Source organism: Scatophagus argus, chromosome 21, assembly GCF_020382885.2.
Source record: "Scatophagus argus isolate fScaArg1 chromosome 21, fScaArg1.pri, whole genome shotgun sequence".
NCBI classification, from domain to species: domain Eukaryota; kingdom Metazoa; phylum Chordata; class Actinopteri; family Scatophagidae; genus Scatophagus; species Scatophagus argus.
Window position 1 is genome coordinate 13,404,084 of NC_058513.1, and position 121,896 is coordinate 13,525,979.

The 121,896-nt window shown below is 40.1% G+C and overlaps 8 protein-coding genes and 2 long non-coding RNA genes across 11 annotated transcripts; 5 read left to right on the top strand and 5 right to left on the bottom strand.

The window, feature by feature from the left end:
• Nucleotides 1-39,727: 39,727 nt before the first annotated feature.
• Nucleotides 39,728-43,270, bottom strand: LOC124053128 (carbohydrate sulfotransferase 3-like). Its single transcript, XM_046378093.1, has 2 exons — nt 43,138-43,270; nt 39,728-42,929 (listed from the first exon to the last, which is right to left on the bottom strand). The coding sequence occupies exons 1-2, from the start codon at nt 43,215-43,217 to the stop codon at nt 41,699-41,701; spliced, it is 1,311 nt and encodes a 436-aa protein (XP_046234049.1). The 5' UTR covers nt 43,218-43,270; the 3' UTR covers nt 39,728-41,698.
• Nucleotides 43,271-48,014: 4,744 nt separating this feature from the next.
• Nucleotides 48,015-52,211, top strand: ghitm (growth hormone inducible transmembrane protein). Its single transcript, XM_046377922.1, has 9 exons — nt 48,015-48,139; nt 48,526-48,674; nt 48,999-49,101; nt 49,270-49,381; nt 49,510-49,651; nt 49,804-49,912; nt 50,349-50,537; nt 51,330-51,501; nt 51,609-52,211. The coding sequence occupies exons 2-9, from the start codon at nt 48,543-48,545 to the stop codon at nt 51,694-51,696; spliced, it is 1,047 nt and encodes a 348-aa protein (XP_046233878.1). The 5' UTR covers nt 48,015-48,139; nt 48,526-48,542; the 3' UTR covers nt 51,697-52,211.
• Nucleotides 52,212-55,800: 3,589 nt separating this feature from the next.
• Nucleotides 55,801-69,124, top strand: LOC124053249 (cadherin-related family member 1). 2 transcript variants are annotated; one of them, XM_046378294.1, is made up of 18 exons: nt 55,801-56,231; nt 56,494-56,496; nt 56,694-56,789; nt 57,124-57,269; nt 57,362-57,412; nt 57,587-57,676; nt 57,844-57,930; nt 58,919-59,035; nt 60,233-60,376; nt 60,479-60,557; nt 60,655-60,755; nt 60,848-61,051; nt 61,585-61,737; nt 62,175-62,339; nt 62,940-63,007; nt 64,163-64,391; nt 64,922-65,176; nt 67,357-69,124. In XM_046378294.1, the coding sequence occupies exons 1-18, from the start codon at nt 56,171-56,173 to the stop codon at nt 67,897-67,899; spliced, it is 2,592 nt and encodes an 863-aa protein (XP_046234250.1). In that variant the 5' UTR covers nt 55,801-56,170; the 3' UTR covers nt 67,900-69,124. The 2 variants fall into 2 exon arrangements, with proteins under 2 accessions (XP_046234250.1, XP_046234251.1); XM_046378295.1 differs by lacking the exon at nt 56,494-56,496.
• A 1,364-nt stretch (nt 69,125-70,488) lies between these two features.
• LOC124052822 (leucine-rich repeat, immunoglobulin-like domain and transmembrane domain-containing protein 2) lies at nt 70,489-72,451 on the bottom strand. The gene is made up of 2 exons (XM_046377511.1): nt 71,633-72,451; nt 70,489-71,420 (listed from the first exon to the last, which is right to left on the bottom strand). Exons 1-2 carry the CDS (start codon nt 72,399-72,401, stop codon nt 70,633-70,635), a joined length of 1,557 nt encoding a protein of 518 aa, XP_046233467.1. The 5' UTR covers nt 72,402-72,451; the 3' UTR covers nt 70,489-70,632.
• A 2,706-nt stretch (nt 72,452-75,157) lies between these two features.
• Nucleotides 75,158-78,683, bottom strand: lrit1b (leucine-rich repeat, immunoglobulin-like and transmembrane domains 1b). The gene is made up of 4 exons (XM_046378203.1): nt 78,380-78,683; nt 77,577-78,037; nt 76,964-77,269; nt 75,158-76,830 (listed from the first exon to the last, which is right to left on the bottom strand). Exons 1-4 carry the CDS (start codon nt 78,499-78,501, stop codon nt 75,761-75,763), a joined length of 1,959 nt encoding a protein of 652 aa, XP_046234159.1. The 5' UTR covers nt 78,502-78,683; the 3' UTR covers nt 75,158-75,760.
• Nucleotides 78,684-82,088: 3,405 nt separating this feature from the next.
• On the top strand, nt 82,089-88,167 carry rgrb (retinal G protein coupled receptor b). Its single transcript, XM_046377918.1, has 7 exons — nt 82,089-82,506; nt 83,492-83,648; nt 85,066-85,187; nt 85,670-85,823; nt 85,910-86,027; nt 87,395-87,508; nt 87,686-88,167. Exons 1-7 carry the CDS (start codon nt 82,431-82,433, stop codon nt 87,824-87,826), a joined length of 882 nt encoding a protein of 293 aa, XP_046233874.1. The 5' UTR covers nt 82,089-82,430; the 3' UTR covers nt 87,827-88,167.
• A 6,401-nt stretch (nt 88,168-94,568) lies between these two features.
• slc18a3b (solute carrier family 18 member 3b) lies at nt 94,569-97,641 on the top strand. Its single transcript, XM_046378343.1, has one exon. It carries the CDS (start codon nt 95,356-95,358, stop codon nt 96,922-96,924), a length of 1,569 nt encoding a protein of 522 aa, XP_046234299.1. The 5' UTR covers nt 94,569-95,355; the 3' UTR covers nt 96,925-97,641.
• Nucleotides 97,642-99,077: 1,436 nt separating this feature from the next.
• On the bottom strand, nt 99,078-109,143 carry LOC124052907. The gene is made up of 5 exons (XR_006842074.1): nt 108,677-109,143; nt 107,403-108,187; nt 106,717-106,919; nt 100,850-100,901; nt 99,078-100,574 (listed from the first exon to the last, which is right to left on the bottom strand). It is a non-coding gene; the product is annotated as an uncharacterized LOC124052907 (long non-coding RNA).
• On the top strand, nt 105,982-115,547 carry LOC124052906 (choline O-acetyltransferase-like). Its single transcript, XM_046377691.1, has 14 exons — nt 105,982-106,272; nt 108,000-108,191; nt 108,982-109,100; nt 109,989-110,042; nt 110,180-110,360; nt 111,486-111,663; nt 111,769-111,938; nt 112,011-112,111; nt 112,194-112,322; nt 112,414-112,536; nt 112,642-112,783; nt 113,020-113,082; nt 113,550-113,687; nt 115,111-115,547. The coding sequence occupies exons 1-14, from the start codon at nt 106,228-106,230 to the stop codon at nt 115,375-115,377; spliced, it is 1,902 nt and encodes a 633-aa protein (XP_046233647.1). The 5' UTR covers nt 105,982-106,227; the 3' UTR covers nt 115,378-115,547.
• Nucleotides 109,150-111,881, bottom strand: LOC124052908. The gene is made up of 3 exons (XR_006842075.1): nt 111,748-111,881; nt 110,510-110,604; nt 109,150-110,411 (listed from the first exon to the last, which is right to left on the bottom strand). It is a non-coding gene; the product is annotated as an uncharacterized LOC124052908 (long non-coding RNA).
• Nucleotides 115,548-121,896: the final 6,349 nt, after the last annotated feature.

Consider the following 121,896-nt stretch of genomic DNA (forward strand, 5'->3'; position numbering starts at 1 on the left):
TCAATTTATTATACAAACAGTAATGTTGCTCTAGATTTGCAAGGATCAATGAATTTGACAAAAGGGATTCATTTCAGGAAATAAACCTTTGAAATTAGCCAGGGAATGAAGTAAATATTTAAAATGATACACGTTTAGCACAGGACAGTTTAAATTACATGAAGGTGCAAGCAGAACAAAGGGAGGCAGAGACAGAGCAACAAAGACAGCAGAGAAAATTCAGCCATTCCTCAACCAGGCCATTTAGCACACATTAGACTGCAGTCCTCTTCTTCTCCTCAAAGAGTACCACATAATCTTATGTCATACTGTAGGAAGGGTTCATACACAGTACAAGGAAACATTTTTGCATATGCTGATCTGCTGATTGTGCAAAACACGAAATCTGTGTTTAATCTTTCGCTAGAACTTTCCTAACTTTTTAGCATCAGTAATTCATCATACAGAAGACTGTAGCTGGATAACACGATGGAGGAGTGAAACGTGGAATCAGTGGTGCCCTCAGGCTGAAGAGGAAGTGGCCTAGAGGGAGAAGTTGTTTTCTAATAACAAGAGCTTCTGGTCCCCCGAGGGACAATTACAACGTTAGCTCCCTTGTCAGAGTAAAAGCCGCTTTCAAGCTGCTCCTTTCATAATGCTATCATGTTTGCCCCTGAGATATGCCCATGGTCTTCATGTCTTTCTCTTTATTTCTCTCTATCACTATTGATTGAGGGGCCATTTATATTCGCAGTAGGGGGTCTTAATTATGAGTGTGAGTGAGGCCAGCCAAATAGGGCTAAGTGGTAACAGGGGGCCAATGCCTCTGCCACAGGGCTCTTTACCTATTTAACATTCAGCGCCTCTCTCCATGATCATTGGCAATACACTTATAAAATCAACGTTGCTCAGTGGAATAATAACAGTTTGTGAAGTGGCTTCAGTGAAGCTTACAGACACAACAGAAATCAGGATTTTCTTTGGTACAGCTGGAAAAAATGTACGTTATGCTACATGGCAGTTGTTTTTTAAAATTCTGCTTTTGTCTGGTTGGTTGTTTTCCAATATTTTCTGCATGAAAAATACTTTTCCCATTCAGGCAAAAATACTTCTATGTTTCTCAAGTGTGATCTTCATTATGTGCCTGCACTGGATTATCTACTGCTAAGTGAAAATATGACAACATTCACATCCATTTGTTTTTTTTCTTTTTTTCCACATATGTCAGTCTTCACCAGAATTGCAATGTTGAGACTTTGCCTCCTCTTTAATTTTAAATCCCTTTATGCAGTTTGGCAAACTGAGACCATTCAGCCAATAAATGTGCTGGGTGAGTGTTAAGTCTCTACATCTCAGTCAGTTGTAGAAATGAGCTCAAGCAGAGTTCTTCATGGTAGCTTCAATCTGCCAATGACATATATAAAAAAAGCCCGGTGTGGAAGTTATTAGCCTTATTCAGTTTGACTCTTAAATGTGGTAAAAGCTTTGATTAAGAAACATCTTTCACTTGTGGCTGCAGTTTGAAATAACCAGTCTCCTTCTTTTTGACATCTGACCTTACTGAAAACTCAGAGCGTTTAGGTTCAAGGCCTCTCTCTGTGTGGCAGCGCTCAGTGGTGTGGCCACCGGCCACCATGGTTGAGGCGGTGGTCGAAGGGTCACGTGGTGCCTGGCTCATAGGCCTCTGTATCTGCAGCCGCTGACAGGAGGACATTGTGTTCCTCTTTTTTTTTTTTTTTTTTTTTTTTTTTTAGCTTTAACCAGTCATCCATGGCTTACATGGTTTGTTGTGGCCCCAAGATCAGAAGGAGGAAGCTGAATAATGTCTTCCTATTCTTTAAGGGGAGGGCCACGGTTGGTTGATTATAGAATAGCTTTGACAGACCAGAGGGAACTATGGCTTTTGTCCAATTCCCCACACAAAGAAAGGTAAGTTGAGAAAGAGCTTGGGTTGGCTTTTTTAAGCAAATGCTGGCTGGCCTTCTCCTCATCATGCCTTCATAAACTTATAATGCCTTCAGGGACTCCCAACTATGCAGGCTGTCAAAGGATGAGCAGCACCACTCACAGTTTTAAAATAAGGCATGAGTAATTTTAATCCAAGGCCAGCAAGATGTGAGCTAATGAATTTAGAGTTCAGACAAAGAAATCTTAATTATTTATCGCATTAAATGTCGCTAGAGATTAAACATGTATGCATTTTTTTAATTGTAACTGCATTTAAATTTTTTATCATTTCTGTTCTTTAATCTTTGGCTGTGATTGGGAGTAAATTCTATTCCTATGCACATGTCCAATGTGTGTGACCACACACGGGCACACAAAGAGCCACAATCCAGACAGTCTGTGAGAATTAGCATTTCATTCAATGTAACAAGGCCCAATATGTTTCCAGAAGTGCTGCCATACTGAAACAAGCCCTTTCACAAAACAGAGCTCCAGGGTACAGGGCTGACTCCTGGGACCCCCGGCAGCCTCCACGGCCTATTTGTTCAGCAGAATCTGTTATTCTGTCACAGCAGGCCTGTCACAAGTGAAATCATTTAAATGTCCAATCCTGTATTTAAGCAGACTGTCTCACCACGAGCAGATGAGCGGCACTCAGAATTTATAGCCAGACATATCAAAGGGTGAGCAGAGCAGTGTGCAACCTGGTGAAGCAGTCGTCCTGTGGGAGCTGATTTAGTGGCTCTTTCGCTTATGCAACAATAACAAACAGTCTCTCATAATGAATGCCCTGGGTATTCCTCATTGTAAATTCAAATTCAGCACTTTTGCAGTATACTGTATGTAATGAAGGCTCCTCAATACCACTCATCATTACTGACTGAATACGTAATTTTAAAAACTTTCAATCCATCGCAGTCACTATTATTTCTCCTTTCCACTGATAATTTAAGGCTCAAACAAGTCTGAGATCAGAAATTCACAACTGCTCTGTTTGGCACTCACAAATTGTTCTCTGTAATATTTCAAGTTCCTTGTAATACCTCAAGTGGGACATAGTGGACGAAAGGGTTCAGACCACCAAAAGCAGTTTCATGTTGGTGTGTAATGGACCTGTCAACCCTGATGGATTTTCAACTCTGCCGTATTGTTTGTCTCAGTACAGACAATAGAAAGCTAAGGAGACAGCCATGCTGGGTCTGTCTGTGTGGGCAGCACACATTCTTGATCAATAGTAAATTTTTCTCTGCAATCAGACCAAAATATGTAATTGCATGAAGCAGATAGGGGAAATACGATGCAGACCGCTCTTAGGGTGATTTCTCATAAACATAAAAGCTGTTTGGAGGATTATAATCAATGGTGCAACACGACCCACCACGTTGATGATAGACTATCATTACAGATTGTTCTCTGTGAGTAATGGGACTGAGGCAAAAACAGATAATGTGATTCAATAATATATTTACTGAATTTGTGGGGAGAAAGAAATGGGAAAATCTCAGAGGAACCCACAGGCTAAGGCCTTAATTAGGACTTGCCAGAACAGAAAGCCACGAGATCACTACAGAAACTCCAGTAAGTCAGAGCTGGCTGGTGTTTATCTACTGTGTGTGTAGTTGTGTCATATTCAACAGAAGGTAGCTCTCAGCTGCCTAATTTCTGGCGTTGACTCATGTTAAGATCAATGATTTGTTTATTAGATTTCCATTCAGAACATGATGGCCTTGCTGTAGGGTAGATGTGACTGACTGTGTCTGCTGGAGAGCTCCCACCCCCTCCCTCTTGATTCTGTTGCTCTTCCTCTGAGTGTAAACAGACCCGAAAGAGAATTAAAAGAGATTTTATCGCTGCTTGCCATGCCACTGTGCAATTCCCGAGAGATAAACATTAAGCAAAAGGCAGAATGGCTGTGTTTTTTTTTCCAGCAGTCATAAAAGACCCCACCCTCTGAGATTGTTATTAGCCAGGATCCCAGGGAATGTCATATTAACAATGAATGTCTAGTAGTGAGGGAGATTGTCCTAAGTATGAGCCTGGCAGGGAGCTCTCTTTAACTCTAATTCACATCGGAATCAGATCGCCCTGCTAAGATCTCATCAGCGTTATTACCCCTGTGCCCAGCCACTTCCTCCTCCACTGTCCATGTGTGTCCTACTGAGCAAGGCAGGCCTCTGCCATCACACCCGTCATTACGCGTCACCCTTTCATTTTATATGACCTAAACTATAGTTGATCAGTTTGAAGAATCCTTTTTTATTTGTCATTCTTTTGCAGTCAGATAAAAACTAAAGGTATTGCCCTCCTCTTGTTGTAATTTTCCACAGCTTGTGTGCAGGTCTACAACAGGAAGTGATATGATTCCAGTAGTTTGTTGGGAAAAATACCCACCATGACTGGCAAATGAAAGAGTGCCACTTATAGAGAATTAACCCATAAAAGACTAATTATAAAGACTAAATTAGTGAGCACTGAAAATTAATAAAACATAAACATTGCCTGAATTGAGGATGCACCTTTGTCTTTATTGGTCATTTAAATGAGGGTGGATATACACCGCTTTGCCTGCTTATTAGGCACAGTTTAAAATAAGATAAGTCTGGTACGTTTCTCTGTATAAGACAGGACATCTCAGACAGACAACAGATGAATAATCATGCTGACAGACTGAAGATATCCATTACTTAAATCCTTACACACAACACAAGGCGCATTGCACAATAAAAGAATTTGTAAAATCTCAGGAGAGACATGTTGCTGTAGTGCCACCTATAGACACAGTGCAATCAAGTTTGACACAGTTCTGACTCAGAAATGGAAGTTAACTTTTCAAGCCACAAAATCCAAACAGTTGTTGGTCCCACCTTCTCAAATGTGAGTATTTTCTGCTTTTCTCAGTTTTTATATCATAATAAATTGAATTTTGGACAAGAGGTCTTGGTAAATATATATTTTTGGCTCTATTCTGACTTTTTAGAGACAAAGGGATTAATCCATTAGTGAGAAAACAGCCATTAGTTGCAGCCCATTTGCTAATAAAATGTAATAAAAGCGAAAACAGAATTTCACATCTCCCTTTAATACAGTATGAACTTACAGGGTTGCATTTAACTTAACGGTGGAAATCTTATGTGTGCAAACTAGAACTTAACACTGAAATAAGTTGTTATACACATGTTAAATGTGCATGCCAAGTACAAGCAAAATCTTACCGACACATACATTTTTTTCATCAGTTTGTAGTTAACAGCAATGTAATGCAAAGGAGCTGCATTTTACGCAGGAGACCTCATGTGGAGACTTTACTGCAGAAACCAAGAGGACTCTGGTTGGGTGTAATGTGTTTGGTATTGGCTGAGAGACTGAGGGGGTCGAAGACTTCACTTGTTTTACTCAGATGAATTGGACAGGCTGCTAGATGCGCAGAGGCTTCAGCATCTTGATAGCAAACTTGATAGAGCAATGGGCCGTGGTGGCACTGAACATAGGCTTACATCGATAAAATGCAGCGTACTGTGTATACAGTATATATCCAACAAGATGTGTATTCAGTTGAAACCATTAAAATGCTGAGAGAACCCTATAGCATAAATGAAATTGTTGTACATACTCACTGGGCCCTGACCGACAAAATGGAGTGCAAATGTTAAGTACTGCGAGATGTAAAGTACAAACACATTATGGGCAGGTATTAGCTTATAAAACACTGCAAAGCAGAGAATAACCTGGTAAGTTCTTGCACCCCACTTTAAATGAAATCACAGTTTATTATTGTTTTTCTGAAAAAAAGTGGAAAAATTAGATGCCATGTCATGACATTTAAGAATAAGCAGAGGGTTGTGCTTTGTATGTTGTAAAAGAGTAAAAGTGGTTTCTTTTTTTTAATTCATACATCTCAAAATATTCTGTCCTAAGGACATAGTTTGTTAGGAACACACAGAAACAAAATCAGGTGGCTAATATTTTAGAGGCTCTACAAACAAAACTCAGTGAGGAACAGCTTATAATTGTACATATTAACCAGTAAAAATGCAACAGTGATATATGTAGGCAGACCTTTATTTTCACTTCTTTCAACAAATGTGGTCTTATTTTACCTCCTTATTTTACCACATCTGTGCTCTCACTTAAAAACCTTTGCCAGCAACATCTTGTTGTGCTATAAAATATGACAGTCAGGCACATATGTTCACTGCGAGTAACATGTGTGTTAAGTTTCTTACTTTAACAAGTGGAATTACGAACCGTTTGACAACTTTGTTTGACAACCTTGGTGGCACTAAAACTGAGCCACGTGATGTCATTTAAAAATACTCTTCCAACTTTGCCACACTCTTTAGTCTTTAGTCTTGAAGGGGGAATGCTCACTGATTTGTTACCACTCAGCAGTACTTTTCTTCTTAATGAATTTTTAATATCCTTAATGACAGCAGAAGAATGATGTCATTAGGAGTGGATGTTTGGAAAACGCTGACTTGAACTCTTTTGGACGACCATTTTTATAATGATTTAATATAGATTAAGGCCCCTCAGTAATGAGCATTTTGGCTGTTTGGGGGGGGGGGGCTGTGCGGTCGTTTAAAGTAAGACCCCACCATTCATTTGGCGGTACTCTTCAAGTTGTTATGATCTATCACTCATTCACTTAAGTTTTTTTTGTTGAGTGAAATGTCATGTTGGTTGGATATCAGTCTCATCTGAGTATAAACATTATAACAGGTTATGATGTAAAACCCATCTCAGCTATGGAGTTGAACACGTTTTCAGAATATCCGTGGCAAGTATCTTCCTACAACTATCTACATCCACTAATGTCGTGATCATCTCTGGACAGAGCAGTAATGCCATGAGGGCAGAGAATTAAGATTGTGTCCTCCTGGTAATTTACCTACTGGACCTTGTGCGCTGGTGAAGTGTGAATCAATTTGTAAAGGATAGTTAAATTTCTATAACAACCTCCCCCTTCTTCACACTTGACTATCCCACATCAGCTATTAAAAATGAAAAGGAAAAAAAAATCATGTGGCGTCTTATGAAGATGATCAAGGGGAAGGCCACTCGCTGGGAATTATAAAACGACTGGCTGCACTTTCACCCCTTCTTTTTTTTTTTTTTTTGCTGAATGGACCGACCTCTCGCTCTGTGTACTGTATCTGTGTATGACAAGCACATGCATTAGGTCGAGAGAGATAAATAAACAAGCCCAGAATATAAAATGAATAAAACAAGAAGGAGGAAGCAGGCTGGCTAGGACACTGATATCCCTTGGCAAAATGTTTTATCATATTCAGCAAAGGAAGAGCCTTTATTTTATTGATTTAAAAAAAAAAAAAAATCCCAGAGGCACTAAAAGGAACAGGCAGTGATTAATGTCCCTCTCAGAAAAAGAAATTATATGGAATAAATTAAACTACTGCGGCAGCAAATTGAAAAATAAGGATGTAAATGAGGTTTGAATACTTAATATCTTATAAAGAAAAATAGTCAATGAGGCCCAAAAATGATGAGGGATTGCCAAAGAAACATAATATTAACTCTAATGACTGAGGCTAGATTTTCTGAACTGTCAGAATTTACCTGTCACAACTGATTTTCTGGCACAGACATGAAAAATGAGGGACAGAGTTTGAAGCAATTGAAGGAACTCACCCTGTTTGCAGCAGAAGAAATAAGAACAGAAGCAGATGAAAGTGTAATTAAAGCTGTAATAAGTCCCATGTTTTATCTTAATACCTATTGTAAATACATCCATGTAAAAGCTCAAAATCCCTTGAACAAAGCCTGAATGCTACATCTGTTGTATTGCCAGCGAATGGCTCATTGTAATCACACATCAGCCCATTACCATAGCACGCAGGTTAGTGTGTGCATCATTGGAGTGCATTATGTTCATATAAGGAGCTCATGTTTATCACAGGCTTCATCTCCAGGCTCCATCAAACCTAAGAGCACGTCTTTATGTTAACGCAAATGATCTGCGCTTGATTTATCCAGCATTATGACGTTTATTTTTCTTTCCCTATCATTGGAAAAGGTCAAGCTGCTGAAAGACAGCTCCTGCGGTATTTGTTACTTGGTACTCTTTTAGACCATCCTCCTTCGCATTCACATGCTCTCAATTAAGTCGCAGCACAATCTGGAATCAGTCATTCCTCCAGCTATCGTTCACATCGCGGCCCATGCTGCACAATGCCAGCTAAATGAGAAGAAAGCCAAAAGCAAGAGAGAGACAGAGAGATCTGTGGCATGCTATCAGTCGAAGTCGTTGTAGAGTTGGCCCCCGGTCCTCCCCATCCATCAGAGGTGGGGTAAAGATGAGAGAGTGAGACGGGGCCTGGGGAGTGGCAGTCGGGTGCTTGCATTGCACCCCATTACTTCAGATGGATAGCAGAGGGGTGCTCCACATTAAACACTGTTCCCTCAGTCGGAACCTTTAATTATAACTCCTCAGTATCACTTACAGCAGCCCAGCACAGATGTTAAAAACCTTTCGCGGCTTGGTTACCCCACCTTACTTAATCTCAAGAAGGGGTGAAGATACAGATGGCGTATCAAGAGTCTGAGGATATGCTTGATCTCTGACAACAGAAGTGGTTTTTCCTTTCGGGGAGGGTGGAGGTTGTGTTTGCACGTATGTGTGTGGCAAAAAAAAAAAAAAAAAAAATTTGGCAATTTTTGCAGGGAGTCAGAAGTTGTGAAGTTGCCATAAAAACTGGTGAGGGATAAAATGCATCTGAGCTCATACTGTCACTAAAGCGGTGCAACCAATTCAGCAGGGAGCACAACTTGTGCTCTTAGTTGCGAAGGTGCACTGTAAATCAGTGTGCCTATGAGCAGCTTTGTTTACATATTACACTCTTTACTCTAGTCTGAAGGGTTCAGCAGCCCTTATATCACCCTGCCTCTGTGTGTGTATGCCTCATAAAACTAAAGAAGGAATATAACGCTGGTGTGGTTTAGCTGCTTCACCAGTGTGTGGTGGCATCCCTGTCAGAGTCAGTGCGGTACATGTAGAAACATTAGAGAATATGCTGAATTACATCCCCAATCCATCCCCCATTTTTTAATAGATTGAGGAGTTTGTGCAGCCACAGACTCAAAAGTGATGTTAAGTGTTCAACAGAGAGTTGTTGGTCCTCTTTAAGAACACTTGCACATTTTATTTAGAGAGGTTAATATACAGGATTCCTTTTTATTGAACTTTGTTGTGTGCTGCTGAACACAGTCACACTCATTAAAAAAATAATCTACAAGAATTGCTTCTCACAGTCACCTGCATTAAACCAGGCAGGTGAACTCGTGGACAGAGAGCAGCAGTACATCCTCCCTTTGCACTCAGATCACTGTCTTTGAATGGCAGTGCACCACAGAGCACCACTGTATCTCATTGGGTAACCATTTAAAGGCTTTTACCGGGGTGCAATTTAAAGCAGTGCCTTGGCAGATTACCACTGTGATAAGATACTGCAGAAAAATACAAATCAGTCTTTGTTTGTTGCCATCGCGGTTCCATCCGCTCATCAAGACCCCACAGCACATCTGCCTTTTGCCTTTACGATAGCCTGCTCATTTCAAAATGCAATAAATTACATCTGTGTAATCTTGTAAAACATGACTCATTGCTGTCACCTTCAAGTTACCGCACACAAAAACTTTGCAATGCATTCACAACACCCAAATCAAAACACTTTTAAAGGTTTTGCTTAATTGCACATCCATACTTAATTGTATTTACACTACCAATGCGGAGTTATATTGGATCAGTATCAAGGTCATAAAATTTGGTTGTTAATTTAGACTTCCAGACGTGTTGCTCACAAGTCTCTCATCCAGCTGATTTTATTATGCAGGATCTAATTAATTGACCTCTCTTATGCATTTTTGTTGTCATGGGTCGTCTGTAAAACGCTGTCTTTGGAGGTGATTTTATATGGGCCAGAGAGTATTTGTGTCAACGTCAAGTCAGGCCTGGATACAAGGTGCCACACTCTAAAGGTTTGGTAACTGTGATATCCTGACATGGAATCCATTTCCCAGGATCTATAAGCCTTGCCTGAGTGACTATGTATTGTGTGAACAGATAAGTCCTCTCTCTCTCTCTCTCTCTCTCTCTCTCTCTCTCTCCCCCCTATACAAACATTCATTGCTGATGGTGCTTGCATGGTACCTGAGCAAACACACCAACAATGTGTTGCGACAACTGGGCTACATTTCACTTTTGCCATGTTGCTGCTGTGATGCAGATGAACTGTCAAAATGTTTCACAATTTGTTTTTTTTACATTAAAGAATTGCGTTATCACTCATGTAAACGCTGGGGACCTTTTGTGTTAAACTGCCAACGATTTCTGTCATGAAGAAATACTGCACGTGTGGTACATACAGTGAAAGTAAGGATTTTCTGTGGCTCCAGTTAACAAACATGGCTGGTGAGGAGGGGTCACATTATGTTTTCTTTTTAGTCTTTTTGCCCAGTCTGCCAAACCATAACTATGCCTTTATATCTTAAAAAACAATTAAAAGTAGTTTTCAAAAGATTATTGGTGCAAAATAATGTCCTCAAACTTAGGTTTTATTAGTCAATATCTTGAGCTGTAATGACCTTTTACTCGAGTAAATGAAGCAATACTACAGTGTAAAATGACTTCAGTGAAAGTAAAAAATGTGATCAGCACAATCTACCCAAAATATCAAAAGTAGAGTCAATCATGCATAAAAGCACCATTGATGTTGTCATATTCAGCATAAGTGATTGGACTATTATATTGTATTATTGAACATTTTGATGATCTCAAGATGGAAATGATTTTTGCAAATTTGTATACAGTTGGCTAGTTACTCTATAGTACATCAATGCATAATATTTAATAAACTCATCTTTGTTTTAGATGTAAAGCATCATTTTATATGCAAAGTAACAGGAGACTAGCAGTCCAGAACCTGAAGATGTTTGGTTTATCATGATATTAAATAAAAAAGAAATGGCACAGAAATCACAATCAATTAGTTATATAATAAATATATTATACATATTTTGTATTTGTTTATTTTCTGATGATGGACTAATCAAATGACTGATATTGCAGCTTTAGTATAAAACTGTTGTCTGAAGTTCAGGTCATAACTAACAGTAGAGTAATGCGTGAGTTCTGAACAATGCTGTTAGCAAAATATCTTTTAGGAGGGAATACATTGTAATCCTAGATATCATAACAACTGCATCACAATTATTCTCATAGTTCAAATTTATCTTGTGAATTTTTCAATCAGCTCAGTAATCTCTGTCGTTTGGTGGATATTTCAAGCATAAAAAATATGTAATCTACAAGATGAAAACACCCGTGAAGATATTGACTGATGTATTCTTGTTGTGGCACTGGTAATATTGTTCACTATAGAGGTGACTCTGCTGCACAGCAGTGGAATAGAAAACTTAACTTAACAGACCTATGCATTAAACATATTGTAGAATACAGTGTAACATTCATCACTGTCAAGGACAGAGTTTGTATAAATTTAAATGCACTGAAGCGTTCAGAGCGTTTTTGTTTTTTTTTTTCTCTGCTTTGTCTATGGGTGGGAGAATACGTGTATCACTATATATATATATATATATATATATTTGGAACACTGCAAAATTAAATGTGAAGTCTTCAACAGCATTAAGTTCTTGGTGTATTTAGCATGTATCATATTTAAATTATTTAAAATTAGCTTGACTATCAGGGCTGGAATACTTTGTCTCAGTGTGTGACGGGAAGTCAATTCAATAAAAACCCAAGAAAAAAAAAAAAGAATTGCACTGAGATTTGTGGGAATAGCTTGTTCAAAGATGTAGCCTAGTTTAAAACCAATCATGGCCCCAAGTGCCGAATGTATTGGGAACCAAGACATGGCTGTGTAAGTGCCTGACAGTTTTAACATTAAAATAAATTGCCTAACCTTTCCAACATCCAGTGACAAAAACAGGAAAAATGAAAGATAATGGGTTATTATTCACTGAGGGATCCTATACATAATAATGATATCATCAATAATGGTACATTGGGGCTCACATAAGGCTCCTGTGGCTTAAAAAAAAAAAATAATGGAATTACTTATTTTGAATCATCAGTCCTAGTCCAGTCTTTAGCTGCTTGAACAAAAAGGAAAGAAAGTGGGGTATGAATGGAGAGAGGGAAAACATTTGTTGGGATGAAAGAAAGAAAAAGACTGAAACAGAAACAGAGGGGGACAAAGAGCAGGACAATGTAACGCGTTATAATTCTTTGAGGGCTGTTTCCAACCTTCAGCCATGAGTCAATTTGCCAAATAACACAAGCAGAACCACACAAAGGAGGCACATCAGTACCGGCTTAAAGTACATGGCAGTAAGTGGGCAATAGACTTACAAAGTATTGCACTGCTCGCCTGACAAATGCAATAAACAGCATTATCCTTCAGAGGCGATGCTGGTAGTGGTGGCGGCTGTGCTCCACAGCTCTGTGCCCACCTCCTCCTCACTGTGGAGGCCAGGGACAACACACAACACTTGGGAGAATAAGGGAGCAGTGCGGGTAGTGGTGCGTGGGGTGGAAGCAAAGGGGGGTACTTATGAGTGGGGGGAGAAATAGTAGTTGCTGGTAGACCGAGACTGGCACCGACATGTGGGGAGGTGTGTGTGAAGCAATCTACAGAACAAATGAGGGCACTATCGCCTGTCATATTTCACATTTTCTCTGTTCTAAATAAGACAAAGACCATGTGAGCAGAAAGCTCTTAGGAGGCATAAACAGCTGGAGAATGCTGCACCTCCACTGCACTGTGACCCACGCTGCAATAAATCTGTATAAAAGTGATTATGATGAGGCAAAGTGATCAAGCAAATGAAATATCTGGGCTTTAGCATATAACTCAGTGAGGTGAGGTGAGCTTTATAGCCCTTGCTCTAAGGGAGCCATACCTTGCATGTCCTGGGCAATTTGCTTCTCTTATTGCATGTTCTGTCTTTGCTCTGAGAGGGTTTGGTAACGTGAGCGCTGCATGTTTGAGAGCTTGCTGATGCTGTCATTTGAATACTTGAACACAACAGAAATAAAGATTGAGTTCATTTGTTTATAGGTTTATGGAGCTGGATGTATTCCCACCCCCATAGCATAAACATCATGTATATTTCAAAATAATATTTCATTTCACCCAAGTGGCGAGTATGTCGACCAGTCAGTTTGAATACAAAGTTTCTTTTCCCACGTCTGAGCGAGCTGAGCCATAAGTTAACTGTTTAGCAAATGAAAATCGGAGTACTGGCTTTCTTTGTGTATTTTTTTAAATTGTAAGTTAACTATTTATACATTACCTGAGTTTGTAGTGCAGTATTATTTTGGGTTTCTATAACACATTTTTGAAATTATATAGCATTTTCTTTTTTTTCTTTTTTTTTCTTTTTTTTTTGCAATGCTACCACACCTGGAAACATTCTAACAAATTTGTGGATTACAATAAAAGTTTCCCATGTGCTATTCAAAATTTGCAGGATGCTAAAACATGTTAGCAAAAATTCTGACGACAAATTTAGGAAAGGTTATACATCATTTTTAATTTTGTTATAACAACAAACATATTTTGCAGGTACCTTAATAAATTTATGTGGATATGTGGGGTGTTGTTTAAGTCTTTTGCAGGGATTTTGTAAGAATGTTAGAATTATAAATAGTGCTATATCAAACTTTGGAATTATAACAACTAACATAACTTGTAGATGCTGCATCAACTTAATTGTTTTTGGAAATCTATAACAAAAATCAAGGAGGGTAATAAATTATTTCTTGCTGTGTACATTTGCACATTTGAGGATAGAGGTGGTGGTGATGGATCCTGTTTAGAGCCCCTAAAAAACCTGGGACCGGCCCTGGCCTGGCCTGGATGCCGTCAGCTCAGCCTGTCGGTGTCCCAGATCTCTGTGCTGCTGAGTCTATACAGTGATGATCTAGCAATGATAACTGGATCAATACCACCAGCCATGTGGACAGCCGGCTGGGAGCTGCATCACTACCCTCACAGGCGACTGAATTGCAAACACTTCACCCCCACCACCGCCGCCGCCGACCCCAACCCCAACCCCTCCTGCTGAGACTATGAGCTTCACAACTCCTCTGACACACTTCATCTTATAATTTGATCAAGAAAGTGTCACATTAAGCAGATCTTACGGTCATAAATGAGAAATATGTGGATTTTATGATCTGTAAATGAGTGCCCCTTCATGGATGGTTATTTTAGTGTCAAAATATATTAAATACATAGGAAGGAAAGCTTGTACCTGATCACTGATTCCATACAGTCAGCACTACACTGTGGTTGTTTATCTTGTTATACCTTCATTTAAAAAAAAAAAAAATCATCTTCAGAATATTTTAGGATAACCAGCCACGACATAACCAGAATAATCTAAGAATACATTTTTTTCTAAATTCATCAAAATAATAATCAAATACATGTTACATATACAAAACACTAGGAATAAAAGTGAGCCAACAGCATAGGTAAAACCAATGGGATGTTACTTGTAGAGGAATGAAATTGGTTAATACAAAGGCATGTCCGTAATAACAATGTCCTTTCTCCGGTGACAAAGACAAAGTGCCTGCATTTGGAGCGTACAAGCACAAGAGACAAGTGATGGCTGAAGGTAGACTTTGGGAGAGCATTTGAATTTCATGTCCAAGAAGAAGCAGCCCATCATTAAAAAACCCTAATTTCTGTGTCAGGTAGAGTTACAGGTAATCGATCATCTTGTCACACCGATTTATTTTTTTTCTGCCTGTTCAAAGTGAATTCTACTTCTTTCCAATTAAACTTGTTGCTGAAAAAGAAAATGTCTCTGGCTATTAAAGGCACATTTTGCCATGTTAGGTCTTTTTCCACCTAAAGGTAATTTCTGAACATTTGAAAGAAAGCAGCCCAAGGGAGGCTATGGCTTCCAGGCAATTCTTCATGTAGAGCTGATCTGAACAAAGCAGACTGTTTGAGGTTAGCCTTGGATGTCTATTAATGTATGTGCATAGTCTTGTGTGATCATGTGTTTTGATCTTAACTGGTAGTTGAACAACACGGAAATGCTATGGCTACATTTCCTGCTCCAGTTGTACTAATGTCATTTGCAATGTTTGTGTGCATCATATAAGATATTAAAATACATCCTCAAGTAAGTAGCTTCAGTATCAAAGTTTTATACATTAAGTGGTGAAAACAAGAAGCAGAATTTCAATAATTATTCTCAGTTATTTAATTGCAGCAGCAGGTAAGAAAGGAAACTTTGTTAAGCTAGAAGCTGATGCAAAGTGTGTAAATAAGTTTAGAATGACTCCAACACAAATTGAGGCTGTCGTGTGATTTTACTAAAGGACCGATGGGTGCTTTCAGTCTCTACGGGGACTTATTTTGATGAGGGCTTTCCCGCTCTGACAGCTTCACTCAACCTGACACTCCTGAACAACGGCTCTGGCCCTGACACTGTGTGCCACCAAGGCACTGGGATATGTCTGCATAAAAGCCATTTATTGGTACATTTCTAAGTGTTAACGGTTGTCAGCTTCACTTTCTTTAAAGACCCCTGGTTCACCAGGGGGATAAAATGCCTGCGCTGTTCTGGGGGAAATGCTCTTCCGTCCCTGACAGACAGTGACAAAAACGCCACAGCTTTTGGCCTCCGCCACTAGCACTGAGGTTTCACATGGGAGTGAGCGCTCCTTTGTCCCTGGGTCTAATTTATTTACGCGGCTAATCTTCAGGGGGTGGAGCGGCCATGCTTGGAGGTGTGTCATTTTACAGGGGGAGACCCACCGGAAGGGATCACCAACCTTGCACAGACATTGCGTGCAATTCATTTCAATTAGCACACAAGATCTGTCTTAACTCGCAATCGCATAAACGAGGATTATCAAAAAGTTCGAGAAAGTTCAAACTGCAGTCCATCACCTATCACAATGGGGCACTTAATTCCTCTCCTGTCCATCATTTAGAGTTGTACTCTGGAGATTCTAAGCAGAGAAGTTAATTAATCAAGTTACTCAAAATAGTTAATAAAAGTAAGTTTAAAGTCGGCTGTGCCTTTGACAGCTGTGGTCTGGTTCAACATGGCATGAGAGCTGCATCGCAGAGCTCCCTTAAGACTCAGTGTCAGAAGCAAGACTGCATTCATCCTCACCCAGCAGCATCTATTTGGACAGAGGTGCAATGGCAGCAGAAAAACAGTGGAGGAGATGGAGCCTTGATTAGCAGCAGCCTTCCCAGCATGCTCAGCTATGACAAATGACTGACTTCGAACAATATCTAAGGCGATCAGGATAAAGTACCAACCATTTCAAGGCTCAGCAAAATTCTAATTTTAATTAGACTTCGTACCACACACCAAATAAAAATTGTTCCCATGGCATTTTGGGCTATCAACTGTTCCTCCTATCGCTGAAACAAAACGAATAAAGAAAATGATTAAAGTGATAACAAAGGCATAAAATTTAAATTATTGAGGCACCACATCTGGGATCTGTATGTCACTGAGCTGCCATTTTTACCCTCTCATTCAGCACTCCATTCTCTCTGCATGAGAGAGACTGCAAAACCGGGGGAAGCCAGGAAAGGGAGTGAAGGAGTAGGAAGAAATTGTAACATTAAAAGGTAGAAGGCGAGAACGCAAATAGGCCTTCAGCTTTAGCGTTATTAATGACTCTTCAAAGATCTCCGACTTTTCCAATCTCTCAGAGAAGCGCATGAAGGAGTCTGCAGATGAAGCTGACCTTCAAAATGTTCTTTGGTCTTTAGTTAAGAAATTCACTCGCCATTATGGCATCATTAAGGAAACAAGGATAAAATTACTCCATGGTTAATGGCCTATAGGATCCCCCACCAAAATTTGTTTCAGATCTAATAAAACTGTGCTTAACACACTTGAATGAATTATGAGGACTGTTATGCAGGGTATTAAAATGTGGAAAATAGATTTTCGAGAGCTTGGAGGACTGGACTTTTCAAATCAGATAGTAGAATGGGATTTTCTGGGCTATAAATTCCACCATGTCTCAATTTAATTTTTTTCAGCTCTTAAATCTGAAGGTATGATTTATCGTTTCGTTTTGACCATCTTTAAAATACATTGTTCACAGTAGCCAACTTTGCTTTTTCTGCCAACAATAAAAGTGTGCGTTCACATGTTTAACTCTACATACATGAGCTTGTAGAACAGTTTGTTTTCAGCCCTTACCTACAGAACTACATTTAGAAAAGCCGTGTCATTAACAAGGTAAGGTTTGAAGTATATTGAACTGAGCTGTGCATTTACATTTGTTAACATGATGCTGAAAGAAAGGATGCAGAGCTGCTTTTTAACATGTCGCATCAGAGGGTAGAGAAAGCAGGCAGGAAGCTTTTATAGCGAAAAATTAAGCTGCAGGCTATTGAGGCTCTTCATTGTCTCATATACAACCACATCGCCAACCTGCAGAACTGTGTCATTTCCACCACTTATTGCCTGCTATTGTAATCCAGACCTCAGTGCCATCATGAAATACAGACTTACTATAAAAAGGGGGAAAAGTTAGCCCAAGATGGTGCCACAGAGAGGTGGTTTGTGCAGTAATGGTATTTGCTCTCTTTAAACTTTAATCTTTCCTATTAATTCCCTGCAACTGGAGAATGTACGAGAGTTAATGTTCCATGAACGTGTTTCTCACTCCGCAATCTCTTCAAGCTAATTACCTTCAGGTGCTAAATGGTGGGAAATTGCCATCCATTTGGATGAGAAAAATTTCACCTCCTGCTCCCTAGTGAAACATTTTTTTGCCGGGCACATTAAGAAAAAAAAAAAAGAGGAAAAAAAGGCAGGCCTCCACCAAGGTAAACAGTGGTCATAAAACCACCTCTTCATAGTGTTTTCAGTCCTCCTGCTTGAAATAGGAAACCATAGTCCCTCTCTCCCATCATGTTGCTTACCGGCAAAGGTCAGGTAGAGGTCAACAGGTGCTCCTCTTGACAAGGGGAATACAGAACAGATGTTTGATTGGCATGAATCATCGAAACTGCCCATTAGAAACTTATGATGTGAAAGGATAGGACTCCTGGTGCTAGGGCACTTTTTAATTTGACGTCCAAACAGAAAAGAGATCGTGAAGTTGCTGCATATTTGAGGAAACTCAGCCAATTGGAAGTCCAGTATCACTGCAGGCATTTGGTCAAGAATTTAAGGTTCTCCATCATGTCTGTTGAGACAGCATGTTTTATTGTATTTGTCATTGACATGAACATAAATAGGCAATGTCCTGGGCATAATTTAAAAAGTTTCACTGTCAATCCTACTAGCAATAACAACCTTTTGCTGTAGCAATAGCTTTGATACTGAGATGTGTGCATATTGTGAGATAAGCCATGTTTCCAACCAAATGTAGTGCAACCTTTAACCAGATTTCCAGAAAACCAGAAATAGAAAATGCTAATTAAACCTGTTACCATTACTGTGAATATCACCAGTTGGTTCATCAAGACAAACAGCAGGTGCCACAAATTCTCCACAAGGGTGCAATGAAACCATTGCAGAAGGATGAGGAAGCAACAAGATGTCGGAATTAAAAGAGTGCCAGTCAAAGTACGGCAATGATTGTTTCAAGTCTGTTTTCATTGCACTTTATCACAAACATTTTCATGTTTCTATTTACTGAATCTGAGAGTGAAAACATCAATGGCTGTATCTGAGATGCCTGTTATAGTTAAACAGTTGCATAAACCCAACAGTGGTAACTGCATTAGGTTGAAAACTGAAGTAGGTCAGCAATTCTACAATTGGGAAATAATGTTCCAGTTCACTTTTTTTCCACTTTAAAACAAATAAATAAAGGACTTGGTGGTGCTTCCATTGTTCACAAAAAAGTCTGTAAGTAGCATTAAAACAAAGGCCAAAAGTGCAGCAGTAAGACCCAGATTCTTAAGTAAGAATAGAATTGGCTCCTAAGATTTCTGCACTAACCATATTCAATGATTCAGTTATTTTCATTTCTAATGCAGAACCAAACCACTATGGAAGCCCATCCAACTGTATTGAGCCCCATGTGAACTCCATATGAAACCCTCACGGTGCAGTTCAGCGGGTTCTCCGAAAGAGTCAGGAAGATGCATCATACGAAGGGAGTAAAAAGGCCAGCTGGGATGGGTGGGCCACATTGTGATCACTCACCTTCATCCCTGATTTGTAGTCATTATCCCTACCAGCGTTTGAAGATCAAAAACAAGGACAGGGAGAGTGATGGGGGACAGAGAGAGGCAGCCGGAGAAAGAGAATGGGGGAAATGAGTGAAGGAGGGAGGGACAAAGAGACGGCTGGATGTGTGTGTGTGTGTGCGTGTGTGTGTCTGTCCCAGTGACTGCCATTTGCCCCTGTTTGGTGGATATAGGAGTGTAGGTGGCAGCGATGTTGGGGAGTGGGTGGGGTTGGGAGGAGGGTGGATAAGGGTGATAGCACCTTAAAACCAACCAAGCTGCAAAAGCAATGAATATTAAATTCACGCCTAAATAGCTGGGTCTATGTGAAGCATTACTGTATTATAATTTTAGATTTGTCACCGATGGGATGCAGGTTCGAGTTGGAACAACAAGGCACGTCAGGGCAATCTTTACTCCTCTGATAACTGCACAGCTGTAAATTGATAATCTTATCATGAATTATTAGGAATCTGGCTTTTGGTGGTGTTGCAGTTGGACAAATGCAAATCAAATGTGTTTTATTTGTGCTGGGAAGTGTGATAAGGTAAGACAGTAAAAATAAATACATATAACAATTAGAGGCAAATATAATTTCTCTTTACCCATCCATGTCCCAGGCAGAGTGTAAATGTTGAAGGACTCCCATCAGGCCATTGTATAAATTAGCCAAACCCTTACTGTGCTGAAATCTATCCCCAACTGTTTGAGTGAGAAAGCAGAGATTTTTCCCTCCTTTTTTAGATTTAATTATCTTTTGTTGTTCTTTTTATCTACCTTCAAGGATTGTCCTCAGTGGGGGGTTAAAAGAATGGGAAGTGGAAAAGACGAGGGGGGTGTCTGATAGCGAGCTTTGGGTATGTAGGGCTAGTTTGTCCTCTGTTTGATCTGATTCCTCACAATGACACAGCGGGAAATTAAATATGAAACCGAATTAAAACCACTACTTAATGAACAACAGGAAAACAAAGTTGGCTCCATTCCAAATTAAGCCAAAGTCTAACTTCTCCTCGGAGCATTATCTCTTTAGTTCAGCTTAGTCTGAGGTAATTTTCGCTTCATTTAGACCCAACATTTGAGGATGTGTCTGAAGATTTGTAATAAAATCCAAATTTCAAACCATTTATCTTGTAAATAATTCTCACAACAGTACACAGAATATGCACTCTGCACTCACTTTTGATGCTTTGAAGTGTAAAATCCTGCAGTTTAATTACTTACTTCATGTTTTGTGTGATGTATTGGAGGTGAGTTATCCACACTAGCAAACCTTCCCACATATTGATTTAAAAGACCTTCTGAGAAAGCTTTTCTCCTCTGAGAGAAGCAACACTTGTAGAACATTAGCTGAATTGACGTTGTTAAATAATTTAGCATCAACCTATACTGTATGTGCAGTCATTCAAGTGAAGGCTGAGGTATAGTACAGAAATAAAACATTGTTATTGGCTGTTCCGTTTGTTTCTTTTCTCTGGTTTGTTGTCATGTACTTCTGCTACTCTTAGCTTTTGTTTGTTGCTCTTTAGAAAATATTGCAGCCATCCAAAATATTTGGATGTACTTGAATTTTTACATTTTTTAAGTCTTTAAACTTTTGCAAAATATGAGAATGACTCAAGTGCATGAGTTAGGGGATGAATAACATGAACGAGGAAACCAAATCATGACGAAAATGGTCATACAAACATAATCAAATACATTTTTTTCCCTTTCCATCACCAACAATATCATTCTACCTGTCAGCACATCAGCAGATTGTTTTACTCCTGACAGGTGGAAATAAGGGAGAATAATTTCAAAGTGAAAGAATACTGAATGCAACAAATACATTGTCGACTGATGCCTTTGGCAGGTGGAACTGCTCCCCTGCCAAACTGTCACCATTTAGGCCCCGATAACGCAGGTAATTGCATTTCCAGAAGAGCAGGAGCAGATGAAACATGCTGTGGACAGATACTGCTGGCACACTGGCCCCTTCTGTTGGAAAATTTCATTTTTCCACAAGGAAGCCATGAATGCTAAGGCTGAATCCAAATCCGTTTTTCCGCACTTTATCAGTGTGTGGCCCACCAAGTGGGGAGATGGAGGTAATTCATTCAGCTGAGACTCACCACCCTAATCCAATTTCCAGCCTCCCCCAGCAAGAGATAATTACAAGTATTAAAGCTGTTAGGACAGGGGGGAAAGGGCCCTCTCTCTGAAACTCTGCTGCAGGCCCTGGAAATATCGACTGAGCGGGGGGATTTCTGCTGGGAGAACTCAAGCTAAGGTATTGTTCAAAACTAAGAAAGTGTGTTAACTAATGAGGCAAAGGGAATCTCAAGGTATGAAAGGACACCCATAGCCACATGTCATTACAGACCCCAGGACTTTTTTTTTTTCTCTCTTTTGCCTCGTGCATCACTTAAGCCTGCACGAACAATTGGTCATTTCATGTGTAAAGACAAGTCGGGGTTTCCTGCACAATCAGTATGCATATAATAGTCCTTGGAATGTCCTGTTGCTTTTAAATCTGTATGAACTTCAGGATCAGATGTACAGCTCTCCACTATCATTCCAGCTCTTTAAGAAATACCCCAAACTCAAGATGTGACCACTAACTTGTTACTTAAAGCTTCTAAAATTACCATAACAGCACACACAGCGCTGTAGTTTATCATTGAGTGGAAAAATCTCACTCTTCACTGTTTGTCCTTGCCCCAGCCACTTTAACATTGCAATCACCTGTACGCCAAACATTGGTAAATTATACCTTTTCATGTCTTTGAAGGCACAATGGAGAGCTGAGATTGGAGCAGCACAGAGGGTCTCTTTTTTTTTCCTTAAACATTGACTCCTCAAGGAGCGGAAGCTGCAAAAGGCTCTAATTAACGGAAGCAGAGACGCTCCTGCGCTCGCCCATTCAACGCTCCACAATAGACAGACCTATGAAGCAGAACCAGGAATGGAATATTGAAGGAATGAATGGAAACGCACCCAAATAAGAGACCCGACGTCACCCCTGTCCACTCTTAGTCTCTGCTCTTTATTGTGTAGCTTTGTTGAAGAGGGTCTGCCGCATGAGTCCCATTCTCTATTAATTACTGAAGATCAAAGAGGCATAGAGAATAGGCATGTAAAGAAATGTGTTACTGAGTTTATATCATTTCAGACTACTTTTCTATAAAAGTCGCACACAGATTTGTCAATTGCAGAATTTCCAAAATCCCCACACTCCTTTTTTAAAACTAGCACTAAAGCTGTACAAGCCTCTAAATGTGTTATTTTATAGTAGCAGTGGAAAGCGTTGAGATGTTTTTACTCTGCATCATGAAATGTGACTCTGCTTGTACATAGTGATTAAAACAGCCTATGTGTGCAAGATTTTATTCAAGTGAGTTCACTTTTATTTATTAAGTTAGTAAGTAGAACATAAGAAACTAGAATTTAAACGTTGCAGTAGAAGTAGTAATACTTGCACCAAAAACCAGACACTTGTTCCTTGGCCCCTTGCTTAACCTCACACCAGAGAAGAGAAGAGGCACACACAATAACTAACAAAAAACATAACCAAGAAAAAACAAACTCACAAAAACACAGAGGCACTGAAGCAAGTTCTTCTAGGGGGATATTATAGAACAAGTTGGCTTTTAATGCTTTTAAGTGGCACCTTCCTGCTTTACAAGAGTCAGTACTTTGTTACTAATGTGCAAGGCTTCTACATATTTATGTGCCACAACGTAACTGATTCAACTTTGGGGTAAAAATAAATATTCAAGATTGTTTTCCTTAACTTAGGTTTTAGAGACTTCCCACAGCTCCATGCATATTCATACCAGCCATTTTAGAAAGGTGCTAATAGAGTTAATGAGACTCTCCTCATTACTATTTAGGTGTGTTCAGGATCAGTCAGTTGTCTCTGTTTGAATGTTGATGGTAATTCAAGGAATAAGCTTTACATGTTTGGTAAACAGGTCCCATTAACATGTTAAGAATGCAACGTTCTTCTCTTCATAATGGTATAATTCTGCTCTGACCTGCTTTCAGTGGAAGAAATCACCTCCTACAGCCATCCAGATTTTTAGGTCATTTTGTTCCCAGAGTATAAACAATTAAGACTTCAGAGTCAGTGATGAATGTTGTTTCAAAAGGTAATAAGGCGAGGCAGCTTTATATGTATGGCACCTTTCAATAACAGGCCATGTTAATAGATAGGCCACATAATAGATAAACAGGAGAGCAAAAGTTTCAGCCCAACTACAATTTGGTGCAAGATGGGAATAAACAAAATTTAATTAAATAAAACACTGTGATGAGAAGCTTTAAGCCAAGTAAGCCACAATACACTATACTTCTAAGTGATCACATATTACATTCATATGATTAAAGAATGATCTTACAGTAAGCAGTGCATGTCTTTGAAAAAACTGGCATGTGCTTATTATCATTCTCATTTAAAGTAAACCTGAAGAGGATCTAAGAATATACACTGCATGTACTGTATATTGTTGCTAAAGGGGCAAAACCAGCCTCGCTGCTCATGTTAACTGAAATACTGACACTTCTATTCTTTACCAAGAATGTTTACTACTGTTTGCAGGCTTTATTTCCTTGAAATATTACATATGCTCAGCGCAGGGTGGAGGAAACTGCACGGAGTCTTGTGTGAAGTTTTTTAATATGTCACAGGCATAGTGCTGTTTGGGAATGCAGTGTATTTTACTCAGCCCCCCAATAATCTATTCTGTTCAGCCAGGCGCACACATTGACAAATGTTTCCAGCATTAGGTATTTACCTAGTGGAATGTAATGGATGTAAAGAGTTTGAAAATGCCTGGCGCACTAACAGCATGGGCAGTAGCAAGACTATCTAGACTGAGGAGAAAACCCACCATTCAAAACAGAATCAATGGTTCTGAAGGATGGTGTGGATGGGTGTGTGTGTGTGCATGGTCATGTGCATGCATGCATATATGTGCATATCTGTGCTGTGAAGCGCTGACTGTTAACCTACCATAAGTCACTCTAGACTCAGTAATAGTTTCAGCAAAATCCATACAGTGGAAATGCAAATATTTTTCCTAACGCAAAGACAAAGTAGAGGCATTAAGTGTCACAGAGTCTTCCAGTCTGAAAGAATGAATGTGCATTGCTGCCCAAGAGTTTAGTGTTGAGAAGTTATAAAAATAACTGAAGACTGCAGGGGGGTGATGCTAAGTTCATTCACCACAAGAACAGGAGGAATTTTGACGGGACAAAAAAGGCGTATTCGTTTGTTTTGGGTTTTTTTTTCACATTTAATCAATTCAGTCATTGCTTACCTGCATTTTTTAGCATACAGCTCTACACAGAAAATCTACTGATAGTCACAATGCTGCTTTCAAAGTGTCATCTAAACATGGCCAGGAGTTTACTAATTTAAGGACATTTTGACATCTTTTTAAGGCTATAGCCCACAAACTGTCAATAGTCAGTCCTCAGTAGACAAAATAGTTCACTTGTATCTTTCAGCTGTAAAATGTAAACCACGTCAGATCACAAAATCCCTGGATTTCCTTTGAGAAATACCAAGTGCAGCACCTAAGCTTGTGTCATCAGGGCGTGTTTTCAATAGCATTGCCAAATACAGAGTCTTCATTTCTTTTTTTTTCCTCTTGCAAAGTTAGTTCTCCATACTTTTGTATTATAGCAGCTACATAAGGAAGGTTTCTAAATAAAATTTGCAAAATAACAAAATGCAGGCAGGAAATGTCTGATGAAATAATAGGTATGCTAAACTAAGAACTGGACAAAGCATTTAATATCAACTTCCAGCAGTCTCCAGTTAGCGATACCTGATGCTACAGACACATTTTGTCTGTACTCAAAGCCCCTTAACGTGGTGGATGTACATCACTGAGGCAGGCTGAGAAATGAGACTTTCTGCTGGGACAGAGCTCTGCTTTGGGACAGTTTGAAGGGGCTGATCCACGGTTCAGCTTGGATTCTCTGCTCCACATCTGTTGGCTGATCTTTCTCCCTCTCCCTTTCCCTGAAACTACTTTTCAGCCCGATGGAGGCCTACATCCAGCCCATCTCATTCATTACATGCGCCATGCATCCTGTCAGACGTACAGGCGGGCAGGACACTTTCACACAAAAAGAGGGTAAGCTCATTTCAAGTAAAAGGATTTTAAAGGTCTGCTAGCTTACTAACACTGTACTTATCCAAACAGTAGCAACATTATTTACTCTCTATGGGAAAAACTGGATCAAATGTTTAATTACCATACATGTAAAATACTTTTCAGTGACTTTAAAGTCGACTTTGAAACTGATTTGGGAATAATGTGACTGTAGATGGGGTGGAGGTAAAATCAAACATGTGGTTAAGTTAAAGAAAAGGCAGGTCTGACACATCAAAAGTCCCATATATCTTCTAGAAATGGGATTTATAATCCAGACCACAACAGGAGGTCTGCTGTGATGTGCCGTCAATATATGGGTGGCACTCCCCATAAAGGCCTCGGCCTTCTTTCTGCATTTGATTTATTGTCACAGCAGCACAGCTCAGACGACCTCATGAAACCTTTGTCAGGGCGCTAATGACACTGTTTTTATTATTATTTATTATTATTTTTGTCTCTTTTGCCCATTTACCGTCCCTTTTAACTATTATTCTCTATATTCCTGCACCAAAGGAGTCACTGTTTTCTCTTCTTCATGCAGAAATATAATATGTTTTTAAACCAAGGATAGCAGACTAGTTTAAGAGGCAGACATACATTTTATTTAGCATTTTATGATTATTCATATCACAAACTGAGTTGTTCTGCTGGAGGAGATCTCTGAAGGGAATTACTGAAGAATTAATTGCTGGGGGTTTTTTATGCCAGTGAGGAATAATGTCTTAAAAACTGATTTAAAACTGACTCACATTCAAGGGTGTGGTTTACGTTACTTACAATCACACACATCCTTCCTCAAGTCTTCTACTTCTGCTCTACTTTTAAATGACAGTGTTTCATTATTGTTAAGTAAGTTTTGTTTGGGGGGACTGGTTTAAACAAAAATGGGTAAAGTTAATATGTTCAAATTCACAATTAAATCAACTGAAATTTTATGTAGTCTTTTTTTTTTTTTTTTTTTTGTTATTTATTTTGAAGAATTAGCGACTTTTTACAATATTTGTTCCTTTATTTTTAGACTTAGACTTAGAGACTTAGACTTAGACTTAGACTTTCTTTATTTGTCATTTGGATTTTCATCACAAACGAAATTTCGGTACAGTGGCTCAAGCATAGCAGGAATTACCGACATATTCTTTATAAAAGAAAAAGTAAAAAATATAATATATACACAAATAAATATGCAGTAAAAAGTACTTGAAAGTGAGGTAGTTTGTATAAAAAAAAGTCAGTCAGCATATATACATATGTAATTATTATTGCACAGTGAGTATTTGTAATAAATAGTACTTTTGTGGATGTACAGAATATAAATATATTGCACAGTAAATAAATGGGCTGTAGTCCTGAGTGGTGTTTGTGTGGTTGAGGAGGGGAAGTGATCAAGTAGAGTTAAGTAGTCTTATGGCATATGGAAAGAAGCTGTTTGCGAGTCTGGCTGTTCTGCACCGCATGCTGCGGAATCTTCTGCCAGACTTCAGCAGTGAGAACAGACCGTGGTGAGGGTGGGAGGGGTCACTGGTGATGTTGTGGGCCCTGGTCAGGCAGCGTTTCCTTGCAATGTCCTGGAGAGGAGGGAGTGGAGTCCCAATGATTTTCTCCGCTGTCCTCACCACCCTCTGTAGTGATTTCCAGTCAGAGGCACTACAGGCCGCTGACCAGACTGAGATGCAGCTGGTCAGGATGCTCTCTATAGTTCCTCTGTAGAAGGTGGTGAGGATGGGAGCGGGTAGTTGTACTCTCCTCATCCGGCGAAGAAAGTGCATGCGCTGCTGGGCCCTCTTTACCAGAGTGCCAGTGTGATTGGACCAGGTTAAAGAGTCAGTTATCTGCACCCCCAGGAACCTGGTGCTGGTGTAGCAACCGAAAGCTTCAGAAGTGGCTGCTTTATGTAGCCAACCTTTGCCAAAAATCCCCTTGTAATTTGAGCTTAAAGTTGCTCCAGACAAATTAAGTGCAAGGTAATGATTAAGCTATGAATCTATCAGACACTCAGTATGGGAAAGTTTTAGGGAGGTACAGCCTGGCCCGGCTCAGCAATCATTAAAAAGTGCTGACAGCGATGGGAGAACAAGTTCCCACTTTGATCCGGTGACAGACCTGAGCTCAGTCTAACGTCATTCTCCTGCTCTGTCTCTTCTCTCTCACTTTTATTAACTCTGAGGTTCACGCCGCCTTCCACTCAAAATCTGGCAAATACACCCTTATAATACTCATATGAAAGGACTTATGGCATATGAGGAGCATAATCCACCCAGAGAAAACTGTGTTGCTTTGTTTGGCTTTCTTCATTTTATAGCGTCATTATCCAGTGAGATGCTTGTATTTAGTATTTTACATCTAATAATCACACCTACTCTTGTCTCTTATTATTTTCAGTGTTCTAATCCATTTTTTTAATCTTATATATCAGGTTTGCATACATAAATAAAACTGATATGTAATGGGACTTTACATGTAGTTCTGAATATTTGCATTAAGCAAGCTTTTGCCATTAGGTAATACTTTATCTGTTAGCAATACTGAAGTCTTCGTTTGAGATCTGACAAGGACAGAATAAGAAACAAAGGAGTCTCTATAAAATTGTTGCTTGTGAGAACAAACTTTGATGTTTCTTTTGGAAGGATTTATAAGCAGCCCGAGTCGTGTGCTGACTTGAGCCTCAGCAGTAGGTGACAGTTGGTGTAAGTCAGCCATAAGCAGCAGCACAGATGTAGAATTGAAGGTCTTCTGCTGCCCCCCAGGGGTTTGCAAGGGAGATCACAGGCAATCCTGCAGCCAGCAGCCCTCCCTGCTTTACACAGGACTTTCTTTGGGTGACACAGCTTAAGTACATGTGTGTGGTCATGCTGAGGGAACCTATCTCAGAACAGTATGGTGGGCATTACGTGCTTTTAGGAAATTAAGTGCAAACAAGTGTAAAACTAACTGCCAATACTCATTCTTCCCCCTTTCAGTATATGTGAAAATCCAAATTATTTTATTACACTGTAGTTGTTAGGGCTGCACAGTTTTCTATTTCTATTTTCATCAATTTTTTTCTGTTGTGTTACAGTTACAAATAAAGCGTATAATGCAATAGGATAACATTCTGTGCTTTCTTGTGGCTGTTCTGCAGCTGATTTTCACAAGAGAGTCAGAAAAATAAATCAAATTGGTATTTAAATGACAATTAGCACATCTGCGTAATACCATAAAAACAGTCATGGCCTATATTGCTGAGTAAATATTTACTCAAGCTGCAGGAAACAAGGCCTTAACAACAAACCATTTGCAAAGACTTCCTATTGAATCGCAGCGTGCAGCCTCAATTCACTGTAAAAAGACGAAACGTTGAAGTGCATTAGGACACAGAAATGCTCATAACATCTGTTTCCTTTGTGTTACAGAGGATATCACAATGTAGCAAGCAATATGTGCCATCAGTGACTGGTAGAACAATATTTGTGTTCCCCCGCTCAAACAGACACACTGTCACAGAAGCACTTGTCTACATTTTGTAGTTGCTCGAGGAAAATAATTGCCTTATCTGCAACTGTCAAAATGATGAATGCCCTGGAGAGCACCGAGAATTGACTGATGGAATTGGGGGAAAATCTAATCCCTGATCTGAACACTTTGTATAATACATTAACCCCTCTGGTACAATAGGCTGCACAGAAACAGATTTGTATAGACTTGTAGAAATAAATTCAACGGAGGCTGAAGGATCGATAAACATCAGGAGTTATGGCCTCGTCTGTACTGAGTCAACCAGAGCGTCAGGAAACATTAAGTGCATTGAGATGTATGCAGGAGATGAGTCAAAGAACAGATGCAAAATAAAATATGATGCAGTGCAAGAATATGTGCATTATCCACATTATATATTTCAAACAAAAATGAGAATACCTAAGCACCAAAGTAAAATTTAAAAGCCAAAAAAAAAAAAAAAAAATAGACTAAGAAACATGGATTAAATAACGAACGTACATGTACTGAATATACACTGAACAATAAGTCTTTCAGAGTTGCTGTATTTGAATGTTCAGTTTTAGTTTTTAGTTTTTCATCCACCAGGAGCCGAGACACAAACAGAATAACTTAAATTAAAATTAAATATAAACTGATCTGTTTTATGTAGAACAAAATGGAAAGTTAAAAGATGAATGAGAGATACATTAAAAACAAGGTTAAAATGAATTATACAAGTGCAAAATCACATAGAAAATAACCAAACTGGTTTTCAGTGCAGTTATTGTGTTCTACTGTTTTGCACTACTACAACAAACCCCTTTGAACATTTAAAACTGAACTGAACAGCAAATCGTTTGTATTACAGTTTGCTTGGTATGTTGAATTTGGACAACAGAACTCTAATATAAAAACATACTGTTTTCATATCATCCCAGTACAGTTCCAGCAAAAGTCAAGAAATGCTAATATTAAATTATCACCCTGCCCCAAACACACGCACTGTACGAATTCATTCTGAAGTCACTAATAACCACTTTTACAAAAGTTCTTGAATGCAATCTTAAGTGTGATATGCACAGGCGGAAGATGGGAAATTATCTTGTACTCTTCCTCCATCGGTTCACAAGTGGCTGAGAGGAAATCTCCCCCAGATATGAAGGGATATCTCTCCTGATTAAAACCATATTAACTTTTCATAACCTAACGTCCGAAAATGAAGTTTTCTAAAAATGAATGGCTGGCACCTACCTGAGAAAGAGTTCTCCCTCTTTTTGTCACACTTGGGTGGAATACATTATCCCCAATATTAGGAGAGAACATACCTGTAACAGGTTAATGACCTCACACTTTCCACACCATTTCACTTAGCGGGCCATAGCCAGGAAAAGCTAAACGCTTCACTCCCACTTCACTAAATTATGAATTAGCCAAAAGGTGAGGCGATTAAAGATTCAACATTTTGCGGTTCAACCAATGGAAGGTCTCCTTGTTGAGTGTGGGTGGGATATCTTTGACCATTAGCTGAAAGGTGTCTTGATATCCATCACACAGGGCATAAATATTGGAGGAGGAGAACAAATAATTCAGAAATTACCAATCAAAGTGTTTGCAACCTTGGAGCGAAATTACTCTCTGTAGTATAAATACAACCAACAGCGCAATCTTCATCTATATACATTAATGAATAAATGTATATATCACATATTGGAAATCACTGAATCATGGGGAGGTTAAATTATTTGTCATGAAGTAGTGGAAATGTTTCAACAGCTGTCATTTTTATCTTGTAATTTTAGATTATATTATTATAATCTATATTAGATAAATATTATTTTCAAACCACAGTTATCAACATTAACGAGCATCTTCTGTACACAACACCTTGAATTTGCACTAAGCTGGTAGCAAACACTGGCATTTTGGAGCACCTACTGTGGCCTTGGCATGTCACACTTCTCCGCCGCACACACTGCGATGTCGGAATAATTTGAACAAATGCTAAATCATTGCAAAGCAGCCAGAGAGATCAGTGATGTGAAAGTGAAGTGTTTGCGCTTCCCCAAGGCTCAGTGGCATCTGTTCTACATGTGTGCAGCAGCAACATCCATGTTTCACAAATTAATTGTGCTTGTATTAGAGTAAATATTTGACTTTGAAGCACTAAAGCGGTAATTGGAGTCCCTTTCTGTAAAGACGTTTATGCGTCAGTACTCAACAGGAAAATTAGTTATGTCATGGAAAACCTTTTAAATGATCTTTACAAAATTTGTATTCGATATCGGAGATTTTTAACTTAGCAGTAGATAGACAGGTAGATAGATACTTTATTGATCCTGAGGGAAATTCAAGAGGAATCAAGTAAGCCTACATTTCAGAATCTCAGTTTTCTTTTTTGTCAACCTTTGCCTTGGAGTCTGTCTTGTAAAAAGTGTTTGTTCTGAGCACAAATCAGCAGAATAAGACAGGCTGAAAGCTGCTCTATTTCTAACGTTCTTAATTCTGTAAATTGGAGGGTTGTGAGCCCAATTACGGTCTGATGGTTCAGCTCGAGGCCACCAGGGAGAGCTGTGCTTGTTTCTCAGAGTGACTGGAACAAACCACCCAAACGGCCTCAGCCCCGTCATAAGGAAAGTTATCACTAATTACTACTGCGTTCTTTTTTTCATTGTCAAAGTGAAAGAGCTTTCAGAATTCCTGTTTTTTTCAAATGAGGTTTTGAGTGTCCCTCCACACGTGCCTTTGAACATTGTGAACTTTCATCACGAGGAGGAGGTACAAATGTTGTCATTTTTGCATTTATGCTAGCTGATGTATTTTCAAAGTTTGGACTCGCTCTTTCTTTAACCTGGCAAAGGAATTATGTACATGAGACCTCTGCAGGATGTGAGGTTGTTGGGGTCTGTTGCCTCTAATGGCCATTAACTGGGGATTAGTGCTGGTGGGGGCACACATCCCTTTGAAGAGGTAATTCCTCACACTTCCTTACTATAGAAAATCAGGAAGCAATCATAGAAGAAACCGTGCAGATGGTCCAGACACGGAAGCCCGTAACCATTTTTTTTTCCTCAGTCACAATTAAGACTTCGAGTAGCCGCTACCATTGTGAAAGCTTAGCACATCAGAAAATTCAAGGGGACATCAGAATTAGCAGGAAATGCTTAACGCCTGGTCAAACAACTGTGTGTAAAACTGAAGGAGGGAAAGGGTAATAGTGAGATCAGACTTTGCTTTTTTATTTTTCCGATCATAGTTAAAGTGTTTACAAGCTTGTGGAGTCACTGCAACTCAGTACAGTCACTTTGCAGTTTCCTGTATTTCTGTCAGCCCAATATATCAAGGCTATAAGACTATAAAAATTGCAAGAGGGGAGAGCAACATGAAGTCACACTTGTAAATGACATATTGCATGTTAGTGAGAGTGAAACTGGGCTTGAATCGTTGTACTGCAGCTGGAAGAAAGAGAAAGTGCTCAGTGTTGTACAGTGGAGCACACTGACCTCTACAGGGACAAAAGGTTACGAGACAAAAAGGTTACTGTGTCCAGTGGCAGTCTGAGGCTCTGCTGACATTTTACTTTTCAAACAGAGGAAAGTCTTCGGTTTATAACATCTGAATTTTACAACAATTTTCTCAGTAATTCCCAAGTTAAGAAAACACATACAGAAATGTTTAGTGAGTCCTGCACAGCAGCAGGTTTTACATGTTTCTCTGGTTTCCTCTGGTGGTCTCTCTGGTAAATTGTTAGCATGTCGTCCAAGCCATCCAGACGGTGTTGTATATAGCACAGGGGGGTTTGTTCACTCTTTCCAAGCTGTTTCTGTATTTTTGCTCTCAAATCACTGACTTTGTAAAACCAGGGGACACTTGCAGAGCCAAATTGAAGGCTGGGGAATGCACTCGTATTTAAAGTTTGCACGTAAACCGAGAGTTTTGAGGGAGTTGAAAGGGCTGCAGTTGTGATGTGGGGCTCACAGTGGGTGTTTACCCTGATCGTTTGACGTGCAAGTCAAAACACAAACATATGAATTATCTCTTTTATGAGGTGCAATTCTGCCTTTATAGAGTTCACTTTGGTTTCTCCCAGTGAGCGCGCCATAAAGGCAGTCACTTGGCACATATTATGTAGGTTTTGTCTTTGTTTTGCTCATGTCATTTAAACAATTTTCAGATCATGTCAAGTAAATTGTGATATCTCCCCAGTCTTTGTATTTTCTGATGGTTTTTTCTGCTTTTTTGCCTCCAAAAACTAAAGCTTAACCTCTTTAAAGTAACCCTGAGAGAGACGTAGTCGGGGCAACCGTTCACCAAAATACCAAAATAAACATGAGAAGGAATGTTTGTACAGCAGAACATATTCAGTTTCATTAGATTCTTGATTCAGTAAGTTTACGACATACAGAAACCAGCACAAGTGTTCTTTTCCTATTTTCATATTACTGTACATTTAATGATTAATACATGAACCCTGTACTGTGTAGATACTATATAAACTACTTCGAAAAGTGTTTTATCCATATCTTAAATATCAATATAATCTTAAGTGAATCAGATTGAAATTAAAACAGGCAAAGTTACTTTACAGGTAAAAGTGACAAACCATATTTGTCTAAATGGTTAAGTTAAGTCAAATTACACACAATGCACATTTGGTCATTTGTTAAGGAGCCAAACAGACAACCTGTACAATTAATTCAAGATGGCAAATGGTATGTAAGTGCATCTTTTTTTGGTCAGGGTCCTGGATTTTCTACATACATAACATTGTCTGAATTTTTTAACAGCCACATTACATGGCATGGCATAATTCAAAAATGTAGGTAGACTCACGCTAAAATAATCCCTCTCAGTCATTACTTATGACCCACTAAGTGTGTGGGGATATTTTCTCATTATCTAATTATTTTGCTGTGTTTGAGATATTGGGTGATTCCAAAGAAAGATGGCTGAGTCTCATTTCCAGGTTATCAAATATTGACGACCTGGAAATGAGACTCAACAATCTGCTATCTTTCTCCACAATCGCTTAATGATTTGTTTACAAACAGCAACCAAAAACTGCCGCGTATTATGACTTTGGCTGAAGAGCACAAGCCGGTCGGTCAGCCGGTTATCTGGCATTTTCAGATGATCAGCATCAGATGCCTCATGAGGCCAATAAACAAAAAATGTCAGTGTCCCAGCTGTGGAACGATGTTAGCGCTCCTTCATGTGAGTTTTGAGAAAGTGGTGAAAAAGTTAGTTTTGAGATGGATTATAATTCTTACTGTCTTTTTGACATGTTAACACGTTTCTTCCAACCTGATGGTAAGCATTAAATATATTATCTTATAATGCAATGAATAATATGACATCACTTCTGACATACCCCCTACATTAAATACCAGTCGTTATCCAGTGTATTTTTCTTTTTAATTAATTACTAATAATTCCCTCCCAAACAACTGGCTTACTGGCTATAATAACTATGCAGGTATATTAGACTGTAATACTCATATATATATATATATATATATATATATATATATATATATCACATGTTATGTTATAGCCAAACATCAGATGTGTCCCAGCTGGAGGGGCCCTAAAGCCACAGTCACAGCTTCCTCTGCTTTATGGTGCATCCATTAGATTATCGGATCCCACGTCAGTCTTCCAAAGATCCAGCTGGCAACATCTGTGTGAGCAACTGGTCGTTTACAAGCATTTGTAAAAGTCTCACATCTATCACACTCACTTTCCTCATTTAGTGCATAAATTACATTTGTTAATGTTAAAGCTGACCTGCTGTGATTCCACTCCGTGCAGTACATATCTTGATTATGTAAAACCCAGATAAAAGTGGCTTTAAGTCAGTATTTTCTACCTGCACTGAAATTCCCAAATGCTAAATACGAGAAACAAGGTGCTGCATCCATCTTCAAAGTTCAGCTGTGCCCTTGAAAAAGTAAAGATTTGTGTCTCCTCCTCCTTTGGAGGGGCCTCCTTCCTGCACAAACAAACAAAGAATCAAAGGTGGCTGAAATGCACAGAAGCAGACATGTGGGACACTGTGAAATAAATACAAAGGTTTTCAAACAGGCAGATATTTTCTGCTTTCAGTGCAGTCAGTTGGTGCTCATTTGTCATCAGGCATTAATGAAGGCTCTTGGCCTTACCACCTGTTCTGCAGAATCTAGTGTCACACAGATGTTTGTGTAGCTCAGGGGACGTTGCTCTCAGACCAGCGGTGGTTGTCCTGTGCAGTATGTGCGGCACCTGTCCGGCTCGGCCTGCCTAAATAATGTAAGTCTAAGTCTCTGTTCTTTGTTTAAAAGGTATGCACACCTGAGCCTGTCCTCGCCAGGACAAGCAGGTGCACATAAAATGTCACAAAAAACAACTTTTTATTATACTGCCCTCCAAAGTCAGAGAACAATTGATAACAAAAAAAAGGGTTGGGAGTTTTCAGGCCAGCTAGCAAACTATATAACAGACAGAAAGGTTTTAAGGCTGTTATTTTATTCTTCTTTTATTCTATAAAGACGTAATTCCCATAGCGCCCCCACAATACCTGTAAGTCTTATGTTTATATTGAAATAATATAATACAGAAATTAATTTACAGTTGTCTAAATTTAGAGATGTGGTTTACCAGCTTGATTTACACGTAGCCAGAACCAGTTCTTAGGATGGGAACAATGTGAGCACATATTTTAGGTGCACTGTTGAGTTGAACTCATTTTTTTGATAAGAATCTTGCAATAAGAGAAGGTAAATCTAAGCTTGTTAGACGCACTGGCCTCTTTATATAACGTGCTTTTCTCTAAGGGGAATTCTACCGTGGCAAAAAAACCCACTTTATCTGCACCCACCATCTGCATAAGACCACATCCTTGTGCATTAGAAATAGAGTAGCTTTGTGTACTAGACATGGCCAAGGTGCAAAAGGTATGAAAATGTTCCCCTTCCTGCTGCCCCAATCAAAGGGAGTGAGAGCCTGCTGTGGAAAGAGCTGACCTGTTTCCTGCTGGCTTGACTCCTCTCACAGAGTATATTTAGAGGTGGCAGGGAAAGAAACAGGACAAAACAGAGAAGAAGAAAGCCAGGAAGTGGTTCATGTCTCTCTATTGTAAAACTGAATTTCACCGGATGTCTTTGAAATTTCTGCCCAGGTGATGGTTTGAGTTCTTTCCATCATCACTTAAAACAATTTAAATATCACTTTAAGTTCATTTTTGTCATATTAAACTTGACAAATGACCACATTCTCCTTGTGTTATTCTTTTACGGGATACACTATATAGACAAAAGCATTCATACACACCTCTTTATGGGGCTGTTTTTCAGGCGTTGGGCTCAGTCCCTTACTTCCAGTGAAGGGAAGTCTTAATGCTTCAGCATTCCAAGACATTTTGGACATTGCTATGTTTCCAACTTTGTGGCAACAGTTTGGGGAAGGCCCTTTTTTAGTCCAGCATGACTGTGCCCCAGTGCACAAAGCTAGGTCCACAAAGCAAGTGGCCCTAGCCTCAACCCCACCAAGTTATGTTTTTAGACTGCAGTCCCTGTTGGTGGAATGGTCAGGTGTCCCAATACTTTTGTATACATTGTGTACATTCAGGACAGCATTCATTATTTAAACTTAGCTCTGTCATTTGGGGTCAAATATAGACATATCATTTAATACAACACATAGCTCTATTTCTGACACTAACCCATATTAGAAGTATCACAGCTGTGACAACTTCAAATTCTGAATCCCACAACAGGCTGCCACAGTCTGTAATTATTCTTCTACTTGTACTCAAAATAAACAGTCTCCATTCCTCGGTTAGTGGTGCATGATGCTCAATGACTAACACAAATCGTTCTTTGTTTCTGTAGCTTCTAGTTTTAGACGAGACAAAATTCAAGGTGAGGCAAAAGGTGGGAATGAAAGCCCACAATTTTGATATTTTTAAACGGCTGCAGTTCAGTTTCTCCACCATCATTTCCTACGTGTAAAAATAGATATTGGTAGTCCTGCTGGTCTGCTTCACAAACATTTTTTCAGCAGCTTTAGCTGATCCTTTCATCTGTGGCAACCATGTAACACCATCACGTGGTCGCCGCTTCTCTTCGTCATCTGTTACATCAGAAAGAAGAAGGCCTGTTATTACGCAGCTGAGGCAGGAGATTAATCCATAATTGGTAAATGCATCAGCATCAGATTGGCATCAGCATCCTTCTGCTCCTTTTAGCCCTAAGCTGCAGTGCCTGTTTTATTGTGACTAATAGTGGCAGTAGAAAGGCACTTACTCTGTATTTGGAGCAAAGCCAGCAGAGGGGGACAAATGGAGCGACCCATTCAGTACTTCTAAAGTTTTTTTTAAGACCTTTTCGCTCTAGCTTGGTGCCCACACAAAAGGAGGTATTGATGTAAGGGAAGACTGAAGCTTTGTGTTATACCCACCAGCACTGGCTCCGGAAGCAGTTCTTTCACAGACCTCAATTCAAAATGCAAATGGTGGCACATCTTGTACTCGGGGAGCCTACAGTAAGCCTGTAAGCTCTGCAGCACTTTACTAACTCACAGCAATTTCAAGAAATGATGCTGTGTTGTATGTGATATTATGATATCAAGCAAAGATTAACTGCTGCAGTATACAAATTTTCCTTCCTTCAGCAGAAGCCAAACTAAAAGTGATTTTCTGGTATCGCAAAAAATTATTTTATGTCTTTGAAATGTCTCAGGTAGGAATGCGACTCTGGGTTTGAAACACATGAATCAGGAGAGTAGACAAAAAAGAAACGGTAAGTAAAAACAGGAACAACACCAGTTCACTGAGAATTAGAGCGATGCATTGCTGTCTTGTTTTCTTTACACCACCTGCTGACCTAACCTCAACTATTTACTTAACCTCTCCCCTCACCCACAAAACCGTTGTTTAAACTGCAGGGGGCTGACTGAAAACTAAATGTCATGTTAGATGGCTAAAACCACGAAACATGCATGTTATTTCAAACTGGAATGAATATCTAAATTTAGAGCGGGAGTACTGCTTTTTGTTTTCTTGAGGGACTGGGTAGAGGGGTTGGCCGTGCTATGCATAAACACTGAGCTCACAATCAAAATGATAACGGGTGTTCCAGGGAAAACAAATGCAAACCCAGAGAAAACCAAGTAGGGAAGTCAGAGATTACGCTGAAAATTCCTGGTGTTTCTCACAAATCACATGCCTTCTGATACACCAACAAGCCTTCTATTTGGATGATTAAAGCATCAACAAAGTTCAACCACAAACAAACTGAAACACAAATGCCTTTTTTCCTTGGTAAGAGTAGACATTTTTCTAAAGAAGAAGAAGGAATTTCAGATCATTTTTAACAGAACATTTTTGTCATTTGTCACATTTGTCACACATTTGTCACATTTCTTCACAGAGAGGATCCAGACAGTATTGTAAGGATGAAAACTAGTCACTGATTTTTTTTTTAAAGCTACCACAGTCATCACAATTATTGTTATTTTGTTCTTTTATACATTTCGGTGGCTGCAATGGTCAGACAGCTTGATCCTCTGCCCACGTCGCGGGGACTCTTCGCACATGTTTTGCTGAATCTAAATCCAGAGAAAATGGGCATCCATTTCCGTTCTGTCAGTGACTTTTATGGTGTGGTCAGCCACAAGAGAGTACTCAACAAACAAAAAAAAAAAAAAAAAAAATTGCATTGTGTGTCAAGTTAGAAGGCAATTAAAAAATTTTGCTCAGCAGTTCAGTGACACGTGATGAAAATACATTCATACTGTCAGCGCGTAGTTATGATTTCAAATATGTTATGAGATGCAACCTGTTGAAACCAACTTCCTGCTGAAAGATGAATGGAAAACGGATAAGGAAGACAGCGAGGGACACATATAGATAAATTTTGAGCAGATCCTGAATAAGCCAATGCAGTTATGGTCATTTGTGTGTGAGAAAAAAAAGAAAGCAGTGTCCACTCTCATTTCTACACTGCTTTTCACTGTATTGACAGCAAACCATATCAGAGCTTTGATGTCTCTCTATGGCTGTACATGTTTTTAAAAAAGGCACTCATAAATCCCCAGGTTACCATTTCCTGTTTGAGCTGAAAAATGTCTGGCTTTAATAGCAACAAGACAGCTCATGTGACATTTGATCCCATGTCAATAAAAGCCTATGAAACAGGTTTTATTGCCAGCGCTTAGTTGAAGCAGCATGACACTGGCTGAGAAATCCTTCCAGTGTGAAGTTTGCCACAGAGCTTCATGCAGCTTCTGCTGATATGCTGGAAAACAGCATGGATTTTATGTACAGTTTGGAAACAGTGAGAGATGAGTGAAAACTCAATAACAGTGACATTTACAATACAGTAGTTTTATATGAGAGATAAAAACTGCTTAATTTGTCTCTCCATCGCTCATCGGCTGTAAACAGAGAGAGACATTGAAATCCTGTGCCGACTCCTTGCAGTCACTCATTATCGCAAGCGACAACCTGAGTTTTATGAATTGCATTCCACAGTCTGAGATAATTTACTGCGTGTTTACATTTATGTCTCCTGTTCAGCCATCATTATCATCTGCAACAGTTTAATGTGTAGCTTTGGGACACGTCTGATTTAACTCGGTTTTTTGTTTGTTTATCACGTCAGCGCAGTGTCGTTCAGATCCTCTCCTCTGGCTTTTCTTTTGCATATGTCAGACCCCTAAAGGTTGATGTGGCAGGGTACCATATAACAGAGCAGGAGGGTGGGGTTACCCAAATGCCCTCATTTTACCGCAGAGGGGGGTGGGAAGGCTTTAATTCAGTGGAAAGTGGTTATTCTATATTTGCTCCAACCATACAGTTACTCCACCCTCCACACGTCCCACATAAATCCACTCCAATATAAGAGTTTATGAATGCTGAATCTCTCCTCATTAGGTTTAAACTCAGACGCTGCAGACCCTTTAACACTCGTTTTTTTATTGAAGCAGAACAGCCAGCCAAAAACAACCAGATAATAATCTGTTGATATGAGTGAACATACTTCAAAGCTTTGCTTCAAGCTGTGCGAGAGCTCAGATGAGTCTAACAAAATGTATTTAAACAAAAAGGTCACTTTTGGTGTGAAAGATAATGACTGCAGTGGAAAGAGAAAGACTATATAAAGGACAGCTTTCCTGTGTTTCTGTAAGCGGGTGGGGTCAGGTGGACCAAAATTACTTGGACCACATTATATGTAAAGTTGAGGTAATTACTAGGTTTGCAGACTTAAATAGCTGGGCCCACAGTGGTGAGCACGCTGGAAGTTAAGGAAGCCTCCACAGTGTGCTTGCTTCTTGCCTCCTCAGGGACAAACTAGTCAGACTGCAGGCAGTTTAAACATTTGGTTTAGGTAGAACAACAAAGAGCCGGAGACACTTCAATTAACCACTCAAAGTGAAGTTTTGGAAATCAGCGAGTGGTTGTGTTTCACAACTAAAATGATGAAATTAACTGTGAATGGTTCTTTTATAGAGCTCTTTCCATCTTGTGGCAATAAGAGGTCAAAATTTCAATTAGTCAATTGCTTTGCTGTGTGACCAAATAACCATGGTGTGAACAGCTTAAACATTACACTTGATAAACGTTATGCTAGCATTGTCACGGTAACCATGTTAGCATGCCACATTACGGCTGTAGACTTTTAGGTCATGTTAATACTGCTAATGTAGTGTTCCTGCATTTGGTACATGCTGTAATCGCAGGCAGACCCCGACTAACGATCAGTGAAGCGTCATACTCCATTAGAAGCTTTATGAACGTCTTTATTTAATGCAGAGGAACGGTTGACTGTGTATTGTATTGCGTTCCTTATATTTTACACCACCTGGATAAGTTCTTAACATCCTCTACGCTGATCTGAAAGATAACTGACAAACATGACAAAATGTGAAAGTTAAATGAAAAACTCTTTCCGCTAAGAGTTTTGATGGAGACCGAATTTTCATGCCAAAAGCAAGATGTTTTACAGTAAATGCAGAAGAACATTTATTTTAACAAACAAAAACGCAAAAGGCACAGACTGGAACATCAGCAAACAGTTTGGCAGGCCAGCGTATGGGGGGTGGGGGTGGGGGGGGGCTCTTTTTATCACCAGCCAAGAGACTTGTGTCAACAGACAGAGACTTGCTGACCAACCTCACACAATCCTGCAAACCAGCTGCAGTTGGAATGTTTGCATACAGTGGCAGTGTAAACATCTGTTTTTACAGAACGGGTCCTTACAGTCCCAAGGACAACTTCAAACAACTTTTAGCCAATTACAAACATGCGTGTGCAGCAAACTACAGTATAAATGTGCAAGAAAAGTACCCCTACAGAGGGGGAAAGAACACACAGAGCACATTCAGAGCTAGAGTCATTATGACTTAGTAAAGAGAAGAAATAAATAAATAAGCACGGGACATACTTGAAAATCTCATGTATAGAAATTACCTGGCAACACACTGGCATTTCCTCTTCCTGCCATGAGAACTTGTATACAAAGCAATCAATATTTTGTTTTTGGCTATGCAAAATATTTCATAGTTTCAAGTTTCTTTGGCGTAAAAGCAGCTTATGTTGCTGACTCAGGAGTTACTGGTTAAAAAATAACTAATCGAGATTCAGGGATGTGTTCGAAAGAGCTCATTATTACAGAGAAAACAGTGCAAAAACAAAGTTAGTTTTCTATTTTCACTGTTATACCCATATGTACAGTTTCCTTTAAGAGTTAAAAGCTTTATAAGTGTTTTAGGACCAACCATACATTTTCTTCATCAAAACATTTTAAATAGTAAAAAGCTTTAAATACCACACTGTCTAAATACCACACTAAATACCACAAAATATATAGCTCTCAGTATCAGGATAAAAGACCCTAATAAATATAAGTCATTCCAGAGTTTTCTGAAAGGTTGGTATTTCCTGCACCAGGGTTCAGAGTTCATATCTGTCAAAGTCTATAAAAAGTTGAACACTTTGTCCTCAATCAAACTAACAGATTTATCGGTTAGCATTTCTTCACTGCTTATGGATTTATACCCAAAAAGCTTCAGCGTTGGCCCACAAACTTTCTGTACAACCTGAGCTATTTTGAATGGCAAGCTGAACCTCCATTTCTCTACTTGCTCTGAGGAGTTCTTCTGTGTCGAGTAAACACTGCTGGTCTTCTTAGAGGCCTGGGTGTTCCTCAGGATCCAGGATTTTGCTTGTGGAGTGAAGGGGATTCCAGTAAATTTGTACATCTCCATGGCCTTCCTCATGGGGAACCGAGCAATGTCCTCGTACCTCACCAACATGTAACGCCCACGCAGCCACTCTGGCTGCCTGAGGCCCACCTCAGCGGACATCCTTATGTTGTCACAGTTGCCTTTCAGCTTTCTCACTTCATCATCACCAATGGGAACATCCCCATCGATAGCCCACTGTTTCCAGTTCCTGTATTTGGCTTCAAAGGCCACCATGCGTGAGGCAAGTACAGCCCGAGGATCTCGAACAAGCTGAATGAACTTTATGTCAAGGCGTGGGTCCTCAGCCAGAGGATGGAGGGTCTCCAGCTGGCGCACCCTCACTGACTTGATTACTCTGTGCTCCTTTTGGAGACAGGACTGAGATGCCATGGTCAGGTTCAGGGGCCCACAGCGCCTGGTCCTGCAGTGATAAGGCTCAAAGACCCCTTTGATGAAGGGGCTGCAGACCGACTCCTCACACAGAGAGCTGCTGGACTCCCTGCGGAAGAGGGCAGTGGTGATGTGGTCCACAGGGAGTGGTTCAATGAAGCTCTCCAGCAGGGAGAAGTCACACAGGAAGAGCTGCTGGATTACATCACGGTACGTCTTGGCTGCCACTGTGGCGTTAGTGCCACCGGTCTGCAGCGTCAGCATCTTCTCCACATGCCACAGTGGTTCAAACAGGTAAAACATGTTGTCTCCCTGCTGGTTGAAAAATTCTCCCACAAAGGAGGAGCCTGTCCTGGTGGTGGCTAACAGGAGGATGTGTTTTCTGCTGCCCCCTCTCACCACCGCCTGGTGCTCGCTGTAGTTCTCCAGGCGCCGCTTCATCAACATGAAGGCCAAGTCCATCTTGCTGAGTGATGGTAAGGAACCATTGTGCTTCAGCAGAATGTGTGAGAAACCACTGGGCGGTTGAGGGGTCTGGGGGGTCTGTTTTAAGGAGAGTTTATCTGACACCCTGGAAGTGTGAGAGAAATCACAGAGTTATATAATCTTTCAAAGTTGACTGAAAGAAATCATACCCTTGTTTTTCAACCTGACATTTGCAGTAATTTTGTTTTGCTCAAGGAGCTTTTGTAACACATCTGTTCCGGGCTGGGAAGAGATAAGCGAGATAAAAGAAATAAATAACAAAAGCACTCCATTCATCACTGAAATGGACTTACCTTGAGATAATGTTGTTTTCCTTTTCAATGATAACAAGTGCCACAAAAAAGACGATGGATATTGTGTATTTGATCCTCATTCTTGGATGTAGCTGTGCCTGGATATGCGTTTACAGACTGCTTCTTAATAGGATCTGCCAATCTTGCAAGTCTCCAGTAGCCTTCTTAAAGAGACCTCCAGTGATTTGTATTCCCCGATGTAGGCAATGTTTTATCCTGTAAATGAAACAAACATCAACCTGCCAGTTACACATTTTGCACATTTGAGCACGGCTGTGAGTACCTGCTTCGGTCTCAATTCTTTCTGTCAAAACTCGTTAAGGTATTTCTTTTAGCTACTCGTGGATATGGAAAACCTGACAGCTTATTGTTGCAAATGTAAAACTGTACTGTGATATGCAGCCTGTTTTCTCCCTGTATTTGTTAGGTGTGTAAAACTGCAAAAGCAACCTTCACCACAGACCAAAATATCCTGTCTTAAGAAGTTAAGAACAGAAAATATCCGAGTATGCTGTACTGGAATCTAAGCCAAATCTTCCCACGAGGAAGTCCTTGTTATCTTTAGGTGCACCAGTGCATTTCAGGAACATGCCCACCCACCATGCAAGACTAAAGTCTGGTGCACATGGAAAATCAGTGTTTATGTGTCAGCCTTTGTAATAGCTATTTAAAAATAGGGGGGAAGGGGACAACTGCAATCAAGAACAATTTTATAATTAAACTGTACCTCCACAACTGTAAAGCTTCCTGCCCGCGTTAGGGTGATAATTCTAACTCCCACTGATAGGTAGCAGAGCTGCCTGGTGTCCAGAATGCCAGCTGCTTCTCCGTGTCAACACTGGGAGGAGATCTCTTCAACAGAGGCCCCTCAGCGACACAGAGCTACTGGTACAGTAGACCATCTGGTGGTGGGCTAATGGCTTGCTGCTCCCTCATAATTTGCTTTTGTGCTTCTAACACACTGACTGAGATTGAGGGGTACACATGTCTAAACACCGAGAAGTATAACTGCACAGTGCTGAAATTGAAGGGGAAAGCCTGCGTGCCGTGATTCCATAAATTGTAGTGCTCGGAGCCTGCAGGCCATTCAGTACCTCCGTGGGGCTGTAGAGGGCAGGAAGGTGGGCAGTCAAATGAAATTAGAGTACATTCAGTGGTGTCTATTTGGGAATGTCTTTGAAATTCCTGAAAGATTGATGTTATTTCAGTTTAATGGCAGCTTGGTTCAAATCCCTGACTAATCTTTGTGTTTCAGCATAATCCTGCTTTGCCTCCTCTGTCAGTGAAACAGTCAATAACACAGCAAGACTAAATGAGACAGTCGCAACCCTGAGGAAATTGGGAAAGTGTCAATCTAATTTGTGCCCACAAAAATGTTGAAATTATGGGGTGTTCAGTCTACCTTTTTGAATCCCAAATCAGACGTCTAGGATTGTGAGAAGCATTTGTTTATTGGATCTATCAGGTGCAAGACACAGAGTGTGTCAGAGTGTGTGTGATTTCTTATGGATCAACTGTTAAACGATTGCAGGTCTAGCTTCAGGGGCTGACACATTAGTGAAACTGCTGCTGTTAATCAGCACAGCCACAAGCAACAGACCAAACTTTAAACTCAATACAGCAAAGGAGGCGTGCGTTTGACACGAAACAAGAAGTACTGTGGAGGAAACGAAAAAGCTGATACGTGTCCAGGTATGGAGGTCCAGTTCTCACATCCTGTTGTGACCTCTCTCAAGCACAGACACAGACACCAGGCCAAATGACTGCAGTCTAAACACAGTGAACGGTTGGCTGCTGCCTGCGAAATTCTCCGAGAGTGAACGGGAAGTTTAAAGCTCCAACAGAGAGCACTGTTGACGTGGAACGGCGTGTAATGAAAAGGTGAACAGCCTGTGCACTGAGACACGTTTTCAGCAGGAGGAAAAATCAGCTCCGTCTTGCACCACACTGCCGCATGCCACAGCCACAAAGGTCTCTTTGCACAGGAGCGGCTCTAAACCTCCTCTGGGCTGAGAACATAAACTGCCAGGTCACTCACACGTCACAGGGTCAGAGACGAATCCCCTGGATGTTACAAGTCATGTTGAGCGAGTCTGATAGTCAGCCGCATCACAGGAAATCACAGTCATAAAGCTGTCAGTGCTCGTTTAACAAGTGCAGTCACAGTTTGTCCGAGTAAACCAACTGAACATCTGTGTACACCTACAGTTATAGTACAGCATATTTATTCTGCAGTTTATTTTCCACTATGACTGTACGTGAACAAATTAAGACAAGCACCAAAAATGATTTGCCCGTCACAAAATAAGACGTGAGTGAACGACTACTGTTGAAAAACTTGATCTGACATAAATTTGAAGTACACCACAGTTCTGTGGGATTGAATATTAAGTAGTTTTAAGGTCTCGCCATATGTGATTTAAAATAAAAACGGTTACCTCCACAATTCATCAAGAAAAATAAGTCTTCTGGGGTTTTGTCATTTATATGGTAAATTAGATGCACACCAATTATCTCAGCTTATTGCATCTGCTGTGTAAAATAAAATAAAAAAAATCCACGAGCAGACATTCTCACAAACCACTGAGGCATGTGACACTTTTGATCATCTGCTCATAACAAAACCACCACTACAACATTTATCATCTCGCTACAAATGCTTTTAATAGCTGCCTTTTATTTAATATCAAACCTTATGTGAAGGCAAATTAAACACCAACCGGCCAAACCCACTTCTGTCTGAGATACTGCAAGTACATACTATAGCATTGTTTCTGGAATATCCTGTTCCAAGCCCATTACACTGTTTTCACTTGTGGCGAGCAAATAAACGGATGCTCTCCCAAATAAAGTAAAAACACATGACAATTACAAGATGGCGGCTGACAACAGAGGAAAAAATAGAGAAAAAATTAAAAAAAAATTTTTTATATAAAATATGTCAGTCATCATTTTCCATGCCGGTTTATTGTGGTATCTACCTGTGTAATATTTTTGTTTGAAGTGATTGTGAGCAGATTAATAAATCACTGAAAGACACATTGTACAGTACATTTATAATCCACTACCTTTACGTCATAGTTGTAGTTACTATAGTCACATATTATCAACATATAAAATAAGATGCATCGTTATTAAACTATTTCTATTATCACGGTCTTTACTTTTGTGCTTTAAGCTACAATTAAAAACTACCAGTCTATTCATAAGTGCAGCGCCGGATTGACGTGATAGCCAAGGAGGCAGTTCATCTGAATCAGTCAGGGTGTCCAGGGAGGGATGGAGAGCAGGACAGAGGAGGATGGCGTGCAGGCAACAGGTTTAACTAAGCTCGGAGTGTAGGCGAAAGTCAGGCTTCTGTCTGAGTGGTGATTTTCCTCTTAGAGAGCAGATACACTGGCCATGCAGCACATCTGTTAATAAAATGTATCAAACTTACCACTGTAAATCTTTGCCGTTATTTCTAACCCGGTGTATAAACAAAAAAACTTTAATGGGAAAAAGCCCAACTTCTACAGTCCCACAGGACTTGTGGTCTGTAGAGAGCATGTGCTGCATTTAGAAGGTCAAAGGGCCAAACTGGCCAAAGTGGAGTCATGCTTTCTTAATAAAAAGCCCAAGAAAAGTCACTTTCCTTTAAGTGACATGTATACGAGAACCACAACAGTTTTATGGTGATTTCAAGGATGTTATTAGAGCTTAACAGTCCGCCCATGTGATATTATCACTAGGTTTCAAAGTTTTTAGTCATTTGTAAGAAACAATTTGTCCACTCTCCATACCCACCAGCATGATGAGCTGCAGTGTCTGAAGACGTCTCTGCTTCGGCTCATCCGTGAAGTTGATCAGCCTTTCCTCAAAAAGCAGCTCCGGATAGAAATTAATTCCATTACTTCCCAAGACTGCTTCACTTGTGTGACAAAAAACAATGCAATCCAAATGAAGCTTGACTGCTTTTACTAAGTAAAGCCCGTGGATCAGAAGGAATCATGTTTGAGAAGGAGGAGGAGGAGGAGGGCTGTAGGTCAGTCTGCCCGGTGAACTGAATGACAAGTCGGTGGCGACTCGAGTGAATCACATGGGAAAGTTTGGTCCAAAGGAGCGGAGCTTCAGCCAGGAGGTGCGCAGTCACAACCTCTCACGGACCATCTGTTTCTAGTCTGTAATAATGAATAGAGGAAAAAAAAAAAAAACTTTTTATACATTAATTTGATGAGAGACAATGTCAGGGTAAACAACGAGGTGCTGGCCCCGAGCCTAATGGTGAGATGTGCTGCTGTGATTTTGGCCTAATTTATGTTTTTAGAAGTCTAGTTATTGACGTAGTATCAACAAAAGAAGTAGCAAGAGCTCCATCTAGTGGAGAAACCACAGTGTGTGCGTCTCTACCTTTGCTGATAGGACGTGATTACAAAACATTTCCAGGTTCTAATTCATGGAGAAATATAGCCTCCGTTACGTGCATTTGACAGCTTAACATTGGGTCTAAGATTAAGATCCTGATCAGTTCTTTAAATATGATCATATTAAGACTATTTTTAAGTTGTGTGTAAAGTGTTTATCTCTACATATGTCACTTACAACATTGGTAAAGAGTGGTATGTTATACCACTCCAATTATATCGTCAGTAATAATAAAACAACAACATAGTATGTTATGAAGTAAGGCTCTGAAAGGGGCCACTGTGCATCCTTTGCTGATACAACATTTATTTTAACTTAGACAAAGCGAAAGGTGAAATGCAGGATTTTCCTTGTGCAACATTTTTTTTTACATTTTGATGTTGTTATTTGCTAGGATCTGAATACTTCCCCAACCCCCGATTATGGTGTTATCGGATTATGAAACCGATAACCGATTAACGATTTAGAACTACAATTCCCATCAAACCTGTCGCAGGATGATGACGCAAGACAGAATTTTCACGAAGGTTGCTGAACACTTGCGTCAGAAACTTGCGCACTTATTTCTGGAAAGGTGAACGACGAGCCTTGCTCCTCGGTATGTAATGTTAATTTTGAACAATTTTTCCTGAAATTACCAGTCACGCACCAGAAAATTAGATGTTAATGGTTAAAGTTAATTGAATTATCAAGACTAAACACCGATAGCCACCAACGACTTTATAACGAGTCAGTATTTAATGTTACGTAGTTGTGTGCTGTTAGCTAACGTCAGGTAGCTTAGTCAACTCGCTTGACATGTTATGATATGAAAGCTTATTGTCTTTACTGTGTGGCCAGTGTTAATACGACAATGCGATACCTAACTGGCTGCATGACTTTCATCGCAATAAATTAACTGTTTGTCCCAACTTTACGTTACGTCCCTCGACAGTCTGTCAGTTACTGTACCTGCTGTTCTGTTTATCTGTCACACCGATTCAGGATAAAACATTGTGATCATGCTGGTGGCAAGGTTGGCGTGCCTGAGGAGTCTTCCTCTTGCTGGGCTTCGTCCTGTCCTCTCGCAGGGCTCCCCGGCGCTGAGGGCCCCCATCTTGAAGACTTGTCCTCCCCTGCTCAGGCCCCAACAGGTACTGTCAATGGCTGTCCTACATTTCTTTAAGCTTTCTGATTGCTGCATTCGCTTTTCATTATGAACCCACATGTACCACACACATGCAAGTACTATTACTATATACCACTAAGACTAACTCTTACTAATCTTGAGTCTTAACATGAGATAACAGATAGTGGCTATTGGATGTAAACACACACACCAGATCATAGGGGGGCTGTCATCGGCCAAAATCGTGTGGCTTATTCCCTGACTGTCTTTAGTTTGTTAATGATTGGTGAACTCCTAGACATTAAATCCACAACAGCAGTTTGTGTTGAGTTTATTTTTCGTTCACCAGGGCTTTGCCTCTAAGACCAGATTTGGTTTCCGCCGCGGGAGAACAACCAGAGACCAACTCCAAGAGGCAGCTTTTGAGCCAGCGACAGATACTGCCATTAAAAGTAATCACTATTACATTTACTAGTTAAATAAACTTTTGCACACTGTTGCTTATGCTGTCCAGTCTCAGTCAAGCCACAGTTGTGCCAAAATGAGCTCACAGTTTGGAGCGTTCTTTGATGACTAAATTGCCATGTGTGTGACTAAAGTAATTGTGATTTTGCCCTCAGTTGACAGCATGGCAAAAATGTTTCTGGCTGGATCTGCAGCAGTTGGCCTTGGAGCTCTGTGCTACTATGGACTTGGCATGTCAAGTGAAATCGGTGCCATTGAGAAAGCAGTGTGAGTAACAGCTTTTTGTATCGGCAGCTCTTTCATTTTGTTTTGAAGGACAGGTCTGTAGAAAGTGTTTATTTTTTTAGCCCCCTAAGAATGCTCCATATTTACCTGACTCTTCCCTTTCTGTGCAGGATCTGGCCCGAGTATGTGAAGAACAGAATCCACTCCACCTACATGTACTTTGCAGGCAGTGTTGGACTGACTGCTTTGTCAGCTGTAGCAGTGAGCAGGACCCCAGCACTTATGGGTCTGATGATGAGAGGATCCTGGCTGGTAAGCTTCACGACTCAAGTGAAGTGTGAAAGTGAACTGCAGCATTTATTTTCAAATTAAACTGAACATTACTACACCATGGAGCTGGTTTAGTCATAAACCTATTTTACATTTTAGGTGTATTTGATTGCCTTATGTTTTTTCTAATCCAGGCTATTGGAGCAACTTTCGCGGCTATGATTGGTGCCGGCATGCTGGTCAGGTCCATTTCATATGAGCACAGCCCAGTGCCCAAACACCTCTCTTGGATGTTACATGCAGGTTTGGATGATAGTGTCTAGTGGAATATTACTGTTCTGTTGTTGTCCAAGCACGCCCCGTTATTTCTGTTATGTAGTTGCCTGAATTGAACAATAGAGGGCGGTCATGTAAAAGCTCAGAGTAACAGCAGATATTGTATTTGAAACTAGCACAGTACATCTAGACCAGGCATGTCAAACTGGTCCACAGGGGGGCCGGTGTGGCTGCAGGTTTTCTTTCCAACCAAGTAGCAGCACACCAGACTTGACTCATTTAATCAACTGATCTCCGTCTTCAGACAGTTGATTGGTCAAACGGTGTGCTCTTGGTTGGTTGGCACAAAAACCTGCAGCCACACCAGCCCTCCTGTGGACCAGTTTGACATATGTGATCTAGACGTATGGCTCAGGCCTTGAATGCGGTATTCACTTATGTTTTTGCTTTCTGTATTGACAAGGTGTGATGGGTGCCGTCATCGCTCCCCTCACTCTCCTGGGGGGACCTCTGATGTTGAGGGCTGCCTGGTACACAGCAGGCATTGTGGGAGGTCTGTCTACTGTGGCCATGTGTGCCCCAAGTGAGAAGTTTCTCAATCTAGGAGGGCCGTTGGCCGTGGGCTTTGGAGTCGTCTTTGCTTCCTCTATTGGTTAGTACAGTGCATTTTCACTTCATGAGCCCTGTCTCAGGAACACTACACATTGTACAAAATGCCACGACTTAAAAACTACTACTGAGCGCATGTTCGAGTAAACCATGTTTTTACCGTGATGATGTCCCTGTGGTGCCATGTAAGAAACTTCACTTCTCAAGATAAAAATCCATCCACCCGGTTGATTTGGTTTACATAACACAATGGGAGAATATCTGCATTCTGCATGAATTCATTTGCATTAACCGCAGACATTAACTGGTGTCAAATGACACATCATTTAATCTTGTTTTGATCATGCCACATGTTGTAGTACAAGCAAGCATTCTTGAATTCTACCAAAGAATTTCATACTATAAAATAAATGAGGCAGTGCGGTCAATGTAATGAGAAATTAAAAGTAAAGACTTTCTCAGTTGGACTTTCCTATGTGTGTGCTTGTCAGATAGTGTAACAGCACTTTATGTATCAGTTCAACAAATTTATGAGAAAATTAATTTGGTATTAGCTATGGATGGAAATCTGCCAGACCAACTGCCACTGCAATGGCTCAATACGTAACAACTGTAGGAGTATATATGTTCACATATGTATGGATTTGTTAATAAATTTGATTAATTAAAATTATTTTAGTTAATAAGTCAAAATTAAGTATTGTGCCATGCAGCTAAACATCTCAATAGTTTTAGGAAGGTAGCTGATCTGTCACATATATTTAAATGACTGGCTAATAATTACTTGGGTATGTATGCTGTCACTCTGAATCTATGGCTGTCCTGTCCTCCTCAGGATCAATGTTCCTGCCGCCCACCTCAGCATTCGGAGCAGGCCTGTACTCAGTGGCCATCTATGGAGGCCTGGTCCTGTTCAGCATGTTCCTCCTCTATGATACACAGAAGGTCATCAAGAGGGCAGAGACATATCCACTCTACGGTGTACAGAAATATGACCCCATTAACGCGTAAGTCACTCGAGGCAATACTCAAGTAGGCTTTTAAAGCAAGTTTCTGCAGACTGATGTCAGTGGTGGGCAAAGATATGGATCTCATAGTCTTTTGAATCCTGCAGGTGTATGGGGATTTACATGGACACGCTGAACATCTTCATGAGGCTGGTGATGATCCTGGCCAACGGCGGCGGCAGCAGAAGGAAGTAAAGGGCGGTTTGGACTTTAGCTTTTGTTTCACCTTCCACGGAGCTAAACCAAATCGTGTTTTATTAATAGCAGCATATGCCAGATGTTATCACTTAGTGACAAGTCTCATCTAACTGGTAAATAAACATGAATGCTTTGTAACTGTGCGAAGAGGTGGATTGCACAGGAAAAGTTGAGAGCTCTTACCTTGATTGTGGAAGTATCTTGTTTATCCCGGGGGTTACAGACAGGTTATAGCTGTCTGTCAGCATCATTTCGCCTGCCCCAGATGTCCTCACTTTTCTCTTTGTTTTATATTTATTTCCACTGGCTGGTATTTCTGTTTCTAATAAGAATCAAAGTTCAAGAATAATTGAAATATGCATAGAGTGGTCCAGACTTACAGTACCATAAATGACAGTGTTGTATGCACTTCTGTGCTGGATTAAACAGGTTCACACTAGTACATACATTTCTGAAAAAATGTACAGTAATTTCAACGACAAAATCACTCAATAAACAAGTCAAACAGGTCAGATTGTTGTCACTCTTCTAAATTTGTCTGTTCGGTCTGAGAATGAATTCATTTGCATGAATTACAGAAGTTAAATAGTGTCAAGTGATGCGTTGCTAAATCTGATGATCATGGCACTTGCTGAAATACAAGAATACATTTTCTATTCTGATTGCACAGGCTTGAATTCTACTAATGAATGTCATATTTACAATAAAACTGAGGTTAATTGTACGATCCCAGTACCAAAAAATGTAAAAATCTAAATAAGAACAATGCAATGATTTGTAAATCCTTTTGACCCATATTCTGTTGATTACAGTACAACAACATGCTACTTAAGGTTCAATCTGTTAAACTCTATTGTCTTTTTGTAAACACTCAAAATTTTTATGTCACAGTAGAAAAGCCATATTATTAATCCTGAGTCCTGTTTGGTTGCCTCAGTGTCACAGTCCTGGTTTTGTGCATGCTGGCTCGCTGTCACGACTTCCTCAGACACTTGGAGACACAAAGTCTTTGTTTATGTTACGTGTGATGTGCTTTTGCTGCTGTAGCAAGTGAAAATAATGCGTAAATTGCCTATTGTCAAAAAAATTAAATTAGATATTTTTGTCTTCATAAACATAAATGAAAGTATGTTTATCTGCTGTCACCTTTCAGTGTAATACATTTTGGGTGCTTTAATATGAGGATAAGTCCTATACTATATTATAGTATGACCTTGTGGTCTAATAAGTTTAGGGGGTAGTGGTTCTTGTAAGTTCTAATTAAATCAATTATTACACTTTTTTTTCCTGGTTAGTATTCTTTTTGGAAAGCCACACCACGGACCAATAAATTACCATAAATTTGCATTGACCCTGGTTAATAACTGAGGTTTAGGTGTATCCACAAACCACCAGCAGTATCTAAAATCAGTGTGATGAAATGTTGGTGTTACTTTTTTTCCACTGTTGCCACTAAACAAACCAAAACTTACATATTTTAACATTTGCCACTCGCTCTCTGCAGCCATGAGGGACCAGCGGGGGTCCACCTTGTATTTGCAGATAAACACTCAGTGTGTAGCAGCAGATGACAAAGGCTTAGCGTAGTAATCCTCTTGTCCACCATCTGGCTGCTCCTCTAAAATTAAACCTTCCAAACCAGGGCACTTGCAACAGATGCTAACATCTGTAAATGTGCAGGTGCTTCATTAAAGCACATACACGTGGAGCACATGGCTGCACAGCAGTGTTTCAATCTCTCAGATAATGTTCACGTTTAGGACACATATGATTCATACATACTGTGTATCAAAAAAGCCTGCAGATGGGAGGGATAAAGAGGGCAATAATGGATGAGATTGGGGAAAGCTTCTGCATGTGGAGATCTGGCATTATTGGGGATAAAAGTTGCTTTCTGTCTGTCCTTTTCAGATTGATGACCAATATTTGGTTGGGGTCCAAGGTTTTCACTGCTTAACGTAGGCTTGACGTGCTGTGTGAGAGAGAGAAAGATAGAGAGGGAGAGACTTTAAGCGAATTCAGAGGACAGTCAATCCATGCAATGCGCTATTATGCGTAGACTTTCAGCAATTTATAATAACTCAGTCCTCACCTCTTGTTGTTCTTTTTCTCTTCCATAATCACACACCTAAGGTGTTTTCATGTTATCTCAAACCTCTTGGCCAGTACAGGGGTTAAAGCTGTAGGGCTTTAGCTGCATAGTTTTTTTAGTTCATTTTAAGATTGAACACCTTGATCCAGAGTGTACTAAACTTTTTGAAATTTCCTTTTGGGACAAAATTTTGTGTATTTCATACAGACATTCATGGTTCTAAGACAATGATCTAATGACTTTTGCAATCCCCTAACTTCCTTTAGCGCCGTTATGAGGTTGACCTTTGCGGGTTTAACTGAAATGCCTTGATTACTGACAAATTGACATCTAAGTATTAGCAGACAAGTGAGTTACTGACAAAGTGTATGGAGAGGGTAGTCAGTACACATCTCCCTCCATCTATAGCACAACACAGTTGTTTATAAAACCATAGAGGGACTGAGGATGAGTTTGTTCAACATGGCTGCCTGTCACCTGTGAGAATAACATACACCTTATATGCTGATTTTACTTTGGCTTTTAACACAATGAAAATTCAAGTAGTCTTGCAACAGTCTTCTGCTTTAGTTCTGTGTTGCACTTTCAAAACTGGCATTTAATTTCTTTTCCTGTATTATTGATGTAGGCTCACTTCTACTTTAACTGAGTATTTTTTTTCACTTTACTTTATTCTTCATAAATATCATAATTTAAAAATAAACTACTCCACGACTTCTACTTCTCTACTCTCACTTTTTATCCCACTACATATAAATCACTTCTTTGCAGAATCAGATGTGAAAATCCCTGTGATTAACTTATGAAATATGCTTTCTTATTATAAAAGGAAGCACCCAAAAGTGAGAAAGTAGTCAGCTCCACCTCAGCCAATTACAGCGTTACATGTCAGTGAATTAGTAAAACTAATCCAGTATTAAAATCCATATTATGACAATCTAAAAGGGGACATTCAGCTTAATGTGTACTTGTACCTTCAATACATAAGTATATTTAATACTCAATAATATACATTTTTTAAATTTTGAATATACACATAAGTGTTCTGCCTTAAATCTCAAGTATTCAGTGACATTAAGTCTTGGGTCTTCTCTGCACTACAGTCCTAAGCTCTGAGCAGTCCATGGATTTTGTGTTTATTTTAGTAAACAGAGCAGATTTACCATTGGCTGCAAACCAGTAAGATGCATGAGTGTGTCACTGAACGTCAGACACTATTTTTATACCTGTGAATACAGGAAGTGCACAAGTCTGCACCTCTAAGCGACTAAATCAGTACACCTCGCTGAAACGTGCCCTCGCGGACAAACATGCACTCGCATGACACCTGCATCTAAGCGGATCTGATTTTTTTGAGAAAGGTGCAAAACTCTCCCATGGCCAAAGTAGGATTCATGTTCAGAAATAAAAAGTATGACGTTCTTGACCACGTCAGATACGGGCAGAGTTGCAAGATCAAAACATCATACTCAGTTTTCCACTTTGGCCTTCAGAGATTGTCACTTTTTTCCCCGTCTTTTTATGTTTTCATCAGAACAGCTTTTTATTTCTCGGTCGTGTCTCTCAGAATTTGAGAGATAAGCTGCAAGTGATTCATACCAGGAGGATTTCTTACCACTTTGTGCTTAGTGGCAAACATCTCTGGCAAAACGACATGCGCACATTAAGCTGAGCGAAAATTACCAAGTTAAGTCAAACAATGCTCACTGAAAAATACTGTTTGTAAAAGCCTGGCTTTGTGTCCTGACATCACAAGGTTTCCTGGGGGAAAGTGGACTGTAAAGTCTAAAGAAAGCCTCTTGGCTATAAATGCATCACAGATCCACAAGTGCAGCTGAGGCTCGTGTTGGTCAGTAAGCTGCCAAGGAGAGCAGCCACGGGAAGCTTAGGCCAGTGGGACTCGCTACATGTGACTTGGTGGAACCACTTAAAATACCAGTGAGAGGAGCCAGATGTGCAATTTGTCCATACAAATAAGCAAACAGAAATGAATGTGCAGCACATGACAGAAAGGGTGTTTGTGTGAGGTTTTAGTACTCAATGCACCCCTGGTTCAAAAGTCTAAAGTATATGATGTCACAAAGTCTTGATTGATGATACACTGTCGCATGTGTGAAGAGGTGTGATGATCACACCATATTGTGCGAATTCTCTCTTCCCTCCTCGTGTAGTATTTCGGGAGAAACTGGAGTGAGAGCATTGTGGTAGGAGATGTCTGCGGAGGGAAGGGATGCGTCACTGGATTAGTGCCTGAGAATCTGTCCCAGCCTCTTCCTCCTGAGCTGCTGAGACGCCTCCAGAAGGACTCGACAGTCCCTGCTCGCTTTCCCTCCACCAAGCCTTCCACATGAGCCAGCCGAGCTTTGCCTCCCCACCAGGATGAAGAAAGAAAAGAAAACACATGCTTTACTGTTTGTCCTCCTAATTCACTTCGGCTTCGGTAAGGCTCTGATTTTCATATTTTATTTCTTTTGCTCTTTGTGTGTGTGGCTAAGACTTCTTGCCTTGCTCTTATCTTGTTAATCCTCTAACACCCAGAGGGCATGTCCATCTTAGCTTGGACTGTTCATGCTGCCTGCACCTCATGGTTAAAGGTGTATTTGTATGTTTGTGTTGAGATAGTGGAAACTCAAATGTGCCTATATTTATAATTCTTCTCCATCATCTTCCTCCTCCCTGCTTTCGTTTCCTGCCCGTTTTAGCCAGTGAGTGCAACAGTAATCATTTAATTACACAAGCATTTCTATTAGAAATGTAACAGAATATATGCAAATTTTCCCAATGTGATATTTTTCAGGTGTTTGCATAATGCACAGTAGCTTACTAACAGGTTTTGACATTATTTTGTCACATCTCTTCTGCTGAAATAACTTGGAGCATGTGTATTTATTTTCCCATAAAGGGCAATCAGACTATGCTCCATATTTCTATGATAATGGCCCCAGCAGTACAAATGGGAACATGGCCTTGTTCAGCATCCCTGAGGATACACCAGTTGGTAAGTGTCATGTGTAACCTAATAGTGACTTTAACAGTCACAGATCTGTTTAAAATGATAGAATGAGATCAAGTTTACTGTGGTTTAAAGCCATTTATTTTACAGGCATAGGTGTAATGATGAAATCATCACACCAGTAATGAAGCTCCGACTAATCACTATAATACCTTTTGGATAGTGACGTACATGAAGACTTACGGGAAGAAAACAATATGGATGGTGGCTCATCTGACCTGATTATTAAACAGCCAGAGTAACGAAGGAGAGGCATTTGTACCTGCACTGCGTGATTTTAAAGAACGTTGAAATTTAAGTGTTTCTTTGTCGTTTTTAGGGACACAAGTGTACATTCTGAATGGCACAGATCCAGAAGGAGATCCAGTACGATATGGTCTGACTTTTGAAAAAGGTTCCAAAGAGTATTTTAGGGTGGACTCCAAATCAGGGAACGTGACTCTAATTCAGGAGCTCGACAGAGAGGTGAGCCTGTTGATGAGGCTCTTATTTTGAAGAGACCTGCTGTAGATTTGTCACCAATGTGGCTCAAAATGACTTTTACCCTTTCTTTGTAGAAACAAGGTGAAATCTCAGTGCTTGTGAGCATAACGGACGGTCGTAACAAGGTACGTTTTTACTGTCGATGTGGTTTATTTTTGTTTGTGCTTTGTCTTCAATCATCTGCATGAATCACACCATTTTTAGTTTCATAAATAAAAGGAATTAAACATTAAAATGAATTCCAATTTGTGCAGCTGTTTTTATTTGCAGCTCAGAATTTGTTTTCTTGTGGTTTTCAGGTTGTTGAGACCGTGAGAGTGTTTGTCACTGATGCCAATGATGAACCACCTGAATTTCAAAACCTGCCTTTCATCATTGATATCCCAGAGGTTCAGTATTTCCCACTGTTACACCAAATACAACAAATTTCAATAAATAATTTCTATAGCTCTTCCTGGACCACAAACAATCTCTAAATCTGCTGACTGAGTCAAACAAATAGAAAAGGATAAAAGGGGTTAAGGTTATAAAACCTTTTGTTTTTTTCCTTTACTAGGATACTGCCCCGGGAAGTAGCATCTACAGAGTCCAAGCAGTGGATAAAGACATGGGCTCCGGGGGCAGCGTCTCATATTATCTACAGGTAACCCCAAAGCTTCATTTTTATGCAGAAATGTTTGTTGAAAAATGTTTTTGCAGCTGAATTAAACCGAGGCTGCCCAGGACTATTCCTCACTAAAATGTAATTTGTGCTTTACTCTATTTCTACACTGGAATTAAGAGGAAAAATCTCATGACTCAGTGACTTCAAGTGACCTTGACAAAAATATTAAAACTATTTTAGGCCTCATTCAGAGCAAATCAGGTATTGTGATGATACAAGTGGGTGTGTCACCACATGAGGCCTTAGTCTTACTGCACACAGTGTCACATAATCACATGTAGAGCTGTTAATAGCTTGGATCTCACCTACACTGGACTTCTTCACTCCTACACACTGAAACAGACTCTGACATCTGCCAACAAGTTTATCCTCTCAGTTCCCCAAACCTTAATTGAAAGCATGAGCAAGCATTTCTTTTCACAGCTTCTAGCTATTTGTATCTCTTTACATTTTCACGTGTACTTTTTATTGATGGTCCTCAATAGTTCGATTAAAACGGCGCAATCATCATCTACATAGTGATACCGTTGACTTGGTATGGCCTTAACACTCTGGGGGTAAGACCAAAGGTTGAGCTGACATCATGAGAGCCATGTGGAGGGTAAGAGAGGGCATCCAAATGATGGGGCTGATTAATCTTGTACCAGAGAGCAGCCTGGAAATGGTGTTACTTTAGTGGATTAAATTTCAATTACATTTGAGCAAGGCACTGAAGGCTTAATAGTGGCTTAGGTTTGGCCTGGGCCAACAGCTGACAGCACAGTAGTTGTTACTGTCCACGTGTCAAAGCTATACTGATGAAAATGTGGTGAAAAATGTCAAGGTTGAAGCGAGGTTAGATTAGGACTGATTAGAAGTGTCTTTGAAATTAGCATGATTGCTCTTCATTGCTAAATTCAAGTAAAAATGAAATGTGTGCTTACTGTTACCTAAGTACAGCTAATTGTATGGCTTTATACATTATCAGACCTCGCCATTTGCCAAGTTTACCATCGATGGGCACAGTGGTATCCTAAGAGTCAAACCTGGTGAGACTTTGGACTACGAGACCACACCCACACACTTTGTTACGGTGGTTGCAAAGGTAAGAGGTCACTGTTGCCCTAAACACACATTCACACTGTGAGCAGCAGGGCTTGCGGATTTATCCATCCTGTGAAATCCATGTGAGAAGTTTCAGATTCGTCCGTGTTGTAGTTTTCAGTTGTGTTGTTCTTGTAAGCTAACATGGCTAGAGAGCAAGACCTGAATTTGAAGCATTAATCAAATCTGAGTGGAGAAAATTTGCGAAAGTACTGGAATTTAACAGTAGCCCCAACAACTTTTCTCCAAGAGGATCACTTTTTGACACCTTTAATCTAGTGGTCCTCCAAATAGAGTCTGTCAGGAAAGTTTTTAATGGGCTGGGATCAACTTCTGAACCATTTTGCACAGGAAACATATAACATAAGCAGAAAGGCAAGGAAGCATAGGAACCCATCTGCTCATGGCCAAATATAACAAAAACTTCAGTCGTGACTAAGCTTTCCACAGTCTCTGTACGTGAAATAAATGGCTATTTGGTGAAGTGTTGACAGTGTTGCTCCCAGTGTGAGTAGTCTGAAGTGTAATCCTTCCATTGTCGGTAATAGCATGATGGAGAGGGCTGATTTTTTTTTCTAGGCACAGCTCTGTGTCTGAGGAATAATAAACAGTGCATACAGCTTCTTAAAAGTGTATACAGCTTCTTAAAAGTGGATTTGATTTGCTCTCACTGAAGCATAATAGCATAATTAACATAGCCATGCAAATAAAGCTAGAGATCCCACTGTTTCCAATTATACTGGATTTGAGATGTTAAATATGGATTAAGAGGTTTATATCCCATTTTTAAACAAATAGGGTTGATATAATCTTATTAACTACCTAATTTTGATTTTGTTTTTATCTTCTACACTGTTTACCTTGTTAACAGAAAAATTCATCAAACCATTTCAAGCTAGACATCTGGTTATACTTTCAGCCAGTAGGAGGCCACTAATCCTATTATATTAATTTATATTTTAAAATCTTTGATGTGGGGGGGCAGCTAACACAAAGATCACACGATGCCTTTGTCTAGCATTGTGTGAGTCCATTAACTGCCAGATATAAAATAAAATGTCCTTTATCAAGACCTTTTTTAAAAAAAAAAAATCATAATTTTAATTCATATAAGCATCATCCAAAGTCTGCGAATGTGTATTACTGTAAACATAAAATGTGCTAACTCTGCCTTTTGCCTGACTCCTTGTTTTCTCAGGACGGAGGTGGAAAATACAAGGGGAAGCACCAGGTGTTGACCTCCACAGCCACCATTACAATCAATTTAATTGATGCCCAAGACATGCCTCCATCCTTCATAGGAACCCCTTACTTTGGCTATGTATACGAAGTCTCAGTTCCTGTAAGTCATCTTCTGTACAGACTGTGAAGGTGATCAAAATCACTGATTTGGTTTACATGCAGGAAATATGAATAAGGTTAATTATACTTGTTTTCCTTTCAGGGTTCTGAAATATTCACTGTGTACGCTAGAGATGGAGATCAAGGAGATCCCAACCCAATACATTACTCCATTATGAATGGTAAGAGCAATGCAATGAGACATAAGATTTGGTCTGGTTTACCGCTTTCAGCTTGTTTATCAGCCACATTTACAGAATTTCTTTCATCACCTCTCAGGTAGTGATGGTGTGTTTGACATAAATAGCACCAGTGGATGCATCACCCTGGCAACTTATCCATCTCTGCTGAAAAACGAATTGTATGAGATTAAAGTGAAGGTAATGATTTTTTTCTCTTTGAGTTCCTCCCCAGATGTTTCTTGAGAATTTAACCCACTGAATGTGTTGACCAATTTTATTTCTCAACCCAGGCCTCTGAGGTAGGACCAAACAATCAACTGCTGGACTACGACGTCACAACAGTGACGGTGCGGGTGGTGGATCTCAACAACCACCCTCCGACATTTTATGGAGAGAACGGCCCACAGAACAAGTTTGAGGTCACCATGTATGAGCATCCCCCTGCAGGGGAGATCCTCAGAGGTTTTAAGATCACCGTCAATGACTCCGATCAGGTAGATTTACTCCCAAATTTCACTTGTGGCTTAGTGACCTTGTCTGTGTGCGCCTGCTGCACATTGAAACATTCATCAAAATCATCATCATTATTCATAACTAACTCAATAATTGTGACAAAAGCTGTTGCTCTCTTAACAAAAAGTGTTTTCATGATTTGTGTTATTTTGTTTAATCCTCTGCTGACAGATACCCCCTCAAAGTACAACGTTGCATAAATATCTGTTAACACAGCCACAAAATATGTACAGTTATGCAACACTACTTAAAAATATTCATGAAGTCTGTTCATTAATTCAACATAAAATGGCATTCATTATGCCATTATGATTATTTTCCCCTTTCTGCCTCAGTGACTCATAAAGCAGTATCTGCCAGAATTTTTTAAAAATCAAACAAGGTTTGCTGAAGCTATCTTGAGTCTGATGAACCAGTTTCTCAACATGAGTTGTCTTGTTTTTCTGGGCAGCTACGTCCTTATCTATTTACTGATTCAAGGTTTCTGCATTTTGCTGTTTATTCTTCCTTGCAGGGTGCAAACGCTAAATTTAAACTGAGACTTGTGGGGCCGAGTCGAGTGCTGCGAGTGGTTCCCCAGACGGTGCTTAATGAAGCACAGGTGACCATCATTGTGGAAGACACATCTGGCATCGACTATGAAAAGGGACCGACCCTTTCTTTCAAGGTTAGTTGTCATATATCACTAAATTGTCAGCGAGTGATATTGGAGTGACGCCAGTATTTAACCTAGCGCTGCAGCTATTTGTTGTCTTCTTTTCTTTGTGAGATGATGAGATGTTCCCTCTGACCATCGGAACAAAACCCAAAGATGTTCATTTTGCAATTATGTAAAAGTTGTATGAGTTGTATAAGTAGCAAACTCCTAGAACTAGCAAATGTTTTGTCAGTCTCGTTTAGTCCAGACTGAAATGTCTCAGTAACTATTGAAAGAATCATGAAATGTTCCACAGACATTCATGGTCCCCGGAGAACAAATCCCACCAACTGTTTTCGTCTAGCAACAGGTTGACGTTTGTGACTCGGAGGAAAATGTCTTATATCGTCTTATGATATCTAAAATTAGTTTTCTTGTTTGTCAATTATTCAACCGTGTTTCTGCAGCTGCTGGCTGTGGAGATCGACACTCCAGAGAGGTTCAGCGCCACAGCTGACATCGTGATCAACCTGCTGGACACAAATGACAACATCCCCAAATTCACGTCCGAGTATTACATCGCCAGGGTCCCTGAGAACTCTCCTGGGGGCTCAAGCGTTGTGTCTGTAACAGTGAGTCCATCAAGATTAAACAAGATTAAACTTTTACCCAACAGAAGTGATTATATAATCCATCAATCCTCCATCAGATGCATATTACTCAGTGCAGTTCATCAGATGAAAGCAGGTTGTGGCCAGACTAAAAATAAAAAACAGTTCCTGGCTTTGTCTTTGTTGGGCCTAGCTATGAAATTCACGTCTGGCGTGTGCTCTGTGTTATACCTCAGGCAGGAGTTTTATTAATAGAAACACTGGCACATGTGTCTATCCACTGTATGTATCCCGTAGCCAAGCAACACGTTCAAGCCACACAGTGTGGAGCATAAAGCTTAATTTTGCCCCAGGGTTAATCATGCTGACCTATACCTCCATCCCCTCTCACCACAGGAGGAGCCTTATAGCCTGCCCCACCCACATGAGCTTAAGACCCTAGCTGGTTATCCTCTAATAAAAAACAAGATCAACAATCTACGGTCACCTTGGTGCAAAAATTGAATTCATTTTATCCGATTATGATCTTGCTTACAAAGTGTACGTTTTTCACACTTTATTGTATGTGCTATAAGTACTGGACTTCTAATCTCTGTCCTGTTTTTTTTTTTTTTAATCCAGGCAAATGATCCAGATTCAGGGCCTTGGGGTGAAGTCAAATACACGATTTATGGATCAGGATCAGATTTGTAAGTGAAAAACCTTTCACTCCTGCCAGGTTAAATTTAGTCAGATCACATACTTAACTCTTGCATTTCCACAGAACACACTGCATTGATTGTTGTTTTATGTGTATTAAGACTCAGCACTTCTCGGGGTGCTCAAACTCACGCAGCAGGACACCAGTCTTGATTCATCTTTTGTCTCTTGCAGTTAGCATGAAGCCAGTTTCACCGGCCCCTCTGCTTCACAAACATCTCGCTCTAAAATGGCTGCAAGATGCTGGTTAATCTCCTAATTGGATTGGAGGTTTAAAAATAGCAAGCCTGGCCCGTCTCACATAGGGAGAGCCAATTAACATGTAATGTGACAGCTGGAGCTACAGACATGGCAACTCTGAAAAGCAGCATGCAGCAAAGGAGAAGTGAGAATTTATGCAAGTCTTCCGGCAGCGACCTGAGTTAATTGTGCGAAAGTTATCAGTTTCAAGGCAACTTGTGAAATTTCACAGTGGAAAACAAGACAGAAAAGATGGCCGAATAAAATGGCAGTAAGCCTAATACTGAACTAGAAAGCACTCAGAACTCAACACAAACCTACAGCAAAGCTGTTGAATTCTCTAAATTTATTTTTGACATTAAAAATACTTATATAGTATAGTATTTATTGTATTAGAATCGACAGAAAACCAAATCAACAAATATTCTTGAAAAAAGATGACAAAATTGGCAGAGATTTTATTGATGTTAGTATCTACTTAACTTTATTTATCCTTAGGGAGAAAAGTCATATTTTACAATACCATAAGGAAGAAAGTGGGAACCAAATAAAAGAAAAAAAGAAAAGAAATTCTACTACTTAAAACAAAACAAATAAAATTTAATTACACCATAGACGGACTAGAGGAGACATTCACTTGTTTTTGTGACATCTTTGTGTGAGACAAATGGTGAAATTTTATATTAACTAAGCGTTCCTCTTCCTGGAAATCAGATTTTTACAGTGAATTATAAAAGTTAATCATGTATTCACAGGAGAGTCACAGGATGTGATGTAAATGTTACTCGTGCTATGAATGAGGACGCAATATTAGAAGCACCTGATGCGCTGGGTTAAAGTGTTTGGTATGGCGTGGACATCTGCTGTGACTCATTCTAACTGTCTGAACTGTTCTGAACCTGCAGGTTTACGATCCACCCGTCATCAGGCCTCATCTCCACGCAGCCGTGGACCAGCCTGGACGCTGAGGTCAGGTCTAAATATAACTTTTACATCAAGGCTGAAGATTCAGAGGGGAAGTACAGCTTGGCTGAAGTCTTTGTCACCGTCCTTGACATGAACGACCACTCACCAGAATTTGATGAAGAACTCCTGGAAAAGACAATGATTATTGGTACACCTGTCAAAGTGGAGGTACAAAACATTAAATCATCCCCCAACCCCCAGCACTGAAAAATTATTTTTAAATCAAAAGATAAATACACTAGCTGTTTGTGATATTTGGAGATTATATGGAAGGCCAGGACTGCAAATATCAAAATAGAATCATCTAAAGTGATTGGAATATTAACGGCCATTTATGTGCATTTTGTATATAACAAAAGTGATAAATTAATGTTAAAAAAAACGTAATGTTAATAATAAAAATTTAGAAAGCAAGCCTTATTCTTTAGAATAATAAAAGCTCAACTGAAAAATAAATCAGTCTGTTCTGTCGCATAACCTGCCATGACTGTAAGGTGAAAACAAAAGTGAAAACTTTGCTTAATATGAATATATTATATGAATATGAAGTTCTGTAATATTTTTCACAAACATAAAGCGAATCATTGAATAAGGCTTTTTCTAAAGTAATTCGTGGAAACCACAGGGTGGGATTAGACAGCCAGTTGCCATTGATCAAAATATGCAGCTGTTTTATGCTATTCTGCTACGCTTTACAGGCAGTGGATGAAGATGCAGAGTCTCCAAACAACGTCATTGAATACTCAATCATGACAGCTGACCCTGACAACGCTTTTGATATCAATGCTGACACTGGGGAGATTAGGCTGAAGCCTTACATCAAGTCCATAGAGATTGTGCAGAACATCACCAAACAGAAGGACTGCAAGTGGTCTGTGGTGGTCCAAGCCAGGGACAGAGGCTCTCCATCCTTCAGCACAACGGCTGTGGTCAATATCGACATCACCGAGGCGGTAAGACCTGCTATGAGGTGCAGCATGCTACAGCGCTCTCCTTTCCATGCCTGAGCTTTAGGCAGCACAAGCTATAGATTAAAGCATTTTAGCATGCGACGACAAGTGTTGTCGCCATGTTACGAAGCTGCTTATTCAGCGTCCTTGTTCAGTCAGTCACATTTCACTGACATCTTTTTTAAAGGATAATGCTGTGTTTCATTTATATGCTTTTGTTATTATCAATAAGTTCCACGAAGAGACAAAAACTAACAATGATTTTAACCCACTAACAAGTGATTTGGGCAATACTGGAGTTTCATGGCACACAGAGGAATAAACCAAATGGCTATGGCTACAGCTAATACACTTTATAGACAAAAGTATTTGGAAACCTGACCATTACACCAACAGGGACTTAAATGAAATTGCATTATATAGACAGCTTTGCAACTATAGCAGCTTCAACTTTTCTCTGAAGGCTTTCCACAAGATTTTGTAGTCTTTCTGTGGGATATTTTGTCCATTCATGCAATAGAGCATTTGTGAGGTCACACACTGATGTTGGACCAAAAGACCTGGCTCGCAATGTTCCAGTTCATCCCAAAGGTGTTGGATAGGGTTGAGGTCAGGACTCTGTGTGGGCCAGTCAAGTTCTTCCACACCAAACTCATCCAACCACGTCTTTATGGAGCTTTGATTTGTGTTCTAGGAGCATAGCGTTGTCTAAAATGTCTTGGTATGCTGAAGCATTAAGATTTCCCTTCACTGGAAGTAAGAGGCTTAGCCCAACTCCTGAAAAATAGCCTCATAAAGAGATTTGTCTGGATACTTTTGTCTATATACCGTATATGCTTTCTAGGTAATATAGAGACAGTCAAGTCAGGCAGCAGCTCTACCTCTAGTCTTGTCTACATTGTTTTACTGCTCCTTCTAGTCCTTCATTTGCATTCTAAACCACTCATGCATGAATTCTGCACAGCTGGAAACTGATTCAACAAAACAACAGTAAAGGGCTTAGCCCAACCCCTGCAAAAAACAAAAACAAACAAACATAAAGAGGTTTGTTTGGATGCTTTTGTCTATATAGTTTACACATTAGTAGGATAAATTCATAGTGGTTTTTGTCTCTTTAGTAAATTTGAAGATATAATCCAGCAGAATTATCCTTTAAAGTTTTCAGTCATTACATAAAGCCATATTTTTCTGATGCTCTGTCTTCACCATGTCTTCATTTCTTCACTCTGCATGATGAGATGACTTCGTGTTTTTGGTGTTGTTTCTGTGTTGTGTATCGTGCATTTCAGGTCAAAGGTCGAATTATTTCATACGTCATGGGCCTCAGCAAGCGTCCGCTGACTGTTTTTGGAATTTTTTTCAGCATTGTTACTTCCCTCATTTTACTTACAATCTGCATATCTACAATACTGTACTGCAGCGCAGTGAAAAAGTCCAGAATCAACCCGGAGAGTAACTATATTAAAGTAGTCCGCAGAATCAAGTGAGAAATACTTAACGCTGGTACTGGTACCTTATTCATCTGTAACCTTTAAAAAGATGTCTATTTTTTTACTAGTTACATAATGTCTGTAAAAGAGTCCTGGAGCACATTTGAAGCAGTTTTTTTTTCTATTTTGCTTTTTATTTATTTGTTATTTGCTAAATGCAATATTTTTTCACTAATTTAGTTTGATTTTGATACCACCAAAACCCCATCTTTGATAATCTAAAATACTTTTTATGTCTAGAACGTGACTGTCAAAGTGACTAAGACGGAGCCTTTTACTTTGGATTTAAACCTGGATTTGCTCACATAATCTCCATTTTCCACACACAAACATGTACTTCACTCCATTTTTTTGTGTTCATGAACTGTCACAGTTCTTGTTCAGCTCTCATCAGTCACATGCCAAAGAGAAATCCTAATGCACAGCACTGCCAGACGCATTCCCAGCAAGTAGTGTTGTACATAGCTGTTAGCTTTGCATCAGCAGTCTGATACTGTAGGAGAGAGGAGGACGAATGACTGAGTGTGAGTGTGGGAGCGTCACATTGTTGGTAGACATGTTGTCTGGGCCTCTTCTGTCAGTGCTTTGCTCATCCATCTCTTGTGCTTGCATGCTTTAGACAAACTCTGCGTGAACACTTGGATTCAGTCCCTTGGACTCGATTTAAACTGTTTTATTTGTGCTCTTTTACAGACTCCTCTCAAGGGGCCTATGGCAGCCTTTTTAATGAAAAGTAGGGACAATCCTATGAAAGCTCTAGGCATGGTCACTGTTATCATTAGCTTACTGGTAGGGATGACGGTCTTGATCTCTACAGCTATGTACATGCGCAACTCAAAGTCAAACAGGATCATGCCGGCACGTCGCATCATTAAGAGGCGACCCAGGGACCAGCAGCCCTGGACTTTCAGGATGCCCATTATCAAATTCAACGACCCTGCAGATAAGTTTGTCATCAACAACCCAGAGAGCGGCCTGCAGAGGGGCACCAGCAGCCCCCGGCCAAAGCCTCCACCCCCCAGCGCTCCTTGTCTGCCCCCTCCACCACCATCTAACGCACGATCGAGTGAGAAGCCCCGGGCGGTCCCAACAATATCTGGTGCTCTGGCCTCCAAAGGCTCCAAGAAAGCTAAACCCAGTCGCCGCAAAGAGGGAAATGTCAGCTCTGCTTTAGTGTCAGAGCTTAAAATGAAGTTGGAGCAGAAAATTATTGAGAGTAACCAAGGTTATTATTAATCACGCAAATGTTTAAGATTCCCTGGTCTGTTCTTTGATGACTCAAATAGTGCAGGAGAGTTGTCACCTGAACCTCATGTGATGATCTGCTAATGTGGGCCCACCTTCAGATTATTTATGAGTGGTATGGGGAGTATTTCAGGAAGGTTTACAGATATTTATGTCTATAAGATGAGATATTAAACATGTGGGCTCCACTGCATCCTCAGCTGACCTGGAGAAAGGGGAGAGCTTGACTCTGTCACCGGTGCAGTCGAAGATAATTCACCACACTGCCATCTTGAGGAGGATTACATCATCTTAACATTTAGAAGCACCAGTGCAAATTGTCCAGGAAGAGGATTACTAAGACTTACTGTGAATACATAAGTTACATAACTTCCTGAAAAGTGTAATGTTCATGACCCTGTAATGTTTTCAACACAAAATTCAGATTTCACCAATTAAATCGTATTAAAATAAAACATTTCTTCTCGCTAACTGGAGCGTGCAGCTGAAAAACACAGTCATGAAAATCAACACTGCATCTTTTAAAGTGCTAAAGGACCCATGTTTTAATATTTTTACTGTGTTGCATCAGCCGCTTGAGCGCTGAGAATTTGCTCTTTTGTATGATTACAATGTGCCACTGTAGGTTTTCACAATAACACAAGTTAACAGAGTTGCTTTTATTTATGAGTGTGTCATTCTAGAAAAATGCTTTTATATAAACACCATGGGTCCATTTTAATGTACAGTATTGTGTTATTTTTATTATTTTGAAAATACATGTATGAAAAAATATCAATATTTACCAGTTGTATCTTGCAGCAGTAAACAAACATAAAGTACAAATGAAACCATCTAACACCGCTAGTCGGACATTGTTACAACAAATTAGTCACATGCTTAAGATTTTCAAGCACAGATAATAATGTATATAACCTACTTGGACATTTCTTTCGTAGATATAGAGTGTGGGTTGAACACACCGTTACTTTCCATGTTACTCTTCAATGCCTTCAAATTTAGGCAAATAAAAATTCTTTAAATGCTGTAATACATATCTTGTATCTGAATATATCATAACTATATTGAATAAGTTGAGATAAACGATACATGTTAAATATAAATTACATTTGCCTGGTCCTACGAAATATCATATTTGTACCGTCTTTGTACTGTCTTGATTTTGAATAAATATTTGAAAATAATTTAGCCTGAGCTTCATTTTGTCCGAAGGCCATATTAATTTAGTTCATCTTAGTTTAGTTGGATAAATGCGTATTTTCTGATCTGAAACACCTCAGTTGAAGTGAGAAAGGAGTGCAATGTTTTCAATGGATGCAAACAAACGGGAAATTAAAGTTAATATTTATGAATAAATATGAATATATGTCAAACGTAAATACAGTTCTGTGCTTTACCAGAGTTATTGTAGTTTCTTTTACTTTCTACTTCTACTTTCTAACAGTAAAACAAATTTTCAGCATATTCAAATATATCTTTTTAAATGTTATGTGGATTTTAATGGATAGAAAGGGAATTACTATTTTAAATTGGACTGAACAATCTAATTGAAATTATAGACAAACCCTCTGTTTAGCTGTACAACTGACGTACGGACACAGTGAGCTCAGAGCTGTCATTAAATGGAAATATCATGTCATGCTGACTAGGATTCAGATAGAAAATCACTTTAATCTGCTTACGAGTGTATGTATAAATGCACGGGAAAACGCTGCTTATGTAACAAATCCTCTGAGTGATTGTACTAAAAAAATCAGAGTATGTCTCAGCATTCATCTTTGACTCCCCTTTAATCCACATCAGACATCAATTCATTCCATTACAAGACAGGAAATCTGGAGTCTGTAAAAAGACAAACAATAATAATAATACTTTAAAAAAAAATCAACATAAAGTGGATAAAATAAAAAATGAACCAACAAAAAATACATATGATTAGAATTTAGTTTGGTGAAAGAACAACAAAATTATATACAAAGTATTCATATTTACATTTTCAGAAATTAGGACTGCCTGTTTTTACATTCAGTATCAAAACAATGATTAAGAACAAAGATGACCACAAGAAATATCAATCAATCAATCAATATCATTTTAGCAAAAAACATTTTGTTGTACATGTACATTAACACAGATAATATGAAACTGTCATAATAAGGAAGAAAGGCATCTCCACTTGGAGCTGATTAATAAATATATATTTACATACATGAATTTATATGATTTTACATTCAAAAGAGCCCCAGGATGGGCCTCTCATGTATTGGTCTCACATTTCAGTGAGAGCTACAGCTAGCATCCAGTTTTCTGACAAATAAACACCTTTCTGAAAATCCCAGAAGAACATTTAATACAACTTATCTGTATTTTATGACTCCTCAAAGACTTTCTAATCATCTGGATGTAAAAAAACAAAAAATCAGTTTGATGTTTGTTTTACATTTAAAATAGGATTTTTTTTTTCTTTCCTAAACAAAGTTGGCAATTGGTTATAACATATGTAGTCACCAAATTTGGAAAAAAAAGAAAAAAGATCACTTATATTTATAGATTTTGATTTTCATTACCTTATGTGTTCAAAGCAAAACAAGAGAGGTGTGCAACTTCTGTATTTCTGAAAAATCTTTTCTATCTTGCATGTTCCATGGAATATGAGAGAAGCCCAAACTGAGACAGAGAAAACTGTACAAATCACACATTTATGTACATTTCTTGACTTTGATGCTAGTACAGATGAGCTGCACTTCCTCCTTTGCACCTATCCTCGGACTTCCGCTTCCTTTGGGGCTTTTCCTCCTCCTCCCTGCACAGGCCTTCATCGCTGGTCGCCTGCAGGCTGTCGAAGGTGCCTTGCCTCTCCATCCCTTGCAGGTTCTCTCCAGGCAGCCTGCGTTTCCTCCACAGATCCACACAGCGATCCACACAGCTGAACCTGGCCTCGGTGGTGCAGGCGTACATGCCTGTCGGCACTGCCAACACCATGGCACACACAATGACAACAATGTGGATGAGCCTTTCTCTTTGCTCCAGCTCACTGATGTCGCTTCCTGTCACAAACACAATGCACTGGCCATCCCTTGGTGGATGGTTCTTCAGGGTCACACATACTTCATATTTGGTGACAGGAAGCAGGTCGTTGACTGAGTAGCTGTTGATGCCGGGGCCGATGTAGATTGTCTCCTTTTTGGGTGAACCATATTTGCCAAAGTGGATGGTGAACCAGGTTTCTGCTGGGTTGTCCGTTGCTGCATGCCACTCCAGGGTGATGCCGTAAACTGTCTGCTTGGCAATGCGGATTTCAATATAGGTATTCTCATCAGACGACAACATGGGGACAGGTGGAGGGAGAGGAACCGAGGAACTGAAGGAGCTGACGTTCACTGTGATGCTGACAGAAGAGCTGCCAATGAAGTTGTTGGCCATGCAGGTGTAGAGTCCTCGGTCTGCCAGATGAAGAGAAGGGATCACCAGCTGGGAGGTGATGGTCTCCTCATTTATTTGAGTCTCTGTAACTGCAAGGAGAAAATATGAGATCAGAGTGTAAGACATTCAGATCTAAGGTTTCTTAACATTAGATTAAGGCAACCTGAAAGCAGGTACAGTATTATTCCTGTCCCTTCATTAAACAGATGCAGCCTGAGAGTTCAACATATACCACACTAAGTGCTCGCACAGCAGGTTCACAACAGTCTAATGGATGGTAGTAATAAAAAAAAAATCTTACCCGCAAATCCTCTTATAATCTTCAGACTGTACATCCAATGAATGGCCGGGCCTGGTCTGGCCTTGACTAAGCATGTGAGAGTTGCATTTGCTCCAAGAGGTAAAGTGATGTTAGTCTCTGGGGCAGAGGCCTCTGGCTTCATGCATGTTTTTAACTGGATCTCATGAAAAAACTTGTCAGCTTTGGCGGCGGGGCCCGAACACATCAAATAAGAGTTCATCAGAATTATGGGAGGGCCGACTTCCCGAATGAATTCGACAAAGCCTTTGAGGCGACAGTCGCATAACCAGGGGTTGTCATGCAGCCCCAGAACCACATTGGAGACCAGCCCTTCTTTTCCCCATGCTTTCTCTGCCGTTTGGTAGAGAGGCCAATCAATGAAGACATCTTTTGATATGACACTAAGTTGGTTGAAGGATAAATCTAAGTAGGTTAGTGTAGGTAAGTGTCTCAGAGCACGTTCAGGCAGGACATCCAGTCGATTGTGCTTCAGGTCCAGAATTTTCAGTTTCGGGGTATCCTGAAATGCCGTCCATGGTACTGAAGTCAGCTTGTTCCCTTGTAGCCTGAGCTCAGTCAGGTTAGCCAGCCCCTCCAGGCTTTTAATGTTCATCAGGGTAATCTCATTGAAATTCAGCCAGAGGAACTCCAAGGTACTAACTTTAGAGAAAGATCCTTGTGGTAACTCAGTCAGGTGGCAGTTCTCTATTCGGATTTTAGTGAAATCATGTGGGATGTCCTCTGGAATTTGTCCCATGGAGGTTTCCATACATAGCAAAGACCTAAAATGGTAATATGAAAAAAATAAGATGCGTTTAGACAAGAGAAGCAAATAGCTACTCATGTATATGCACCATTAGTGCAAATGTATTGATTATATTTGTTTTTAGGTTTTAGAGCAATGTGGTTACCAAGTTAGATTTAAAACAACCCTAAAGGGCTAACATAAAACCTACTTTAAAGAACATATACAGTTTCAGTGGTCACTTACCTTCCCAAGTTATCATCTGTGCAGGAGCATCCGATCAGACAAGTTGCTGATCCAGGGGTGACGAGATAAAATATCAAAGTGATATGCAATGTGGCATGAAAGGCATCCATATTCCTGGAGGAGTTTGTGAAGTAGGCCTGTGAGGGCAGGACGAGCCCATGGGCTGCATGGAAGAAAGCCTATTACCTTAATCCTCCTTGACGTAACACTTAAGACACCAACTGACATGAGACACACACATAGGTAAGGACTATTTATAGCAATGGTCTAGTTTGTCTGGAAAACATTGTCCAATATCCTAAAAGCATGAAAACACTCCACACCACAGCATTGCTCAATCAATATTCAGTGAGCTATGATTGATTGGAATGTAGCTACTTTCAGGTATGACCCCCAAACGGCTTTCTAATTTAATTTATTTGCCCCCCCCTTCCAAAGCACCAGCATTGACATGACAGGAGGCCCATCATTAAATGGGCCAGAGCCCATCAGGCTTAGCACCACAGAGAGGGAGGGCTGCAGAGAGACAGAGACAGATGTCTGGAGAAGACTGTAATCTGACCTGAATAATCCGAACACTGCTTGTCTCACAGGTTCTTATAGGCCAAATCAACAAGTGTGAAAACACACATTTACAACACTGTAGAATCAATCTTTCTAACAGAAATTTGTCCTTTAATGTCCAAGCTTCTTATAGGTGTACATCCCAAGAGGTGAATCTGGCATTCAGTAGTCTAATGTGGAAACAGTAGACTGCATATGTGTCAAACTCACGGCCTGCGGACCACATCCGGCTCGCGAGCTCATTTCATATAAATCTATTATTATTGTTACTAATGGGCCGCCAATATGAAGCGCTGATAACACACAAACTACAGATCCCATAATGCAGCGCAACTGCCGCCTTGCCTTACTATTGGCTACCTGGGAACATTCCCGCGTCAATCAAGTCGAGCTCTGTTGCCGTATACAACCGAGGCTGTTGATTTAGTTGGCCTAGTTTGCTCTTTTATTATTGTTTTCAACACAACAACAACGTCTCTACTTGCGCAATTAGCGCACTGCTCCCTCCGGTCGGAAAGCGGTCACGACACGCCCATCTGTGCCGCCCCGAGCTCGAAAGGGTGATGTCACGGAGTGGGAAAACCGCAATGCATCGTGGGCTTTGCAGGCAACTGAAACGCCGGCTGCATGCGCGATGCTGCTCTTGTGTTCTGTTGTTTTGTTTCAACAAGTTAAAACATGGTGCCAGCGTGCTGTGTCGTTAACTGACACAATCGTTCACATGATCGCTTCGGTAAAACAAACGATCGGGTGAGTTTTTGTCTCATTTCCTACGTGCACGCAAACCCAGAGACGCCGAATGGCCTGGAGAGCAGCCGTGAGTCGACCTAACATCACTTTCAGCACAATCAGCCGACACATGTTGGTGTGTTCACGGCATTTTCACACTGGTGTTGGTGGTGTTTTTCTGAAAATGAAATGAATGGCTGCTTATTCCTGTTTATCCTTAACATGTCATTGTTATGTCAGGCACAGGAAAATCTCCTCATCTGCTACTTGCTCATATGGCGACAAACACCAGGCCTGCACTTTACAAAGAAAGTTAATAAAAGTATCTCTAATGGTGATAATAAATATTGTAGTTCACTAGCAATATATGAAACTGTATTCCAACTACTTTAATTGAGCCATAAGAAGTCCTCTGTGAAACCATGTGCCATTTAGTCAAGCAATAATGTCTGAGCACTTATTGTTTTAAAGTCTTTTCAGTTTATTACAAACATTCTTGTGAGAAAAGCCCTTTTTTTCAAGGTTTTTTGCCGCATGTTCGTATTTCTAAGTTGTTTTGACAGGAGATTTTATATATATGCATATAAATGAATTTTCTTCAATTAACCTTGCGTCATTGGTGATATAAATATTAATTTATTTTATTTATTTTGGAATGATATTCCTGTCTGGTTTTATTCTGTATGTTTAAAAATGTGTTCAAAGTGTTCACTTTAGATCAGCCTGTGATCTAAAGTGTGCTTTGAGTTTTGGCCCCCTGTGCTGTGACCTAGAGACTAAAGGCATATTTTTTCCTGGAGCAACAACACAAATTGCTCCTAAATTGATTAGGCATTTTTACTGAATGAAATATCTGAGGCTGAGCTAGTCGGCATATGTATTCTAGACTCGTTCATTTGAATTGTTTTGTTAGATCTAAAATCTTTATCAGAGATCCTCCACTTTATGTGCTAACAAGAAAGATGATAGCTGCTGTGTGAGGCACAAATGTGCTTTAAGCAAAATGCTAATGTTAGCATGTTAACATTCACTTTATCCCAAATCAGCTCATCTATTTACGACTTAAAGAAGGTTATACAAAACATTTTAGTTTTAAATGCTACTTGACCTTGCTCAGATTAGCTGTGTGTTGTCCTGATTTTTCAGCAAATTAACAACAGACTAATTTTTTGCTTCAGTCAAGATGAATATTGATCTATTCAGAAATCAGTATTCTAAGAGGGTAGAGAAAGACCTTGAGAACATGTAATGTAAAAAATATTTATTTATATACAGTACGTCCATACATACACATAGGTCACAAATATTTACACATTATAAAATACTGTATTTTAGGTTTTTGACCCAACAGTAAACCTGGCACATTAACATCATACATACAAAATAGACCATTAACTGCCAGTTCATCTTTTCACTAAATAATATAAATAAAGATTTAACACAATGCAGATGTTACATCTCGGAAAAAATTAAAACAACTGGGATTTAGACAGTTTAGGACAACATTTCAAGACATTTTCTTCTGCAAAACGTCATATTTAAAAGTGCATGATGAATTTTATTTTAAAAAAGTTCTTTTTACACATTTACACCACATGCAAATATCGAAACTGTGTCACTGTGTATATTTTCCCTTTTTGCTGTCCACCAGTTAAATGGTGGTTTTTATTCCCACAAGGCTGTAAAACATTTTCATACATCCAGTGCTGACAGAGCTGTCCATGTCAACTCAGACGACCTACCCCCAAAAGAGGAGTCGTTTGAGTCTCTGAGCACGGTGGTGTATCTGGTCACATCACAGGCCCTTCGAAAACAAAGTGCATCCTTTAGAGGTTCATTTGGTTTTAGCAAAAGTACTCGTTAGGTGCCCCCTCAGTCCTAGCTGTGGCCTCCGAGTCAACACTAGACCTTGCTGAAAGCAGCCTGTTGGATTCGTCAGGATTTAGTCTGGTCAGATATTCGCCCTCCATCCCTTTAGCTTTTCCCCCAGGGCCAAGGGTCTCAAACGTGACGTACGAGTCCTGCATTTCCTTGGACTGCCGACCAAGCAGCTTTTGGCAGCGCTTCTTTAGAGCCCCACAGCACACAATCAGTGTCAGAGGGACAGCAATCACACATGCAACTGTTATCACCACCACATTAATGAGCTTCTGAGTTCCACTAGCACTGGCTGCCTCATCTGTTGAGAAGATTACACACTGCTCCTTTTTTGGGATCAGGCCTTTGACGCAAACACAAGCAATGTACTTTGTCTTTGGTACAAGGCCATCAATGGTGATCCGGTTCTTTCCAGCACCTACATTGATCCGACGCATGTCTCTCTCGCCAAATATGGCATACAGGACGCTGAATTCTGTGGTGTTTGTGGCTGTAGGGGCTCGCCAGTTCAGAGAAACAGTGTGGTCGGTGTCGCCAATCACCTTTACCGAACGCACTACTCTTTTCTCTGGTGCTTGCTGTAAGGATGAAGCGTTGGCTGCTAAGTTACTCAGAGCATCCTGCCCCACCTCCGATGGCTTCTGAGGGTCTGACACCTTGCCTCGTCCCTGAGAGGCATCATTAGAGATGCTGTAGCTCTCGATCTCATACTTTCCAGTCACACCTTTACCATTTAGAGGTTCAATGATGGGCTGGCCGGCAGTGGTGGTTGGCGGAGGAACATATCTGGCAATAAGCTTCTCCTGGTATGCCGCTCTTCCAATGCCACCCGGTTTCTTCCCTCTGGTTCTCTTAGAAACACCTACACCTGCTTCCTCAGACCGAAAGGAATCTGTGATCACCAAAGAGATTATGGCATCTGCTGTGCCCACGAAGTTGGTTGCTTTGCAGACATATTTCCCAGAATCTCGGTAGGAGACTGCAGGCACACTCAAAATTGACCAAATTATGCCCTCCTTTGAAATCTCTTCCTGGACTGAAAAATAAAAAAACGGAGACATCCAGAGAGTTAAGCATGATAATCTTTAATCTCATTGACACTGTGACTTGGACAGAAATAAATACTGTTCTAATTTAGGCACATCTGGGCTTAGTTCAGCAGAACTTACCGGTGCCATTCATTCTCTTGCCATCAGCACGACTCCAGGACAGCTCAGGGATAGGGACTCCAACTGTGCCACAGCGAAGCAGGACGTTGTTGCCCAGTGAGCTTCGTACACGAGCCACGGCCGTGTGGACCCGAGGGCCCTGACACCTCTGCAGCTCTGCTTCAGTGAAAAGAACCCCTGACAGGCTCTCCGGATCAGCGCACCTCAGCCTGGTGTCGATAAGAGCCACAGATGATGATGGGGTTTTCTGAAACTGCACCAAATCATACAGCCGGCAGTCACACAGCCACGGGTTGTCATGCAGACCTGCAGAGGAAACCAAGCAAGACAAGGGGCCTTCAGTGATTTTATTCAACTCAGTGTCCTTGTATGAACTAATGTTATTACCATCCAGTACATTTCCCCTTGCACAACACAAAGCCATTTCAAGACCAAAAACTTGTGGCTGTGAGTTAAATTAAATAGAATTAGTGAGACAACTTGACACACAATAACTAAAATTAGACTAATCCTTAGCTTTAAATCCTTCTGGTGTCAAAGAAGTGGTCATCATGCAAGGCAGATTAAAAAGAATATGTTCCAGTATCCCAATATATCACAGCTTGATCCTCACCGAGAATAAGTTTGGAGGAATCGGTGTCCTGCGATGGCTTTACACTCAGCCACATTGTGAGGACGTCAGCAGGAACAGTTGTCAGACTGTTGCTGGATAAGTCCAGATAGGTGACGTTCTTTATGTACATGGTGGCTTCAGTGGGGATGCTGGAGATTTTGTTGTTGTGTAAGTCGAGGAGCCTCAGGTTTGGCATGTCAGTCAGAGACTCCCAGGGAAAGGAGGTGAGAGCGTTGCCGTCCAACCTGAGCTCATCCAGGTTGTAAAGACCCCGGAAACTGTCGACACTCAGCGAATTCAGTGAATTGAAAGACATCCACAGAAACTCCAGGCTGTTGAGGTAGTGGAAGTTGTCGGTTGAAATCCGCGTGATTGCTGTTTTTTCAATGCGCAGCTTGGATGTGTCAGTAGGAAAATTCGGAGGAATCACAGTGATCTCTGGATCATTGCAAAGTACACTCCTGCAAGAAAAAAAATTAAATATAATTATCTGTAACTGACATTTAAGGGAAACAATAAAAAAACTACTTATAACTTACTCTGAATTGGTGGTAAAACAAACAAAATATATTTTTTGCATCCTTTCTATTTCACAAAATAATACAGTGCAACTTTAAGTTGAGAAAATGTGGAAACCTATTGTTCACTAACAAGCAAAGGAGATTAAAGGGCAACTCCAAGTTAATCCTCCCCTAGTGACTGGACAGAAGAAAGCTGCGGTGAAAATCAATTTTGCACGCAAGAAAAAACTAAAACACGCATACTGGAAATAAACAGGAACATTTCCCAGTTGTCGTATTTACCTCGCTTTTGATCCGTCACTTAATTTGTGGAAGAAGCAGCTGCATTGTGCAGGACATGAAGTGCTCAGCAGAGGAAGAAAAACTAAAGCCAAACAAAAGGCAGCAGCAAAATGTCGATTCATTTTTTCTCCAAGCTACTAAAAGCTATGCGGCTAAAACTACAGTGAAAGACAACAGGCGCTGCAGCTCGGTCTAACGGGACATCGGATGCATCGCGGTGTTGTGCAGGCTCACAGCTCCATACTGCGCCGCCTGCTCTGAATCCTGTGATAAAAAGGATAGGCGGGGATTAGTGAGGGACTTGGGTTATTTTCATTCACACGATTAGGCTGTTGCTTCCTGGACGCTGATAGGCTGCGTGGTTTTCACTTTTAGTCTTTCCAATAGTTTACTGGATGGTTAATTATGGATGCAGCAAAGTGTACAGCACTTATGTGAAGCGGAGGCTGCAGGTAGATAAAAATGCATCTGGACGTAGTCATTTATGGAGAAATACCTTTTTAACAGTTTTGAAATATGTCGTTCTAATGCCTTCATTAATCAAATATGTCTTGTCAGGTGTCATATCGTATACTGCCAAATGCTGGAGAAACCCTGGAAGCGACAGGCCTCCTATTCTACATTATGTGGACAATTAGTCACCACTAACAGGTCACAGTTCTGATATGAGAGCACAGTGATGTCCTGCAGGTTCAGCGCATCTTCCTCAGCTCATGCACTTCTTACACAGATTTTCCTGCTCTTAAATGGAGGTAATTTTTGTTAATACAGTAACAAATTGTAGTTTATTATTATGATGGTTAGAGCTTCGCAAGAAATGACCACTAGATGGCAGTGGAGAGATTCTACCAGTATTTGCTGTGTTATGTGACTCACCTTCTTGTTGTTAGACCCAAACTTCAAACCAGACGATCACTGATGAAACTGTGCGACGTATCAAAGCTTTTCTGCATTACTTACTGCGCAAATAAAGATTTTTTTTCATTTGACATTGTCTTCATCTTTTATATTTATGAATTTTAAATTACGAGGAAAACTCACTCGTCCTATAAACACCACTACATCATAAGCAGCAATGTAACTGAGTACATTTACTGAAAGTACAAACAAGGTACTTGTACTCTAGTAGTTTAATAATATTTTGTACTTTTGATGCACTATGTTTATTTTCAAATATTATTATTATTACAGGTTAAACCACCTGGCAGTATATGAAGTATTTCAAATTAGCCACACTTTTGCCAACTGCAACATTAAAAGGATACAAACATTAATGCTTCAATTATTATAATCCATAATACCAGTATATTTTATTCTGAAATGGGCCAGTCTGCATAATAAGTACTTTCACATTTGGCTACTTTTAAGAGTATTTTGATGCTACTTTTGTACTTTAATTCATATAATAATGAATGATTTTCATGTGTAACAGAGTATTACTGTGGTACCTCAGGCTCTGAGGTTTTTTCACAGGTGCAGAGTTTTAAACAAATATTTCTGACAGGATTTCAAATCCCTTAATCCTTTGTTTTATCACTATTTATTAGTACATCTTTATTCTATTTCTCTCAGGAGGATTGACCTCCTTACTCATTGGAAATGTAGAGAACATATTCAAGTAAAAGTAGTAGTATCTCAAATTGTACTTAAGTACAGTACTTTGCTCTTTATTACTTTTAACCACTGCATTTAGCTTCATCATATGAGATGTAAAAATTAGCATATAGTATCACATAAGTGCAGTAGAATAACCATTTAGTAGAATCAAAGTCATCCTCTGAATTGTTGAAAAGGCAGAAAGTCTCCTGAAAATTCTATTTAAGTACAGTAAAGATACTTATTTACTTTTTATTTCTGCTGTTACCATTTCATACTTTTACTGCAACAAACAAAAAAAACATTAAGTTTTTCATCTTTGGTCCTGCTGTTCAGTCTGTCGGTACAAATGCAGTCCAACACTGAAACCTTTGTTTCATTGCAAAATCAGCAGATTATGATGGTGTAATTAACTGTTGGCCAATGCATTAATGTGCAACCACTGCAAGAGTGCAGGCACTTGGGAAAAAATATTACAGACAGAGTATTCAGGTCAGTTACAGTCATGGGTTTTATTCTAAGTAAATGTGAGGTTAAATGAGATGCTGCGTCCATCCTGATTTCTTCTGTAGTAGTGACCTTTGAGAGGGATGTGGTTTATTGGTCCACTGTCCCTCAATATACGTCTTTGAAACAGATTATTAATGTGTTGCACAGTGCTTGAACTTGCAAATGTTGTTGGGCTAAAAGTTTGTCATATTTAAACCAGTTTTTCATTTCTTTCTGTCATTATTTCAGTGCTCATTGTTTAGCTTTTGATCAAAAACTGGCACTTACATATCAAGAAACCAGATAGTGTGGAGTTCATCAAACCTCAAAACAAACTTCCTAAAGATTACAATTTCTACCAGTTGATCAAACCACTACAGTCTGTTCCCACTCACTCTCAGCTGCTGTAGATTAACAGCTTGTTAAATTTTAGCACTGCAGAATTAGCACTCTGCTGCTCTATGTTCTTCATCTTCTGACTAACACATTTATAGGCGTCCTGTTGAGATTTAAGGGAGCAGACTTATTCTGATATGCACCTCAGATTCTCCATATTGTCGATCTGACTGAATCGACCTAAACAGAGTAGACTGTATGGGAAGACTACAACTGCATGGCACAGTATGGGCAGTTTGACAAAAGGCTGTTTAAGTCCATTGGGACACATCATTACTTCATAGTTAATGAGTTTGTGTTAATCTGTGAACAGATTAGTGGTGCAATCAGACTCCGTCCAAATGTTATATTTTAAAAAGATTCAGGCTGCTGCGAGAGCCAAAGGTTACTTTTCAGCTGTCCTCGTTTTGTCACGGTTATTTTGGCCAACAGCTTATGACATGAAATGAGTAAATGAAAAAGGACCTGATGTTTTCACAGACTCTTTAATTAACCTTTTACATGTAATGTGGCCAGTAAGAGAGAACCACCAGTTTTTGCATGTGTGGTCAGGACAAAAGAGTTATGATTTGTCAGTTTGGCCCTTGAAAAAGAAAAATAATGCACAGTGAAACTGATTTGTTTATTGAGCTCCGAGGTGATGGAAATTTGGCTTATAAGTAAAATCATATAATTTGCACACGAAATCTTCTGTACAGACTCTGTAAATATTTTAAAATGTCTTTTCTGATATCAAAACTCTTATGTTTCCTCAGTAAAAACAGGCACTGCTGGGGCTTCTTGTACACAGACTTTCTGAAGGCCCCCACCTGCTCCACAACCCATCTGTTACTTCAGTCAAACAATAATGTGATTTGCTCTAAAAGTTTTCCTGAGCCGAGTCAAGTTGATTTTATTTACCACAAAAATCACAAATTTTCCCAAGGTGTTTACAATCTGTACAGTGCATGAACCATAAGACTCTTGTTTCAGATAAGGGAAAACCTTCTGATGGAGAAACACATGACAGCAGGAGTGCTCTTATTCCACCCATCCAGACATAAAGTTTTAAGGATTTTAAGATGAAGCTATATATTACCTCAACTGTAGCATGGCAGAGCTTTGAGTTGCCATACTACAGTCGCTTTGTGGGGCTACGGAGAGCATCTGAAATGCATCCCATCAAATCACTTCCGTTAAAAACACAATTTCCCATACTCCCCCTCTCTTTTCTCAACACAAAAGCATAACGAGCGTCAGCTGAGTGGAGTCAACGAGTTTAGGGTGAAAGTTCATCCCCCACATAGATTGTTGCCTGTGAAATTTCGATCGACTAACTTTTAGATCAAAAAGCTGCGCAGCAAACGTGCAAAGTTTTGGCGGTCCCAAACTCGCAGGAAGTTTGGAGGAGGTCTGCTCGTTAGGGCATTCCTCGGGGGATTGTGAAAGGGGTTTATTAAGATTAGTCTCTTTATGCTTTTTCACGTGAAAGAGCCTTTATAAGGCGACATTTTCTTGTAGACGGTGGCGCGCTACACGACAGGAACAGGACTTGTCTTATTGTGCAGAGTTTCAGTTTGTGCGTTTCAGCATGGCAGCGTATACGTTACCGGAGGGATTCACGGACTTCGACATGTTTACATTCGGCTCAGCGCTGCTTGTCGGCGGTAAGTGGACCCAGCTCACAGGAAGACATGTGTCTACAAGGGTTAAAGCCACGGTTCACTCTGAAAACAGCTGCTTTGCTAACAAATTCACCCTAAGTTCTGAAAAGACCCAACCAGTGCCAATGCATTATCTTATTGTTTACACTGTGATGTTGGTTTTTGAGTTGCCAATCAAAATCAGTCAACTCAAAGGTCCAACAAACTGTTTGCAAATTTTGCAAAGGGGCCTCACGTTTGGGATCAGCAGTGGCAGAAATATTTGACTCCTCTTCTTTAGTAAAAGTGCTAATGTAGTGATCTAAAAATGTTCCCTTACAATCAGGCTGAAAGTCCTGAATGAAAAATCCATCTTAAGTTAAAGTACATTAGTATTAGCAAGAGCAGTTAAAGTACTGTATTTACAAGTATAAAAAAGTACAGTTTGGGCCTCTCTGACAGATTTACTGTTATGACATTATTAGATTATTAATACTGAAGCATCAGTGTGTGAGCAGAATTGCTTGAGCTGGTTTGAACTTCTTTATATACAGATTTTGGATCATCAGAACTTTTATAGAAATGGATTTCATGTGAAAAGCACACACTATACACTGACTATACGACACACTGTTTTTTGTCAGATGTCAGAAGCCAAAAAGGTTGGAATACCACTGGTTTAAATTTTAAGTGTGTTGTCTCTTAAAAGTTTAAAAGTAACTGAAGTTGATGACTAAATGTGGAGAAATAGAAAGTAATGTATGGTATTTCTGTCTGAAATCTAGTGGAGTGCAAGTATAAAGTAGCATAAAACATAAAATCTTGGCAGGTTACAAGCTCAGTTACATTGTGCTTAACTGCAGTACTTCACTGCAGTGAATGTACTTAATTACTTACCACCACTGATTAGAATAAAATCAGAGTGATGCAGCTGTGCTGATAAATCCAGACTCAATGTGATGCCAGGAGTTAAAGGTACATTACACTTTCTTTTGTTTTTCACTTTCAGGCATGCTCGGATTCTTCCTCAACGCCATCAGCATCGTGTCTTTCCTCACAGTGAAGGAGATGCGGACTCCCAGTAACTTCTTTGTGTTCAATCTGGCTGTGGCTGACATCAGTTTGAATATTAACGGACTCACAGCCGCGTATGCAAGCTACATCAGGTACAGTAGACACTTTCTTTTTTCCTAAAGTGTAATTATTTTGCTTCCACAGACCCTTTTATATCATGGTTTGGTGTACTAAATGTCTCTCCGCAAGCAATAACAGGCTAAATAGTATTTAATATTAGCCAATGGGCAAAAGCTAAATAAGCCTTGTGGGTTCATAATCCAATCCACTTTATTCTATGTGGAAAGTTCATGTATTGCAAACCTGTTGTGAATTACTTAACGGGATTTTAATTGAAATGTAGCAGTCACTAAATCAATCTTTTATGTCCTGTTTAAACCTCTTATATATATTTCATCCCATGGTTCCCTGGGTGTCAGCAGGACCGGATTAACACACTAGGGGTCCCTTATTGATTGCCATATCTGAGCCTTCATACCCCCGTGCAGTAGCTTGTTTTGGAAATCGAGCCTTTGACTTTGGGAGGATAAGTCTGAACGGTTGCAAGGTGATTAACAAGTTTATTTTTCTAATTTTTTGGTGACATACTGGAGAGTTGGGCGGCACGGTGGTGCTGTGGTTAGCACTGTCGCCTCATAGCAAGAGGGTTCCGGGTTCAAATCCCGGTCTGGGCCCTTCTGGTGGATCGCTGGTTCGATTCCCCGTACCGGTGTCCATGGCTGAGGTACCCTTGAGCAAGGCACCTAACCCCCACTGCTCCCCGGGCGCTGCACGCGGTCGCCCACTGCCCCGGGTTTGCTGTGTGTGTGTGCACGTCACTTGGGTGGGTTAAATGCAGAGCACGAATTTCATTGGAGTGAGTTCCCTCCAATGACGAAATATGTCACTTTCATCATCTTCATCTTTCATGTGGAGTTTGCATGTTCTCCCTGTGCCTGCGCGGGTTTTCTCCGGGTACTCCGTCTTCCTTCCACAATACCAAAAACATGCACATTAGGTTAACTGGCTACTCTACATTGCCCCTATAGGTGTGAATGTGAGAGTGTGTGGTTGTCTGTCTTTGTGCGATTGACTGGCGACCAGTCCAGGGTGTACCCTGCCTCTCGCCCGTAGTCAGCTGGGATAGGCTCCAGCTCCCCCGCGACCCTGATGGATAAGCGGTATAGAAAATGGATGGGTACTGGAGAGTTGTTGCTCTTCAGAACAACAACCTGAAGAAGGCACATCAGTCTTTGGTTTAACTGCTCACAGCTCATACGCAGTCTGTGATGAGGGGTTGCGAGTAGGCCTTGCTTGACTACTAAGGTTCATGTACCAGAAAGGTTGGAAGGCAGTGAGGTCATCTTAATCAGCTGTGTAAAATCTTAGAGTTATGTTGTGACCACCATGTTTTCAAAATGTTTTTACAGCCTGATGTGGTGGTATAATTAATACTGTTTGTGTTGTGTTGTGTCCAGGCAACATTTTATTAGCATGCTGGGGTAATTCAAGTGTCATTGTCTTTTCTAGATATTGGCCATTTGGTCAAGATGGATGTGCATACCATGGTTTTCAGGGGATGATATCGGTCCTGGCATCCATTAGTTTCATGGCAGCCATTGCTTGGGACAGATATCACCAATACTGTACCAGTGAGTACAACACACCACTATCACTACACCAGTGAGGCCAGATGAGCAAAATATAATACATTTTAGATCAATAATAACACCTGGAAAAAAAAAATAAAATTACAAATAATATATATCACATGATGGTAAGATCCACACTTAAAACACTGATTTTTGTGTTATTAAATTTAAGCTGCTCTAAGCAGTATGTTTCTATCAGCAATGGGCCAATACACTGTGTGTATTATGAAAGACAAACAAACAAATTTTAATTTCTTAGAGAGAGAATATCATTTTGGTAATGTGGTGCGCATTAATCAGTTTAAGAGCCAGATATTTTCCCAGCTGGTGGAGACCAGAAACAGAGCTAAAAGCAAAGAAGCAGAAACAAAAGAAAATGTCAACACATGATTAAATGAATACATTAACCTTTTAATCTCTTTAAATCATAATCGAATGTTGACTCACATCCAAATAACATTACGCATGTTTTCATTCTGTAGGACAGAAGCTCTTTTGGAGCACAACTTTGACCATGAGTGGCATCATCTGGATTCTTTCTATCTTCTGGGCTGCTGTTCCTCTCATGGGATGGGGTGTCTATGACTTTGAGCCTATGAGGACTTGCTGCACGCTGGACTACACCAGAGGGGACAGGTAGAGATGCAAGTGTCCATAGCATTGTGACTTTTATTTACCATGTTAGTCTACATGCTATTTTCCTATTCATCTCTTTTCAACAGGGACTATGTGACCTACATGCTAACACTGGTGCTGCTCTACCTGATGTTCCCAGCTGTCACAATGTTGTCATGTTATGATTCCATCCATAAACACTTCAAGAAGGTCCATCATCACAGGGTAAATGTGCTGCAGTAATCTCAAAATCCCTTTGAATGAAGCTCTCTGCTTCTTTTTTCTTTTCTCTTAATGTTCAGTCAGATTTGCGAGAGAAAATGCACTTTTCTTCTTAACTGGCTTGTTTCAGCTGTTTCTGTGGTACACAGTGTCTTTTTGTTATTTTGACTGTGATAAATAGCGACAGGGGTTGCTGTTTTAGCATGCTAACGTATGTTGCTAAGGTCAGAATTGTTATTCTTGATACCTGACTAATGTGCAAAAGACTCAACTGTGATCAGTGGTCATGTGGGGGGGGGACTTAACTTACTTAACTAACTTAACTTAAATGTTAAAAGAATATTTTGACATTTTCTGGAAAGTTGTTGGCTTTCTTGACAAGAGTTACAAGCTCAGTACCACTCTGGTCTAAATCTGAAGCTGCAGCCAGTAGACAGTGGGCTAAGACTGAACTCACATTGTTAGGCTAAACTGAAATATTGATTGATTCAATTCAGTTTATTTATATAGCGCCAATTCACAACAAAAGTTATCTCATGACACTTTCCAATTTGAGCAGGTCTAGACCAAACTCTTTAATTGAACTGTAAATACAGAGAGCCCAACATTCCCCCTTGAGCAAGCACTTGGCGACAGTGATGAGGAAAAACTGCCTTTTAGAAGGCAGAAACCTCGGAGCAGACCCCGGCTCAAGATGGGCGGCCATCTGCCTTGACCTGGTAGGGAGAGAGAGAGAGAGAGAGAGAGAGAGAGAGAGGGAGGGAGAGCAAGGGAGAGAGGGTGGGGTGTGAGAGAAGGAGCACACAAGCAGAGATGCATAGCAGCAATAATAATACCAGAAGTATCGGAAATGTAAATAATGATAATGACAATGAAGTATACAGAAGGTATTAGGGTGATTTTGATAACAGTAGTAACAATAATGGTAGTAGCTGTACTGAGTCGTAACAGAATTAAATCAGATTATGACTAAACAGTAGTAATCGCAGTAGGTTTTGATTAGGACGACAGCAGGACTGCAGCAGGAGGTCCAGTCATGATCGATAGGAATCTGTGGGACAAGAAAGCACAGGGACTCCAGGGAAGAAGTTGAGTTAGTAATATGCATTAATGGGACATAGATGTGTGCAGAAGGAGAGGGAGAGGAAGAAAGAGCTCAGTGCGTCATGGGAGGGCCCACGGTAGTCTAAGCCTATAGCAGCATAACTAGGGGCCGATAACTTGATAACTAACTAAAGTTAGTTATCAAGTTATCAAATATTGCTTTCTTATTTCTAGCTGAATACTGTTAACACTAAACCATCAAGGTTCTAAATCCTCTGCACTGCATCTGTAATATCCACAGTAACACAATGAACTTTGTTTTCTAGTTTAACACCAGTTTGCCCCTGAGGGTAATGCTGATGTGCTGGGGCCCTTATGTCCTCATGTGCATTTATGCCTGCTTCGAGAATGTGAAGGTCGTGTCTCCAAAACTAAGGATGGTGAGCACTTATTCAGTTTAATTCAGTTTAACAATTTACAGTCGAGATGATAAAGAAGGAAGGAATTCATGTAACTGCTGTTTGAAGGATAATTGTAGCCAATGTGTTTTGAATAATTGGACTAAACTCTAAATCGAGTGCTTGATAAATGATGTAAGTACTTGTTTCTGCTCGCAGGTGCTTCCAGTTGTGGCAAAAACTAATCCCATCTTCAATGCTCTCCTCTACTCATTTGGAAATGAGTTCTACCGGGGTGGCGTGTGGCACTTCCTCACCGGACAGAAAATTGTTGATCCGGTTATTAAGAAGTCAAAATGAAAGGAAACCGGCAAGAAAACAAACAAACAAACAAACCACCATTTGCTCTTACGATAGGTTCCTCATTCCTAATTGGTAAAGTTTTATGAAACCTGCTGATCCATTTAAGTTCCTATACAATTGTAATATTTTCACATACAGTTGCTCAAAACTCAGGACAACCTCGTTGGAGCCACCACAGTAGCCTCATGCTGGATTTGTGTAAATCTACAAGGTGGTGCTGCAGGTAATTCACCCAGTTTAAAGTCACTGTATTCTTTCAACAGCAATTTGTACTTAACATGCACTGCTCATCCATCTCTCATACAATAAACACGCTGTGTTGCTGCTCTCCTACTGCATGCTCTACTCTGAAGTGCTTTTCAACCTGAATGACTGAGCAGTTGTAAGTAAGAGGCCTAATTTTGACAGCTGACCAGTATACAGAGCTGCCCTCTCAAGGCACGGCTGTCTCTAGCCCTTACACTAAGCAGATTAATCAGTTGTGTTTTTTGTTAGGAAGACAGTTTGAGGTGATGTAACTTCTATACATAGTAAAGAAGCATTCACTGTGTTAAGACTGTATTATGCAATTACACTACAGTCGATAACTAGGGAACTCATTTCTCAGTAGCTTGTTATTTAAGTGCACAAATGGACAAATAAAGAATCGGATGTGGTAGACTTTCTTGGCTCAATCAGAATCAGAATTCCTTTATTTATCCCTGAAGGGAAATTCTTTAAATCAGACTTGAAGTGAACTTGATTGAACTGTTGAATGTCTCCAACACTTCAATCCCGACTAGTCATGGCAGCCACAGTAACAACATCAGAACCAAAATGTATTTTGCTCTGTCATACCCACTTCCTTGGAATAAATGCATGCCAATGTCTCTTTTCTAAACACAAGCCAAGTGTTCTTCAGGGCACAGACAAGAAAAGACTGCAGCATTCTGATCTTTGAGCTGCTAAATCCAGAAATAAGACACAGTGCGACAAACCGTGTCACACTAACCCCATAGGCGACTGACGTTCGTGCCAGGCAGTCGTCAGCAGGTGAAATCCTCTCACAGTCTATGACAGCCGTTAATGGAGTAAGAGGAGTTGGCCCTAATGAGAAAGTCGCACAGGTTCAGTGCTATCCAGATATAGCCCTGTTGACTGCTTACATTAGACATAAACACATTGCATTTAACTCTTGAATGGCAGTGTTGTCAAATTAAAGACACTGTGGAATCAGAAATCATCTCTTCTTCAGTGTACAGAAAGATTTTTACTAGTCATACTAGCTGCGCTGCTCCAGGGATGCTAAAGTCAATCAGTTGGTCCAACACTTTAGTCTCGACTGAAATATTTCTACAACGATCAAATGGATTCTGACTGTTGCCCAGACTTTAAAGGTTCACAGAGGATGAATCCTACTGACTTTGATGATCACCTCATCTTTCCTCTTGTGCAAACATAAGGCTGGCATTCGGTGGTTTTGATTTACAAGTCTCAAGAACTGTTGGGTGGATTAATAAGAAATTTCGTACACACGATTCCTTCTCTTTTTGCTGATCCTCTGTTCTTCCATTTAGCACTATCATCAGATCAAAGTACTAAATCATCAAGTAGTTTAGTTTATGACCAAACACCTGCAAAATTAATGATAATTAATGTTACTGCTAATTAGTAAATGCTAGCATACTAACATACTAACACAGCTTGACTGTAGATTCTAGGTGTTACTTTTAAGAACTTTTGCATTTAGTTGAAATCTTTGGATTTTACATTGCCATGTTTCTGAAAAAAACAAAAAAAAACCAAAAAAAAAAAAAACAAGAATTTCCCTCCAGGGATTAATAAAGGAATTCTGATTCTGATGTGCATTATTTCTTCTTTTAAAAACTCAAAGACAAGCTGAAAGTATGAGTAAATGGAAAGAAATGACTCCATTAATCAGAAGGTGTCATGCAGACGACTCTTAAGCGTCAAGTGTCCTTCCAGCACATGAACAAACTCTTCCAATTAGCAGGTGTTAAATGTTGGACATCATGTACTTCCTCTTAAACTCTACTGATCAGGATTTTTCTCAGGAAAGACTGAGGAGTCCAACAGATTAGCATCAATTTCTTGGAAAATGTCCCTCCTTTGACTGACAGCTGATTACCCGACAAGTGAGACAGTGGACTAGTGATCTAATTCAGTCCAAGCTGTAGATACAAGCAGCAGTAATAGCAACAAGCTCACAAGAAGAAGGGAACACGACTTATCACAGCTTCCAACACATCGTGCAAACAACTAAATCTGACTGTAACCCTTTATATTTAGCAGAGTCAGAACTGGGATCACCATCCACCCACAAGGTGAGGTGAAGGTAAGTGTGTTAAATCTAATGCTATTCACAGGCAGATGGTGTAAGAGAAAAGGAAAAACATCTGTCATGAAAACCCTGACGCAGCACCAACAGTAGCCCCTCCACACATGGGCACACATGTGACATGTCCAGAGAGATTTAGTTAATCAGTCAGATTTTGACCTTAGGAGCACCAGATCTCCAAGGCTGTAGCCAGAAATTTAGAAATACTGAGGTCATGGGTTCACCCTCTGCAAACCCAACTCAACCAGAAATCTTATCTATCAGGCCGAAATGTTTCCATCCTTTTGATCATCTCATCACCAGTTTTCTCAGTTATTCTCTTCTCGCCCCACCAGTGTTACAGTACATACCATAAAACTCTCAAGGCAAAGAAGCACCTTCTGCAGCACCACAGGCAGAGGCATTCAAAGATTTGGATGTCGTCAGTCCTCATTTGGCACGAGCGCTGATGGAACATATGAGGACATGAATGAAGACACACATTACAAATTAAATTTCTTCAAAATAACATAAAAGCACAACTTCTGTTTATCATTCCGAAATTCTTAAAGTTATTGACTTTATAGTAAGCGTGCAACATAAAAGCTGTCACCTGCAGCCCAATTAGAGTTCTACAAACGTCAAAACTTGTAAGGATTTTTTAAAATGTGGATTACGGTTGAAGAGCACTTTATCTTGCATTAGCTAATGATCTGCTGAGTTACAGTTTGGGAAAGAAAAACAAACAGCACAACAGACTTTAGTGAGCTAGAGCTGAGGGTCAACTCAGGATGTCTTCTCACCTGCATGTAAAAGACTGTCCAGGTCAAAGGTGAGAACTACTTATCAGAAAAAAAAACAAGCAAAGGTCAAAGTAACATTAAACATTACGCGTTTCGTTCCACAGGTCAGATTAGATCGGGGTGTCAAACAAAGCACACTTTAGATCACAGGCTGATCTAAAGTGAACACTTTGAACACATTTTTAAACATACAGAATAAAACCAGACAGGAATATCATTCCAAAATAAATATATATATATATATATATATATATATATATATATATATATATATATATATATATATATATATATATATATATATATATCACCAATGATGCAAGGTTAATTGAAGAAAATGCATTTATATGTATATAAAACCTCCTGTCAAAACAAGTTAGAAATACAAACATGCTGCAAAAAACAGTTTATTACAAACATTTTTGTGAGAAAAGGTTTTTTGCAGCATGTTCGTATTTCTAACTTGTTTTGACAGTTTTTTTAATTAAAAATAATAAAATACGAACATGCTGCAAAAAAACCTTGAAAAAAGGGCTTTTCCCACATGAATGTTTGTAATAAACTGAAAAGACTTTAAAACAGTAAGTGTTCAGACATTACTGCTTGAGTAAATGGCACATGGTTTCACAGAGGACTTCTTATGGCTCAATTAAAGTAGTTGGAATACAGTTTCATATATTGCTAGTGAACTACAGTATTTATTATCACCATTAGAGATACTTTTATTAACTTTCTTTGTAAAGTGTAGGCCTGGTGTTTGTCGCCATGTGAGCAAGTAGCAGATGAGGAGATTTTCCTGTGCCTGACATAACAATAACATGTTAAGGATAAACAGAAATAAGCAGCCATTCATTTCATTTTCAGAAAAACACCACCAACACCAGTGTGAACATGCCGTGAACACACCAACATGTGTCGGCTGATTGTGCTGAAAGTGATGTTAGGTCGACTCACGGCTGCTCTCCAGGCCATTCGGCGTCTCTGGGTTTGCGTGCACGTAGGAAATGAGACAAAAACTCACCCGATCGTTTGTTTTACCGAAGCGATCATGTGAACGATTGTGTCAGTTAACGACACAGCACGCTGGCACCATGTTTTAACTTGTTGAAGCAAAACAACAGAACACAAGAGCAGCATCGCGCATGCAGCCGGCGTTTCAGTTGCCTGCAAAGCCCACAATGCATTGCGGTTTTCCCACTCCGTGACATCACCCTTTCGAGCCCGGGGCGGCACGGATGGGCGTGTCGTGACCGCTTTCCGACCGGAGGGAGCAGTGCGCTAATTGCGCAAGTAGAGACGTTGTTGTTGTGTTGAAAACAATAATAAAAGAGCAAACTAGGCCAACTAAATCAACAGCCTCGGTTGTATACGGCAACAGAGCTCGACTTGATTGACGCGGGAATGTTCCCAGGTAGCCAATAGTAAGGCAAGGCGGCAGTTGCGCTGCATTATGGGATCTGTAGTTTGTGTGTTATCAGCGCTTCATATTGGCGGCCCATTAGTAACAATAATAATAGATTTATATGAAATGAGCTCGCGAGCCGGATATAATTATACGTCGGGCCGGATGTGGCCCGCGGGCCGTGAGTTTGACACATATGGATTAGATGTTGCAGTGGTAGGAGACACCGACAAAAACAAAGCTATTATGTAACACTGCATGTGTTTATAAGCCATACTGATGTTGATTAACACAACCAGAAATGCTGTTAAAGACATCTTGAAATCATTTAATAAGACTTTTGCCAGAGCATAATGTGGATTACATGACATTTGGGTCACAGCTGTCTCATATCGTCCTCCCTTCAGAAGCTAAGAGGACAAACTTACAACCCTACAGATGCTGCCAGGTTACTAGAGTGAGTTAGCAGAGATGGTCCATGCATTCGAATGACTGTAGCATCACTGCTGCATGAAACCGTAATATGAAAAGTGTTTATGCAACGGCTGCTGCTGTGTCAGGCCTCGCTCATTAGTGAAATTGGGCAGTTATATCCTGTGGTGTGTTAATCCTCTTGTTGGTGTATTAATGTTGCCATTTCTGCATCAAATCATCCACTGAACAGACTGGAAACACCCCAATGTCACTCTAATCATTCTAACTGCTATTATCAACAGGTAGAAAAAAAAAAGAGCATACAATAATAACATCTATAAATAAGTACTACAACACACGTCATATTCGATAGAAAACATATAAATAAAGATATAAATTAAAAATATACTGTGACACAGAGTAAGGCCACATAATGTAGGAAAATGTGCAAAGAACATGCATGATATCTGATTGCTATTGTTACCTCACTTATTTAAACCTTAAAGGTCCAAACAATTGTTTACTTATATACACTATATAGGCGTAAGTATTGGGACATCTGACCATGGCACAAACAGGGACTTTAATGACGTCACATTCTAAATACATATCCAGCTTTGCAGCTATAACAGCTTCCACTCTTTCGGAAAGACTTTCCACAAGATTTTGGTTTGTCTCTGTGGGATTTTTTGCCCATTCATGCAGTAGAGCAATAATGACTGCAGGCACTGATGTGGGACCAAAAGGCCTGGCTGAGCACCACCCTGTGCTCTACAGTCGGGTTATTATTTGTAAGCCTTTACTGCCCTCTACTTGCAAATAATAATATAACTAGTTTTAAAAAAATAAAACAATGAAAATATGAAAATAAACAAGACTTTTATACTTTTAACATGATTCTGAAAATATTTTTTTTTTAAATAAACCAATCTGAATAAACCAGCCTAAAATATGAATGTTGTAAAAGTCAAAAAAGAATAATAAATAAACTTAAACCAATAGAAAAGTTATTATAGCCTAATTCTGAAATGTCAGTGGGGAATGCCATTAGGTTGCAATGATTAAGCCTGAATAATCGAGTTGTTTTTTAACTTTCTGGTTGCTACCACGGAGAGGAGGTAATGACGTGATTTGTTGTGTGTACTTGTAGATTTCCACCACAAGGCGGCGCCCGTGTGTTAAATTTAAAAAGTGTCTTCCACGTTCCCTGGTCTGTTCGGCGCGGATACGTCAGGACAGAAGAGCAGCACACAATCGCTTTCATCTTAACGCTAAGTTTTATTGGCACGTTTAGGCTCATTCGCGACATTTTAACGAAGTGAACAGTTTTCATTCACGCAGAAGAAGAAAGTCCCTCGTGCTGGCGTGAGGTTGGGACTGGACCTGTCCATCAGCCTCGTGGTGCTGAAATCCCCTCAGCTCCTGCAGCGTTTGGGACACCTTTGTTTCTGCACGTACGAATTAAAAAAAAAACCTCATATAATAAGCTGTGAACTTTGGATGATTATAATTATGATTTTAATGAGAATTAGTGAATGCACTGACTATAAAGCTACAAAGAATATCAGAGTTTTTCTCCCAAAAATCTGTAATTATAGATTCTGTCGTTCTTTTAACTATTGTGGTGTTTAAAATATTCTTTAGATGGATGTATAGGCTAAGTACCCCTGTGCACCGTGTGCGTGTGTGTGTGTGTGTGTGTGTTTGTGCGCACGCCTGCTAATGTTTGGTATTGATGTCTAATTTTGACATCATATAGATTTTCTTTACTAAAGTTTATCATTGCAGTGCTGTGAGTCTATTAATTCATATTAGAATACTGAATAATGTCTTCCTTAACGTCAGAGTCAAGAGTCTCATACTGGACATTAGGACTAAAAAAAAAGGCTTTTCTTTCCTCCAGGCTCTTGTGAGGGGGTCGTGATGTGGTGCTCACTGGTTCTTATTGGTTGAAGTGATTGCTGCCATGGTTGGAAATTAACATAAAAGAGGCAAGTGGCGAAGGGATCCACTTGGGGGCAAGCTGGTGATGCGTCATAGCTCTTGGTGAAAAGGAGAGACAAAAAAAGGGGACTAAAATAGCGCCAAAGCTCCGGGTTAATGTGCACCAATGGCCACGAAGTCACTTGTGGTTTCAGAGCTGCGCGCAAAAGTGCCACAGGTGATAGGAGGTATGGACACAGAGATGAGAAGGCTTGAGCGTCCGAGGTGTTGCAAATAAGTAACAAAAAAAATCGCTCCAAACTAACTTTGCCATGTAATACCAGCGGCCGAAAGCTCTGCACGGTGCAGAAACCCTACGATTTCACCACGTCACTTCTCGGGAGATCATGAAACAACATCGGATGTGGCTGAGGAGAGGACAAGTTGAGGAAGCTGAGGAAAGCCATCTTCACCGATGAAGCAGCCAAGTTCCTCTTCGCCTCTCCCTTTACGCACAGGCGAGGTGAGGACGGGGAGCATCACATCAATGTAGAGAAAACACCAATGAGCCATCCCGGGTGTTGAAAAATCGACAACAGACGAGTGAAGCACAACTACATTTTTTAAAAAATTAAAAGTTATTTTAAACAACAAAAAAAAGCACACCATGGATGGAGGAGGAGGATCATCCGGGCTGGCCAAATCAGCCGCCGTGAAACTGTCCGAGATGGGCGAAAGAACGAAACAGTTAGGCACCGCGATGAAGGATCCCCACCAGCAAAGACGGATCATATTAGTGATTGTTTGCGTGGCTCTCTTGCTGGACAATATGCTCTACATGGTAATCGTGCCAATTATTCCAGACTATCTCGCTGAGCTGGAGAGTGAGCAGTCAGAGCACGTCCACGTAGTGATGCACCCTAACACTTCAGCCAACAGCACAAGCCAAGACAAAAGCATCAAGGACAATTTAGATATCCAGATAGGAGTACTTTTTGCATCTAAAGCCATCCTGCAGCTGTTAGTTAACCCGCTGTCGGGAACTTTCATAGACCGGGTTGGATATGACATTCCACTTTTAATTGGACTGACTGTTATGTTCGTGTCCACCTGCATATTTGCATTTGGTGAGAACTACGCGACGCTCTTTGTGGCCAGAAGTTTGCAGGGTCTGGGGTCTGCTTTCGCGGACACCTCCGGAATCGCGATGATAGCTGACAAATACACGGAGGAGTCGGAAAGAAGCAAGGCGCTGGGCATCGCTCTGGCGTTCATCTCTTTCGGGAGTCTGGTGGCGCCTCCTTTCGGGGGTGTCCTGTACGAGTTCGTGGGCAAGCGAGTGCCCTTCATTGTGCTCGCCTGCATTTGCCTGGCGGACGGCTTTCTGCTGCTGACAGTGATCAAGCCGTTCTCCAACAGGACTAGAGAGAACATGCCAGTCGGCACTCCCATATACAGACTCATGATTGATCCGTACATAGCTGTGGTGGCCGGGGCGCTGACGGTGTGCAACATCCCGCTGGCCTTTCTAGAGCCCACCATAGCCAACTGGATGGAGACCACCATGCACTCCTCTCAGTGGGAGATGGGGCTCACCTGGCTCCCAGCCTTCTTCCCTCACGTCTTCGGTGTGTACATAACAGTTAAACTGGCAGCGAAGAATCCAAATTTGCAGTGGTTCTACGGAGCTTTAGGTATGGTTATCATAGGAGCGAGCTCCTGCACAGTCCCTGCATGCAAAACTTTTGGGCAGCTCATCGCCCCGCTGTGCGGTATTTGTTTTGGCATCGCACTGGTAGACACCGCCCTGCTGCCGACACTTGCGTTTTTAGTCGATGTGCGTCATGTTTCGGTGTATGGTAGTGTTTATGCTATAGCGGATATTTCATATTCTGTCGCATATGCTATGGGTCCTATAGTGGCGGGTCAGATAGTGCACAGCCTCGGGTTTGTACAGCTTAATCTCGGTATGGGCCTCGTCAATGTGCTTTACGCGCCAGCCCTGCTTCTGCTGCGCAACGTGTGCCAAATGAAACCGTCCTACTCAGAGAGAGATAACCTGTTAGAGGAGGCTCCGCAGGGGTTGTACGATACTATCAAGATGGAGGAGAGGAGGGCTAAAAAGAAGGGCTACAGTTCGGCGGGGAACTGCTTGTCAGTAGATGAGAATGGATTTGACCCCTTCAGAGCACAGCGGTCCTTGTCAGAAGAGTCGTCCGGTCAGGAGTACACTTAGACCGGCTACAATCTGACCTTCCCCCGCCCCCAAACATTCCCCTGGAGAGAGGCAGGAAGGTTATAGTCTAGCAATTTAAACTTTTATGTAAGTACCGATGTGCAATATAAACAGCCAGTCACCAGAATCATGACTGCGTGACTCGATTTCCAAAGTTTCTGTTCTTTTTTCTTTCTTTCTTTCTGTTTTCTTTCTTTTCGACTGTACTTTCATTGTGTCGAATTCAAGTCTGCGTAGCGTTTGTCATGGAGTTTTGTGAAAGATCTATCAGCTACTGTTGAATCTGTGTGTATCAACGAGTATTGTAAAAAGATATAAATAGATTAATGTGCGTACAAGATTATATGGGACCAAATATAAGCAGCACACTCCACCCGTCCCACCTTACATAAAATAACCTATATTTTTAGTCTCTGAGGAAACTTTTTTACTTGCACATCAAGGGCCCGATTTTCTTTTTCTTTTTTGTGGTTCTTAAAAACAATCGTGAATTTCAATTTGTAACCCGCGGGCCTGTTCGTTATTTATTTTTATTTCAAACTTTTTTTTGTTGTTGTTGTTGTTGAAATTAAATGTATCATAATAAATGGATTTTGTACATATGTGGATATATGCACAATGTAAATTGTTAAAACATATGTGGACCTCTACAAAATGTGTGTATGTGTGTGTTTGCGTGCGCGTTTGTATGAAACATTTTGTCAAAACGTGTAGGTAAAGAAGTCAGTCTCCTTAAGACGACCCGATGTGTATTCATTTATCAGTTGTCGTTTTAATAAATCTGTTTGAACCTGCGTGACGGCGCTGATCTCGTTATTATTTCCAAATTCAAATGATTAAAAGAACAAAAGAAGTGTGGAGCACATTTGGTTTGAAATAGGATGAGTTTAGGCTATGAAAGCCAGCGATTCAGATTAAATATTAAAGCATCATGGTTTTCTTAAAAAAAAAAACAAAAACAAAGGACAAATCTCAATTTCATTACGAGTGAAAAGCGAGAAAAATATGAAACGTCCTGAAAAATAATGATTTGAAAGTTTGATTCAGATATTTGACTCCCACATGTTACAGTTTTCTCATTGCAAGTCATGCAAATGACAGAGGCAGCGCACAGACGCCACAAAGTGAAAGCAACAACAATAACACACACGCACACACACACACACACACACACACAACCTCATAAGTGAACAGAGCCAATTGCACAATAGTTTTGACAATTGGGCTACAGCTCATAAATTACAGATTCAAATGGTGCCAAATTTACAGATTTGGCACAAGCACATCCGTATCATCTAAAATCAGGCTGGCAAACTCTGCAGGAGACGCAGGACTTAAATCTAAAGAGCAAAAGCGCCATCACTGTCATGCGTGTCCACCGGCAGGACCTTCACAGGACCCGTGAATGACACACCGAAAAACCGACGCTCGCTCCCTTTTTTCTGTATCAAAATTATAATCGGATGTGGGCGGGTGGGGGTGAAGCGAGCCGTTATAATATGTTCCGCGAATAGATTTCGATGGGAGGAGTTTCTTGCCTCAAGGGGGTAGGTAGACGTAAACACCTTCAGCATCTTTTCCAAGGCGCGCTTTAATGTGGACTCACAGCCGTATGGCGAGGCGAGGGAACGGGGGAGCAGTCCGGCGCCTGCACGGAGCTTTACACTGATACAGGATTTCACGGCGTGGACGTGGGAGGCAATGTGAACCTCCACAAACTTTTCTGACCTCTCGAGTGGTGGGCTGATCAAGCAAGGTAACGTATTTCCTCTTTTAAATAGTAAAAAAAAAAAGAGAGAAGGTTTTCTATTTATTAAGAACTTCTCATCTAATGTATGAGTCTTTAGCGAGGGTTCATCTTATTTAAACTTATTCAAGCGGCTTTAAAACCAATTCTGCTCTGAAAAGAAAGTCTGAAAAGTTTTCTAGTCCGTATCAATAAATTCCCTTGTTTTTAATCAAGCCAATTAGCATCCAATGATGCAGGATCATCAAGAAATGTCTTTGGAAAGTGAAACGTTCAACTTCAGCTTTATTTTGTCAGTATATTTTTTACATACACCGAAATTATTTCTCTGCATTTAATCCACTACTGATTGAAACCCACACACATGCAACATGCAGTGAAACACACACAGGAGCAGTTGGGGTTTAAGTGCCTTGCTCAAGGGCACACAAACATGTAACTGGTTGGACAACGTTAGTTTCCTGCACAAGAAGGGACAAAGTCGCCTACACCTGCTGTGGTTCTTTGCAGTGTGCAGGACACTACTGAGGACTTTATATGACACTGCATTAACTCTCTACTTTGACAGCATCGATCAATCACTTCACCACACCCAAACCTTTCCTGGAATCAAACTGGCAACCCTCTGGTCACAAGCAGCTTCTACAACCTCTAGGCCACGGATGCCATTCATGCTATGCAAACAGTTTGAGTAAATACCACTTTGTTCAATCACAAATTGTTTTATTGCATTACTTAAACAGTATGAGTATATAAAGAGTGTACACTGTAAAAATCTAAGTGGTTGACCTTACTTTAAAAAAAGTATGCAAACTCGTTGCCTCAAAAAAATTGAGCAAAGTAATCTTAAGATTAGTGAGTTGGGAAAGCTCGCTTTTTTTAAAAGTGTGCGGTACTAAATCAAGTAGTGCAACTAAAAAGAAATAAAATTAAGTTCATGTAACTCAATAGCCATGCTTAGTGTTAACTTAAATTTTTCATTTTGTGTGGACTGCTTGATCCAGATTTAACCCCACTTAGAATTACTAAACACCCACAACTTACTACTCACTCATTTTTCAAGTTCACTTAAATTAAACAAAATTAATTTCCTTGAATGAGTCCTTGTCCTTCTTCCCTCTCTTTCTTCTCCTCCATCCTCTTGTCATATTTAATATGTATTTTAAAGCCAATTGTAAAATTGCTCATAGTGTGATCTATGTCTGTTAGGCTATTGTAATAACAATATGCATTAAATCTATGATTCAGTCTCAAGTATCACTTTCTTGTACATTCAAGTACAAACCAGCAGTTAAACAACAAACTTGTGGTTTGATTTGACCGTAGAACATGACATGGACAAGGCAAAAATAAAACCACACTCTTGTGAGCTAATTCTATGCATGTAACAGTCTCATAATATGAAACAGGTAAACACCTGATAACTACAGGACTTTACAACAACAACTCTTTGCAATACAAATTGGAGCTATTTCCACCATTAGCATACCAGCACAACATGGTACAGACTTTAATGGCATATTTTTTAAAAAAAATTGAGATCATACACAAGCCAGCTTAGTTGCATGAAAGCATCAAACTTTCTCTGATAACAGAACATTAATGGCTGCATAACGTAAAGTGCTTTCTGACAGCTGATGGCACTTTACTGGTCTAACCCAGCAGACTGTTCTTCAGAGTTAACAGTTTTGGTGGGAGGTTTTTCTTTCCCAGTCAAAGCATCACAGTCTGAATGAAGCTGAGTGTCTTTGCCATGCATTTTGGGTAATCCAAATGCAAAGCATATGTAAGCCCAAATAACAGACAAACTGCCTGAGGCAAGTTTTTAACACGATCCATGACAATACCTCCCTCCAGAATGAAGGCAGTGGAGATGGGCTGGAGGTCTGGTCATGTCTGGTGTCTAATACACAGAGAGAGACTCTATAAGTCTAACCCACAGTATCTATAGACAGTCCAGAAATACTAATTACATCCAATGTTTGAAATTCAAAATATGCACAAAAAATATTCTGTATGATGAAATATACTATAATGATGAATTAATTTTAACACTCATGAGATAGATTCATTTTGATTTTCTTAAACTGATTTGCTTTTGTTTTAATTCAGTTGCTCTGATGTTAACATTACTTTTACTTTACATGCAATGTGTAGACAGTTGTTAGGTGAAAATACCTTTTACTGCTGGGATTATGGAATGCATGGATTGATCACCATCTGCCCGAGCCTGGAAGAGGACAGTTAAAAAGAATACAACAGTTTAACACAACCAAAGCTCACCACGACTCACAAACATCTTGTGTCCAGTACAAGACAGTATTATAATGTACATATTCTAGACAAGATGACCTTAAAGAAAAACACTGAACATGCCAGCAAATACGTTCCCTATGGTAACAGGCTATGATAAACTGAGTGTAAAGGTCTTTTCAGACAGGGTAACACTCTTGTCTGATCCTCGTGTGAACAGACAAGCACTGCGCGAGGAAACAGTGGGCGCGCTCATTGTTCGCGCTACACATGGTAACCATGAAAACGGCACTGCTACGGATATCAACTAGTGTTAAGTGAGGATAAACAAAATAACAGTTAGTTGACTGTGGTGATAACCCGAATCACAGGTCGGCACACATTGGTAGTCCTGTCTTTGACAAGCACAGCCTGTTATTGTTGGTAGCTAAAGTTAGCTTAGACTTGTTCTGATGTTCTGCCATGTAAATGCCCTCCTGTGCATGGAAACACACAAACCACCGGGATCAATCTCTCATCTTGACAGTCTCAATAAATCAATGGGCTCAGAAAACAAACAAACAAACAAACAAACAAACAAAATAAAATAAAATCAACTCCGGCGACAGGTGTACACTAAAGTTTCTCCTCAATTTTAACGTGACAAAAGTCTTTAATGTTTCCTATTTTCAACACAGAGGAAGTCGTGGGTTGAATAAAAATAATAAAGTATTGACCAAGTTTCATCAAAATGTAGCCATGTTATGTCCATAATACAGTTCAGCTATGCGATCAAGTCCAGGGAACTAGCGCCTTTTCAAGAGTAAACTTGCATGTAACTGGTTGGACAACACTAGTTCCCTGTACAAGAAGGGACAAAGTCGCCTACACCTGCTGAGGAGACTGTGCAGGACACTACTGAGGACTTTTTATGACACTGCATCAGTAACTGCTTGTCCGTTGGAGGTTACAGAGAAAGTTGCGCCATTTTCTAAGTTTCACAGAGCAATTTAAAGTCTTTGCACTTTGCATGCTCCTTGGACGATACATTTTCTGGCCGCATTTTTCTGTTTTTAGCAAGTCTGGATGCTTTTAAAGGACATTTGCCTGCGTAAAGAGGTTACCATTTTCTGCCTGAATGAGGTGAGTTGTTTTCTCTATTCAAGTATTAGAAACTGCTGGAACATTTCTTAGTTAGTTATTTCTTATTAGTTTGAAACATGTACATCTGAATGTGTGTAAATTTGAGGTTGAGTTAGTTAAATTTTGAACATTGGACCATTGCAGCACTGTGATTTTTGAGTAGCTCTCTCTAGTTGTGTGTTTTCTACATACAGTTTTGCAACAGTAGTGTAAAATTCAAATTATTCGATGTAGTTTTGAAAAGAATTCAATGCCCACTTTTAACATTAGCCTCATTTGCCCTACTATTTTTGTTCAAATTTATGCAAAAACTGAGCCCTTTCCATGCTTGCATCAGGAATGTATGTGTATATTCAAGTCTCTCAATGCACTCCGTAGCCATTTATCCCGCTTTCACACCAGAAGCGTGGCTCAACCGCAAACTGTAGACTCTCAAGTGAAGTTTCGCTGTTTGTCATGTGAATTTCTTGAACCTTGCACTGAAACTGAATACTTCCACTCAGCTGAGGAATATTCACTTAAAAGTAAAACACAACGTTGATTGTCCTTATAAAGACTGTACGTTTCTGAGTAGTGTATACTCCACTTTCAATGCACACAAAAGTAAAACACATAAAGAGCATACTTGGAAGAATTTCAAATCTGAAATAATTGTCAGTATAACCAATGATGCTCGTGATGAAGCAGCCCATGAAAGCCAGGGTGAGCTAGAGCAACTGGCAACTTCTGACACAGAAGACCTAGAGGTCATGGAAGAAGCCTGCAATGATCTTTGTGGTTTAGGAAAACAGCTTGAACATAATCTAGCATCTCTGTTACTGAAAACGCAAATTATTCTGCATATCCCAGAGAGAGCTGTGCAAGAAGTGATACAACACCTTTGCCAAATACATGACCTGTCATAACCATACTGTACAGTAATGTCAAGACGGTACTTAAGAAACTTTATTCCAATGTGGATGAATTAGTTGTAAAAGAAAGTATCTGCGCTGTTTCAGAAAGTAACGTGATGACATCATTGTGCGGCAAACATGGATATCTTGGAACTGTAAAAAAGCGGGCAGCCTATGTGAGGAATAAGTTTCCCCTGGTGATGCCTATAGAATATGTTGTTGAAAAAGGCACAAAAACAGTTGCATACGTCCCCATACAACACATGCTACAGAAACTATTAAACAAAACTGACATTTTAGATAAACCAATGTCAGAAGAGGTGCATGTTCCACATGAATGTAGTTCACATGCCGATGGAGAGCACTTGAAGGAAAATTGCCTTCTTTCAGTGGATGAGTTCACAGTTGCACTGATACTATATGTTGATGACTTTGAAGCAGCCAATCCTTTGGGAACATCAAAGCAGAAACACAAAAAATGTGCAGTGTATTGGGTTATTGTTAATGTCTGCCAAATACGATCAATGCTACACTCTATTCAGCTCGCTCTACCTCCACAATCAAACAGTGTGGTTATGAGAAAGTTCTGCAACCTCTTATCCGTGATCTTGTCTCATTAGAACAGCCTGGTGTTTATGTAGAGCAGCTAGGCACAAGTGTGAAGGGAACAGTTTTGTTCGTAGCAGCTGATAACCTTGCCACACATTTAATTGCAGGTTTCCATGAGTTCTTCACAGCAAACAAATTTTGCAGAGTCTGCATTGCATCCAGAGGTGACATTCAGCAACAAGAGGTAAGTTCTGGTTTGTTTCATCTCTGAGATAAAAACTGTCATGACAGGCATGTGCAAGAGGTGAAGACTCAAGCTTAAGTCAAAACTCTGGGGTGAAAGGACAGTGTCCTCTCACTAAAAGTCTGAAACACTTCCATGTGGTCATGGGTTACCCTCCGGGCATTTTACATGATGTCCAGGAAGGAATTGTCCCCATTGAGGTGTCTCTGTGTCTGACAGACCTGATTGGCAAGAACTTATACTGTAGATATGCCAAATGAGGCTATCAGATCCTTTAATTACACGTTTACAGACAAGACTGATCAGCCTCAGAAAATTGGCAAAGCATTTTCAACCAAAGGGACCATTGGTGGAAATGGTCACAAGAACTGGTCCATCATTAGGCATCTTGCACTTTTTATTGGTCACTGTGTCTCTGAGGGAAATAACTCTTGAGAAATTCTCATGCTCCTCAAAGATATTGTGGAGCTTGTTGTGGCACCTAAGCACAGGCCACTGATGACACGCTGCACTTTCTGGAATGCAAGGTGGCAGAGCACAGAGAGCTGCTGCAGTCAACATTTCCAAATTTAAGGTTCCGACCAAAAGATCACTATGTGGAACATTACCCAAACTTTTCCACACCACAAAAGTCCACAGACTTTGCGCTCTTTGCAACCACGCTCCTCAGCATCTTTCTCGCGCTAAACAAAACGCATCACCTGACCGCATGCCTGAACCCGGCCCGAGTCCGCGTATAATGATGGAAACTAACCGATCCAGCCCATCGGGTCCCGTCAGGCTCGGACAAAGATCTTCAGCTCTAGCCCTGACTCTTGCTACTAAACACCAGAAAGCACTCAGCTACTATTTGGACTGTAGCTCATTTTGGTTGCAATGGTCTTGGTCACATCTTTTCCCAGTGATTTTCAGAGATTACTCCCTCAAAACATAACCACTCCTGGGTCAGTGCTTGTTGCATCATCTGTCTGCATTAGTGGAAGTATAACACAGATATGATGCTCTGTATTGGTTCCTGTTCAGATCTCCCTGAATTTGGTTAGATTACACAGATTGTTGCAGCTAATCCAGACATTTTGTTTGTCTGCAAAGAAATGACAGCATGGTAGCATGAGCACTTTCGGTCCTAACAGCTATGCTACACTGATGGCCCTTCTATGTGTGCAGTTAATCTGTCTGATTTAAATGATGTCTTTCCACTGTCGGCATACAAAGTACAAGGGGAGCTTATGGTAACTCTCAATCGATTTCTTATTTGCTAAAAGTGTCCATGTTTCTTTTTTTTTGCTCAGATGGCTACACAACAGAAGCTGATGATGATAGTTATTTTTTGTGAGGGGGACATACGAAAAATGACAATGACTCCTGGTCCAAATGGAACAAATATTCTTGCATTTGCTCATTTTGTATGTATTCTACAGAGGACACGTTAGAAAGCTGCAGTTTTTTAAAGCGAGTCTGGTCCTCACTGCATAGTTGTTCTTAATACCCGCTTTGTCGTGTGGCACACAAAGCATACAGTATTTCCTTTTGTCAGTGTTGTTGTTTTTTTTCAGACTTGAAAATTGTTCACAGAACAAACAATTAAAAAACGGTGCTGTGATTGTATATGGAAGGAAATGGTTTCATAATTCAATACACAGGTTCTGTATTAAACAGTAAGCAAAAAGTAAGAATATACTGCTGTAATTGTTGGCCCATTTTTTACTGTTATTTTGGATTTGCATCTGATATTTCACACAGCATCATTGTTAACACAAAATTGTTGCTTTGTTATGTGTCTAAATAAAATAAATAAAATGTACTGTGTTGTGTGGTCATTAATAGAAGAAGATTTTAATTGGAATTTTCTTATCCCAAATATAATATTTTAACAAAACTTGAATTTTAAGTGTATCTGATTTATAATATTAGGTTCTGATTGCGCTACATTTAAGTTGACTCAGTTTTTTTCTATTATTATGTAAACCATTTAAGTGTATATAATTTAAAAATGTTAAATGGCTATTGCACATTTAACGTGACTGTACTTGAACAAATTAATTTTCTCTACTGTCAGTTACTTAAACCATTTGAGGCAATCATTTAATACAAATGGTTTAAGTACAATCAACTTATCCGGGTTTACAGTATACTCTGAAAATAAGTACAAATAATCTTAGTGTATTGGTCAAAATGTTTTAGGCATATCTTTAGGAAAAATGAAACAAGTTTTCAAGATGCACATCTCTTTCCAGCCGTTAGTGATGAGGCGCAGCTGGAATTAGGAAGAAAAATGTTGAACAACGGAAGCCTTGTTGGTTCACTTTCAGACGGTGCTGTGATGTAGAGTCACTGCTCAGCAGGCCTAATTTTATTTACTTTCCCCCCCTTTTACATCTCTGCTCTTTTTCCTCAAATGTCTTCACATGCTTCATGCAGGGGGAGGCTGCACTCAAACCGTCTCTACGGGATTTCACAGTATTTTCCCCCCTTGAATGGACTAGAATTCAGAGATGCCAATCTTGGAGAAAGAGACGACCACAGACCGAGACAGCCAAGTATGAAAACATTTTTTTTAACATCCTTACACGATATTTTCACCTTTTCAGAAGGTCATAACACAGAGTGCTGTCGCTGTCCACGGTCCTGAAGTGAATTTCAGCACCTCGGACAGCGGCAGCTTCACTTCAGCTATTTGACCGCTAGCGGCAAAAACACTGACAGGCCATTCTCAACCACTCAAGTTCTGTAGTTCTGTACGAATGTGAGATTCTTGTACTTCACACAAGTGTTTCCATTTCAAGCAGCTTGATACCGCAATGAGTATTTTTACTTTTGGATACTGTAATAAGCGCTTCATTCCTTTTACTTATAGTGGAGTATTTTTATCATATATATGTTATAATGTCCACAAAGGAAGTAGCAGAAGCAGCACTCAAACAACCACTGACCAAGCTGAACTAAGATTTATTTGCAAAAAATTATAAAAAAAAAGTCTTAACTGAGAGTCCGTAATATCCGTAATATGAGTCCAAGCAAGTGAACACTGAGTCCAGAGAAGGTGGAATCATGGTCTGCTTGGCAGGTGAGTCCAGTGTGGTCTGGTAGCTGATGAGGAACAGGAAGGGAACTGTCCAGGAAACTCACAGGGGAGGCTTAATAGAAGCGGTAACACCAGGGGATTTCAGGAGACAGAGCAGTGAACCTGTGACACAGGAAAAAGAGGATTAGCCACTGGAAACAACAACCTTTCATTGAGAAATAAGAAACAGATACTAATAAAATCAGTCACACCATACAGATATACAAACAGGGGTAAGGAACTACTGAAGCTGAGGCTTTCCAAACGAAAGGTAGGCTGCCGAGGGAAGATATCCCAAAGAAGAGCCACCCTGAAGCAGAAAGTTCACACACTTCCACACGCTCGCACAATGTCGCGAGGCCAACTAGGAGTGCACAGATGAACAGAGCAAACAAGAAGGAGATACGACCACCCAAGATGCCACCCAGCCACTGTTGGTCCTCTGCTCTTAAAGGAGACAAAGAAGTGAACATAAGCTTTGGGGGAAAGAAAACCAGCAAAATAAAGAAACGCTCTGCACAGAAATAAATTAAGAGAAGGTGACTGAGCACATAACCTACAATGCAGGAAGAACTGAATACCACCAATCAATGCAAAATACATCACCAATGGGGGATCATGAGCAGGTCACTTCAGAGGGAGGAAAGTCACTACAGAGGAACCTATGAAAAATCATAAATGTCAATATGACTGTAGTTTAGGGGAATAATCTGGAGAACAAACAACACAGACATTGTCCCCATACCCACAACAATTAGAGAGGTTTACAGAACAGGAGAGTGGGTCGGGTTTTCAGCAGGAGAGAAAGAGAGAGTTGGACAACGGTTAGCTGCATTTAAAGGATTCCCACACCCTATGACTGGCTAGTGATCACCAGCTAAGCAGGAAAAAGGAAATCATACAGGCCTGCAGGGGCCACATTGAGTTGCTAATGGCGGCATTATGCAACTGATCAAACATAAGAGATAATCAATTTGCATGTTCCATTCTTTAACAAGAGTGTTTTCAAGTTGTACAAGAATGTGGGACTTGAAAACACTCCAAGCACCGAAGATGAATCATTAACTCGGGTTCTAATAATAAAATTGTAAAGAAAACTAACTTTAACTAATGAACAGTCAGTGAATCACAGCAAGAACAGCTGCTGCCCTTTCATTACACGTTATGACTATTTACACCAATGTGTTGTTTTTGTGACATCAGGTGTTGCCAAAGGTCCCTGTGCCACCACTGAAACAAACCCTTGACACATACTTGAAGTGTGTCCAACACCTGATTAAGGAGGATCAGTTTAAGAAGACAAAGACCATCGTGGAGAAGTTTGGGGCTCCTGGAGGTGTGGGAGAAGTTCTCCAGAAGAAGCTCTTAGAGAGGAGGGACAAGACGACCAACTGGGTAAACAAAAAAAAAACCCAAAAAATAAGAATGATCTTTGCTGTAGACGCATGAACTGGAGAAAAAGAACAAATCCTGCTCGATTTTCCCTTGTGTCAATAAAAATTTGTTTGGACTTATTAGTCATTAAGCATAGCTGCATGTGTTTTTCCCTTGTACCTTTTCTAGTTCATCAAACACTACTTTGGAAAACTCAGTACAGTCACTGTAAAATCATTAATGAACTCCCTTCAGTTACTATATTTTTGCTTTATTATTATCATTTTAATTCAGTTTATTGAATTTGACCTTTCAAAACACAATATGTGTAATTAGCATGAGTTTTGCTTGCAGTGTTTTGTAACAATAACACATAAAACTGTGCATATGCTCTATTAAGTCTGAGGATAAAACTGAAAACTGGCCCAGATTTTGTCTAAAATATGACATAATTCCTAAAATAACATATAACCCATTCATAAAGGAAATGAAAAATAGTGAATCACCTGACGCTGAAGATTTATCGGAGCCTCTGCTCGTCCTTTGTTGCTTCAATCTGTCCTCCTGCCTCCCGTCTGGGTGATCGGTCAGTCCACAGCTCATCCAGCTCAGTGAAATCTATCAGGCGCCCACTCACACGCCGACTCTCTCCCTCTCTTTCCATCTGGCAGTGATACACTGTAATGGTCTTTTACTCCACTGCACACAGGTCTGAACACTGAAAGTAATAACTTGAGTCCAAAACGCTTAACGAGGCAACATTTCTCAAAGAAAAGTGTCTGTGCTTGTCTGTGACTGTGGTTTTATTCAGGTCTATGACTACTGGCTGGAGGACATGTACCTGAACAACAGGTTGGCCTTGCCAGTCAACTCCAGTCCTGTCATGGTGTTCCCTAAGCAGACATTCAGAGACCACAAAGATGCCCTCAGGTATGTGCTGGAGTTTTATTTCTGATTTTATTCAGACTGTAAAATGTTTATCCACTCACCTTTTTTAGCTGTTACAATGCATAACTATTAACTACTAGATCATTGCAGATGGCTTGAGAATATCCACGTGTCAGGTTCTCTTGAAAACTACTGAAAACAACATCCTCTAAACTGCATAGGTTTCGTTTTCCAACTACAATACAATCTATGACTCACTTTTGCAGCCACTGACAGGGTTTTTGTTCTTGTCAGCAGGCACAAACTCAGATTAAGATCTGAGTTACAGAAACGGACAAAAAAAAAAAAAAAAAAAATCACTGGCGTTGTCTCCTGGCCAAAGCTCTACTCGTTATTCAATGGGCCATGCGCCCACCAGACATCACACCAGTCCATCCAGCCCTGTAACTCAACATTAGCTTTTGTCAGCTCGTGCCGCACTAACTGAATATTTCCAGAGCACCCCCGAGCTGGTAATCCACTCACACAGACACTCATTAGATTGGGAGTGACAGGACCAAGCTCTCCACAGAGACTGCTAGTCAGGCCTCATTTAAGGGTGTGGTGCTCTGCGGCCGCCTCCTTTGTATTGATCTGGCTTTGAACGTAATAACGCTGAGACAAATGACACACAGCATAAGACCTGACAGGGCTCTGTGTTTTCCCTATTTGCCCACACCGCCCACTCACACATACAGACTGTCTCTCTCACTAACACAGATAAACACACACAGCTCGCCCACTGTATCCTAGTAATTTACCATAATGTTATTACTGTTAGCCCTTTGAGAGATGGGAGTACATCTAATTCTAAACTGTTTGCTGTGTATGGTCACCTCAAATTCTGCACCCTATTTTCTTTTTTAATTTCAAACTTTTTACTCTTTCAAGATTTGCGGCTCATCTGATCAGAGGAGTGCTGGACTACAAGGCTCTCGTTGATACGTAAGTTTCACCTGTAATGGATTACCTGCCAACCTGCACGTCTCAGACCTCATCTGTGAATTTAAGATGAAAATAAAACGAAGTACAAGCGCGAGAGTCATCTGAGGTAGTCTGATGTGTGTAATAATGTCTCGCAGGCGAGCGCTGAAAGTGGATTTTGCTCGAGGCCAGCTAGCTGGGACCCCCATGTGCATGGAGCAGTACTACCGCCTCTTCACCTCCTACCGCTACCCGGCACTAAAGACAGACATGCTGAAGGTCCAGATGAATGCAGCCTCCTCAGCGCCGGAGCACATCATTGTAGCGTGCAAGAACCAGGTCAGGACGCCGGCCTCTGAGGACACTTTTCACACTCCATCACACTTCTGACTGAAGACAACACAAGTATAATGTTATAAGAGTGTATTAAGTTTATTGATGGATGGAGAAAGGTGACATTCTTTTTTATATGAATGTTATTTTCTTACCATGAGAGACATGGTGTACGTGCTGCTGTAATGGCCTCTAATGCAGATACGTGATTCCTTCATCAGATTTCAAACTACAGGACCACTGAGAGCACCTAAATTGCAACGGATTTCAAAGAGGATGAGCACAACGTCACAAAAATCACATCACTCTATTACATCACAAAAAATGATGTAATAGACAAACAAAATACAAAATACAAAATGCTAAACTGAAAAAGTATAGTACAACATGTTCACTTCAAGTACCCAGTACTATTACTCCTCACCATCTGGCAGATGGCTAATCATTTGACCGATTTTATCTATAATTTGAATTTCAAATGGTTTAGGAGAGTTAGAGCTGAGCACAGATGCATTTTGTAGCTCCACTTTCTTCATAAAATTATTGATTCTATGTAGGAATGTTAAAATGTCCATTTGTGTCTCTTTTTGAGCTACAGCCAAGAGCGGCAGGAGCTGAGAGCCTAAAGGTTTTGGGTAGACTCACATACACTACATGGTTCAAATTATACATGCAAAAGCTGCATTTTGTGTATTTCTCAACTGATGCAGGTCCAAAGCAACTATTTTGGTAGCTCATGGATTGTGGCCTTAAATTAACACAAACAAAGTCACAGCAGGAGCTTCCACCTGGAAATGGTTCTGGGAACTATCAGTCTGTGGCACATAAGGGCCTGTCCCTATGGAGATACAGACAGTTAACTAAATTATTGCTGATTGAATCTGACACTTTGCCTCCTTAAGTCATATGTTTAACTGATAGCTGCACAGTAGAGGAGCCATATTTGAGGTAGCAATTTAGGCACTATCATTATCAGCACTATCAGTGTCCTATTTATCTTATTTTTCTTTATTTCTTAGATATAAATAATTATTAGCAGGCAAGGACACAGCTAAACACAAGTATTCACTATCAGATGACACAGAAGAAGAGTTAAGAAACACATGATTTCTGTACTGTTTTTCTCACTAGTTTTTCGTATTGGATGTAATTGCAAACAACAAACAGCTCAATGAGACGGAGCTGTTATCCCAGCTGGAGAAAATCATGAAAATGTCAGAAAATGCTGAAGAGAGACTTCCTCCTATTGGTATCCTAACATCTGACGGGAGAACCGAATGGGCACAGGCCAGGGAAGCATTAACAAAAGGTCTCAGCTCTAATTTTTCTCACTTTCAGATGTTTCAAACAAAAGTAAACACTTTCCAGACAAGTAAACCAAGACACATCTCACCTCCTTTCCTCTCCTGTCCAGATCAAACCAACAGGGACTCTCTGGCTCTGATCGAGAGCTGCCTATGCTTGGTGTGTCTGGATGAGCCCAGTGGAGTAAAGCCCAGGGACACTACCAGGGCCCTACTGTTGCTGCACGGTGGCGGCCGTGACAAGAATGGGGCAAACCGCTGGTATGACAAGTCACTGCAGGTAGGTCTACATTCAAGGCACTTCAAATCCTCCACGAATGTCTGGTTTGTTAGCTAATCCATCCTCTCTCAGTTTGTTGTAGGAATGGACGGAGTCTGCGGAGTCGTGTGTGAGCATTCGCCATTTGAAGGAATAGTTCTGGTGCAGTGCTCTGAACACGTGATGAAATACATGTAAGACATCACTCAATATTATGCTCTCAATGAATGTGGCTGAGGCCAACAATAAAGGAAGGGTTGTTGTTGTGCCGCACAGAACAGGAAGTCCGTCCAAGATGGCGAGGACCTCCAGCATCAGGGAGCTTCCCCCTCCAAGGAAGCTGCTCTGGAAATGTAACCCACACATCCAGGGACTCTTAGCAGCATCTGGAGACAGACTGCAGAGGCAAGACCAACATAACAAACACGTAAACATGTCCATGATTAAGTCTTTCTACGGATGTCTGGTTACATGTTTTCTGTGCTTTCTCCTTCAGGCTGGTGAATAATCTTGATATGGATGTTCTTACATTCAAAGCCTATGGGAAAGATTTCATCAAAAAACAGAAGATGAGCCCAGATGCATTCATACAAGTTGCCTTACAACTTGCATTTTACAAGTAAAGCACATTCATAATATGTATTGTCAAGTTTGATGAAACAACTCCTAATTTGCCCTTCCAAACATTCTGACATCGCCATGATCATGTCGGTCATATACTCAGGTGCAATGGAAGGCTCGTGTCTACTTATGAGAGTGCATCCATTCGGCGTTTCCAAGAAGGTCGGGTTGATAACATTCGCTCGGCCACCCCTGAGGCCCTGGCCTTTGTGAATGCCATGACAGATGGGATGGCCACTTTAACTGTGAGTCATTTTTCTCACTTTGACCCCTCAATTACCGAGTAACTCCCACATTACTGGTCATCACACCTGCTTAAATGAAACAGGTGCGACCAGCCGCCTCGGCACTCCAAACTCAATCCCCCACTCCTTCATTCAAATAGATGATCTCCCTGCAGATATAACGGGTCTGTGAAAAATGAATTTAATGGCTATATTTCTCTCTTTTTGTACATTGTGTAAAATGATTTTTTCAACAGGATGCAGATAAAATTAAACGACTGAGGGATGCAGTTAATGCTCAGACAAATTACACCATTGCTGTAAGTATTTCAAACCACTTTTAACATTATTGTGATAGCCAGAATTTAAATTTGTAAACTAAACAACCACACATGACGTAAAAATGTTGCTCTATTTCATTTATGAGTATGAAATACTCACTCTCTGAAGACCTATAGGAACAGTTCGAGAAATGCGCTTCAGCATTTTATTGCTGAAGGGCAGATTAAGTTGCCATGATATAACATGTTAACTGGTGAACTTGGTTACAACTTAGGTGCTTGTAGGGCTCTTTTTGTATAACTTAAAGAAGACGGGCTAACCTTCAAACTCTTTCAAGGTATAGTCCAGCAGCAGCCCAGGTAATTCTGGAAACATGGTCAACAATATAATCTGACATCACAGACTGGAAAATGTGCTGTACACAAAGCAAGGACTTCCACTGTCAAATTGAGGTACTAACTGAAAATATTTCATTAGCGTTAAGCAATGAAGAAATATCTTTCAGGCTATTACGGGAATGGCAATAGACAATCATCTCCTCGGGCTTCTGAGGATCGCAAAGGATCTTAACATGGAGAAGCCAGAGATCTTCTGTGATGAGACGTATCTGATCAGTAACCAATTCATCCTTTCAACCAGTCAGGTAACCTGAGGTCTGATTATTCTCTAACAAACAATGTTTTAACACTTAAAATTATTTAAGTATACGTGCATATTCATCTACCTTCCTAGAACCCTAGGAGTCATCATATTCCTCATCACACAGGGATTCTTCTGTTGAGGAAATACTGGTGCTGTTATTAAGTTGCTGCTTTGTATATCATCCATTCTAACTTCCTCCTCTGTTGAGCAGACGCACAGTAAAACACCCAAAGTCACTCCAACAAAATTAGATTCATATACACACACAGAGACTCCTATTTGAGCCTCATTAAGCTGTGAAGGGAAATTCAGTTCTTGAAACCCAGAAACATCATCTGCCTTATCAAGGTGGAAATGGTGGTGATCAACCATTTTCTCTTGGAAGTCCATACTGACCTTTACCAGTCACAAAAGATAACTGCCATTGGCAAATTTGATCAAGCCTGTTAATGCTGTGTTGTCTCACCTTGATGTCAAGGTGAGAAAACCCAACCCAACCCTCCAGCAGAAGGGAAACCAAGCACAAATACGTGACGAAGAGGGACTTCAAAAATAGTCCCTGTAGTCATTTTAAAAGGAACTGAGACTCCAAAGGTGCATTGGCAGCACAACCAAATTTCACAAAATGCACAGGACTAATTAAAAATATTTTGTTTATGTTGCTGTTCGGCATCCTCACCAAGGGCTTGGTACTTCCTGATGTAGTCTCTTTAATTGGAGACTCTGCCAGACTTAAGTACTACCCTCAGCATTGAGTTTATTCCCTTAGACCAACTCTGTGTGTAGCATTAGTTCTCTTGACAACACTTGAACCCCACACACAAATAATATTTTATGTTGCTGCATTATTATACAACTTACTGAGACATGTTGTCTAAGTGTATTAAGTGACTATGGTATGACTTTTCCAATTTCTGGTAGCAAAACAAAGAACGTCTACCGTTTATCAAAGCAGTAACTTGTCAAATTCACACCACTGATGTGTAATCATTTGAAATTATCCATGCCAGAAAAAATATGTTCATTTTTCTACACTATTGCCACTAAATAAAGGTGACTGGATAATGCTATATTCATCAAAACTTTGCTGTTTTACACATTTTGTGACTACTGACTGTATCTTTTAGGTCATTGTCAAGAAAAATACAAAAACATTTAATGGTTTCAACTTGTCAAATGTTGAAATTTTCATTGCAAAGACAATGTTTTTGGATTCTGGACTGTTGGTTGGACAAAATAAGCTTTTTGAAGATGTCATGCTAGGCTCTGGGAATGTGCAATGAGCTTTTTTCTTCATTCTATTACAGTTTATGGTATAAATTAATAATTGAAAACAGAATCAGCCAATAAAATCAATAGTACTTATCAGCTTGTTCTCTTGATTGGCTAAACTGATCTAACCCAGACTTTCCTTTCGTATCCAGGTCCCTACCACAGTGGAAATGTTCTGTTGCTACGGCCCAGTGGTGCCCAACGGCTACGGCGTCTGCTACAACCCGCAGTCAGACCACATCATCTTCTGTGTGTCTAGTTTCTGGGAGAACACAGAGACGAGTTCGGCCGTTTTTGTCAAAGCCCTGACTGAGGGCCTGCTGGAAATCAGGGACCTGTGCAATGTAAGCAGCGCCATGGCTACCAAAGCGCCTGAGAGCAGCCAAGGAGCCGGCCAGCCTCATAAATCAGGGAAGTAAGCCATATTGGGAGAGCACGCTCATGCAGCTGCTCCACTCAACAATCGCAGACTTAGATTTTAGCTTTAGACTCAGTAGTTCAAAGGCCTTCGTGTGTCTTTGTTGTATGTGCAATAGTGTTCCTTCAACAACAAAACACAAAGCCTTAAAGTTCATATATAGTAAGTAAATGTTAAAAAATAGGAACTGAAACTGGTTTGCTTGTTTGTTTGTTTTTGTCGATGTGTGTAGACATTAGAATGATTTCAGGTCCAACAGTGACCGACTCGGTAGACAGAGATTAACTGGTCTGCTGCCTTTAGGAAACTGAAGCCATGCCCACTTTGTAGCATTGATGTGAGGGGCAACTCCTCTATTAAAGAGTGAATCAACTGAGTGATCCCAATGTGGACATAATAGTAATGTAATATACAGGGCAGGATTCTGTTTAAAAAGGAAAAAGGAAAAAAAAAAAAACAAAACAAAAAATATTTAAGAGACTCATAACAAACATGACATCCTGAAAAAACTGCCACCAACCTAACCGGTTTCATTTTGTGTGTCCAATAAACTGGATCAGTTATACTATCAGATACATTTTAATGTGCTAAAATTGTTTTACTATTGCACTCTAGTTATGTAATTTTTTTTGATTCCACTGATGCCATAAGGTTGCCAAAGAAGTTGTGTGTATCTGATGAGGCACTTTAAGATATTTCTATAACCTGGTTATAAATCATGTGTGGGGAGGGAAAGCATGTGATATGGTTTCAGTGGCACATTTGAGGTCATCTAGTTGTGCTGTATGTGAGTGTTCAATATTATAGCGATATTTACTAAGTGTAATTAACTGTGCTTCTTAATACAGTCCAGTGGTGACTGAGGCAAACCACTGTGTTCCTGTGTACATAAATGCTTTTATTTGCACTTAGAGGTAGAATATGGGTGGGGGTGTATTCTTATACTGTAGGTACTTTGTGCAATAACACTATAGCAAGTGCAGTGAGGCAATGTATAATTTACCAAATGAGAAGTTCATTAGATGCATGGAGTTTATGTAAAATTAAATAAAATATTGTTGCTATTTTTGATATTCAGAAACATCTGCCATCCGTAACACCAGAATGAATTGTGGTAATCTACATCACGCATGCAGTTTTGGTCAGAAATGTTCATTTAAAGTGTAGTGTGACATGGATTCTTCTGCAAATGTATATTTATATGGATCTTGTTTCAACCTGTGGTGGCTCATGTTACAGCCAATCAGTAAAAACATAAGGGTATTTGTCTTGTGTCGAGATGAGCCATGTTTGTTACATATCTATCTATTCTCATCAGCCAAAGTGAATGTGTACCATGTAGATGAAGAGAAAAAAACTACAGGTGACACACAAGCATGTTTATTCTTACATACATATATAAATGTATTTTTATATGCTCACACAGAGAGCTTATATGGTGAATTAGTAAAATACTGGTAAATGTACACAAAAAATGCCTTAAAATAAAGTGATGCAAACTGGTTTCCAGGATTCCTGCCAGATATAATATCCGATAAGTGTTCAATGTTTTACCTCTGATGTGTTCCTACTTGACGTTTGCTCTCTAATCTAACTGTGAAAGAATGTAAAATTTGTCACGTGTTATTCAGTGAGTTTTCCCTTCGTCTCATAAAAAGGAACTAATAATCCCTATGAGTAAATCTGACTGTTACTGTACTAGTGTTGTATTGATGTGGTCTGATAATTTAATGTTACACCCATCACCCAATGACATTTTAGTGAATGGTTAATTGCTGTGTAACATATCAGTGACAGGGAATATATAGTTTTATTAAGTTGTTCAACAATCAATGAATGTTCAGTGAAAATGTTAATCATCATGAATTAAAAAAAAAGAAAAAAGGAAAGACTCATTTATTTTTTTAGACCATGACAATATTTTGTTGATGGAAGACACTGCCAATGTAAGCTGTAATAAAACTGTCCTGTGGCAAAAGTGATACTCAGCTGGAGAAATAAAATGAACTTCTGACTATCTATTAGTGTTGGTGTTTTCTGTTAAAACTGAAGCCATGTCTTGCTAATTTTCTTTGCAAAATGCTCAAATTAGTCTACTGAAAACAGTGTGACAGCAGCTGAGGCCGTTGCAATAAAAATCAAATGTGTTGCTGTCAGGGTCTTCAGAGTTACAGCACACTGAGTCTCAGTAAAAACAGAACAAACCTGATATGCTTTACCTGATATGCTGGAAACAAATCCATGGTTTAAGTGTAGTACAGGCTAAGGACACCTTGAGTTATCCTGAATTTGGTTAGAGATACAGCTTTAAATTCCACAATATCTAGTATTGCCACAATGAACACAACCATCTTGTATGTTGCTTAGCTTTTGTCACTTTTTCAGTGTGACTACACTACATACTACAAACCTACAAAGCAGGGTAAAATTCCTGTTAAGTATGCAGTCGGGATGCAGCTTATTACTGCTTCTAATTAAACACAAATTTTCAGTGGCAGAACGTATGTTTGGAGATGCACCATGAACTGGTACTTTTCAATACTTAGACTACATAGTGACAACAATTACTTTTGTAACAATGCAGATGTTGAGGGGTGATTCAGTCACATATTGCTGGCTTGAATATCTCAATAAAATGGTAAACATAAATAACACAGTCACATGTTTACACAATTCAGAAGTGGTGATTTCACTCGTCAAGTGCTGATCCGAATGCCCGGCAATCCAAATTAATTGATCAGTTTCAGCTGAATAAAACACTGGATAAGAACTACTGCAAATCAAAATTGCTGAGGTTTTCTAATGCTGTGAAAGGATTGTTTACACAGTGGTTTTTAACACCAGTAACATCAAAGTCACAACTCTGACTAGTTTATCAAAACCCTAGAAAATCCTAACCATGATGATCAGTCTGGAGTAAAACTGAACTCATTTGCATTGGGTTGTCTGTTTGCAGTATTGCCACTTCACCAACACACTCCCAACAGATGGCCTCGTTTCAGCTGGCATCTGAAAAGGTCTTTGGGGAGAGACCCAAATTTAATTCTCCATTGGTTAAACCACTGAACCAGGTCGACCAAGTGCCCAAAAAGCATTTAACATTTAGTCAAGCTTCCCTGAACTGGTCCAATTATATCTGGAATAAAAACTGATGAAATCACGTAGACTCACACGGATTACACAAACACATCAGTGTGTCAGTGGTAACAAGCACAAAACTATTTAATCTCTGTGCATTCGGTGTGTATTTGGTGGGTGTGCGGTTTAGTATAATATCGCCGCTGGTGTTTTCACTAAATTTGCATTAATTTTTATTAATTATTATTTTTACAAATTATTTTATTGCAATACTTCAGCCAATTCATCTGCATGCACATATGAAAGATGTTGCCAACATGCAAGCATGTAGTTATTTGCTCTCCATAACGCGTGCAGAGTCCATTTCATGCAGTTGTGGAGGCAGCCAGCTAAGCAATGTAGGAAAACAGCAATGGGGACATGCCACCCATCTAGAAACTTGGCGGATTTAAGATGATCTTTGGCCACAAGTCATATGTAATCCAAAGAAGTGTGAAACACTGAAATTTGGACCACATATCCAATCTCTTTTTAAAAACAACAGACACGCTCATTTGCCAGTCCAAACACTGTACTCCATTAACACTGAAGACACTGAATATTAAATATTATTATCCACTGCCTTCAGCATGTCACGGTGAATATCATCTAATGTGCAAATTGTGCCTTGCCATTGAGGTTTTTTCCCCCTACAGATAAATGGGCAAAGCTCCCTATGCGTCTTTTACACGCTCCCTCCACCACCCAACAATGGCCCCATTTGCAGTCAGCAGTTCTCTTCCCCTTGCAAGATAACACCCATAGACAGGATTTTAAAACTAAATAAAGCTATCAGGGTAATACATGTATTTGACTGTCCAAAGAAGTACTTTACTGAATCTGTTCAATTGCACCGCAGTAAAAGCTGCAGTGACCTGGTATTATATTGCATTGTTTTCCCTCTGAATTGACTCCTTTCATATAAATGAGAGGACAGTTTTTTCAGACAGATCTACCACTGGTCTGAACATGGCCTCAGAATCACACAAGAATTTTACTGTATTACAAGAGTCCTGGTTACTAACTGAAAGAGAATAAAGATGAAAATTCTTCTATTGAGTTATGCTGAATATGATTATAGGAGATTAATATGTCAGATTTTGAAAAATTCTGTGCCTCATTGTGTTTGTCTAGGCTGAACAGACCACAGTGGGGGAAACATGTCACACTGCTGTGCAAGTTCTAATACTGGTTATGCAGCCACAAGTCTATTGACAGAACATTAAGCTGGGTCATCTAAAGCCAGAGCTGCCGGCGACTGGTGCTTTCACTGTGTGAAGAACAGGTCGTGACAAGCCTTGGCGTTGAGATCAATGGCGGAAGCCCACCTGGAGATGGATGATGGGAGTACATTACCGCTAATAAGTGTCTGCCACGCTGCAGACAGAGACAGAACCTTACCTGCTGACTGTTATCGACTCGAGAGGGGAGCTGAGCTGTCCATCCAGATTCCCTCCTCTCTGCTTAGGGGCCTGCCATATTCCGAGAGAAATGAAAGGCTCCCAGGGCAGGGTTTCTACCTCAACTGAGAATGACAAAAGTAAAGTGGGGGCACTGTACATGCAAAGAAAATTTCCCCTCAATAAGTAGAATGTCTAATAGGGTGAGCTGCAGGGAGATACACCGCTGAACATTGAAGTTTAACTTAACAGGAACAGGTAGTGATTATAATAATTAGCAGTTTCAAGGTCATGACTTTTATAAATAAAAAACAAATATCTTTAAACAATGACAAAAGTGGCAAAGTAGATTTGTTAAAAAAAAATTAAAATCTTAGCTTCCTGTGCTTACAACTGACCAGTGGACATGCTCCAAAACCCACGAGCAGGCACGTCAGCGCTCTCAAATCATGTCAGGTGCTGCGTTCACTAATCACCATGTCGTCGTAATGAGCCTCTCTAACTGAACATGTGCACATGAATCAAAAATAACAGCTCCAAGATTAAAATCTGACTCCATTAAACAGCCAATTAGTTATACTGAACCCGTCATCCAAATGTGTTCCCAGCACTATTAATATATTAGGTAATTCAAAAGCCACAATGATGCAGCCATCTTTGAGAGTGAAACTGAGCTTGACATTTTCCCTCCTAAATGAAACAGGGGAGAAAAAAAAAAGTCCCATTGTCTTGTGTTTCAGGTATTGACATTTAAGAGGGATTTCAAAGGTAGTACTGCTGCCATTCCTACAATCTTTCAATTAAGGCTGAGTCTATATTATAGCTGTCTCTTTTCACTCACAGAGGAATTCTGATAATGGCCATTCTGGCATTTATGAGGAAACTGCTCGCAGGGCAGAAGCTACATTTACACACCGTCTTGGAGCTTAATTGGGCAAGAAGTGAAGCCCCATTAAAAATTTGCCACAATATAGTATATGCCAAGAGCTGAAATGAAGTACTTTCCTGGAGCCTGTCCCATTTAACTTAGATGTGGATAAAAACACTGATACCGCTGTGACAGAACCCTGTGCATTTCAACGTTATATAGTAACTGAGCGGCTTCCATTATGGCTTTTCATACAGAGATCAAGTCAGATTTAAGAAGTGTGAGAAGAATTTGTTTCCATCGCATAAAATGATGAATTGCCAAAATACAGCACAAACAGTTCATACTCTCTGAAGAACTGCAGTATAATATTATCATTGGCACTGCAATTATTCTTGACAGAAAATATTAAAATGATTGCAAGCATAATCACACACTGTTGCATGTCACCACAGCAGAAAAGCTACCGTGGTGAATAGCTAGAATAGCAACTTCAAGCTCTTCACTCCAGTGACTGTCAACAGCTTCTTCTGCTACTTTGATATGGTATAATGAGGCTCTGCTGGATGACAACATGACACCTATTCATCTCATGGTAGACCGCTTCTAATTTCTTTTCCTATTTACTACCTTTTCAGGTACTTGTTCTCTCATGGTTTCAAAAACAATAATCCATCCCCAGGCTGCACATCATTCGTAACACAAGCTACGGTACTGTAAGCGTAGTACCTAAACAGTGCTGGCAACGTATGATTCATTTTATGATTGGAGGATCAATAACCAATTTGAAGATGACCTGGTGGAGAGGATCCAGATTCCTTGTGCTTCGATGTGCAGCGTAAATCTCAGGTGGTGGATGTGCGTCTGGGCCTGCCACATCTCGGGGGAATGATTTATGCCTCGGACCCGCAACATGCCCTGTAGTGGTTGGGCTCTCACCAAGCTAATTTGAGTGGCCTCAGTGAAAAAGGTTGCTGAGTAAATAGTGAGAATGGTGAGCCAAAGGGTCAGGGTTTTAGTTAGTGCAGACAGTAATGACTAGAGTCGAGGAGAAACAGCTGAATAGTCATTAATCATTAGTTTTATGATCATAATCATGATTATAAGCACACTGCTCAGGTCATAGCATTATAAT

Bases quoted from the DNA above. Each gene is read 5' to 3' on its own strand.
- LOC124052822 (XM_046377511.1), bottom strand. From the start codon at position 72,401: ATGGAAACCTCCATGGGACAAATTCCAGAGGACATCCCACATGATTTC. The intron at 71,421-71,632 runs GTAAGATTTTTT...TTCTCCTTGCAG, and splicing joins GATTATAAGAGGATTTGCGG to TTACAGAGACTCAAATAAAT.
- ghitm (XM_046377922.1), top strand. From the start codon at position 48,543: ATGCTGGTGGCAAGGTTGGCGTGCCTGAGGAGTCTTCCTCTTGCTGGG. The intron at 48,675-48,998 runs GTACTGTCAATG...TTCGTTCACCAG, and splicing joins CCCTGCTCAGGCCCCAACAG to GGCTTTGCCTCTAAGACCAG. The intron at 50,538-51,329 runs GTTAGTACAGTG...TGTCCTCCTCAG, and splicing joins CGTCTTTGCTTCCTCTATTG to GATCAATGTTCCTGCCGCCC.
- LOC124052906 (XM_046377691.1), top strand. From the start codon at position 106,228: ATGCCAATCTTGGAGAAAGAGACGACCACAGACCGAGACAGCCAA. The intron at 108,192-108,981 runs GTAAACAAAAAA...GGTTTTATTCAG, and splicing joins GGGACAAGACGACCAACTGG to GTCTATGACTACTGGCTGGA. The intron at 112,112-112,193 runs GTAAGACATCAC...TGTGCCGCACAG, and splicing joins GAACACGTGATGAAATACAT to AACAGGAAGTCCGTCCAAGA.
- rgrb (XM_046377918.1), top strand. From the start codon at position 82,431: ATGGCAGCGTATACGTTACCGGAGGGATTCACGGACTTCGACATGTTT. The intron at 85,188-85,669 runs GTGAGTACAACA...TTCATTCTGTAG, and splicing joins ATATCACCAATACTGTACCA to GACAGAAGCTCTTTTGGAGC. The intron at 87,509-87,685 runs GTGAGCACTTAT...TTCTGCTCGCAG, and splicing joins TGTCTCCAAAACTAAGGATG to GTGCTTCCAGTTGTGGCAAA.
- LOC124053128 (XM_046378093.1), bottom strand. From the start codon at position 43,217: ATGAGGATCAAATACACAATATCCATCGTCTTTTTTGTGGCACTTGTT. The intron at 42,930-43,137 runs GTAAGTCCATTT...TCACACTTCCAG, and splicing joins GAAAACAACATTATCTCAAG to GGTGTCAGATAAACTCTCCT.
- LOC124053249 (XM_046378294.1), top strand. From the start codon at position 56,171: ATGAAGAAAGAAAAGAAAACACATGCTTTACTGTTTGTCCTCCTAATT. The intron at 60,377-60,478 runs GTAAGTCATCTT...TTTTCCTTTCAG, and splicing joins TATACGAAGTCTCAGTTCCT to GGTTCTGAAATATTCACTGT. The intron at 60,558-60,654 runs GTAAGAGCAATG...ATCACCTCTCAG, and splicing joins ACATTACTCCATTATGAATG to GTAGTGATGGTGTGTTTGAC.
- lrit1b (XM_046378203.1), bottom strand. From the start codon at position 78,501: ATGAATCGACATTTTGCTGCTGCCTTTTGTTTGGCTTTAGTTTTTCTT. The intron at 78,038-78,379 runs GTAAATACGACA...TTTTTCTTGCAG, and splicing joins AGTGACGGATCAAAAGCGAG to GAGTGTACTTTGCAATGATC. The intron at 76,831-76,963 runs GTAAGTTCTGCT...TTTATTTTTCAG, and splicing joins CAAGAGAATGAATGGCACCG to TCCAGGAAGAGATTTCAAAG.
- slc18a3b (XM_046378343.1), top strand. From the start codon at position 95,356: ATGGATGGAGGAGGAGGATCATCCGGGCTGGCCAAATCAGCCGCCGTG.